Genomic DNA, 104,119 nt, shown 5'->3' on the forward strand with positions numbered 1-104,119 from the left:
CCACTCAGGTTCAGGTTCTCGGTTACTCCACAAAGGGACAGACTGGGTTGGGCCTGCGTTTTGTGCCCTTCTCAGGTCTGAACAGCTCAGGCAACCAGGTGCTCAGTGAGTGGACTCTCCCAGCTGTGCGGTGCATCTTATCAACTCCCCGGTCCCAGTCTCTTGGTTTCCTGGGTGCGCCACGAGAGCGCAGTCTCAAATGTGCCATGTGGCTCCTCTGGGGAGCTGATCTCTGACTGCAACCCTCATGGCGGATGTCAGCCGTCCAGGATCGCAGCAAGACTTTGTTAGTAACTGGGGACTTGCTCACAGTTTGGTAGAGGATCCTATCTCTGGGGCCATGATTGCCCCTTGCCTTCTGGCTCTGGCTGTCGCCTGCCTGTGTCTCTGCCTCCAGTGGGGGGAGGGGCTGGTCCGCAGCCGGCTAGCTCTCCTCTAGTATTCGCTCAATCCTGTTTTGTGAGCAGGCCAGGCTGTGCCTTAGAGCTTTTCATGGGAAAGTTCTCTCTCTCCTTTTCTTTGGCTATCCTGCAGTTTGGATTGCTATCTCATGTTAGCTCCCTCAGATTGTCTTCAGGGCCTTCAGGCTGGGTCCCTACCCTATGCATGCTGCCGGCACCTCCCTGTTCAGCCCCCGCTAGCTGCTGGCAGACGCAAGCCTCTGGGCTACCTCTCTGCTGGGAGTTGCAGCTAGGCATGTAATCTGTGGGTTCTCTCTCTTTTTTTTCCCCTCCCAGTTATATTGCCCTCCAAGATTCCAAACCTTTCCACAGACCCACTGGTAAGAGGGTTTCCTGGTATTTGGAAACTTCTCCTTCATGACTCCCTCCCCAGGACAGGTCTCTGTCCCTAACTCTTTTGTCTCTCTTTTTATCTTTTATATTTTGCCCTATCTCCTTTCGAAGAGAATAGGCTGGCTTTCTGGGTGCCTGGTGTCCTTCCCCAGCATTCAGAAGTTGTTTTATGGAATTTGCTCAGTGTTCAAATGATCGTTTGGTGAATTTGTGGGGGAGAAAGTGGTCTCCCTGTCCTATTCCTCCACCATCTTAGGACCACGCTTGGATTTTGATTTTGAAAAATAATAAAATCTGTTCCCTTAAGGCTACATTTATTGTTTAATTGCTATCGTGTAATTACCATATTTAGCCTTTATTCTTTGTGTTTGAATTTTGTGCTATTTAAACTTTGTGGTATACCTAGTTATGATTTTGAGAAGGTAATTGGTGATTGTAGCTGGCACTTCTGACTTCTCATCCCCAAAACATTCCCCTCTTGTTCTCACAAAACAAGATAAAAGAAAAAGAGAGAGAGACGGGGCCGGGGGTGGGGGGCGGGAAGAGAACTGATTTTTAAAAAATTATCAGGTGACTAAATGTTCAAGGAAACCGAGTGCTGCTCTCTGTAAGATAAAACATATCCTTAAAGTGTTTAGGGTAATCCTTTTCTCCTTTGGTAGTGATTAGTTTAGGAGTGGTCATGTGCTCCAGTTCTAGCCAGTTTAAGAGGAAGTGCTGAGGGTTCTGGCAAGGAGAGAAGCACAGTGAGAAGCCACCCTTTCTTTATGCCTTTAAGACTCCTAGTCAGTGACAACTAACTTCTAATCAATAAAGCAAAACCTAGAGGAAGTAGGGAAAATGGCTCAAAGCTCTGAGCTAACCAACTCTGCATGCTTTCTTCTGGACTTCCTGTAACATGAAATGAAAACACACCATTTCTAGTCTGACATTTCTATTACAACAGAAAACACTCTAACAGAAATAGCATAAAACAAAAGTCATACAAACACACATATAGTATTTATTTTACCCTTTTCTCATTACAAAAGCAATATATATCTATTTTGGAAATTTGGGATATAGGTATTCACAAGAAAGAAAATTTTTTTTAAATGAGAGATAACTATGTCAACACTTTTTGCATATATTCTGTTGTTCCTGTGCATGCACTTTGTATATTGTATAATTTAAACATTAAACTAATTGTTTTATACTTAATTTTTAAACTTAATAACCAAGAGAACTAAAGATTTAAATCAGTTAATCCTAAGTAGAGATTAAATTGAATCTTAGTTTTATTTGGTTTCGTATGAACACAAATTATAGCAGTCAGACAAGCTTTAGGAATTGGTTTGACATTGAAACTAGGCCAAAGATAAAACATGAAATTCAGATGTATTTTAACAGATGAAATTCAAATGTATTTTAACACAAATATTATCTCTTTGAGACTACCAAGTAAGTTCTGAGACCAGAGCACTTAAAATTTTTTTCTAGTTCATTTACACTGATTTATTCTCCTGGGAAGATAATGTTTGTGGTACCTCAACACTTTTTGGTTTGCTTATTTTTAGCTATGATACCTGTTTTTCAAACTTAATTTGACTTTGTGCAATCTTTGTTTAATTCATTGTTGTTTGTTCATGTTATGTATAACGAAATTGAATTGCAAGCAGAAATCCATTTTTTAAACCTGTTTTATGAGTGACTTCACTTTCACTTTTCACTTTCATGCATTGGAGAAGGAACTGGCAACCCACTCCAGTGTTCTTGCCTAGAGAATCCCAGGGACGGGGGGGCCTGGTGGGCTGCCATCTATGGGGTCACACAGAGTCGGACACGACTGAAGCAACTTAAGCAGCAGCAGCAGCAGCATATGCTAAATAGAAAAAAGACAGCCAAGATAGACTCTTAATTATCTGATAGATTTGATTACAGAAGATACAAGGAATCCTCATCTTTTATTATGCCTGAAAATAGAGTAAATGACTATAATATCAAATATTAAATACTCTTTGTTGAGTGATGTACTTTTAAAAGTTACATTTACCTTTTGCACTATTAATTTTGGTTTGCATCTGTATTCATAATTTACATACCACAGTATTTTATATAATATAGTTACTTCTGCAAAGTTTTTCATACATTTGGAGCCTTAAGAGAGTTTCCAAGGTTAAAATGGTGAGTGACCAAATTGAAATCCAGTTTCAATATTATTATGTATATATAAACACAGTCCATGGGGTCGCAACTATGCACAAACAGATGAGTTTATTCTGATACATTTTTATTATAATAAACTTCTTTATAAATATACAAGATCAGTTGGCAATTCTTAGTTTTTTTTGTGACATTGCTCCTTTGGCAGCCTGATTTGGCCTATAAACTCCTCTCAGGATAATGTTTTTAAGTACATAAAATAATAGAAATAGGAATCAAAGAAAAGTTGTTCCATTGAAACAGTTTTGTGCATAGAGCACAGGTTAAAAACACCTGCATAAAGATTTTGAATAGCCCTTTAGTTAATATATTTACAAAAATGCCCAAGAACATATCTAAATAAAACAGTTCCATGAACAAAGCCAAACTGACATATGTTTTATAAACACAAATCTACTAAAGCCCTTAGATTGTATCTCATATATTTTTGCTTTTAAATCCACACATCAGAATTGTTATAAGTTTAGGAGTAAGAATATGCATGATAAAGAGACAAGGGAGAAGCATGGTTGTGTTGTGACTTATCTTTATATTCCTGTGTCATCTAGCAGAACTATATATTCTTGGTATCAATATACACACCCTTAAAGTTAACTTTGAGTATTTTAGCACTTTACAAATTTTGAGTCCAGCCCAATTCAGTTGTGGAGTTGGGTCATTGATTGGCTAATTAAAGGTATGAGTTTAGTAAAAAGGAGATGTGAATGAAAAAAAGGTAGAAAGAAGGAATTCAATTAATAAAGACAGAATTGGAAAATAATATAGAATGTGGAAAAAAACCCACACACCTTACAAAACTAAAAGACAAAGTATGAGGAGAGAAAAATAAGGAAAACAAAGACCTGCCATTAGTTTAATTAGCAATTTACTTTTCACAGTTCCACAAGGCCTGGAATATGTGGAAATTACATTTCATCTTCAATGTGGTACTGCATATCACATGTGAATATAGTAATATTTTACCTATTTAAAAAAATAAATAGTGGTTGAGTTTAAGTCCTTATATAGTTTTCTTATTTAGTGGATACTAAAGAACCCTTTCATCCTATTCCCCTTTTCATGGAATGTATGGAAACAGGCCTGAATTAAAAGAGGTGTTGTGCCAACATACTTTGGAAACCACAGCATTTAATGCGAATATCAGTGGATGTTAGTTTCACATTTACAGAGAGTTTTTCTTTTCCTTTTTCTAATACTCTTCTGTCTCTTTTGACTTGTAATAGTGAGACTGAGGTTTTCAGAGTTCATTTTACATATCAAATAATATTTTGCTTATGCATTTTGCTTGATTTTTTTTAGTGATTTGTGGATTATGGATTTAGAAAGATCAGAAGACAGAAAAAATCCATCATCTTAAAAGAGAGGGTATATTTTTTATAAAACATAATCACTATAGATCTTTTCTTGATTGTATATTAAAACAATGTTGTTATTACTGCACTTAATTACCACAAACTCCATAGACCACATAGCTGACAAGAATGTTCTATCCCCCAGTCCAAATCTGAACCCCTCTGAAACTCTCTTTTATATGGAAGTACTTCACAACCTGTACCAGGTGAAGAATGGGATGAAGGAGAACTATAAGTCATGTCAAATTGAAGGAGTGGATAGTGGGTTGGTTGCTGAATACTCCAAACATCAGAATGCTTTTGAAGCCAAGGGAAAAATTAGATTCATTGCATTTTTTCTTAACCCACAGGAGGAAAAACTGATCATATGGGCAGGGGAAATACTATCTGTGCTTTATGTATTTATTATCTTAGCATAAGATTGTAATTGTTGCTAAGCCCCTTTGCAGAGAAAGGTCTGTGTTTCTCAGTGTTAATTTTTGGCATTTGTTTGCCTTAGGCCATGGCTATTTTAAATATTTATATATTATTATACAAGAATAAAGTGACTAAAAAACCCATATAATGTGTTATAGGAATTTAGAAAGCAAATGTATTAATTCAGAAATGTGATTAAGTGAAAATATTTCATTGTTTTTCCTGAAAAAAATCTTTTCCTTGTAATTGAGTTTCTGTGATTTCTAAAGGAAGAAGCGTAATGTTACCTTAAACTCTGCTTTATTTATATGTAAATATGTCACAATATGCTTTGCGTTTCTCATTCCCAAAAGGGGAAATTCATTACTTTGCCTTTCTTTGACTTTCTATGCAATCTAACAATTATAGAGAGAAATATCCATATATAAGTGGATCAAAGCATGGATTTAAAAAAGCAAAGAGAAAGAAGAAGTGATTTACTGGATCTGACACCCTGTTTACCATGTCAGGATCAAACCAATACCAAATTCCAAGGACATAGTAGGGCGTCCAGCAGACAGTAAATGAAGTGGCAAATGCAACCGTCATCTTTAGGGTCCTCAGCCGAGCTCGTGGTATATTGTTCTTGGACTGATTCAGTTGTAGTTCTTTTAAACAGAGAAAATAGAAGGTGCTTTTAATGACCAGTTTTATTACAAAGCCAAAGTAGAAAAAAAGAAACAGAATCGTAATTCAACCTGGTGAATATAATGGAGGCAAATTGCTAATATTTTTAATAATGACAATATGCTTACAAAGCACGTTTATATCTCAAATTTTCCACTCTGCTACATAATAAATAGAAATATTAAAGGTAGTAATGCTCTTAAAATTAATTTTCCATCAAACTAATAAGGATTTGAAATATGAGGTTACTCAAATTCTTCAAATAAAATTTTAAGAGAGTGGACTGGGGTTGAACTGAATTTAATTCACTGCCTTTTGGTTGTCATGCCAACATTGCCACATTTATTTTATAAATTTATAACTTTTCACCTTTCCTGACTGACCAAGCAGGAAGCCCAGTTGCCATCATAGGAGGTGATGTAAGCTTGGTGCAGGCAAAAACACACATGCACTGGATTGGTGTCAGAATCCTAGTTGGCACTAAGGAGATTTAAGGACTAATACACGATGGACGAGTTGAAGGACATTAGCTCACCTCTTCTTATAGAAACACCAAAATCAGAACTAACTGCTGAACAACTCTGTCAACAACAACAAAAAAACCCCACTATAACCTAACAAAAAAGATACCCTACATCGTGTATGGATGTGAGAGTTGGACTGTGAGGAAGGCTGAGCGCTGAAGAATTGATGCTTTTGAACTGGGATATTGGAGAAGACTCTTGAGAGTCCCTTGGACTGCAAGGAGATCCAACCAGTTCATTCTAAAGGAAATCAGTCCTGGCTGTTCATTGGAAGGACTGATGCTGAAACTCCAATACTTTGGCCACCTCATGAGAAGAGCTGACTCATTGGAAAAGACTCTGATGCTGGGAGGGGTTGGGGGCAGGAGGAGAAGGGGACAACAGAGGATGAGAGGGCTGGATGGTATCATTGATTTGATGGACATGAGTTTGAGTGAACTCTGGGAGTTGGTGATGGACAGGGAGGCCTGGCGTGCTGCGATTCATGGGGTTGCAAAGAGCTGGGCACGACTGAGCGACTGAACTGAACTGAATTGAACATCCAAAGATAAAGAAGGAGACACAATGAGATGGTAGGAAGGGTGCGATAGTGATAAAATTGAATTCCATACACACCAGGTGGGTAACCCACAAACTGTAAAATAATTAGACCACAGAAATTCTCCCACAGGAGTGAAAGTTCTGAGTCCTACATCAAGCTCCCCAGCCTGGGGATCTGGCAATAGGAGGAGCCCCAAGAGAATCTGTCCTTGAAGACCATCAGGGTTTGATCTTAGGAGTTACTGGAGGAAACAGAAACTCCATTATTAGAGAGCACACACAAGGTCTTGTGAATAGTAGGACCCAAGTTAAAACTAGGGACCTCATAAGAGACTGAGTTAGATTTACCTGCTAGTATTGGAGGGTCTCCTATGGAGGCAGGGGGTGGTTGTGGCTCACTGTGAGGACAGGGACACTGACAGTGGTAGTTCTGGGGAGTACTCATTGGTGTGGCTCTCTTGAAGGCTGCCATTTTCACACACTAGACACATGAGCTAACTGATGTGACTGGACATGTGAAGGCACATTTATATCTTTGAAAGTTCACAACTTGAAGGTTTGTATATAGAGGATATACTGTATTTAAAGTGATGAAATAACCCATAACCAAAAATGCTCTGCTCAGCAAGGCTCTCATTCAGATTTGATGGAAAAATCAAAAGCTTCACAGACAAGCAAAAGCTAGGAGAATTCAGCACCACAAGAGCAGCTTTGGAGCAAATGCTAAAAGAAGTTCTCCAGGGGGAGAAGAAAAGGTCACAACTAGAAACAAGAAAATTATGAATGGAAATGCTTACTGGTGAAGGCAAACATACAGTAAAAGTAGGAAATCATCTGTAGACAAATACGAAATCAAAACCATTAACTGTGAGGAGAGCATAAATGCAAGATATTGGAAAGGCATTTGAAATTAAAAGACCTGCAACTTAAAACAGTCTTGTTTATATGTAGGCTGCTATATCAAAACCTCATGGTAACCGCAAACCAAAAGTATACAATAGATACACACACACACACACACACACACAAAAGGAATCCAAACACAATACTAAAGTGAGTCTTAAAGGAAAGCAGTCCTAAATATTCATTGGAAGGACTGATGGTGAAACTGAAGCTCCAATATTTTGGCCACCTGATGTGAAGAACTGACTCATTAGAAAAAACCCCAATGCTGGGAAAGATTGAAGGCAGGAGGAGAAGGGTTGGATGAGATGGGATGAAGATGAGATAAGATGGTTGGATGGCATCACCAACATGATGGACATGAATTTGAGCAAGCTCCAGGAGTTGGTGATGAACAGGGAAGCCTGGTGTGCTGCAGTCCATGGGGTCCCAAAGAGCCAGACATGACTGAGTGACTGAAATGAACTGAACTGAAAGTGAGTCATCAATCACAAGAGAAGAGAACAAAATAGGAAGGGAGGGAAGAAACTTACAAAAACAAATCCAAAAAAATGAACAAAATGGCAATAACATTCATGTCTATAATTATCTTAAGTGTAAACAGATTAAACAGTCCAACCAAAAGACGGAGACTGGCTGAGTGGATACCAAAACAAGACCTATATATACGCTGTCTACAAGAGACACACTTCAAATCTAGGGATACATACAGACCACAAAAGAGTCAGATAAGACTTAGCAATCACCACCACAGACTGAACGTGAGGGGATGGAAAAAGGTATTCATTCAAAAAGTAGATAACCAACAAAGGACTATTATATAGCACAGGGAACACTATTCTGTTATTAGGCTATTCTAAAATAACCTAAATGGGAAAATAATTTAAAAATAAATACATGTATATGTATGACTGAATCATTTTGCTGTACATCAGGACTTAATACCATATTGCTAATCAACTGCAATAGAAAATTTTAAAAATTCATACATTTGTTTTTGAGAATGCAACAGATTCTTGAAGCAAAAAAGGTACAACCATGTGTGTGAAGTGAAAGATCAAATAGTCAGTTGCATGCTCCATAATATTTAGCATACTCAACACACACACCAAAATGTGCATAGTGTGTGGATACAGGAGATTTGAATGTGACACAGAACAGCATAACTTTAACAAGTCTATTGGCAACTACATTATGAGTTGTACTTTGTTATATTCTAGGCATCAGGTGTTTGATAAAGTGTTATGATGAACCAGCAGGAACAATTTGCCCATGCTTCTACTGGGTAAATGAAGTAATTGTCCTTTTAGCTTTAATTCCATGCTGTAAATGTATAATATGGGGAGATATTAAATTACCTCATCTCTAAATTAGGGATAATAAAAGTATTGCCTCATGGAGTGATTTTGAATATTGAAAGAGTTAATTTATGTTAGTTGCTCATAATAATATCGCAATACTATTACAATACAATACTATTATAGATAAAATAGTATATGGCACAGCAAGTGCCATTCTGATTCTCTGGTAGGAGTATTGCCATTAACAACTGTCCATCCACAATTAATCTGAGAAATACATACTGTGGGGATCCTGATGAAGGACACTTGTTAGGGTGAAGATGATTTTTGCATTGCAGATCAGCATGATGAGAAGAGGGATGATGAAGAGGCAGCTGAAGGTGAAAAAGTTATAAAAGGCTTGATGCCACCACTGTGGAAAACTGCAGTGTGTTACACATTGAGAGAAACCTTCAGTCTGTCCAGAGTCATCTGCTAAATGGATCATCCCAAAGATGTATAACTGTAGGAGAAAATTTAAACAATTAAAAAGGGATATTGCTTATTTTTGAACAATATTTGCAAGTTTTCTTGAATGTTTTCTCTTCTGTATTGTACTAATCTTCTAACATGTTGTTGCCCAAAGCAACTGCTAAGCTTCTTGACATTTGGCTTTTGGCTTTTCTACAAAAAGTTGTAAGTGGATCTTTACTTAAAATATGTTTGGGTAATATGAATGGATCTGTAGGATTTTGAATTTTTTCCAAAATTATTTCAGCCTTGCAGAACAATCACCAACCAAAGATTTAAACCTCCTCTATATTTCAATTTCAGATGCTATTATGATGAGTAAATTTTTGCAAGTGATTTTATTGTTAAATCTGCAGCACACATACAAAAAAACTGTCTGGCATTTAGAATATGCCCTCAAAATAAATATTTAAATTTTATTTTCGAGACATAAGAGCTCATTAAAATGGCCAGAAACATGTACAGACAGTTCATTAAAAAGGGGTGTAACAGTGACCCTTAAGTATATAAAAACATAGTTTCAACCTCACTTATGGTAAGAGCAGTGTCAATCAATTAAGGCTACACTGATAACGCCATTTCCCACTATCAAGTCTGGCAAAATTAAAAAAAAGAAAAAACAGTAATAAACTCTCATGGCAAGGCTATAGGGAAACAGAGACTCTCATACATTGCTAATAGGCACGCAAATTGATACAATCATTAAGGAGAGGAATTTGGCAATAATTAGTATATATTTGTACTTAACTTTGACTCAGGAACCTGACATTCAGGAGTTTTCCATGAAGATACACCCCTACTTCCATTATATGAAAATACATATGCACAAGATTATTCACTGATGCATTGTTTATAAGCGAAAAACATAGAAAATAATCTAAATACTAATTCATAGAACAGCAGCTGAATAAACTATGGTGGACCACACAATGGAGTCCTGTACAGTAGTAAAAAAAAGAGGGAGGGAAATTTCTATCTGAAGGTCTGTGTGTGTGTACATGTACATACATTTATTCTAGCTCTGTGTGGAGAGAGGCTAAGAACAATGTCATCTAAGTAGCAGTGAGCATACCTCGCTCTCCAGTACCCAAATCTTATTTTTAGTATCATTCTCTAACAAAAGGAATCAGAGCTCATTGGCGAAGTGCGTAATCCCAAGGCTGGGGCAATCAAAGCACAATAAGTCATTGGAACACCTGCTGTGCCAAAAAGTCTGGAAATGCCCAGGGAATGATGGAGCATATGAAAACATTTCAGGCACCAGCTTGAAAGAGGTCCCATTGGCCAAATCTGGGATAGTTTATGCATGAAAACAAACCAACCCTGAAAGAAAAGACTGAGTTCAAATACAGAAAGAAACCATGACTCCATGCTGATGTAAATGACAAAACCAGAATAACAAATACATGGGAAAAGGAAAAAGCTCTTTACAGAAAGTCAGCTAGTAAATGTAAAAGATACAATGGAAGTAGTGATTACCATTTTGTAATTACTATAATAATAATTGATTCAGGCAAGAATCACCAATGAATTGTAAAAATATGGGTGTAGGCTTGAGGAGACTAGTTTATTTATGTCATCTCAAAGTATCTACCTGTAGGATACATTGCATTATAAACAGTAAAATAATAACTTTACAGTAGAGAAATAACCAAATAATTAAGCTAACATTGCCAATAATGGGACAGATTGACAGCATCTGCTTCCTTCTAGAAAGCATTGAGAAGAACTCAGAGTCACCTCTTTCATGTTTTTGTTAAAAATCAAATCAGTCAATCCTAAAGGATATCAATCCTGAGTATTCATTGGAAGGACTGATGCTGAAGCTGAAGCTCCAATACTTGGCCACCTGATGGGAAGAACTGACTCATTAGAAAAGACCCTGATGCTGGGAAAGATAGAAAGTGGAAGGAGAAGGGAATGACAGAGGATGAGATGGTTGAATGGCATAACTGACTCAACGGACATGATTTTGAGCAATCTCTGGGAGATAGTGAAGGACAGGGAAGCCTGGTGTGCTGCATTCCATGGGGTCACAAAGAGTCGGACACAACTGAGTGGAACAACAGCAATGCAGACAAAGAATATTGCCTACAATATCAGTAAACAAAGGATGTTGTGGCCATCAAGTTATTAGCCACTGCACTTACCCTCAGGAGTGCTCCCTAAGGAGTGGATTCAGGACGGAGAAAAGTAGAAACATGGCCCTAGATCGTTAAGGTGATGTATCAAAGGAATGATCTCAATAAGCCCAAGCTCTTGCATCTTTCTGTACTTAGAAAAGCGCTACATTCATTAACCTGAGATGTATGGTTTTTCTTTAATTAGCAATAATCTTCTGATGTTCTGACTACCAGGTTTTTGTTGCAAAGAAGCCTCCTATTAAAAAATCCTGGCTCCTCCATTGCCTCTTATGAATTGGGAGCAATCTGAGAGACTGTCTTCTAGGCTTAAGTTCTCAAAAGTCTACTGAATAAAACATATTTCTCAACTTTTAGGTCGTAGATTTTTTTTTTTCAGTTGACAAGTGCACAACCTGTATCTCTCCCCAAGAAAATATCAGACAAACTCAAATTGAGGGGCATTCTACAAAATAACTTGTCTGCACTCTTCAAAAATGTCAGTGTCATGAAATACAAAGAAAGACCAAGGAACTGTTCTAGTTTAAAGGAGGCTAAAGAGACAACGGGTCTTCCCAGGTGGCTCAGTGGTAAAGGATCTGCCCGTCAACGCAGAAGACACAGGTTTGATCCCTGGGTTGGGAAGATCCCCTGGAGTAGGAAATGGCTACCCACTCCAGTATTCTTGCCTGGAAAAATCTGTGGATAAAAGAGCCTGACAGGCTACAGTCCATGGGGTCAGAAAGAGTTGGACACGACTTAACACGCAAGCAAAGAGACAAGGCGACAACCTCGCGCATAATCTTGAATTTTCTTTCATTAAAGCGGTTATTATTGAGACAGCTGAGATATGAATAGGGCATATAGATTAAACGGTAGTACTGTTCAGTTCAGTCACTCAGTTGTGTCCAACTCTTTGCAACCCCGTGGACTGCAGCGCGCCAGGCTTCCCTGTCCATCAGCAACTCCTGGAGCTTGATCAAATTCATGTCCATTGAGTTGGTGATGCCATCCAACCATCTCATCCTCTGTTGTCCCCTTGTCCTCCTGCCTTCAGTTTTTTCCAGCATCAGGGTCTTTTCCAAGGAATTGGTTCTTTGCATCAGGTGGCCAAAGTATTGGAGCTTCAGCTTCAGCATCATTCCTTCCAATGAATATTCAGGACTGATTTCCTTTAGGATTGACTGGTTTGATCTCCTTGCAGTTCAAGGGACCCTCAAGAGTCTTCTTCAACACCACAATTCAAAAGCATCAATTCTTTGGCACTCAGTAGTACTGTATTAATGTTAATTTCCAGATTTTGATACTTTATACTGCACTTAATGTGCTAGAAAAAATACACACTGAGGTATTGAGAGAGACATCATGTCTGAACTTTTAAACAATCCATAAAAACATACATACAAGAGAGAGAATAAACAAATAAGCAAATGTAGCAAAGTGTTAATATTTGGGGAATCTGCGGGATAAGTATCCTAGAAATCTTTGTATGATTCTTGCAACCTTTCCTTAAGTGTGAAATTATATTAAAAAAAGAACTGAGTCAACAATTAAGGAAACAATGCAAGTGGTTTTCACAAACAAGTTCTAGTTGACATGTATTCATTCTTTCCCAATCTGTCAAGCACATTTCTTACCTCATAATTTCCAAAATTTTCTACTGAAAAACTTCATTTTACCACAAAATATTAAAATGAAGCGATAAGAGTGCCCAAGAGCTTTAAAACTGGTAATAAGTTAATTCAAACAAAAATGTTGCAGGTTTTTTTTAAGTTTTAAGCAAGTGAGGGACAGTATTCATTTAGTTGTTCACTGAATTAGTAAACTTAAATTCCATTTAGTTAATTTAATAAGCTCAGAATTTCTTTCCTTTTAGGGGTGGCAGAGTGGAAATAGTATACCTTAAAAAATACTGTTTTTCCTCTTTGCTTGTAGAGTAGAAAAACTTTAATAAATATAAAATATAATAAACAAAATAAATACAGATATAATAAGATCTAAGTACGTATAATATAAAATACAAGCCTATTTCTTTTATTTGTAATTAAAATGCTGATTTTCAGTTTGTGATCTTTTCAGCTTCAAGGACAAACAATAATTTTGAAGTTAATCCACTAGAGGGCGCCCAATGATAATATTATCGATCTTAAAGTCAAGAACAGCAAGTTCAGCTAATTCTGTTTTATGATCCAGATCAATTTTTTCCATGTTACAAAGTGACCCTTTCAGTTTTCCATACTTCTTTGCAAACTGTCCTTATTTAAAGTTGAGTTTTAAATTTGATCCACCAGGTGTTGTGAATTGAAATCTTGGGAAGGGTTTTTTCACATGACCCTGAGAGTCTTCTAATTCTTAAAAACCCTTTTTTCTTTCCATCTCCCTAGTCAGCCTTGGAACCAGATAATCTGAATTTGATTTTCTGCTCTGCATTGGGTCACATTTTCACTTTAATAGTTCATATTCTTAAGTTATAATGATGAATCTTTCAATGAAAAGGACTTTATAGTACTATGATTTGAATTTGGTTTTCATCTTTATGTAATGAATGCTTGTTTTTAAAGCAACTCCTTGGTCATAAAACTATACTAGGTACACTCTCATGAAAGATGAACTAAATATATCATGCTATCAAGGAATTAAATATTTCTTAGGGGAGATACAGCATGTATGTGACAACTATAATACTCAATAGACTGTGACAAGTTCCAAAGGAGAGTTACAGTGTTATGAAAATTCAGAATTTTACTCATCCACAAACTAATTTGTTTTAGGCTTCATTCAGTTTATTTTCAACTCCAAGACCGTGTTCATTTGAATGATTAATATAGGGATATACTTTACTTTCAATGATTCTTTTATACTTGGATGATATTTTAAAAATTTGTTTGTTTCTCCTCTCTCATGCCTGGCCCCAGTTCTCATCAGTGTTTACTTTATTTTGCCCTAAACAACAGCAGTTTGTTCTCCATCTTTACAGTCACTTGCAGATGCTATTCCTCTTAGCATATAATTTTTAACCTTCGCTTTACCCCATACTAGTGACACCATGACTTAATCTTTCCAAAGGTGATTACCTTTAGATGCTATGCTTTAGGTTCCTCTTGGGATTCCCTGGTGGCTAAGACAGTAAAGAATCTGTCTGCAAAGTAGGAAACCTGGGTTTGATCCCTGGCTTGGGAAGATGCCCTAGAGAAGAGAATGGCTTCCCACTCCAGTATTCTTGCCTGGAGAATTCCATGGACAGAGGAACCTGGTGGGCTAGGGAGATATAAATAACTCTAGAGACTGTCATGACAATTAATAAGCAAATACTTGCAAAGCACCTAGAGTAATGCCTGGCCCACAGTTAGCACTATATAAATCCTAGCCATTCTTAAAATTTTGTTTGAGGCACACAATTTATAAATATATATTGCATATGTTTACATATTTATAAATTTATACCATATTTTTCCTGATACCACTTAACTATTTATTCTCACCTTAAGATTTTCCTGCCTTTTCCTTCTCTAGCCTCTTACAGGAAAAAAGAGACAGTATTGCACACTGTGATATAATGATACTCATGCATGCTCAGTCGCTCAGTCGTGCCCAACTCTTTGTGACCACGTGGACTATAGCCCACCAGGCTCTTCTGTTCATGTAATTTTCCAAGCGGATTGGAAATCCTGGTGGTTAGGATTCTGGGCTTTCACTGCTGAAGCCCGAGTTCAGTCCTGCTAGAGGAACTGAGATCCTGCTAGTTACGCAGCATGACCAGAGACAAACAAAGAACCACAAAGCAACATAGAAGCGTTTAACACAATTCCTGGCACATGTTTATGTACTGAATAACTATTATCTATCAAAATCATCATCACCATTATTGTTATTTCTGCTACTAGTATGCTATTACTATGTCTCAGTAACATTTTTGACATATTGTACACAGTAATGAGTATTTATTGAATTTAAGCTGCTTGTGGGGCTTCCCAGGTGACGCTAGTGGTAAAGAACCCTCCTGCCAATGCAGGAGACATAAGAGATGCCGCTTCGATCCCTGGATCGGGAAGATCCCCTGGAGGAGGGCATGGCAACCCAAGCCAGTATTCTGGCCTGGGAATTCCATGGACAGAGGAGCCTGGCAGGCTACAGTCCATAGGATTGCAAAGAGTCAGACACGACTGAAGTGGCAGCATGGACAGAAGATGCACAAGCTGCTTGTCAAGTTCAGAAGAGCCTGCTAGAATTGTAAATTTCTGTTTGTAACAGGCAACCCTCCACATTTATTTAAACCACACATCTTCACACCAAAGAATAAAGGAATACTCATATACAACAGACCCTCCAAATCTTTGGGTTCCACATCTGCAGATTCAACTGCAGATGGAAAAATATTCAGAAAAAAAATTTTTAGGAAGTTCCAAAGAGCAAGACTTGAACTTGGAAAGCTCCAGCAACTGTCTATATATTACATTGTATTTACAATTATTTACACAGCATTTACATTGTATTATGTATTATAAGTAATCTATAGATGATTTAAATTATATAAGAGGGTGTACATAGGTTACAGGCAAATACTATTGCCGGGAGCCAGTGTGAGGAATCCCGCCCGTGACAAGGTCATGAGGCAGGAAGCTGACATACGCAAGGCGTGCTCAGACTTCAGGGACCCCTCTGGAAATTCCTAAGCATGTACCCCAACAAAAATCTGCCGGCTTTTGTGCTCTGCTTTTCCACTCTTCTGACATTTTCTGGAAAAAGTCAATTCAGGGCTTTAGTCTTCTGCATTTGAAAGAGTGTTTCAATCCAAAAACCCTCTGATGGCTTTCTAGCCTGCCTGCAGGACTCCTACAGCTGCGCATGTGATTGTTTGAGGCCTCCTGACCGCAGGAGGCACAGGAAGCTTAAAACATCCTAGGAATGTAGGGGCTTCCGAAGAGTCAAAATCTTTAGAATAGGACTGATTAAAAGTTTCATTTGTTGAGTCAATGCTTGCTGCCAAATTTTCATATCCTTTATTTTTAGATATAGTTGGTATATAGAAAAACAAGTAGTAGACCTGGTATTAGCAACATTAGATCTTTGAGTTAAGTACCTTCTTTGTTATATCCCACTGCACCTTTGTTCTATAGAGTTGTAACTTTAAATGCTTTAAGGAGATGCAGATTAAAGAAAAACATTTCAGGGGAAACAAAATTAACATTCATTAAGGAAGAGAGCCAAAAAGTGTTAACAAGCTTCTTGGCCAGAAGATAATGTAAATCACCTGAGACCTTTTGTATACAAAATGATGTATAGAAAGAGTCTGGGCTGCGAACGCTACATAATTTTGTGTTACCCATTGATCTCCATGTTTTATCAAAAGTATAAAAGGCCTTCTGAACAATAAAGGATGGGGGCCAGGGGCCGGGGGCCAGTTTCTCGGACCAGTTTCTCGAACTAGTCTCTCGGCCTGGTTTCTTGGGACTCTGGCTCCCCCCATGTCTCTCTCTCTCCTCTTCTCTCCCCTTCCCTCTCTCTGCTCTTTACTTTAACTTCAGGCTGAATCTCCATCTGGGGCGCGGAGGCTCGCCAGGTCTACTTACTTGCCCCGGCTGTTAAGACCCGCGCGAAAGGGAGCTTAAGGCGAGGCACCCTTAGATATTCAAGTGGGCGCCGGTGGCCCAACGTAGATGGTGCAAATTCCTTGTCTGGAATTTTATTGGCCTTCCGCGTAAACCAAGCTATTCAGCCCTCTTCCTCCACTTAACCTTCTTACTACACTATAGTTTCTTAATCTAATCTTACATTAATAAACAAACAAGTCTTTCCACGCCAACGCCGTCCACCCTTCGAGTTCCCTGGATCCACCGGGGCTGGACCCCGGCATACTATGCTGTATTTTATAGAAGAGACTTGAGCATCTGGGAAATTTCTTGTCTGAGGCCACCATGGTGGGGAAGGAGGATGTCTAGGAACAAATCCCCTGGGGATATTGAGGGTGACTGCATTTTCTCTACAGACCTGGGTTACCTACAGAATTAAAAAGCTGTCAACATATAATTCTCCCTAGTAGCATAGAGAAACTAGTGATGTGAACTCTATCTGCAAATAATCTGCTGCTCTGGAATTCTTGTGGTCTTAGATGACAGTCATCAGAAACCTTGCATTTTTTAATTGGATATGGACACACCAAATTCAGGAAATGTTTTCTCCTTAACATGCACCTGCTAGCCTAACCACAGTCAGTCTTAAGTCAGATATCCTTTCAAGTCCTGTTGGCTGTTTTGCCTTGCCTTCCTCTCCCTTCCTCCTTTTCTTCCTTTCTTATCCTACTTTAGAAACAATACCTCCAAGACTTGAATCATTATGCTCTGGCATATAAAGCTTTTCGAGTGAATAAGACAGCTTAGTGACTAGGGAGGGCATTGGCCCAATTTACTTATCAGTCAGAATAAATGTCATAATTTTTTGAAGCAATCTTTACATAAGCAATTTTGTTGGCTGTTTCTTAAATAATTATTTTATTTTCATACTCATATTTCCCTAATACTTTTTTCTCCTGACTTCAAAAATCCTATTATGAAGGAAGTAATTAAGGTAGGAAAAGGGGAAGGAATGAATAGTAATGCATTTTTAAGACTTTATACTTAAAGTCTTATATATGATTGTGTATATCTTACTCTTTATAGCACTTTTTACAATGACCCTTTTAAACTTGGTTAAGTAATTTACTTAGATAGCTGGCAAAAGACAGCACTGAGATTTGAAACCAGCTTTGTTTAAATCCCACTGCCTTTCAGACTTGCAGGGATATCTGAGGTCTTCAGAGACTAGGACTGGAGCCAGTGAATGGTCAAACAGGACTGGGATTCCCTTATCCCTATTTGACCAGAGCAACTCCATTTATATCTGTTTCATTTATTGAAGCTCCACACAGAATTTCATTTTAAATAAAATTCAGTTACAAGCAAAAGTATAAAATTTTGGTCACAGTACACTGAAAGTTCTGGAAATATATCCCCAAACCATGACAGAACTCTGAGGTGATCAGCAAGGTGGAAAAGCAAGGTGGTCAGTTTGAAAGTTGGTCATTCTGAACTCTAGCAAAATGTCATAAATTCTCAGGTTCCTGGGAACATGACAACTAGCTTGTTAGTTTTTTTTTTTCTTTTTCCAACCTAGCATGAATTAATCAAGTGATAGAATATCCATATATATATACCAAAGGATAAATACAATCCTAAAGGAAATCAATCCTGAATATTCATTAGAAGGACTAATGCTGAAGCTGAAGCTCCAATATTTTGGCCACCTGATGTGAAGAGCTGACTCATTAGAAAAGACCTTGATGCTGGGAAAGATTGAGGGCAGGAGGAGAAGGGGACGGCAGAGGATGAGATGGTTGGATGACATCACTCACTGACTCAATGGACATGAGTTTGAGCAAACTCTGGGAGATGATGAAGGACAGGGAAGTCTGGTGTGCTGCAGTTCATGAGGTCGCAAAGAGTGGAACATGACTGAGCAATTGAACAATAACAAACAAAGGATGAAAACTAAAAGTCATCCTTTCAAACTCCTTTTAAATTAGCTACAACAGGATGTGCTTTTGTCAATGGGCTTTGTGGAGTGTGGTGAAGCATGAGCTGTACTCACTGTCACACAGCCTGGAAATCAAAGGCCTTTCCTATCTCTTGTCTTCCCCATCACGCACACATAACATTAGTCACAGGGTTGAAGCCTCTTTTATTCAGAGAGAAAGAGCAGAGAGCTATAATAAAAAGATAAACTGGACTTACAAAAAGACAGGAGTTCAACAGGCACTGGGCAAACAATCCTTTTAAGTGAATACTTTTCAAACTGTGGGTTGTACCTATCAGTTGGTTGTAATCAGTAATAAAAAATGAAATGGAACAGAATAGAGTATTTATTTTATGAAAACTTTTCTCAATTATAGGTCTATGAGAGATAGATTAAGTCTTTATGTAGTATGTATTTCTTTCTTTCCATTACTGTCAAGAAAGTTTGAAGGACATTGATTTCAAAGGTTCTCTTTGAATGGTCTTTTTTTATGTGAAATGGGGATAATAGCATAGCTTTTACATACCTCACAGAGTCCATATAAATATCACATAAGATTATGAATGTGTGGTTTTTCAGGAAACATCAGCAAAGTGCTTTATCAATTTAAAGTGCTGCTGAAAGCAAGACTGAGTCATTTGTTTTACAAAATGAAATACCGTCAATACTACCATATTCTGTGACCCATATGTAAATTTTCTTATGTACGTCATTTTAATAATGTACAACATGATGGCCACAGTTAACACTGATGTATGATGTTTAGAAAAGTTGTTAGAGTAAATCCTAAGAGAGCTCATCACAAGGAAAGAAAACTCTTTTCTTTTCTTTTCATTGTGTCAATATGAGATGATGTAAGAAGTTAGCTGAAACTATTGTGTTAATCATTTCACATTATATGTAAATCAAGCTATCATACTGTACACATTAAACCTACATGGTGATGTACACAGACTGTTTCTCAGAAAAATGAAAATGAAGAAAAACAAAAAAATCATTTAATCCTTGAGTAAGACTCATGAAAGTTATATGTCTTCCACATTGTTCTCAGAATTTCCCCCAGCTATCTTCTGTTATATACATCCATTCCACCTCCATTTATTGGTTGATCTATCCAAACTTTGTTTTCATTTTAGTAAAAGGTGAAAGGTTTATTTGATCTGAAGAGGAACCAGGGTATCCAAACATTTAAAATTTATATTTTTGTTGGGTGTCTCATTAGGTATTGTGAATATGAATTAAGTTGAACACAACAGTTTTCATTGTTGTAGCAGCACATATCATAATGGCAAAGACAAACAAGTACACAATTACAATGTTTTCTGACAAACAGTGTGCATGAGGTCAAAGGAAAGGCAGCAACCATGAAATCTAATTTCCTGCTACTGGTCAATCTGTCCCTTCAGCCAAACAAATCTCCTTTGAAAATTAACCACTTTACAACTTTTGCTGAAAAATACATTTGATCCTTGGCTTATTTTTTCCATTCAAATACATTCATCTTTAAAAACTCACTTTAGGGCTTCCCTTGTGGTTCAGCTGGTGAAGAATCCGCCTACAGTGTGGGAGACCTGGGTTCGATCCCTGGGTTGGGAAGATCCCCTGGAGGAGGGCATGGCAACCCACTCCAGTATTCTTGCCTAGAGAATCCCCATGGACAGAGGAGCCTGGCAGGCTACAGTCCACGGGGTCACAATGAGTCAGACACGACTGAGCAGCTAAGCACAAGACCTATTATATAAGTGTTAATAAAATTGTTAGAGACCTTTTTTTTTTAAAAAAACTCAGTTTATCCTACTTTTACCCTTCCTTCACCATTTTAATAATTCGTCTCTCTCTCTCTTCTTACACTGGTAATAGGCTTGAAAACTTTTTTGTACATAGTTGTATTCATTTTGCATAAGTTTTATTTCTATAACTGAATGACATATTTTTGTCTCTTTGTTTCATCAGTACCTGGTTCAGTGTTAGGAACCAAACTTGTGTTTATCTTCTCTAAGAAAATTGAACAATACACAAATACACCTCACTCATAGTTCAAAGAAATAAAATGAAAAATTTCAGAGCATAAACCTTTGCTAAGTAACCTCATTTAAGTGACATGTTTGCTAAATTAATTCTTATATATGCAGTCACTGTGAAAATAATTTTAATATACTTTTCTCCAGGGAAATCAAAGCATTTTGGTTTTTTCTGCCATAAAACACACACTGATATATAAAAAATGTTAAGTGAGGAATTGGTGGGAGAATATAGTTATCTAACTTTCTAGTGTCGTGAACCATTTAGTGCATCCTGTGTGGCAGCTTTTGTTTGTTTGCTTGTTTTTTGTTTGTTTTTTATGCCAGCTGGCTAGTTTAGAATCTCTAGATAAATGTCTATTTGTAGTGACAAGTTTTTGGAAGATCATGGTAAACTCCGGAGAAGGCAATGGCTCCCCACTCCAGTACTTTTGCCTGGAAAATCCTATGGACGGAGGAGCCTGACTTCCTGACACATCCCTGTACCCTGGATTCTTCACAGGGTACATTCACACACATAGAGACAATTTGGTCATCTTTGCCATTTTCAAGAATTCATTGTCTTCTTCAGAGATCTGACAGTTGAAGAGGCAGATTCTGAAGATCCATCAACCGGAGTGCCTTTGATAAAGACAGTCTGGAGGGCTATCTGCTTTCTGAAGGAGAGGGCCTTGCCTGCACCAATAGTCACAGAGTTTTGCTAACAGCCTGTTACAGTCTCATCTAACTCCAGATAAAGCTCAAGTCAACCTCAGGGAAATGTTCAAATATCCAAACGTCTACGATACCCCACATTTCCTTTTATTCCATCCCACCCAGCTGCAGACTACAGAACATACTAATTAAGGATAGTTCTTTCTATGCTGCAATGACAGAAACTCACGAAGTTCCAAATAAAACAAGGTATGCATACTTTCTACCTATGCAAATTTTATTGTTCCTAAAGATTCTCCCAATTTATCATGTCAACCAGAGTAAAAGAAAATGTAGATGGAAGAATCAAATGAGTGTGAGTTCAAATTTGAGAATAGCTTCATTTTGAGGGAGCATTTTCTGTGTACCAGAGAGTATGATAGAAAACTTAACAAATTATTTGTTTAATCATTACAAAGGTGCATCAAGTAGACATTGCCTCCATTTTATAAATGCAAGACCTGAAACCCAGAGCGGTTAAGACATTTGCCAAAGGTAACAGCAGAGTCAGGATTAAATTCCACCCTCTGACTTCCAGAGCCCAAGCTCTCAGAGATAATACAATACTACCTTTGACAAGACCTTCATTCAGATTTAGATAGGAAATCTGTAATCTCCATAAAAAGTTTGCAATATTGGTTTACCTGTGGTCCAGCAAAGATGCTACTGAGGAGCCAGGCCAAGCCAATCATGAACTGTCCGAGCTTGCTGTTGCTTTTCACTGCTAGAGGCCTGGTGATGGCCAGGGAGCGGTCGAGGCTGATCACCACCATCATGAAGGCGGGGGCGTACATGGAGAAAAGCTTCAGATAGCTGAGGACTTTGCAAAGGAGCTCTCCAGCATACCATTGAACAGTTATATTCCACATTCCATCCAGTGGCATAACAATCAGAGTCTCCAGCAGGTTGGCTAAAGTCAAGTGTTTTAAAAGCACCTTCATTTTTGAGAGTTTTTTCATCTTCTCTTTCCTCTGAGTCCAATTCTGAAGTTTCAACAAGAAAGAAGTGTTGAAAATTGTGGAGAGTAGAAAAAGGAAGAAAGTAACTGTCACTCGGATCTTTCCAGATAGGGTCAGGGTGGGGAGGCTGCCCGGTGTTAGTAGGATGCTGCTGTTGATCGCTGAACAGTGGTTTTCATTCTGTTCAGGAGAGTCACCGTTTGCCATCCTTTATGGCTGATACAGCTTCAAGACTAGTGTTTCTGGCACTTCTGATGTTTATTGTAATTGCACTTGGAGTCCTGTTTTATTTCAGCCTTCTTTGGCAGGTAACGTCACAGGTTTATATTTATGTCAAATTTTGTCCCTGAGATACTTTGTATTTAAAGTGAAAGATCAAGGTGAACTTGTTTTGTGGGCTTGTAATCCAACAGGGTGCTAAAGCAAAGCAGACAAACACTTTCTGAGGGCCAAATGTAACTGTAGTATCTCAGCAGATGGCCTGGTTTTCACAACATTTTTCCTAAGTGAATAAGGGCGTTTGAAACTTAATTTTGTATTTAAAATTCTCTTAGGATATTATTCAAGTAACTTTAATGAAGACGTTTCCTAAAAAAAGAGTGTTAAGTGTTCTGTTCAATACATGCAAAATGAAAAAGAAGAAAATACTAAAAAAGAACTTGATCCAGTTAAGATTTGTAATTTAAAGAATCACAAATTTGTAATTTCTCAAAAAATTTGTTTTCTTTTCAATCACACAATGCTGAGCATCCAAACACTAGATAAATAAATATATTTATTCAGAACTGTTTTCTATGAAACATCAAACTAATACCTTAACAGTTAGAATTAATTTGATCTAATACTGAGATGCATTCAAATTTATGCAATCACTCTTAATGTTTAGATAAAATCATTAACTTCATGAACAATTTTTCTGTTATTGCTTTGATTTTATAATTGTCTAATTATTGTACTTGCTGTTTTTGCACGTTATTTCATAGGGTAGCTTGGTATTAGAATACTGTATAAATGCTTTAACCACATCTATGCATGTTTATATATAGTATACATCTGTTTATATTGTAGTTGGATCATTTCACATTAGGGCCACTTAGAAACTTTCTCTGTGTTGTTGCTGTATCTTACATATTGAGTGTTTGATGATGTTTCCTACTACTGGTATGACTTAGATTGGAATTTATTAAATCACCAGATTGATTTGTCTTATCAGCTAGTTTGCTTCTGTAGCAGCCAAAGAAAGAATAATGTTAAAAGTAAGGGTGGTTATTTTAATTTAGATGGCCCATTCTTGTAGTTTCATTTGTTTGTTTGTTGTCTTACATTCATTTATTAAATAAATAATTACTAAATACCTGCTATATATACTCTCTTGGCAGGTGAATGAAACATGAATATAGCATCATCTGCGGTTCCTTGGTGTCTTAGTGGTAAAGAATCCACCTGCCATTGCAGGAGACATTGGTTCAATCCCTGGATTGGGAAGATCCCCTGGAGAAGGAACTGATAACCCACTCCGGTATTCTAGCCTGGGAAATCCTATGGACAGAGGATCCTTGTGGGCTATAGTCCATGGGGTCACAAGACAGTCAGACATGACTTAGAGACTAACCAACAACAACAACATAGCATCACCGAGGCCCTGAAGGAGTCTATTTGGCACTATATAAGGATAGATAAGAGTACTGGACTTACCTTACGTACCTCTTCAGTGTCTTCTGTGCTAGCTCCTGGGTTTTGAGCAGCTTAGACCAGTTGCTTACCTGGGTTCCCTTTTGGTTGTCACCACATGCTCAGAAATACTGGCTTCCTCCCTACTTCTAGACCTGGATGAAATATTATACCATACGACATGGAATCTACTTCCTAAGTGCCTTTCTGAAGGGTCTGGAAATATTTTCTAATGGATTGTTTTGGTTCTGAAATAGACAGCTTTAGAAAAATTAGTGGCGGAAATAGATGAGTTAGAAATCAAGAGGAGTGTGTTTTTTTTAGAAAAATGTAACACATGCATTTTTAAACAAAAATATATCATAAATATACAGTTCACTTTACTTATTTGCTCTAAGAAGTCAATATGACAATAATTTGTGGTAGTTGTATTCTATAAAGTTGCCATGGACTCTGAATTAGTGAATACTGAACCATTGATTCTAGTGAAAACACACTGTTAGGTTTCTGCAAGCCAAAAATATCACTTGCATCACACAGGTTCATTTGTCAACATCCTTATAAAAACAAGCCAAAAGTCATCAGTGTTGAACACCTGCTCTTCCCACAAGCCTATACGAATAATTGACCCTTGGCCTAGAACTTCTGATATGTGGGATGCTAGTTAGAATGAAAGACTCAATCTATCATTTAGCTTCGACTTGAGTTGGTGAAATGGACGAGACATGGGTTTGTCCAGCACTATAGCCATCAACCCGGAGAAGACAATGGCACCCCACTCCAGTACTTTTGCCATCAACCAGAGGTGGCAACTGACCATCTGAAGTTTGGCTTAGCTGAACTGAGATGTGCTTTGAGTGTAAAATGCACAATGGATTCTGAAGATGGGATAAGAAAAAGAGAGTTTAAACTATTTCGTTAAGATCTTTTAGACAATGTTTGTGTTGTCAGTGTAAATACCTTTTGAAGTTATAACATTTTGCCGATTAAATTAATTTTGACTTGTTTAAAAAAAAATCAGCCCTCATCTCGTGAATCCACAACTTTCACCATCGTGCAGCTTTTCTATGGTTTCGTCATATACTATGGGTTTCAGCTTAGCACTCTCTGAAGCAGCCTTATGTACAGATCAGCAAATTTCCTCTTACCTTTTCTGGATGCACAAGGTTTTTGATTCATTAACATTGAACTCATGGACACAACACTATAGCTTATGCCTGACAAGGCCCATCTAACATGTACATTTTCTCCATAAGGCATGTTATAGCCTTCTTGTGCTCAGGAACACTGGACAGGACTTCAGCACTACTTTGGCGGGGCATAGAAATGTTAATTTTTACACATTTATGTCTCAAGAGACAACAGAATATTTTAAGACCAATCAAATAATAAACCTACTGTGTTAAATCATGCAAAAATTTTACAGCAAATATTTCATTTTAGAGTGCTATGCTAGGTAGATACTTAGTAACAACTATATCATATAACAGTATCGTAGGGACATCAGAATTTGTCAAGGGACCTATTGACTTGGGATAGTTTATGGGATTATCATTCTATTGTATGTCACTCAAGGTAAGGAAGCAATCAATAGGGGATTAGCATTAGTACAAAAACTAGAAAGAAAACAAGTAGACAAATTTTCCTGAAAAAATTTTTATAGGAAGTATTATTGCGGCTCAGTAGCTTACAACCCGCCGATATCTGGATCTGGAGAAGTCCATGTGATTCAGGAAGAGATTGTTTATATGCAATAGAAGGGAGTTTATTGATAACATCTAATCTGTGACTTCCCAAGGGACCTGGATCTACAAATCAACAGAGCACATCTCAGTAAACTGCAATCCATATTTACTCAAATAATTCCTTTCAGTCTAGAGAGGGGTGAAAGGAGATTTCTTTTTTTTTTTTTTTGAAAGGCGATTTCTATGTCCTACTCCATTGCTATCAGTAAATATTTGTCAAAATCTAATACACAAAAACTTTTCATAGTTCTAAAATTATACAAATATGTTTAAATTTGAAATATTGAATGTGCATAAAGAGAGGTGATACTAAGTTAAATATGCTTTGAAATTACAAACATGTTTAACAAGGGTATAATTTTTGAACTTTAATGTACTTCTGCACTAGAGACCAGTTTTGGACATGATCCAGTCTCTATAGTGTGTCACTCGAGTGTAGACTCCAGGCTTGTTTGGAAGGGCACACTCATCTCCCCAGCTTACAATACCAGCAAGGAACCAAGTGCCTTTATAATCTGCACCAACCAGAGGTCCACCAGAGTCACCCTAGAGAGAAAAGGATATATATGATGACTATTTATAATTTAAGTATGAATATTGCTTATTTTTTTCTCCTGTAGTAAAGACAGGAGAAACAGAAGGAAAAAAGCTAAATATTTCAATATTAAAATGATTCTAGTCAAGAACACTTTTTAATTTTATAATCATTTATTTAAATCAAAGACATCAATATATGTCTTTGGATACAACAATATAATAATAAGAAGTACATTTGAAAAATCTCAACTCAATTATTACCCAAAAGAGATAGTTAAGATATTGTTGCTTATACCATCATCAGTATGCTGAGGAATTCTCTGATTATCTCCCCAAATGCTCTCATTTTCACACAGATGTTGAAAAAGAAGTAATTTATGTTTACTCACTACCAGCACTGGGCTATTACTCTTCCAATCTTGGGAAAATACCTGGATCGGCTCCACCTTTGAGATGCTACTACCAGCATTATACTTGCAGTTTTTTCACTCTATTCCTTTTCAGCCTACATCTGCTCTTCAACTTCTTGAGAAAGCTAATTTTTGACTCCTCCCTTTTCTCCTAGTGTATTAACTTACCTCCTGAGGCTGCTGCTGCTGCTAAGTCGCTTCAGTCATGTCCGACTCTGTGCGACCCCATAGATGACAGCCCACCAGGCTCCCCTGCCCCTGGGATTCTCCAGGCAAGAACACTGGAGTGGGTTGCCATTTCCTTCTCCAATGCATGAAAGTGAAAAGTGAAAGGGAAGTCGCTCAGTCATGTCTGACTCTTCGCGACCCCATGGATTGCAGCCTACCAGGCTCCTCCGTCCATGGGATTTTCCAGATAAGAGTACTGGAGTGGGGTGCCATTGCCTTCTCCAACTTAACTCCTACTTTCTATCTTTCTTTATGTGACTATAGTGCATGATTTGTCCATACGATCACTCTGCCAACAAGATTCTTAGCTTCTTACCCTCCACCCACTATAATCTGGGCCAACCATACACTGTGAAAGAAAATCTTGTCACAAATTTACATCCTTAAACCAACATCCCCTCCCCTGTAGTAAGGGGTCCCTAGACATATTTCTTTCTCATTGTTAAGAAGAGCCAGTAAAAACTCTTCTCATTTCATAATTTTAAAAAATTATTATTTATTTTTCAGTTGTATAAAATACACGTAAAATTACCATTTTAACCATTTTAAGTATGCAATTCAATGGCATTAAGTACATTCATATTGTGTGATCATCATCACCTCCCATCTCCAGAACCTTTCCATCTTGGACAACTGAAACTCTACACCCAGCATTGAATGATTACTCCTCATTGTCCCCTTTCTCCAGGTCCTGGCAGTCACCATTCCACTTTCTGTCTCTATGAATCTAACTATTTCAAGTGCCTTACATGAATGGAGTTGTATAGCATTTGTACTTCTGCAACTAGCTTATTTCAGTTAGCATAATGTCATAAGTTTCATCCATGCTGTAGAGTGTCTCAGAATTTTTGTCTTTTTAAGGCTGAATAATATGTAATTTTATGCATATATTACATTTTGTTTATCAATTTTTCCATCAATGGAAAGTTGTGTTGCTTCAGTCTTTTGGCTCTTGTGAATAATGCTGCTATGAATATGGATGTACAAATATCTGTGTTCCTGCTTTTAATTCTTTTGGGTGAATACTGGGAAATGGAAATGCTGGAATGTATGGTTAATATATTTTTATTTGTTTTTGAAAAATTATTACCATGCTGCTTTCCATATAGGGTCATCATTTTACGTTTCCACCAGCAACATACAAGGTTCATTTCAGAACTTTTAAAAATTTGATTTTCTCACTTGGAACCTAGTATCTTACTTAGTTTCAAATTGATGGAATAAGTAGAGAGCAACAGGTAGCAATCTCTCAGTTTCCTGTCCTTGTCCCTTTTGATTTCCCAGCTCACCTACATCAGCCCACATCTATGTTTACTCTCCTTTTCAGGCAAATGAATGTATTTGTTTCTTTTCAGGGTTAATCCCCTCATCTGTTCTTTGAATCAAAACTGTTCTATCAGTAATTGTTTTGTGTATTTTTTTCCAAAATGTCTTCATTCCCTTCACTGCCTTTTCTCTGTAGGCATATATACTTTTTTGTCTGCCTGTTTTGGTTTGTCTACCTGAAAAAAATCACAATATTTCTGGATATTAAAAGCTCTTTTATTGTCCTAATTATCTTCTTTTCATAAAAGGGACTTGACGTAGTAATAGTGTTAATGAGTCAGTCATGTCTGATTCTTTGCAACCTCATAGGCTGTAGTCTACTAGGCTCCGCTCTCCATGGGATTTCCCAGGCAAAAATACTGGAGTGGGTTGCCATTTCCTTCTCAGGGGATCTTCCTGATCTGGGATTGAACCCAGGTCTCCTGCATTGCAAGCCGATTCTTTACCATCTGAGCCACTTGGAAGCCCAAACTTAATGTAGTAGTCTATACTGAAGTTTCCAGTTTCTCATTCTTCACTTCTTTTTTTTTTAATTGAATTATAATTAACGTATAATATCATGTTATTTTCAGGTATATAACATAGTGATTTGATCTTTTATATTGAACGCATAATGAATTGATCACCATGATAAGTCCAGGTACCACTGTCACCATGCAAAGTTGTTACAGTGTTATTGACATATTTCTATGTTCTACTTCATTATTTATTTTATAGTTGGAATTTTGTACCCCTTAATTCTCTTCATGTATTTCATCTGTTCCCCCACTCCTTCCCCTCTGGTAGCCACTAGATTCTTTTCTGTTCCTATAAGTCTGTTTCATTTTGTTTTTCAGATTTCACATATAAGTGAAATCATATAGTTACTGTTACTCTGTCTTGCTTGTTTCACTTAGCACAATACCCTTTAGGTCCATCCATGTTGCTGCAAATGGCAAGATTTCATTCTTTTGTATGGTTGAATCATATTCCATTGTGTGTGTGTGTGTGTGTGTGTGTGTGTGTATACCACATCTTCTTTATACATTCACCTATCAATGGACAGTTAGGAAGCTTCCATGTAATAAACTAGTTATATTTTTATTTTTTTGAGGAACTTCCAACTGTTATCCATAACAGCTGCACCAATTCACATTCCCATCAACAGTGTACAAGGATTCCCTTTTCTTTGCAATCACCAACACTTGTATCTTCTTTTTCATAATTTCCATTTTAACAGGTATGAGGTGATATCTCATTGTCGTTTTGATTTGCATATCTCTGATAATTAATGACGTTGAGCATCTTTTCATGTGGTAAGAATAGTATGCAATGCGGGAAAGGCACCCTCTTTAATAAATGGTGCTTGGGCTTTCCTTGTGGCTCAACTGGTAAAGAATCTGCCTGCAATGTGGATTCTGAATTTGATCCCTGAGTTGGGAAGATCCTTGAGTTGGGAAGATCCCCTAGAGAAGGGAAAGGCTACCCACTCTACTATTCTGGCCTGGAATTTCACAAAGAGTTGGACATGACTGAGTGACTTTCACTTTCACTTTCAGAAAAACTGGACAGTTATGTGCAAGAGAATGAAACTGAACCATTGTCGTATATCACATACAAAAATACACTCAAAATGGATTAAAGATTTAAATATAAGACCCGAAATCATAAAACTCCTAGAGGGAAATGTAAGCAGTAATCACTTTTACAGTGGTTTTAGCAATAGCTTTTTGGATGTCTTCTCAGGCAAGAGCAACAAAAGAATAAATAAATGAGACTATATTAAACTAATACTCTTTTGCTCAACTTACTTAATCTTTTACTCAATTGGTAGAAAAATTCAAAACGGGTTTTCTACCAATGCAGTTTTCCAACTTTACCAATATACAATTGTTGAATTTGATAGACACTTTCCAGCAGTTAACTTGACTTGATGTTATGTATTATTATTAACCATCCCCCCTTTTTTTTCCAATCCCTGGATTCTGGTGAGATCAATTTCTTAGGCTTTTCAGTTTTTCTGATCATTCTTATCTCTTACTGTTAGTCCTTTAAAAGCATGATACCCGAGTTCAGTTACTTAGCTGCTTCTTATTTTATACACTGAGTTATTGATCCATGCTCATGAATATAACTACTGTCCAGATGACAATGACTTTTAGGTATATATCTGTGGCCAGAACTGTTTTCTGACCTCAAGATTCTTATTTACAATGATATATTAAACATATATATCTGGATATTCCATAGGCACCTCATATTTTACAAATCCCGAATGGAACTTTTACCCTCCTCAACCTGCCTCTTTATCATGCGCACCATCTCTCCAATAGCGCTCAGCTTTCTTTATAGTGCAACCATACATGACTACTGGAAAAACCATAGCTTTGACTAGATGGACATTTGTTGTCAAAATAATGTCTCTGCTTCTTAATATGCTGTATAGGTTGGTCAGAATTTTTCTTCCAAGGAGCAAGCGTCTTTTAATTTCATGGCTGCAATTACCATCTGCAGTGATTTTGAAGCCCCGCAAAATAAAGACTGTCACTGTTTCCATTGTTTCTCCATCTATTTGCCATGAAGTGATGGGACCAGATGCCATGATCTTCGTTTTCTGAATGTTGAGCTTTAAACCAACATTTTTACTCGCCTCTTTCACTTTCATCGAGAGGCTTTTTAGTTCCTCTTCACTTTCTGCCTTAAGGGTGGTGTCATCTGCATATCTGAGCTTATTGATATTTCTCCCAGCAATCCTGATTCCAGCTTGTGCTTCCTCCATCCAAGCATTTCTCATGATGTCCTCTGCATATAAGATAAATAAGCAGGGTGACAATATAAAGCCTTGACGTACTCCTTTTCCTATTTGGAACCAGTGTGTTGTTCCATGTCCAGTTCGAACTGTTGCTTCCTGACCTGCATACAGGTTTCTCAAGAGGCAGGTCAGGTGGTCTGGTACTCCTATCCCTTGAAGAATTTTCCACAGTTTGTTGTGATCCACACAGTCAAAGGCTTTGGCACAGTCAATAAAGCAGAAGCAGATGTTTTTATGGAACTCTCTTGCTTTTTTGTTGATCCAGTGGATGTTGGCAATTTGATCTCTGGTTCCTCTGCCTTTTCTAAAACCAGCTTGAACATCTGGAATTTCACAGTTCACGTATTGCTGAAGCCTGGCTTGGAGAATTTATAGCATTACTTTGCTAGCATGTGGGATGACTGCACTTTTGTGGTAGTTTGAGCATTCTTTGGCATTGCCTTTCTTTGAGATTGGAATGAAAACTGACCTTTTCCAGTCTTGTGGCCACTGCTGAGTTTTCCAAATGTGCTGGCATATTGAGTGCAGCACTTTCACAGCATCATCTTTTAGGATTTGAAATAGCTCAATGGGAATTCCATCCCCTCCACTAGCTTTGTTCATAGTGATGCTTCCTAAGAACCGCTTGACTTCACATTCCAGGATGTCTGGCTCTAGGTGAGTGATCACATCATCATGATTATCTGGGCCATGAAGATCTTTTTTTGTATAGTTCTTCTGTGTTTTCTTGCCATCTCTTCTTAATATCTTCTGCTTCTGTTAGGTCCATACCATTTCTGTCTTTTATTGAGCCCATCTTTGCATGAAATGTTCCCTTGGTATCTCTAATTTTCTTGAAGAGATCTCTAGTCTTTCCCACTCTATTGTTTTCCTCTATTTCTTTGCATTGATCATTAAGAAAGGCTTTCTTATCTCTCCTTCTATTCTTTGGAACTCTGCATTCAAATGGGTATATATTTCCTTTTCTCCGTTGCCTTTCAGTTCTCTTCTTTTCACAGCTATTTGTAAGGCCTCCTCAGACAACCATTTTGCCTTTTTGCATTTCTTTTTTGGTGGATGGTCTTGATCCCTGTTTTCTGTACAATGTTATGAACCTTCATCCATAGTTCTTCAGGCACTCTGGCTATCCGATGTAATCCCTTGAATCTATTTGTCACTTCCACTGTGTGGAAGTGTAATTATCAAGGATTTGATTTAGGTCATACCTGAATAGTCTAGTGGTTTTCCCTACTTTCTTCAATTTAAGCCTGAATTTGGCAATAAGGAGTTCATGATCTGAGCCACAGTCAGCTCCCAGTCTTGTTTTTGCTGACTGTATAGAGCTTCTCCATCTTTGGCTGCAAAGAATATAATCAATCTGATATTGGTATTGACCATCTGGCAATGTCCATGTGTAGAGTCTTCTCTTGTGTTGCAATGTGTTCTCTTAGCAAAACTCTATTAGCCTTTGCCCTACTTCATTGTGTACTCTAAGGCCAAATTGCCTGTTACTCCACATGTTTCTTGACTTCCTACTTTTGCATTCCAGTCCCCTGTAATGAAAAGGACATCTTTTTTGGATGTTAGTTCTAAAAGGTCTTGTAGGCAAACCATTACAAGAATGTAAACTACTTCAGGATTCTTGCTTTGAGAACCCCATGAACAGCGGATCATATATAAAAGCAAGTAAGGCAAATAGATTGCCTTGTGTTTGGAGATTAAGATGGGTGTGGGGGAATCAAAAGATGATGAAATCATTGATGGTGCTGTCAATACAGTGGCTGAAATAATAAAACATGGATTCTAGGGTGCACAAACTTAGAAGAGAGTCATGGGGTAGAGGGTGATAGACTGGGATAAAGTGAGTGAAACAGAATTTAATTTTGTAATGACTTTGAAGAGTAAGTTTAATGGGACAGTTGGGAAAATGGGAATAAGTAATAAGAAATGATAATTATGTATTACAAGTTCTTGTTTGCATGTCATCTAGCTCCTAGAGTGAAAGAATAATAAGTGAATTGAATGAATAGGATAAGAATCCTCTGGATTTATCACTGATTCTGCCTGCCTAGATAACTACAATAGTATTTTTGTCGGTTCTAGGACTATTGCTTATAAACAGCATCAGAAGTATTTGAAGTATATTAAGCATATGGAAAGGAAACTTGGTGGAGCATTCAAATTAGAGGCTGTGGAGTCTAATTCCCTAACTTAATCTCAGTTTTATCATTTAATACCTGTGTTAGTTTAGACATTACTTGATCTATTTGTCCCAGTCTCTTCATTTGAGAAGTAGGGTTTATAATAGTATAAGCATACATCACAAGATTGGCATAACCCAACTAAATTATTTTTAAAGAGCTTAAAACAGTAGCTAGCTCATGAAGATGCTGCATAAATGTTAAATAAATCAAATATTTAAGGTGTTGGAGCCACCCTAAATCAAAAAAGCTCCACAATCCTTAGTCCTGTTGTCAGACCCAGTTGTGTTTCCCAGTGAAAGAGGACCAGTTGAACTAAAGTTACCAATATTCAGTTGCATCTCGTCATTGCTTATTTGAAATCGATTCTCATCCCCTTTCAGTAAGGGTGATTTAGCCCTTTAATACTTTAATGAGACCTAGCATTATATATATGAAATATAATTTTAATCAGCTACTTTGGCTATAATATGTACTTCAGTCTTTAAAGATTATCAGTCTTTTGAGACCATTGAACAGATTAATTGGAAATTAAAAATCATACAAAAAAATCCATTTGAAAATAGAATAAGCAGATTTACCTGGCAGGCATCGACACTTCCTTCCAGAAACCCAGCGCACAACATCCCAGGTGTGATTGCACCATCATATACCACTTTCCTGTTGCAGGTCTTGTTATCTATAATCTTCACTAATCCCTTTTGAAGTATATTAGGACTTGTTCCTAGAGAAAAAATTATATAACTTTTTCTAAAGTCAATATTAATCTCCCTTGCTAGGTTATTAGTATCTAACATTGTGTACAATTTCAAAATCAATGTAAAACATATGTTTTATTTAAACTTGTATTTGTGTGCTTTCTTATTGACAAGGAAATAATGTTATGAACACACCCAGCTACTGTTAAAAATAACCATATTTAGAAATACTAAGTGCATCCATCCATGTTGATGGAATTTTTTTACTTTTGAATTGTTTTGGAGGTTTATGTTTATTACACATATACTTTAGAAAACAAAATGAAAAACTCATACTCCAGAAATATACATTTTATGATTATTTTTAGATTTTCTGTTGTTACTATAATCCTATCTTGGAATTTGGGGTTTATATTTTCTGCTTTTAAATGCATTTATGAATACAAACACAACATGCTTACATTATTAGGGTCACGTAAATGCACATGTTTAAATGGTCTTTGCTCAAGTATTGCTTTGTCACAGGTCATTCATTTTACCCCATCAAAAATGTCCAATCTTCTGTGGTGCTTACTTTTTCTATGGTACTTACCTACAGAAAATGTGCTGTGTAATCTTATTTATTATATCTCATGATTATTGTCTGTCTTCCTTTGCCAAGAATGTGAGCTTTGTAAGGGCAGGAAATATTTGCCTATTTTAGTTACTAATATATCTAAATGACCTAGGACAGTACTTGGAATAAAGGTTGTGATCAAAGTAAATGTTTATTGAATGAGTAAATCAATAAATGAAATGAAGGTGAATGAATTGCTTATTCAAGTAATAAGCAATTCATTCAAATATTACATTTCGGTAAAAACTGCCATTGTTAAGGGAAGTGAAGTTACATTAAAAAATGCTACGAAATTGTAGTTTCTATATGAATGTCATTGAAGTTGGTTTTCATCTCCTTTAAAATGACCTAGAGAGAGTACTTCTCAGGTTTAGCTGTGATTCTGAGTATCTTTCTAAACTCCTAAAACCCAAACCATATAATGATAGAAGTTTAGGAACCCACCATCAGACTTTAATGATCCCCATCCAGTGACCACCACATCAGAATTGGATGGGAATGCATAAGAAGTTTCTGGAAGACATGCTCTTCGGATATTGCTTGTATACAGTACTGGTGAAGACAGACGCACTACAGCGATGTCATTGTCGTGTGAGGGGTAGTGGTAGTTTTCATGAATTATAATATCCTTGACACTTCGCTGTATTTGTGGATCACTTAAAAGGAGCCCAAAACTAACATTCCATTGTTTGGGATCCCTGGCCCTAAAGAAAATAGATTTATTTATTAACAGTCCTATATATTAGAATTGTAGGAATTAATATCTTATACTTGCAAAAAGAAATAGATAAATTTTGAATTCCATAGTGCATATAAGTACACAAAAGCAAAGCTGTATGTAAGAAAAAAAGCTAAAATAATGATAGCATGAATAAATTTTGAATAAGTCAATAAGCTCTATTTTAAAAGGTAACTCATAGAAACTACATTTTATTATTATTATTATTTGTACAGAAAAGACTCAGGAGGATTTAGAAAGATAAATATAACAACACAAGATAAATAAGATTTTATAAATAGTGTGCAAGGATATGAGACAGAGTAAACCTATGGAAATTAAGGATATAGTCAAAATTCTCTTTTATAATCATTAAAAACTATAAATAGAAAGATATTTCTGATTTTTACTATTACTTGTTAATCAGGGTTGTATTCAACACATTAAACACTGAAAAGTGCTGTTGCTGGAACACTTTAAAACTCTCAAGTTTGAGAGGAATTTTTGTTTGTATATAAAACCAGTAAGTGTTATATAAAGTCAACAGAAATTGGTGAAACGAACCATCAAACAAAAGGGTAAAAAACTTTTAGGTATAAAAAAGCAAACTTTTGGTATAATAATATATCCTTTAAAGAAAAAATCATTTCAAAGAGAGAGATATATATATGGAAGGTTGCAGGAGGGACTAAAATACTTATAATTAAGTAAATTAGACCTAATGTAACAGATGAGAAAGAAACATCTGCATTCAATTTGGGCTTTACAGTTTCCTTATGAAATTGAGTTAAGTAGATTCATCTTAGTGACTTTCAATTGAGAGCTATTTTGTCTTCCAAGAGACATTTGCTAATGTCTGGAGAGATTTTTGGTTGTCAGTCTTGAGGGGATGCTATTGACATTTGATGCTATTGACAGGGATGCTCCTAAACATTCTATAAGGCACGGGATAGCTCCCCACAACAAAGAATTATTTGGTCCAAAATGTGCCACTGTTGATAACATCGCTCAGTCTGAATATATCTTTTTTTAAAAAAACTGATAATTTATTGAGTAATTTTGAGCTATACCTCACAATACTGGACAGTTGGAAGCATAGTTATACGGCTGTATTCTTGAAAGATACCTATCAGACTTTTAGGTACTTGAGTGAATTTGAGAAATTTATGTGGTCCAGAGCTTACTTTATGAAACAGTGAGCAGCAGTGACCAGCCAGCTGTTACTAATCAGAGTGGCTCCACATCGGTGGACACTTTTCAGTTGAAGACTAGCTTGCCAGGGCCATTCTCCTTCCTCAGCATCCATGCCCCCGGCTATCTTGTTGCCGGAGCGAGTAATTTTGCGATGTCCACAACCTGCTCCAAAATGGAGTCATTAGCACATAACGATATTGATACCATGTATGCATGCATTCTTAAACAATCTACCTTTCTATAAATAAGTCACTATTAACTTTTAATTGAGAAAAAACACAGTCTTGAAGACGTTAATACTAATTTACTGATGTCTTGAGATTTCCTGAAAATTTATTCAAAATAGATGGACATCTTTCTCCCCCATCCTCATCCCCTTTGTGTGTGTGTATGTCCTTGCTATGACCTCCTGAAAGAGGTAGGTGGAATTAAATGTTTAAATTTGGAATAATTGTAAAACAAATTACGAAGTTGCATGGAAAAATGTGTGATTTTAGAATTTGTGAACAGTTGTTTAAAGCAATGATTGCTAGGAAGCGTTTATAAGAAAATGTGAATGAATGTGAATGTGAATGAATTACTGATGAGAGACAGAGTACACAAAAATGTATTTTACTTGGATAAAAGGAATAATACATGAAGAGAACTAACCCTTTCCCCAAAGTCACATACTTTTCAGTATCAAGACTGTACTTTAGTGTCAATTCAGGTCCAGAGAAACTGCTAGACTCTTTAAAGCAAATCTGCAGTAATAGTATAACTTCACTATTATCCTGCCCATCTGACCCACTCTCTGATTCTCTTATCTTGCCTTACTCCATCTAAAGCACTGAGCTTGTCCCTTAACAATTTATGATACCTTTTGCTAGAGATTCTCAGTCTCCTTAATAAATATTTCTAGAGGGTAAGAACCATATCTTTAAAAATTATATATCCAGAACCTAATGGAGAGAACTCATCACATAAAAGAAGCTCAAACAAGTTCTCAAATATTTGTAGAAATGAAGTCTATATAGTGTAATTCATGAGACATCTTAAGATAAAAATATTTGACTACAAAACTTTTATGCATAAGGTTTGTTCATAAGAATTTGGAGAGTAAATAAAACTTGCCAAAATCAATGCAGTGGTCATAGATTAAAGTAGTGGTTTCAATTGATGTCAGTTTAACATGCCACCTCCCATCCCCAGAAGTAGTTTGGCAATATCTGGAAACATTTTTGGTTGTTATAACTGGAAGGAGGGCAGTGTTTGGCTACTGTTAATCTAGTGGGTAGAGGCCAGGAATGCTGCTAAAAATCCTGTAATGCATGGAACTGTCCTTGAAACAAAAGATTTTCTAGCCCAAAATGTTAGTAGTTAAGATTGAAAAACTCTGAATTAGATAAAGGTATTTGTATCAAGAGTGGGAATATTTAAATTTATTGGAAAGGTTAGATGGTCAACTGCTTCATAGAGATGTTATGCATTATATGTGACAAGATGTATCTTGAGATATTCTTTCCTGAGTGTGGAAAGGATTAGAAACACAGAAGAGGGACATAGACTTTTAAAAGACCTTCACTAGCCTGTTGAAGTCTTTAAGCTTATATATTGCTTCTGATTCTAGATTGTTCTCTTTGATGAGACGCAAACTTCAGGTTGTTAAGGCATGTTCTTTGCAAGCATCACTGAGTTGAAGCAGGGCCTTTGTGGTTATTTTTGAATGAGAGAACCCTCATATTGACTCACTGAGTATGACTCCTTTTTCTTTCCCTCTTTCTTTCCACTCCCTTACCATGGACGCTACTGAGGATAAAGCAAATAATGCAGAACCTAAAACTAGAAGGGTTCCTCTGGATCCTCCCTTCTGTTTGAACAACTCCTAAAGGAAGTTGGCTTTTACTCAACTTCTTTCAGAGGAATGTAAAAACAAAGATGCTCTCTGGGCTAGTAGAACCTCCCGTCGGTGACTCTACTTCCCTGTTTCTGCTCTTACTCAGAATTTTAATCTAATTTACATCCATGCACCAATTTTCATTCCAAGATTTTACTTATTCATGATAATTACTTCTGTTAAGCTTTTGGATGCCACCTCTGCAGTATTACCTTGTTATTATATTTGCAAAATCTTACCTGGCACCTTAGAGCTTTTGTTCTGTCAAAAGAAGTCTTATGGCAAATTTCAAGGATTTAAGGAATACAATAAAGGCTCTCTGGGTGATAGTTTCAGAAACATCAAATAATCTACCAAGCTCTAACAGCCTCTCTATCATCACTTTTTACTACACTTTTTTTAAATTGAAGTATAGTTGATTTGCAATGCTGTGTTAATTTTTGCTATACAGCACAGTGACTCAATTATATATATATATTCTTTATCCATTATGGTTGATCACATGATATTGAATATAGTTCCCTGTGCTATACAGTAGGACACTGATGTTTATCTTACTACTGCACTTTAATATGTCACATGCCACTCTATTCTTTTTTCAACCCTGTTTGATTTTTCTTGCTTCTCCCTTCTCCCCTTTTATTTAAAGTAGAGTTAAAATCTCAGATAAACCAAGTCAAATTCGGATATTGATATAGATGGTTGTTTAATGTTCTAGTCTGGGGGGATGCACAAACTGACTGATCTCTTTCTTATCACTGCTTTTATTCCTATGTGGATTACTTCTCTCTACCAACCTGACAGATTCCTAATTTTTGATTTTGGTCATATCAGTACTGAAGTTTTTTTATAGGAATAATTTAGCTTAAAATGTCTTATTAGTTGCTAAATGATAGTTTCATCAAAATATATCACAGAGGAAAGCAATCTAATACAGATTTGTGTTAAATATTACCCAGGTTGCTCAGGAATAACCACGCTGTGACTGAAGGATAAGCCACTGGGGTTGGTGTCACCTCGCTCTGGAGGGCAAGTCCTCTAATCCAGCTGCTCCAGTCAACCTCAGGTAAGAAGAGTGCTTCTCCTTGACAGTGTGCTCCAGGTTCTAGTAACCTTGGGGATCACATTTCTTAAAGCATCTAGCAGAAGAGTAGAAGCAGAAGGCTTTGGCCAGCAAGGAGCTGCTTGTATGTAAGGCAGCTGACTTCTCAGCACACTAATGGACTTGGCTTCTAGGATCAGAATTCCACAGAGAGCTCTTAGGCCTGAAGTTTTCATTGGCAGAATAGAAAATGCAAATAGCTGACATCTTTTGAGTGCTCACTAGGAGCGTGTACTCTTTTTAAGTACTTACTTGTACCTCCATTTATCATCACAGTACCTTGGAACTGAAGGTATGAGAAGTTAAGTAACCCGTGTAAATTCATCCAGTTCGTAAGTGGCAGACCTGGGGCTCAAAACTAATGTGTAGCTACATTTAGATTCTGAGTTTTTAATTATCACTGCTTAGGTCCCTTCTGCCATTATGGCATGAGATAATGTGTTCCTCGTTTTAAATCCATGGTATCAGTCAATGTAAGACCATCTACAATCACCTTCACACAATTTTTAAAAGAAGGTTTTCCATTGCCCCTTTGTGCATTCCACATTAACTCTCAAGTGAAACCTCTTTTTTTTTTTTCCCATCTAGGAAATTTTTTACTAGAAAATAACTATTAATGAACTTACATGTATGGAGAAAATTTTCTGCTATTGGCATTGCAATATCTAAATGTCAAGGGAGAAGAAAATGGACATAGTTAGATTTATGAACACTTTTTAAAATATTAATATTAACTATTTTGTTTTGGAGAACACATTCTATAGGCATAATAATTTTAGTCAGTCTTGACTATGTAATTTCTTTCCTTTTTTAAAAATTTTAATTTTTACTTTATTTTACTTTACAATACTGTATTGGTTTTGCCATACATTGACATGAATCCGCCACGGGTGTACATTAGTTCCCAATCCTGAACCCCCCTCCCACCTCCCACCCCATATCATCTCTCTGGATCATCCCCGTGCACCAGCCCCAAGCATCCTGTATCCTGTATCAAACATAGACTGGCGATTTGTTTCTTACGTGATAGTATACATGTTTCAATGCCATTCTCCCAAATCATCCCACCCTCTCCCTCTCCCTCACAGTCCAAAAGTCCATTCTATACATCTGTGTCTCTTTTGCTGTCTCGCATACAGGGTTATCATTACCATCTTTCTAAATTCCATATATATGTGTCAGTATACTGTATTGGTGTTTTTCTTTCTGGCTTACTTCACTCTGTATAATAGGCTCCAGTTTCATCCATCTCATTAGAACTGATTCAAATGTATTCTTTTAATGGCTGAGTAATACTCCATCGTGTATATGTACCACAGCTTTCTTATCCATTCATCTGCTGATGGACATCTAGGTTGTTTCCATGTGCTGGCTATTATAAACAGTGCTGTGATGAACATTGGGGTACACGTGTCTCTTTCAATTCTGGTTTCCTCAGTGTGTATGCCCAGTAGTGGGATTGCTGGGCCATAAGGCAGTTCTATTTGTAGTTTTTTAAGGAATCTCCACACTGTTCTCCATAGTGGCTGTACTAGTTTGCATTCCCATCAACAGTGTAAGAGGGTTCCCTTTTCTCCACACCCTCTCCAGCATTTATTGCTTGTAGACTTTTGGATCACAGCCATTCTGACTGGTGTGAAATCACACCTCATTGTGGTCTTGATTTGCATTTCTCTGATAATAAGTGATGTTGAGCATCTTTTCATGTGTTTGTTAGCCATCCTGTATGTCTTCTTTGGAGAAATGTCTATTTAGTTCTTTGGCCCATTTTTTGATTGGGTCGTTTATTTTTCTGGACTTGAGCTGCATGAGTTGCTTGTATATTTTTGAGATTAGTTGTTTGTCAGTTGCTTCATTTGCTGACTATGTAATTTCTATGTTCATATGTTAGCATAGAGAGTAATAAAATTTTAGTATTTATTATTCTGTTTCTAAAAAGACTCTCAAGTTCCCCATTACAAGTTATTTGAGAAAGAAGTCCGGGTCCTCAAAAATACTAAAATATATGAAAAATGGTGATCTTTTACCACATCTTGAATACAAATCACTAAATACTAAATGCATTTAACCCCTTTTTTTTGGGTGCCACTTTGAATGCTCTTGGCTCAATTATCTTGGCCACAGTATGGTTACCAGTTCCATGCAGATTTGGATCTGCTCATCTCAGGAGTAACAAATGACTTTCTCAAGTCAGTACCTAGGACTTTTCAGTTTCTGCTAGAAGGAAACCACTGGACATTCCCAGATGGACAATAGGAGATAGGGGCAGTAACTCTTTTAGAGCCAGAATAGGATAAGAGCTGATGCAAAAATGTTTCCCCCGTTAGTCATAGGGGAAATAAAATTTAAAACGTCCAGTGAGATGAAGCCAGGGTTGCTGCTAATAATGGTCAACTTCCTCTCCCCATTTTACTCTTTCTATCCTTTATTCTTTCTCAAATCGATTACTGCATGCAAGTCTCTGTCTCAGGCTCTGCTTTTTGAGAAAGCAGGCTATGACACTAAAATAACTATATAACAGAAAAAATAATGCTTGTAACCAGGAAAGAGCGATATGTTGTTACATTTAATGAATTTTTTGGTGTTATGTGCATTTTGCTGTATTTTGCTCATTTAGAAATCAATACATTTTGTATAGTAAGTTTCCGTTATTCAGAACATTGAGTTAAGTGTGCCATTCCACTTCTCATTCATTTTGGATAAAAATATATTTTAATAATAATTTCCTACTCATTCCTAGATATCTAGGGAATATTCTAGAGTAAGATTTAATCCAGATAATTTTGCTATGCCTCTCCAATTCCTGCAGAATTGCAAACCTGTTTAATTCACGTGCAAACTGTGTGAGGAGAGGGTGAGTAAATGAATTACAATTATGCCCCAAGTTTCAGATGCAGAGAACTATAAACCTATGAGGCATTTCTTCTTAGGAGTTGCTCTTCAAAAAAAATCACCAGGTGTTCTATGAGTTAAATAGTATACATGCCAATGAAGGTTCATTTTTTATTGTGCTCTTGATTTCTGTAAACCCAGAGGGAGTATCCAGTTATATATGCCAATGACAATTACACTCTTATATTAGGTTGCACAATGAATCAGGGAGACAAAAGAACTCTTTACCAGAAAGTCAACCTGCCTGAACAAAAAGGCAGGAGCAATTCAGCAGTTAGATGGACTATGAGTAAGTATGAGCCACACCTACTTAAACAGATGGCATATTTCCATCTAATCCTTTATGACTGCTTTCCAGAAACTAATTTTTACTCAACATTATACTTGTGCAGTTTGATTTTGAGCTTTATGTGACTGGTAAAATATATCAAACTGTATTAATATTTTGGGAAATAATTAAACTCCCATAATTCAATTAGAAAAATATTAATTCCTATATCTTAAGAATTAATTGTTTAGAAATCCTAATTTATTGGCAGACTTTCTTCTTTCTTTGAGGTTTTCTTTATTGATGCATGATTTTCTAAAAAGATGAAATGTCTTTAAATTAGAACTTACTTGTAAGAGCTGTATTATTTTAGAGCTTAAAATAACAGGTATCTCTTAGGTAGGTGGAAGACAGGACGATGAATGGGGAAATGACTGAAGTCATCATTGTTTTTGACTGAGTCACTGCTATGGCTGTTTGTGTTTCTATCCTAACCCTGTGAGCCCCTGGCTCACACTTGAGGGCTGGGACTCCTCTGGATTTACCTCTGAATCAGGGAGTCAGTGCTGTAACCTAAGATAATCTGTTTACAATGTACCACATAAAGGAAGTGACAAAAAACAATGGCATTGCCCTTGCTAAGGAGGAGATTCCACCAAAGAATAATATGAAAAAGCAGTTTTAAAAAGCAGCTCAGCTAATTTTAGCATTGGTCTTCTCCAATGGGCCAGGAATCAAAGGAGAGACATGGACCCTGTCTTTAATGAACTTGGAGCGCTGTGGAAGAGATGTACAATTAAATAGATAACATTATGTGATAAGTACTATGTTAGATGTAGGCATAGAAAATTGGATATACCTAGCATAGAGGGATGATGAGGACAATGGGAACAGTTGACAACAACTATTCTTTTGGGGAAGAGTCAAATAATTAATTTTACTGGAGCAAAATAGGCATAATTCACTTACTACTGAAGATTAGATTAGGATCTCCTGGAGAAGGGAATGGCAATCCACTCCAGTATTCTTGCCTGGAGAATTCCATGGACAGAGGAGCCCGGTGAGCTACAGTCCACAGATCACAAAGAGTCGGACATGACTGAGCAACTAACACTTACTTTTTCACTTTCATAAATGCTCTCTAAATGGGCTTTTGGATCTGTAGTGTTGCAAATCCATGACTATCATTTCATATTTGGTGTCTTTTTGAGGTTAGGAAGTAAGAAATGCAACTTTGGATGCACTGGTAAGAATGAGGACTCTAAAAGTCTGCTATCCAGTGAACATTTCTTAAGAAAGAAGTCTGAAGCATAATAATAATGAAAACTGAGCTATATGGTTCCAATAAGGAAGAATTTTACAGTAGCAGTGGATACATTTATAATATAAATTTTACATAGACCATGGAATTTAACTCCACTGAAGTGAATTTACTGGGCTTTCCTGGTGGCTCGGATGGTAAAGAATCCGCCTGCAATGCAGGAGACCTGGGTTGGGAAGATCCCCTGGAGGAGGACATGGCAACCCGTCATTCTTGCCTGGGGGAGAATCCCCATGGACAGAGGAGCCTGTGGGCTGCAGTCCATGGGATTGCAGAGTCGTACATGACTGAGCAACTAAGCAGGAATGCAGGTAGTTATTACTTTACCTGAATCCAATGTTAAATTAATTGATCAATCCTACTTTTCAGATAGTTTTCCTAGGGTTACAGCAGTAAAAATATAGAGGAGATCAGCTGAATTATCTTACAAAGTTTGTTTTATGAACTATTTTAAAATATTCATGTAATAAATTTCTGAAAACCTTTAAACAGACAGGGACTTACTGAGCAAGATACTGCTACAAATAAAATTGTTTTCTGACACAGAAACGATCATCTCCTATCAGGTAAGTTTATTCACAATATATTCACCAAAAAAGCTACTTTGGAGCATTAATATGACTGATCTACATTGAAAGGCAAGGGAAAAGAGCATGGACCTGGATTGTGGTTGAACAAAATCTGAATCCCCCATTCACTCACTGCAGGTTTTGAATAGTCACTTGGCTGCCTATTTAGCCTCAATAAATCCTTCTCTTTATGTTTCTAATAGACTGAAAATTATCTCTGTGGTTTGATATTATATTTCATTTGTAATACTATCAAAGTGATGTAGATTAATTATTCACAGTACAGATCTTTGATATGTTTGCCATTCTGACTCTGAAGATAAAATTTTAAAATATTTTATTTATATTTAAATAATTAATTATAAATCAATTAAATAACCAGATGTATACACAGGTGATAGCTTGAAAGGTAGAACTATTCACTGAAGGAAATGTGAAAGATAGGAAGCATATATTTTTATTTGGATATTACAAATGCTTCTCCAATGACTTTGTTGGTTTTTGTTTTGGAAGCAGTATAAAAGATTGCTGTAATGAAGAGAGGACAGTACATTTACTGAGAAGTATCTTTAGACAATTATGTTGATGTAGGACTCAGTGGATAATGTTGGACAGGAAGTTAATATTTAAGATTAGCATTTTCAGTTTGGAGAGTTTCTAGACTGGCTCTCCCATGTACCTAGACACTTTGTGGAGTTTGCATTTTGATGCTACAGCTCTCATGTTGCATCCCACAGAGAATGACTTTGTGGATTTCTTTCATTTCATGCCCATTTATTTCTTTAAGACTCATCTTGAGATGTAGCTTCTCCATGAAGCTTTCCTTCTTATCTCCCTCTTCTCAAATAATTCCTTAGCTTCATATTGCCTTGCCAATTTGGATATAGTAGTTTTTGATTCAAAATAACCATCACCTGGTAATATTCACTTGTTCATTCTGAACAAACAAAATTTTTTCTCTGAAACTTATTTCAAGTTTCTTGAAATAAGAATATATCTTTCCCAAAGTAAGGGATTGGGGGCAGGAGGAAAAGGGAACGACAGAGGATGAGATGGCTGGATGGCATCACTGACTCGATGGACGTGAGTCTGAGTGAACTCCAGAAGTTGGTGATGGACAGGGAGGCCTGGCGTGCTGCGATTCATGGGGTCGCAAAGAGTCGAACACGACCAAGCGACTGAACTGAACTGAATCACAGTACACTGATAACTCTATGTCTTTCTTTTCAATTTCATATCAAACCACAAACATTTGAATGTTTTGACATAATTTCCATGTCATGGAGTTTGAAAAGCTGCACAATATCCCATTTGATATACCATCATTTACTTAACCATTATCCTAATGTTGACAACTATATATAAATAAATATTGGTCATTAAAAAAAAAGAATATATCTTTCCCAAAGTAAAAATTCTTCTGGGAACTGTATATATTTAAAAAAACACAGAGAAATAATATTCAGGCAGTGATTAATAGATTCAATTACAACTATGACAGAATTTATAGACTTATTTTATGCATTACTTATGAGTAAATCCATGACAATTACATGGTTGTTGAAGCTGAACAAGTGAGCTGTCATTATAGACAAACCACAACTGTTTTTTTCTTACTCAGAACATGTAGGACTCGTGTGTTTCTTTGGAAATTCTACATAGGAGACAAAAAATGCAGAGAGTATAAAGATACTTTATTTTAAAAGAATAAAAAATTGGTTTGGGAGAAACTTCTGAAATTTTTAAGTTTCTTTGTGGCCTGAATTGACAGACTTGAGAAAGATTTTTCTTTTTTAAAAAAAGAGCTTTTAATATTTTTAATGCCTTATTTTATCCCTTATTGATTTCATCTCGCATTATGAGCTTTAATAAAGGCTCTTCAATGCATATTTTATCAGAAACAGAAATCAATTGAAGGGGAAGAAAACATTAAAACTGGCATTTAGTATATGGTACTTTTAACTATTTAATGCAGGAATTAAAGAATCATATGCAACTTATCAGTAATAAAAAAGAAAAAATCAAACTGGCTTTGCACATAATTTTAGTACCTTCACAATCTTATATAAAGTTTATGAATGTCAAAAGGTTTCAGGCTTCTGTAACGGAAGATAAAATATTATTATGTTGTAGTAGGAGTAATCCATTATGCTTGTATGAAAAGATGTCCAAATTTTTCAAAGAAATTTAAAAAATGTCTTTTTTATCAAGACTTTTTATGAATGTCTTTTCATAAAAGACTTCTTATTCATAAGACTTTTTATGTCTTTTTTATGAATCAAAACTCATACTATGACTCATTTAAATAGTATTTGTTATGCAGCAACTTAGAGATCTAGGCACATGAGAGATAGGAGCCAAATTCATCAGTGCAATTAAAAAATGATCATTTTGTTATAATAGTGCATTCAGGTGCAGATGCAATAAACACCACTTGTGTACTCTGGTACCCAATTTCTACCAAAGGTAATATCTTGCAAAGATGTTGTAAAGGTTAACATCGTCAAAACTATACTACAATATCATAGCCAGGATATTGACATTAATGGTGCTAAATTACAGAACATTTCTATCACCACAAAAATTTATCACATTGCTCTTTTATAGCCACGCCTGTTTTCTCCCACTCTATTCCCTTCTTGCTGCTGCTGCTGCTAAGGCGCTTCAGTCATGTTCGACTCTGTGTGACCCCATAGACGGCAGCCAAGTTCCTGGCAAACACTAATTTGTTTCCCTTTCTGTAATTTTGTCACTTCAAGAGTGTCTTGCTGCTGCTGCTGCTAAGTCGCTTCAGTCGTGTCCGACTCTGTGCGACCCCATAGATGGTAGCCCACCAGGCTCCTCTGTCCCCGGGTTCTCCAGGCAAGAACACTGGAGTGGGTTGCCATTTCCTTCTCCACAAGAATGTCATATATTCATATAAATAGACACATACACGATGTAACTTTTTGGACTGGCTTCTTTAAGTATTCAATTTCTTTATTTTTGTTGAGAAGTATTCCATGTCATGATGTACCTGAGTTTATTTAACCATCACTTGTTGAAGGATACCTAGGTTGTTTCAGCTTTTGGCTATTAGGAATAAAGCTCCTATAAACATTCATGCATAAATTTTTGTTTGAACACAACTCACTATTTGTCTGAGATAATGACAAGGAATGCCACTGCTGGGTTATATGGTAGTTGCATGCTTGCTTTTTTTGAGAAATTACCAAAGAGTTTTCCAGAGTGAATGTACCATTGTACATTCCCACAGGCATTGTATGAGTGATTCAGTTTCTCCTCATGCTTGCTAGAATTTGTTAGCCATCTCATAAGTGTGTAGCAATATCTCATTGCAGTTTTAAGTTGTATTTCCTTAATTGCTAATGATATTGAGCATCTGTTCATGTGCTTATTTGCTATCTATATATTCCTTTTGGTCAAATGTATCTTCACGTTTTTTCTTCATTTTCTGAATGGATTGTTTGTTTTCTCACTGAGTCTTGATAGTTCTTTTTATATTTTAAACTCTAGTCATTTGATGTGTATTTGCAAATATTTTTTCCAAGTGTGTAGTTTGTCTTTTCCTCCTCTTAACATGTTATATTCAGAGAAGGCAATGGCACCCCACTCCAGTACTCTTGCCTGGAAAGTCCCATGGACAGAGGAGCCTGGTAGGCTGCAGTCCACGGGGTTGCTAAGAGTCGGACACGACTGAGCGACTTCACTTTCACTTTTCACTTTCATGCATTGGAGAAGGAAATGGCAACCCACTCCAGTGTTCTTGCCTGGAGAATCCCAGGGACGAGCGAGCCCGGTGGGCTGCCATCTATGGGGTCGCACAGAGTCGGACACGACTGAAGTGACTTAGCAGCAGTAGCAGCAACAGGTTATATTACACAGAGAAAAATCTGAACATTGATGATGTCCAATTCATTATTTTTTCTTTTTATGAAACATGCTTTTGGTGTCAAGTCTAAAGAACTCTACCTAGCCCTAGATGCCGAAGGTTTCCTCCAATATTTTTTCCTCCAATATTTTTTCCTAAAAAATATGATCTTGTATATCAGTTTGGAGACAGTTGCTATCTAATTGAGTCTTTCAATATGTAAAGATGATTTCTCCTGTACCCTTGGAAGTTTTGGGACTGCCGGCCTCTTCAGTTCCAATTTCAAGATATATAAAACAAATCTGTGAGTCTCACCGTGTTGTTGGGCCCTGAGGTCACTAGCCAGTCTGGGCTCTTCTTATATCTGTTTTATCTGTAACACTTAGGGGTCTAAACTGTATTTAGTGAGAGAAACATGGAAAAGTGTATCCAGTCCATCTTCTTAGAAGGTAACATTATGTATCCCTTATTGAATATTTATAAACCTTTTTTTCTCCTACCTTTTCATCTGTTCTCAATGAAGTTATCATCTCACTGATAACTCAGAGTTAAAACTTGGATGTTGTATTCCATTCCTTTCACTATTGTGTTTCATATCCAGTCTTGCTGCTGCTGCTGCTGCCAAGTCGCTTCAGTCATGTCCGACTCTGTGAGACCCCATAGACGGGAGCCCAACAGGCTCCCCTGTCCCTGGGATTCTCCAGGCAAGAACACTGGAGTGGGTTGCCATTTCCTTCTCCAATGCAGGAAAGTAAAAAATGAAAGTGAAGTCGCTCAGTCATGTCCAACTCTTAGTGACCCCATGGACTGCAGCCTAGCGGGCTCCTCCATCCATGGATTTTCCAGGCAAGACTACTGGAGTGGGGTGCCATTGCCTTCTGCATATCCAGTCTTAAGTTCTGCCAATTCTATAATCTTTTTGACATGTTTATTATTTCTAATATTATTTTCACTATTATATTTCAGGTTTTTAATTCTTCACACTTGGACAGTTGCAGTTCTTTCCTAACTGATCTCTTTGCTTAAACTCTCCCCACTAGTTCATCTTACACAGTATTATCGGATAAAAATTTTAGAAAACAGAGCTTTGATTACATGTCTTTCATGATTTAATGGATTTTAATGGACCCTTTACAAGTACCAAAGCACAAACTCTTTAACCTAAAACTAATCACTTTTAATATGTATTATATTATAAAATACTCAAGCTGAGCATGTGGAATTCTGTGGCTTCAAAGGCTTAAGTTCCTGGGAAATGAAAGGCAGCCAGGACAGACTTGAAAAGAGATAGGAGAGTTGCTCTAGCTATATGCACAGTTGGACTCTTAGGAGTATGTAAGACAAGTGGGATTTCCAAAAGCCCATAACAAGTCTGAGCTTATTTGGTCTTGATGGTAGCTTACAGTGCTCTCTGGCAGTCTGTATTAGTCAGAGTTCTCTAGAGAAACATATATATTATGAGGAATTGGCTCATAGGCAATTATGGAGGCTGAGAAATCCCACAATATGCCATTTGCTAGCTGGAGACCAAAAGAGTACTGTCATTCTAGTCAAAGGCCTGATAAATGCACTTCCAGTGAGTGTGAGGGCAGGAGAAAACCAATGCTTCAGTTCATCAGCCATGCAGAGAGAGAGAATTCACTCTTCCTTTATCCTTTTGGCCTGTTTAGGCCCTCACTGGATTGGATTATGCTCACCCATATTGGAGAGGGCAATGAGTCAGTCCACCAATTCAAATGCTCAGTCCACCAATTCAAATACTGATGTCTTCTGAAAACATCCTCACAGAATCCAGGAATAATGTTTAAACAGATATCTGGGCACATGGAATGGCACAGTCAAGTTGGCACAAAATTTACCATCATATAACCTCAGATGAATAATGCCAGACTTTAGTTAGGACAGTAGTGTCTGGTTTGCAGGTGTTGAAAGCCATGGGTACAAGGATTGTGTGCTCAGTTGTGCCTGACTCTTTGTGACCGCATGGACTATAGCTTGCCAGGTTGCTCTGTCCATGAAACTTTCCAGGCAAGAATATTGGAGTGGGTTGCCATTTCCTTCTCCAGGGGTTCTGTATAATAGAGATCTGTACAGAATAGAGAAGCAGATTGGGAATTCAGTCACAAGAAGTATCAAGGGAAAGATATGATGCAGAAAGCATAGGGCAGAAATTCAGGATTCATCTCAGGTATACTGGATCTAAATTGGCAAGATGAATTTAGAACTTCACTAAAAAAATCTGTGGAGCCTGGTCAGCTATTAGGATGCCTCTTTTGGTGTAGAGTGTCAGTCATTCTAGTTAATCTAACAGGTAGTTCAGGCAAGTAATTGAATTGGCTCACTAGAGGCAGTGTTGTAGCATTAATCATTTAAACTTAGTGTTAACTATCAAAAATAATTATTGTAAATTATGTTTTTTCCTTTTTAGAGATTAGAAAATAAGGATGATTCATTTGGAAGATCATTCTTAGGTCATGGATAATTTTGTGGCAGTGTCTCTTGTGGGCCCTATTGATAGTATCTTTTAATGAAATGACTATTAACAAGTTTTAAATTCTTTTAAATATCTGGACAATGTCTAATAGCTGTATCATTCAATAACATATATTTCAAACTTGCATTTGAAAAATAAATATTACTTGAAACAAATTCCTGGCTTTATTGAAAGACATTTTGAATTGCCAACAGGAATAGTGCTCCATATCTCTTGGTAAACATGGAAACATATTCTCTGCAATAAAGTCAACAATCAGGAAACAAGGGTATCTGAGAAGTCAAAAGCTATATCAAAAGATATATCAAAAATATCAGCTCACTAAAGCTTATGTAACTAAATAAGGAAGCTCAACACACCTTAATTGAAAGGCTATTTCATTTTTCCAATTTTAATATAGAAATTACTATAAAACATTTTAAGATATTCTTAAATTTTAAAATTTAACATTTTAAGATGAATTTGAAGAAGCTAGGAGGAAGAACAGAGAAAATAAAAGTGAAAGCAAGAATTGAAGTATGAAAATGAACAAATATGAGAGCTCAAAACTCCTATATTGGGGTTTATTTGGTGAAGGCATTAATATCTCTTCATTCCCTAAATGCTTTGAGGGCGCTACAATATCTACTCTAAATTAATGGATGTCCATAGTTATGTCAAAAAGGAGGTGGTAGGGTTGAGAAAGATTTTTGTAAAAATATAATTTTAAAGAGAATTTTTCTGTTGTGTTAAAAAGATGAAATATAAACTCTTCAGGATCCCAGGGATGGGAGAGCCTGGTGGGCTGCCGTCTATGGGGTCTCACAGAGTCGGACATGACTGAAGCAACTTAGCAGCAGCAGCAGCAGGAAATTTGCCTATTTAGAAAGACTTATTTCAAGGAATTGTCTATGGTCAAGGTCTTATACTACTGAGACTATTTTAAGAGATACTTTGCAGATAAAACATGTTTGTGGAGCTGAAGATTGCTTCTTGGTTGAGAAGGGGAGGCAACATACTTTGAAAAAATGTCTTCTAGAGTTTATCTAAGAATTATTGGATAAAGTTGCTTAAAATGTGTTACAAATGAACCTATGCAGCATCTCAGGATCAAGCCACATGAAAAAGGTGTGTTCTATTAACATGATTTATATCTCAGCATTAGCCAGTTACTCACAAATGAGTGCAAGACCAGAGTTTATTCTTCTTGTAAAACCCTTAATAGTGGGTCAGGATGACCATCCTTGTGTATGAATTTCTATTAGTTCTACATAATTTGAGTTTTTACTTTAACCAACTATGATTTAGCATAAGTATTTAAAATATTTTTCATGCTTAATCAGTAGATGGTTAAGTGTAGCAGTATGTACAAGGCATTTTTCTGCAGGAAATAATAATTACTTTCTAAAACAAGTTACAGTCATATCCTTAAGTATGCCCATTAACATCATGAACATTCAACTTTATAAGGCATTTTATTAAAAACCTCACTTCAGCTTATGAGGCTATTTTTTTTTTTTTGTTTTTACAAAAAATGATCTTGATTTTTCCTTCCAGAGCTTCCAGGAGAGAAACGCAATATGGTCAACCTTGCAGTTGGGTAGTTGGTACATCTAGCATTACATTTTCTTCTTAGCTCTTGGCTTAATAGTTTACGGCAGTGATAGTCAAGTGCATCATATTGTGAGCTCGACTTGCTGGGTGATATATCACTTGCAATGCTTTACCTGTTTTTTCTTTCTTTGCATTAAAATTTTAATTACATGAACATAAGTATCATATGTATGTTCTGTTTTGATTCTTAAGCTGTGAAACAACAAGATCATGTAAACACGACCTTATAATTTACAAAGGACATTATAAAAGAAAAATTGTGTTAACTAATTATAACTATTGAGGTTATCATCTCTATTTTTAAAATAATGTAATATTGTTTAAGCATAAAGCATAAGTGAATATAAATTTAGGGGTTTGGGAATGCATAAAATCTGTTACCACTGAAGCCACCTGAGAGTTTTTTCAGAAAACTCTTCTATCATGGGCAGGGGAAAACTATATGTTATTTTCTAGGTTTTACACTCATTGGTCAATTTGAAAACCCTCTGATCTAATAAGTTTATAATTGATGGAGAAAATGTTGATCTCTCACTGAAGAATAAACCATAAATACTGACTGTTAATACCTAGGACAGTAGTTTCAAGTGTTATTTTCTTGGAATTCATGAGTAAGTGGGAAATTAAATCACATATTATGTTCGTACTTCTTAGTAATTAAGATATTCTTTACATCTTAAATCTGGGGATAAAATGTTTGCTAGAATATATATGTGCCAAACTTGCCATCAGTCTTTCTCAATTGGGATTTTGGAAGGGGATTAAGCTCAAAAATCCCAGGTGGCTTTTGTTTTGATGAAACTTTTATGCACCTAAAATATCATCCAGATGATTCAGAGTTTCTGCATATCGTTATTCTACATGCGCTCTTCTAAGCATAATAATATAGAAACACTGGATATTGTATTCAGCAATTCATTGTAGCTTAGAGCACTGGTCAATGATGTCTTTTTCCTCTGTGTTAGCAGCTTGTATGAAAATGAAATCCACAACCTTGACATACTTAGCAAGTGCTAGGCAACCCAACTAACCAGGCAGGAATAAGGTCAGGTTATTCAATAAGATGCTATGACAGCAACCTTGGCTACCTAAATAAGCTTTCGTAAATCCCTAAGCCAGAGATCCATTTATGTGGTGACCAGTGAATATTCATAATCTCTTTAAGTAAGAACTGTCTTGAATGTGAGCTTTGTGTTAAGTCACTTCACTGTGATTTTGGAGGCCTAGCCCGGTTGGCTTCTGAGTTTGATCTTGCACCTGTGAACGCCCAGTCAGTTTCATGAGACATCTAGCTTCTGATAAGAGGTGATGGGAGGAGAGAGAGGGGGTTTCTAGGCAACAGGTGGAGGCTAAGACCGTACCAAAGCACTGTATGTACTTAAATGTATTGCACTTACCAGTCACTACTCTTCAGAAACTTGTAGGATGCACTGTAATAAATAAAACTACAGAGAAAAGACATAAGCCTAGAAAATACCTTCAGAAAGTTCATTTTCCTGGGATCCTATGTAATGTTCTTAAAGTCTGGAGGAATACCAGGAATATAATGCTATTTCTTAACTACATGAGCTCATGTTTTTAGCAGATGAATTTCCAAAAATATGTCCTTGGTGGTGAATTCTCTATAAATTGGAGAACTGCTTTATTTCTCTGTGATTTTGTTTTGAGGTCATCAGAGGTTGGGTTAGCTATGTGAGAAGGAAGGCTCTACAACAGAGCATCTAATATAACCTGAGGAGAGTCACATTTCAACAACATGATGGCTTTTTATCCAGGAGAAGCATATTCAGGTTTTGCTTTTTGATTCTTTTGCGATTCCAGACAAATGAACACTTGGAGTAGATTTTTTTCCACAAACATTTAGTCCTTTCTGTAGGCTGGGGATACTTTTTTTCCCTTGATCATATTTGTTATAGCAGAGAACTGATAGCCTAGCTTAGATGTGCCAGGCATTGGCTGTACTTTCATCAAGACCAGAGAAACACTGATTATCCTGGGAATGGAGAATGTGTGTCCCTGTCTTTTAGAAGCTGTCTTCCACAATATTGTCACATGACCAAGAACAAGAATTAGACTATATATAAGAGTGAAAGAAATGAAGTCCACTGAAGGCTTATCAAGAAATAAATTTGCTGTTAAGGAGATTTAAACTTGATTTCTGGAATTTGGGAGTCTAGATTCTTGAGACATCCAAAAGAACTCAGGGAGAAATCATGACCCACAGAAACAAGCCATAAGAGTTCTAGTTTAACATTGCCTTGTTTTGCAAAGAAAACTTGGAAACCAGTGTTACTCTCCTTGGGTACTATTAGATACTCTGTCATAGAGCCTTTCTCCTCACATAGCTTATCCAACCTTTGATGATTTCAAAAACAAAACCACAGAGAAATAAAGTAGCTCTCCAGTTTATAGAAAATTCACCACCAAGAATATATTTTTGGAAATTCATCTGCTAAAAACATGAGCTCACATAGTAAAGAAATAGCACTATTTGGCACCCTGATATTTGGGTTCACGCAAAGAAAACTTGGGACTCATATTTGGGACCATGATAATTTGGGACCATGATAATTTGGGACCATGATAGCTTTTTTAAAAAAAATCTATAATTAAGTAAAGTTTTATTTCAAGAACAAAGGAATGATGTTATATTAAAAATTGATTAACACAGACCTTAATTACTTTAACAGTGGTTAAAAGTAATTACCATTATCTATTAAATGATAATTAAAGAGAGCAGTATTATTTTCAACTGCACAACAAAGCACCACACTCAAATTAAAAGATGAAAATTACTCTGCCCCATACATAAAAAGACTTACCTGAAAATCTAAATGAAGAAGAATCTATACATAATGACCCAGTTTTTCCCTTTAGCTTCTGACGTAAAATGGTTTCAATCTTATCTCGAAATTTTGCAGAAGTATTTGTATAATAAGATTTAAACTTAAGCACGATGTGTATTATCACCTTTCCTTTGGCTCGACTGCAAAACAGAAAAAAAATACAAAGAAATTGTACTTTATTATGGAGTCTCTATCATTTTTAGTGGAGTCATTCAATCCTTTGGTTAGCAGAGTTCCTGGCAGTTTTCCAATTCCTTTAAAGGGAGTGAAAATGGCCCTTTGTTGACATAGTGAACAGTAAAGAGAAAGTGATTCAGACTCATGGAAACTGACTTTGTATTCTAGATCTACCATTTGCCAGTTCATTGACTATAGCAAGGAGTACTGTACTCCATACTGTTCATCTCTATAACGTGTGCATGCTCCGTCGTTCAGTTGTGTCTGACTCTTTGTGACCCTATGGACTGTAGCCTGCCTGGCTCCTCTGTCCATGGAGATAGAGGGCTATTCTTGCCTTTTCCAGGCAAGAATACTGGAGTGGGTTGCTGTTTCCTTCTCCATTTCTATAATGGGGATGATAAAGCCATTTACTGGGTTATTGTAAACACGACATAAGATAATGTATATGGAGGTGTTTTGAAAAAATCTCAGAATGTTCTGGGACAATTATTTACTAACATAAATGTATCTATGTTTCATAAATGCACTATGGACCTTGTAAGAAGAGTCAGTAGCAAATAATGAAATGAAATGTAACAGGTAAAGATGAGAGAATCATTTATAGTTTTTTTTTTCTTTATTGGTGGAGGCACAATTGCAAGACTGGGTCAAGTTCTCTTACTGTGAATATGTGAAAAGTTCACTTTTCTTTGGGCAAAGCCAATCACAAACATAGATGGCCTAAGGTCTCTTTCTCACCCCAGCCTTTAAAAACCCTGTGGTGCTTTGTTTCAGGGAAGGTAAAACGGTTCTGGCTTCTCTTCTCTGCTGCAAAAGACTTGGACATTGTCTTCCCTGTCTGTTCAGTTTTGTCTGGTGTAATTTGTGCTTTGACAGCCCTGTGATGGGGACAATGTTGGCATGTTATTCGGAGGAATAACAGCAGATCTGCGTGGATATCAAGTGTTACATGAGGATGAGGGTATGAGATGAAGTCAGAGAGCAGCCAGGTCATATCAGGTAAGATGATATATATTTTTGAGATATTAGCTACTCCTGTGTCAGATATTCTGTACCTGGTTCTCTTATCTTATCCGTTCTTTCTTATATTGAAATAATCATCTCATTTCATGTATACTATCATGTAAGAATTGAATCGCCAGTCTATGTCTGACGCAGGGTGCAGCATGCTTGGGGCTGGTGCATGGGGATGACCCAGAGAGATGTTATGGGGAGGGAGGTGGGAGGGGGGTTCATGTTTGGGAACGCATGTAAGAATTAAAGATTTTAAAATTTAAAAAAAAATAAATAAAAAATAAAACATTTTAAATCTTAAAAATAAATAAATAAATAAATAAATTTGCTTTTTGGCTTTGTGCCTTTAAATGAAAAACAAATCCATTTAACCCTTACCTGATACTCTCCATGAGCTGGAACTCTTGGTTCTGGTTTAATAATTTTCCAGCAGACCTTAAATATATTTTTTATATTTGAAACTGCTAGTGGTTTTGAAGCCCTAGATTTAAACTTTTGATTATATCCTATACAAAGACATTCTGTTAAATATAAGATATGAAGGCAAAGGAAAATTTTATTTTTTGTGCATTTCAGGCTGCTTTACATACCTTACTTGGACAACATGGGATGTGACATACTGTCTTCTCAGTCTGGATCCATGAAATGTTTCATTTATCTGTTAAAAGTGTTATGAATAATGACTTATTTTTAAATTTTCATTGTAGAGAACTTCAAATATATGTGAAAGTATAGAAAGAAAAATGAACCTGGTATACCCATCAGTCAGCTTCACTAAATATCAATAAATGACCAAATCAGTTTAATTTTACTACTACCCATATCCTAGGAATGAAATAATTACTTAATATCATCAAATACATAGTGTTCAAATTTCTCTGGATCTCATTTTAAAAAGAGATGCAATGTGTGTTAAACATGTATTTTTTAAATTACCTTTATACTGGCTCAACTAATTCACAAATATTCTTAAATCAATAAATTGTGTGACAAAGTGAGGCAAAAATATTTGATTCCTTCCTAACAATATGAAAGGAAAGAATATTTTTCTCTTATTTTGGAGAATTAAATTCAAAGGTTCACCTGATAGAGCTTATCTTCCATGTTCAGACTTTGGGTGAACATCAATGCCACTAAACAGAAGTGTCCCCAGAAGGAGGAAATGTTTCTAATTTATTTTTGTACTATGGAAGCTCTTTCTTCACATCTGGACTGCAAACCATTTTTCCTGATTTTTCAGTTATATGCTACTGGTAGGTTCAAAGCAGTATACATGGAAATCTCTCAGAGAAATTTTATGTAAGAGTCATTTCCTCAGCTGTTCTGGATTTAACCTAATGGATAATTTATTACAACAGGATCTTCACAGAGTACAAGACAAAATTTGCACTGCCCATAGCTTTTATTTTGGCAAAGATAGTGCTTCAAAAACAGTCACTTATTATTGGAATTGCAGAGATTTAATATATCTTTTTTTCTCTGGCTCCAAAGCAATTGAAAGTATTCATTTATTCAATAATATCTACTGAAATAAAAGTACTAATTAATTAGATAGATCCATACTTTCTAGAAGATTCAATGAAGGAGAGAGATAATAAGCATACAAAGAAGTAAATATATAAATATGATAACTTGAGATAGTGTTAGGTGATATTGAAAATGAAAAATAACATAATGGAGTGATTCAGGGGATACTGTTTGAATGATAAAATAAGATCCTTTTTAAGACATTTGATTGAGACCTGAAAGATGCAAAGTTGATAATCAAGGGGAGAAGAATATTCTAGATGGAGTGAACAGCAGGTGATATAATCCCAGATAAAAATGAGATTCGTATTTGAGGGAGAGAAGTAAAGTTGTTGTGACTCAAGTAAAGTGAGTAAGGGAGAGTGTCTAAGTTGAGATTGCCCTGGTAAATAGCAATGCCATTACAGAGAGCCTATTTGGATAAATTTGGATTTGGTAATAAATTTGGATGTTATTCCTAAATATAATGAATGGAAGAATCCTGACAACATGGTAACTAAACTATCCTGTATTTTTCTTCAATTCTCTATTCCAATCTGCCACTCCTGGGGGGCAGGTGGGATTGAGTTTTATAGAAGTCCTACAAACAGGAAGGTGATGAGAAACTGTTTTCCATGGGTCAGGGACGAACCTAGAGAATAATCTGAGTCCTGTGCAAGGACAGAATCATAACAGGCCCTGGGAAGATCCTGGCTGACAGAGGTTTGTGAATATCCAGGGATAAGTTTGACGCTGGACCATGAGACTGTGTTTCCATGGACCAACAGAGGTCATGAAGGAACTGCAAAGGGGGCTGGAGCTGTTTCGCTCCTGATACTGGGAGAGTACTGGGTAGAAAGTGGGAAGCTGGAAGACTTCCTCCTGGGTCCTTGGTGAGGCAGGAGGCCTGCTGCCTCAACTTCAGCCTACAGGATTTAAGAACATTCACCTTCTATCTTGTAGGATTGTCTCCAATAACAAGGCAGTGGCCTGAATACACCAACAAGGGAAAATGATAACACAAATAAGGAAACTCAGAAGCCAGAGAAAGGAAATAACAGATTAGGTCTCATGAAAACAGAACTTCTGGAGGAAACAGCAATGACAAAAACAACAATGACAAAAAAAGCACTCATGCCAACATTCAGGTAGGTTAAAAAAAGACGACATAGTGTTAAGAAGCACACTTTTCAATATTTAGTGAGTCAGTTTAAAAAGATGAGTGTCATTCTTGAGATACAAATTCATGGCCTAAAAGGCCAAAAATAATATATACTCTAAATAGTAAAATTTAAAAAGAAGAAAACAAAGAGAAACAAAACAAAACACTTAGATCATGATTCCAAAAGTGGTTATGAATAATAGATTATTGAAGAGAGAAAAAAATTATAGTAATATAAGTAGTTGGACAAAGAGGTTCTGAATTAAAGAAAGATCAAAATCTGCATATTCAAAGAGATAGACTGAGTTTCAGGCAGATTTGATATATCACAGGAATATTTTCAAATTTTAGACACAAAGAAACACAAAGAAACCAACTTCAATATTGAAGTTATATTGTTGGCCAAAATCTTGGCTTCTCTGCCCACTGAAGCTGAATAAAAAAATATGGAGACAGGGTTTGTAGGAAATAGAAAAGTGGCTTTAATTCTCAGCTGGCTGAGAGGGGAATACAGTAAGCTCATGCCTCAACAACTGTGCTCCCCTCCATAAGGAGTCTAGGGGCTTATATCAGTTGAAGGCTCACAGTCAGGAGTCAGTGATGAGCAACAAAGGTGTTAGGATCTTGTCAAAAAGAGTCATAGGCTGGTGTCAGTAACCCAGTAATTGAGTCTGGTAGTTCAGTGGCTCTGTGGCCTACTTTCTGATATGTAACTGTAAGAGGATGGGTGCTGCTGCTAAGTCGCTTCAGTGGTGTTCGACTCTGTGCGACCCCATAGACGGCAGCCTACCAGGCTCCCTCGTTGCTGGGATTCTCCAGGCAAGAACACTGGAGTGGGTTACCATTTCCTTCTCCAATGCATGAAAGTGAAAAGTGAAAGTAAAGTCACCCAGTCGTGTCCGACTCTTAGTGATCCCATGGACGGCAGCCCACCAGGCTCCTCCATCCGTGGGATTTTCCAGGCGAGAGTACGGGAGAGGACTGCCATTGCCTTCTCCAAGAGGATGGGTGTTGTAAGGGTAAACAGCAGATACAGGCTGTATTTAGCAGAGTCAAAGGAAAATAGGTGTGAATATAGCTCCTGCAAAGTTAGGAGGCAGAAAAGCAGACTTAGTTACAGACGTGCAAAATTAGGAGAAGTTAAAGTAAAATAAATAAATAAGTAAACAAACTAGGAATGTTCAGACCTGCTCACTGTTCTCTTTATTTTCTTTGATCTCAGGAAAAGGGAAGAAAACAACTCATTCCTCTTTTCTTCCTGTCATTGCAACAGTTAAAATATATTAATAGAAGAGATAGAATCAATTTCATTTGTAACATTTGAAGATGGAAGCTGGTGGAATAATAGCCTCATACCTGAGAGAAGAAACTGACAATTCAACAATCCTATTCCCAATCAGGACATAATCTTTCTTTAGAGTAAAAGAAAGATACCTATGGATACTTGAAAATTCAGTGGCATAGCACTCACATATCTCAATAGAGAAAAATATATGACTAAGGTTTCTAGGAAAGCAAAATCTAAGCTAGAATTGGAGTCTTTATAGAGGGGAGGATGAAGAGGAGAGGGAACAAATCAAGCAATGAAACCTGAGGGGTGTGTGTGAAATACAATGAATGTAAAATTGAAATGCTTGTAGCAGAGACAGTGTACTGTAAGAAACAGGCTAACAATACTTCAGCAGTTGCAGTGCTATCTCGGCAAACCTGCTTATTAGGAATAGGGAAGGAGGGCAGAAGAGGAGAGGAAACAATGCTTCAAAGCCCTATCAGTGGGGAATAGGAATGTGAAGAGAGAAGAAATGTGAAAGTATGTCGAAGGCCTCCTATTCTTGGATTAGGGTTTAGGTAAGGAAAATAACGTCTTGATAGGGCTAATAACTTTTTTAATAACAGACAAATATTCATCTAACTGAGTTTTAGGAAAGATAACTTAACTATTAATTAAGTACATTGAAATTTTCAAGAAGAAAAACATAGAATGAAAAACAATGAAAATCAGCAAGAATAAGGAAAAGAAACTAAAAAAGTACATTATTTACTTAAAGCCAACTGAGGAAATGAAATCAGGTATACTACCTGCTACAATTAATGAGAATAGATAAAGCTTTGTTATTAAAGAATCTATCAAATTGCATTCAAAATTAAAGCCTAATTATCTATTATTTTAAAAGAATCATACTTGTAAATAAAGGGATAAAAGACTGTTGAAAAGAAGCTATGAGAAAGAGATGGTATACAATTAATGTGGCACTCAATATAGAATCCAAAAATAGATCCCAGGTTATATAGCGACTTAGGATACAACAAGGATGGCATTTTATTTTATTTATTTTTCAAATTAACATTAAAATTTTATTTAGAAAAATGTAGTTTAAATTAGGGAAGATCTAGGTTTATTTCATGTTTGTACCTGTGTACTCACTTTTTAAGGACCACAGGTTTGAGTTCTAAAACACAGAGATTCTTATATAGTTTATTTTGTATGATTTCCATTATAAGAGAAAAAATGTGATGTATATTTATGATTTTATATACTACCTTATCAAACATGTTCCCAGTACAAGGGAACTTCCATTTGACCATTTACTGAAATATGTCTAAATACTGATGGATCTTAAACAGACCTTCTGTGGTGATCATTTCACAATATGTATATACATGGAATCATGTTATGCACCTGGAACCAACAAAATGTTGAAAGTGTTAAATGTCAGTTACATCTAAAAAAAAAGAAAGAACTGAAACCTTTAAAAAAATTTTCCAACACACTGGATTCTGATTCCATAATACCAAGACTAATTTATCCTCCTCTGCCCCATACTTCCAGTGTTGATGTTCATGATGCATTCATCATCATTTTAGGGCCCTGACCCTCATCCTCATATAACAGCATTAATTTTCCTATGAGATGCATAAATTCTAGAAGCTATCTGTTCAGTAAAGAGTTAACTCAGTAGGCGTAGGAACTTTATACATTCATTCCAAAGGAAAAGAGAGACCCTTGAGCGACTTCTGAGAGATAACATTTGAACCTTGGATTATCTTGCCTGAGAAGTGTCTTGTAAACCTGAGGCTTTGGGAGAAGGCAATGGCAACCCACTCTAGTACTCTTGCCTGGAAACTCTCATGGACGGAGGAGCCTGGTAGGCTGCAGTCCATGGGGTCGCTAAGGGTTGGACACGACTAAGCAACTTCATTTTCACTTTTCACTTTCATGCATTGGAGAAGGAAATGGCAACCCACTCCAGTGTTCTTGTCTGGAGAATCCCAGGGATGGCGGAGCCTGTTGGGCTGCCATCTATGGGGTTGTACAGAGTTGGACATGACTGGAGTGACTTAGCTGTAGCAGCAGCAGCAGGCTTCAAGTTAACACAGTGATCTGTGAGGGATGCTTGCTTTTGTTTGCCTGGGGCTCTGGTCAGGGTACATCAGTTTCACCTCTGGAGGGGCTACAGATTAAACAGTTAAGGTCAGTCATGTGGCCACTCCATGCTTATGTGGTTGGTGACTGTCTCCCAGTAATTACACTGGATGCCCTAAGACCTGGATGAGATTCACTGCAGGTGTTGGCAATATTTCATACTTCAAGATTTTTGTGAATGGGGCTTGTAATTATATGTAGCTTATGAGTTGTTATGATGACTATGCTTAGAACAGTGGCAGACACTTTTCTAAAAAAACAAAAAGCTGTATAAGGGCTTGTTAAAATCACTGCAGATGGTGATTGCAGCCATGAAATTAAAAGATGCTTACTCCTTGGGGGGAAAGTTATGACCAACCTAGATAGCGTATTCAAAAGCAGAGACATTACTTTGCCAACTAAGGTCTGTCTAGTCAAGGCTATGGTTTTTCCAGTGGTCATGTATGGATGTGAGAGTTGGACTGTGAAGAAAGCTGAGAGCCGAAGAATTGATGCTTTTGAACTGTGGTATTGGAGAAGACTCTTGAGAGTCCCTTGGACTGCAAGGAGATCCAACCAGTCCATTCTGAAGGAGATCAGCCCTGGGATTTCTTTGGAAGGAATGATACTAAAGCTGAAACTCCAGTACTTTGGCCACCTCATGCGAAGAGTTGACTCATTGGAAAAGACTCTGATGTTGGGAGGGATTGGGGGCAGGAGGAGAAGGGGATGACAGAGGATGAGATGGCTGGATGGCATCACTGACTCGATGGACGTGAGTCTGAGTGAACTCCGGGAGTTGGTGATGGACAGGGAGGCCTGGCGTGCTGCAATTCATGGGGTCGCAAAGAGTCAGACACGACTGAGTGACTGAAGGGAACTAAACCGACTGAAATAAAACTAAAGGTTGAGAACTGGAAAGACAGAGTTTAGAACTTGAAAACATGTATCAAACATCAGATATGGGATGACAAAGTTAAGAGCAAATACCAAAGGGTCAAAAGGCAAAGATGTGGAGCAATAAAGAAATAAACACACAGAGATACATACAAAATGTGAAGTAGAAGGAAATTTGATTTGGTTCAGCACACAGATCCCAGTTGAAACAAAAGTGCTAGAAGACCATCTTGTTGGGTTCTGGAGAATCGTATAGAGAAGTAGGATTAGGTATGTGTGCCTGCTCAGTCCCTTCAGTCATGCCCAACTCTTTATGACCCTATGAACTATAGCCTGCCAGTTTCCTCTGTCCATGGGATTCTCCAGGCAAGAATACTGCAGTGTGTTGCCATGCCCTCCTCCAGGGAATCTTTCGACCCAGGGATAGAACCTGTCTCCTTTATCTTCTGCATTGCAGGTGGGTTCTTTACCACTGAGCCATTGGGGAAACCCAGGATTAGGTATAGAGCCTGGCAAATAAATCTCTCCTGCCTCTTTCTTACACTTAGTTCTGTAGAATTTTTTTTTTTTTTAATGAAGCAGTGGAAACACTAGTTGTTGTTTTGGTGAAGGAAGAATGTTGTGCTTCTCCTTATGAAAGGGTAGCATTTTATTTATTTATTTTTTTACTTTATTTTACTTTACAATACTGTATTGGTTTTGCCATACATCAACATGAATCCACCACGGGTGTACATGAGTTCCCGATCCTGAACCCCCCTCCCACCTCCCTCCACATACCATCTCTCTGGGTCATCCCAGTGCACCAGCCCCAAGCATCCTGTATCCTGCATCGAACCTAGACTGGTGATTCGTTTCTTACATGATGTTATACATGTTTCAATGCCATTCTCCCAAATCATCCCACCCTCCCCCTCTCCCACAGAGTCCAAAAGTCTGTTCTATACATCTGTGTCTCTTTTGCTGTCTTGCATACAGAGTTAGCATTTTAAATCACAGAGATAGGTTGAATTATTTAATAAATACTGCCAACTCAACTGGCTCTCTATACTTGGGAAAAAATACATTTGGGCTCCTACCTTGTACTAATTCTGGAAGAGGAAATGGCAACCCACTCCAGTATTCTTGTCTGGAGAATACCATGGACAGAGGAGCCTTGTGGGCTACAGTCCATGGGGTCGCAAAGTGTCAGACACGACTGAAGTGACTGAGAATCACCTTGTACTAAATTATTTCTGTGTGGATAAAGACTTAAAAATAGGGGGAAAAACTCCCAAGGAAACTGGATACGCTTCTTTTTATGGGCTGTGAAAGCCATTTGAATCATGACCAAAAATTCAAAAAATTAAAATAAAGTCAACATAAGACCACATAAATAGTCAGATGGTAAAAAGTACATTTGGGAAGATATTTGCATGTGAATAGTAAAGAAAGTTTTAACATCTATAATTTACAGGGATATTTACAGATTAACAAGGATAAGCAAATGACACAATAGAAAAACTGGGCAAAGAAAGTAACAGGAAATTCACACATGAGCAAGCCCAAATGGTCAGTATGTAGAGAAAAAAATTCTCAACCTCATTACTAGCTAGAGAAAATGCAAATTAAATTAACAATAGCATATACTTATCAAATTAGCACAAAGTTAAAACTGTGTACCTGTTGCTGGGGGGCAGGGGGTGGTAGAGGAAGAGTACTCAAATACACAACTAGTGGAAGTGTGAATTCTTTCAACTGTTTGGAAAACAATCTGGCAATGTTTCTTAAAATTAAAAATTCTCATCTGATTAAGAAATCTCAATCTAGAAACCTATCGAATCTATATAAATATAAGGATGTATATACAAGGACATTTTTGCAATGTTGGTCATATTAGTCAAAACCTGGAAACAAAGTAAATAACTAGAAATACAGGAAAAATTGAATATATTGTGCTACATCCATACCGAGGAATATTATGCAGTCATAGAAAAGAATAGGTTAAACCTTTACATTGCCTTGGAGAGTATCTGTGAGATATTGCTGAGAAAAGCAAACAAATTTCAGAAGATTGTGTATAATATAAACCCTCTTCAGTAAAATACTGATAAATACTCCTATGGATTTTCTTTTCTATGTAGGCTAGTTAATCAAGGAGGAGAATAAGAAAGGATATATACCATTTTGTCAATATGAATTACTTAGAGGTAGAGTTTGGGGATGTATGTTAGAGGGAGAGGAAGGAGTGGGCAAAAATAGGGAAAAAAGCAAAAGGAAGATTGAATTAAAAAAATCCATTTATGTGTTTTACCCTATCCTTCCACTTGCGTAAGTTTTCATTTTAAGTTTATTTTTTATGTTTACATCTTTATATAAATATGAATGAACTTGAACATCTTTGGAGGTTTTAAAGCTGGTAAGTGATGTGATTTGATTTTCATTTTTAAAGGATCCCTTTAGCTCCTGTGTGAACGATAGATTGTAGGGAGATTAGGTGAAAGCAAAGAAGCCAGTTAGGGGGCAAGTGTAGGGGTTTAGGCAAGAAAAATAATAGGAGCTGCAATTAAGGAGAAAAATAGATAAAGTTATATTTTGGTGATAGAGTCAATAGAATGTACTAATTTCTTGATTGAGAAAAGTGTTTCTTTGTTAAGTGTTTAGGTTGAGCAGGTGGGTTGATTTTGGTGTTATTTACCGAGAAGTGTAAGGCAGGAGGAGAAACAGGTCTTGGGGTAAAGATCTAGAGTTCCCTTTTTGGAGTCATCAATGTTGTTGGTTTTAAAGTTTGGATGAGGAAGTTAGAGTGAGTACAGATAGAGAAGAAAGGAGAAGATGAAAGGAAGAGGTAAGAAAGAGAAGGGAGGTGCAGAGGGGAAATGCAGAGGGGATCACCTATATTTAGAGATCTACAGATGATAGTGTGCATGCATGGTGAGTTACTTCAGTTATGTCCAGTTCTTTGCCACCCTATGGACTGTAGCCCACCAGACTCCTCTGTCCATGAGATTCTCCAGGCAAGAATACTGGAATGAGTTGCCATGCCCTCCTCCAGGGGATCTTCCCAACCCAGGGATTGACCTCACATCTCTTAGATCTCCTACACTGGCAGGTGGGTTCTTTACCACTAGCGCCACCAGGGAAACCCTACAGACAATAAGGAACCACCCAAGGCAGCTGGGAAAGGCAGATAGTGAAGAAGAAGGAAAAATGAAGGAGTGTCTTAGACACCAAAAAGAGAAAAGGAAGAAGGAAGAAGATATTAATGGGGCTAAGCTCAAGTAAGAAGTGACCATCAGATTTGGCAACAGTGAGGTCTTTGGTGACCTCTATAAGAATAATTGAATGGGGTAGAGAGAAAGAAATTCTAACTGGACAGGGTTAAAGTGAGATCAGGTGACAAGGAGGTGGAAACAGCACAGAAATCTAATTTTTTCAACAAAATTTTACTGAGAAGGAGAGCAGGAAACTGTTGCTGGAGGAGAACAGAGTCAAGAGCAACCTTTTTAGATGAGAGTGTGTGAGCTAGCTACTGATATCACAGAAGAACAGACCTGAAATACTGTACTGCATTCTGGAAGAGCAGTATCTTGTTTCCTGTAGAAAAGAAAGTGAAAGTCGCTCAGTTGTGTCTGACTCTTTGCTACCCCATGGACTTAGTCCATGGAATTCTCCAGGCCAGAATATTGGAGTGGGTAGCCTTTCCCTTCTCCAGGGGATCTTCCCAACCTAAGGATGGAACCTAGGTCTCCTGCATTGCTGGTGGATTCTTTACCAAATGAGCCACAAAAGAAAATCCTATGAAAAGAGGAAATAATAAAACTGCCTATATGCTCAGAATAATGTACCTGTTGTTAGCTCTCCTAGGCTGCAGAAATACTTCTGCTGATATATCTGAGCTATTTCATCACTTTTCTTCTCTCACTCCTTCCTAACCCCCTTCCCCCTGACTTTTTATTCTCCTATTTCCCCAAATATTATTTGAATATGAGGGAAAGTTTGGGGCAATTGTACAGGGAGCATACCTGTAGCTGCTAAGTAAAAACACAGTGACAAAATTCATACCACAGATTGTGATTTCTGTAGATATTCAGAGATGGGAGACAACATTTTGAGTTGGAATGGTTAGATAATAGCATCCTAGAATTGATAGTAATAAATCCACAGATTCATGGAATTTAAATCTATAAACCACCTTAATCTTAATTGGTCCTGTTCTTCAAATAACTACACAGAATCTTGCCCAAGCTGACTACTTATGTAATAGAGTGATTATGCCAGAAATGCAAGCAATATTACTTTCTATATTTTCCAGATGGCTAGCTGATTGTCTTAACAATACTGAATTTGAAATAACATCTTTATCATAAAGGATTGTACTGAATTTGTGATTAATTTGCAAAGGATTGACATAATTAAAATAAAGTTACATGTTTTTTCCCCTTATTTATTCTTTTATATTGTTTAACAAGATTTCATATTTTTATTCATATAGACTATTTATAATTTGTGTTAGTTTCATTCATGTATATCATGTAGATTTTGTTGTGATTAAGTGGAGTTTAAAAATAATGTTTATATTTTGTTTCTTCTGGTAATTAAGAAAAATATTACTTTTTATATTTTGGTCTGGTAATTGGCCACCTTACAAAACTCTACTGTTGATTCTAATAATTTTTCAACTAAGTCTTTCGAGTATTTTAAGTATACAGAATACTGTCAGTAGGCTTCCCTGGTAGCTTAATGGTAAAGGATCTGCTTGCTAAGGCAGGAGACATGGGTTCAATCCCTAGGTCAGGAAGATCCCCTGGAGAAAGAAATGGTAACCCCTCCAGTATTCTTGCCTAGGAAAACTCATGGATAGAGGAGGCTGGTGGGCTATATTCCATGGTGTCTCAGAAGAATTGGACACGACTTAGTGTCTTAACAACAACATTATCAGTAAATAATGACCTTTTCCTGCCGGGAGCCAGCGTGGGGAATCCTGCCTATGGCAAAGGTCATGAGGAAGGGGGACTGACAAATGCAAAGGCGGGATCAGGCCTCAGGGGTCCCCCTGGATTTTCTCGAGCATCTACCCCCAAAACCAGAGTCTGCCTGCTTTACTGCATTATGCTTTCCACCTACTCATCTGACATTACAGGGGGGCTGTCCCCCACCACCTTCCTCTGAAAGGAGTTAACTTGGAGCTCCAATTAATAAGTCTCCTGGGTGTAACAAGAGAGTTTCAGTCCAAAAACTCCTCTGATGGCTCTCTAGCCTGCCTGACAGGTTTGTCCGGCCTCTTACAACCACACATAATTGTTCACAGCCTCCCAACCGTGAGAGGCACGAGATGTTTTGAACTTTCCAAATACAAAATCTTTTGAGAAATTAGAAATTATTAGTGGGTTGTTAGAAATATACCAGTAGAGGGTTTCATTGTTGAGCCAATATTTGCTGCTAAGTCTCCATATCCCTTGTCCCTTATATACATTAATTGATATAACTGGCATATGGGAAAAATAAGTAGCAATCTTTGATATTAATCACATTAGACCTTAGGCTAGTAAATTCTTTTCTTGATTATAGCCCACTGCACCTTTGCCCTGTAGGAATGCAACTTTATCTGGTGCCTTTGGAGGTTGGCGCCTGGTTTAAGAAAAATCACCCCTGGAAAAAATAAGTTTTCTGGTTGACTGACCATTATCAGAAAGAAAGGGTCATAAAATGTTAGCATGCCCCCTGGCCAGAAGATGATGTAAAATCACCTAAGACCTTTGTATGCATGCATAAAGAGTGCCTGGTCTCGATAAAGGTCAGGCCTGTTGACCCCGCATGACTTTGTATTATCCATTGATCTCTATGTATAACCTAAAGTATAAGAGCTTTCCTGAAAAATAAAGAGTTGGACCAGTTCCTGGAAAGACTGGTTTCCCCTTGTCGTCTTTTCTCTCGCTCTCCTTTTCAGGCTGAATTCCCGTTTGGAACACAGAGGCTCACCATGTCTACTAATTTTGCCTGGGCTTCTAAGACCTGATCGGGGAGGCGCTTTGCATCTCCACTCCTTCTGCGGCCTCACATAGAGAGTGCAAGTCTCTTGTCTTGAGACTTTATTGGCTTCTTGTGTAAACCAAGGAATACAGCCTCTTTTCCCTATTATTTTCTCCATTACATTATTCTTCCCTAATCTCTCTTTATATCTCTGAATAAATAATCTTATCAGATTGCCGACACCGTCCCCACTTCAAATTACCCTGGATCCACCGGGGCTGGACCCCGGCATTTTCCTTCATTCTTTCCAATGTACATATATTACTTCCTTTCTTTTTTCTAATTGCATTGGAATAGACTTCTAGTAGAATATTTGATTCAGTCCTTTAATTAATTTACAATATATTATTTCCTGTAGAAATAATACCTTAAATTTATTAATTAAATAGTTATTCACTGTGACTTTCTTTCATAATCTTTGATTTCTCTGATCTCAAGGTTATTCCAAGTTTTTATTGGAAAACTCACTTTCTTGGAGACAAGTATTTTTTTATCTCCAGGGAGTTATTTGTCAGCAACTGTGATGCTGAGATTTTACAAATCTCTAGTTTTTATCTTCCAAAAACTCCTCACTCTTTTGGTGGCAACATTTCTGTCATTATAAGACACATTGTTTCTATTTGTTTTCTGTCATTTTAGTGAAATTTGAGGAGAGAGAGGGATAAATTTTCACTATTATTCAGCAATTTTGCTTTGGAAGTTAGGCTAGAAACACTTTGAAGTGATAAGTAATAAAATTTGGTGAAAGGTTAGATAATGGAGAAGGAGGGGTCAAAATTGACCTTAAGATATGGTGGCTAGGTGAGTCTGAGAATGGGAATACCATGAATTAAAACCATGGAAAGAGACTAGAATCAAGATCAGAAATGATGCCTACTAATTTTTCCAGTAGTCATGTATGGATGTGAGAGTTGGACTGTGAAGAAAACTGAGCACCAAAGAATTGATGCTTTTGAACTGTGGTGTTGGAGACGACTCTTGAGAGTCCCTTGGACTGCAAGGAGATCCAACGAGTGCATTCTAAAGGAGATCAGTCCATTCTAAAGATCAGTTCTGGGTGTTCTTTGGAAGGAATGATGCTAAAGCTGAAACTCCAGTACTTTGGCCACCTCATGCAAAGAGTTGACTCATTGGAAAAGACTCTGATGCTGGGAGGGATTAGGGGCAGGAGGAAAAGGGGACGACAGAGGATGATATGGCTGGATGGTATCACCGACTCGATGGACATGAGTTTGAGTGAACTCTGGGAGTTGGTGATGGACAGGGAGGCCTGGAGTGCTGCGATTCATGGGGTTGCAAAGAGTCGGACATGACTGAGCGACTGAACTGAACTGAAATGATCCTTTAAAAAATTGCTTCAGAATGAACTCAGACACCCAGGCTTAGAGTATAATATTTGTTTAATAAGGTGTGTATAGCTGGATGATGTAGAACCATCCTTTGAGCGAATAGTAACTTCAGGCTTGGGGTGTTCCAAGAAGCTGTAAGGTGGATTTATGAGAGTTTCCCCAGTAACAATCATATAATTCCTATTTTTAAGAGGGTCAGACTCTTGGCACACCCTGTAGGAAAAGGGTTGTTAGATATTTGACCTGAAACCAAATGCCAAGTTTCAGAAACTCACTTAGTTTCTCACTAACTTATGTTAGTGGGCGTTATCAACCCCTGCCCCGGCAACCATGTCTACAGACATCCTGCCCTGAGCATCTAGTATTTATTTCTTCTTTCCTTATGTTCCAATTGTATGAAAGAAAGCTAGTCCATCAGTAAGTTTTGTAAGTTTTCTTCATACCATTTGAAATATGAATAATGTCTCTGTAATATTGGTTGCATTTTTTATAAACCTTGGATATTCTTAGTTCCTTCATGTTAGAAACTTAATGCACAATGATTTTCATTTACTGTGTCAGATTAGCACTTTTCTCAGTAGCTTATACTGGAGAGTACACAAAACTTTTCTGATAAGTTTTGAGGGGCATGAAACTGAATGAACACTTACCTAATTTTTACTCAACCTGAGACATTTCTAATCTGTATTAGACGGAACGGGAATCCTGAATATTATCCTTCACTTTGTTACCTTTTAAAAATCACATACTTCTAAGTCTGATGAATTCCATAGATGATCTATCATTTGGTAGACTGCAAGAAGAGTCATAAGCATAAAGGTGTATATGCTTACAGCAGGTTTAGGTTAGCTCAGCTGAATATTTGTTATTTGACAAATGCTATAGTTATATAATGACCAAAGATGCTCTCTGCTCTTGGATACTCTGGTAAGTGGTTTGATGTATAAGTTTGGCTGATCTGTTTCTTATGGATCATCTTAGATACCTTACACATACCAGGTATCATTTTGGTCATCTATAATCCACTGCATTTATATGTGAAAACTACATGGGAGTTGCTTAAACATTTTGGAATATATGACTGGTCATATGAAAGATGATGTAATCTGATGTGCACTTAAAATTTTATAATGTTCACTTGCTCATTAATTATAGGGCAATACATCATGAAGAAGATGCAGGTATTGCAGTATAACTTTAGGTAAAATAACTTCTTTGTGCCTCAGTTTCTTCATACAGAAAATGAGAATGCTAGGAGAATTAAATAAGTTAATATGTAAAGTGCTTAGACCAGTACTGACAATTAGTAAAGCTAATTTTTGTTGTTAAGGTACTGCCTCACTCCTAAATTTTGGAATTTATATTGACTATAGTGGGGCATTATATCTGCTGGGGAGCTACAAAAAGTAAGAAATTACAGATATTTCTCAAGTTTCCCACTGGAAAACCATATATTTAAAACATGAAAATGTTCTGTATGAAGGAACATGTATTCTCAGTAGTAAAAAATTAAATACTGTCATTCATAATAAAGCAACATCTCTCTTTATTCCTTTTCTTCTCTTAGAGTGAATCATCACAAGAATTATTTAATGGAAATCAGGCTGTGTACACTGTAATTGTGACTAATAGCTAAGTTTGATGAATGTTCAGAATTCCATTTGGTACATTCTATCTCCATTTGGTTATCACTAGTGTTGTACTTACGGATGTTGTGTATATGGTAATACTTATAATACAAAGAACATTGGATTAAATGAAAATGGAGAGAAAGGCATGTAAAAGCAGGCATCCTGACCCATCTAAATGAAAAAAGTATGAGAAATATTTGGTGATTGTCTTAATACAGGTAGTTAGAAACTGGGAATGAGGGCTGCAAAAGAAGCCTGAAACAAGATGTCAGGACATCTTCATGTTTGATTAACCAAGATGATATAACAATAGATCAGACTGATAGTTTTGGAATATTCATTTGTGAAGTAAACATAGGTTAATTTATTTGAATATCTTGATTTGAATTTATAGCATAAAAGGTGAATTTCTTAGTATAGGCATATTTGGAGTTATTTTAAAGTTATACATTAGCTTTGTTATATACTTATCTATTAATGGTACTCACTTTAGCCCTTATTCTAATTCTAAGGGCTTACAGATTAATAGAACTTCTGCTAAGATTATGACATATTTAACCTTCAGTTCAGTTCAGTTGCTCAGTCGTGTCTGACTCTTTGCGACCCCATGGACTGCAGCACGCCAGGCCTCCCTGTCCATCACCAATTCCCGGAGTTCACTCAAACTCACGTCCATCGAGTCAGTGATGCCATCCAGCCATCTCATCCTCTGTCGTCCCCTTCTCCTCCTGCCCCCAATCCCTCCCAGCATCAGAGTCTTTTCCAATGAGTCAACTCTTCGCATGAGGTGGCCAAAGTACTGGAGTTTCAGCTTCAGCATCATATCCTTCCAAAGAACACTCAGGGCTGATCTCCTTCAGAATGGACTGGTTGGATCTCCTTGCAATCCAAGGGACTCTCAGGAGTCTTTTCCAACACCACAGTTCAAAAACATCAATTCTTCTGTGCTCAGCTTTCTTCACAGTCCAACTCTCACATCCATACATTATCACAGGAAAAACCATAGCCTTGACTAAATGGACTTTTGTTGGCAAAGTAACGTCTCTGCTTTTCAATATGCTATCTAGGTTGGTCATAACTTTTCTTCCAAGGAGTAAGCATCTTTTATGTCATGCCAAGAACATTCCCATGGTATTGTATCTGTGTTTGCCATCTCATTGTTAGTTGAAGTTGTGGGGAGATGAAATAACTTGTCTTAAGTCATACAGCTAGTAAATGGTTAAACTTAGAATTGAACAAGGACTCTGAATCCAAAGCCTATTTATTAATCACTGAGTTATATTGATTACTTCCATGTCATTTCCTTCTTTATCATAAAGCAGGAATTTTCTTTCATTTTTTAATATACTAACTCTTTGTATAATGGTAAAAGTATACCAAAACTCTTTTTATTTTTTGGTTCTTTTTATTTTTAAATTTTTATTTTTACTTTATTTTACTTTACAATACTGTATTGGTTTTGCTATACATTGACATGAATCCACCACAGGTGTACATGCGATCCCAAACATGAATCCCCGCAACATCCCTCTGGGTCATCCCCGTGCACCAGCACCAAGCATGCTGTATCCTGCATCGGACATAGACTGGTGATTCGATTCTTACATGATAGCATACATGTTTCAATGCCATTCTCCCAAATCATCCCACCCTCTCCCTCTCCCTCTGAATCCAAAAGTCCGCTATACACATCTGTGTCTTTTTTGCTGGCTTGCATACAGGGTCATCATTGCCATCTTTCTAAATTCCATATATATGTGTTAGTATACTGTATTGGTGTTTTTCTTTCTGGCTTACTTCACTCTGTATAATCGGCTCCAGTTTCATCCATCTCAACAGAACTGATTAAAACGTATTCTTTTTAACGGCTGAGTAATACTCCATTGTGTATATGTACCACAGCTTTCTTATCCATTCATCTGCTGATGGACATCGATTTATTAGAAACTGGGAGGTACTGAAATTCCTTAGAAAAACTACAAGCTTTTGTCAGAGAGAGTTAGGTCTGAAAATGTGTTGTCAAGAATCTGCTCAGGAAAATGGGAGATGAATGATGCCACCACTACTCTTGCAGAATTTGGTTTGGTTGATAAAATTATTTGAGTTAAAGTGGCATCTATGATAAAGGAAGCTAATGTTAAAGGGGCAGTCAAGACTCTTCATTGGGTTTAACTTTTAACAAAATTTTGGAGAAGGAAATGGCAACCCACTCCAATATGCTTGCCTGGAGAATCCCATGGACAGAGGAACCTGACAGGCTACAATCCATGGGGTCGCAAGAGTCAGACACGACTGAGCGACTAAGCACAGCATAGCACACATAACAAAACGTACTCTTAAATAGACGTTAATGTTTACATACACTGAGGTTTAACAAGAAGATCTTTATTTGGGGTTGTATGTTCTTTTCTACACTGACCATTTCTCTTCCTTGAATAACTGTTTAAATTAGAAGCAGAAATAACATGTCCTTTATCAAGTATCTTGGATATGGAATAAGTTTCATTCATTTAATTTTTAATACATTAAAAACCTTCTTTGAGTGTCTATCACAAAGTAGGTGTTAGGTGTTCTCAAAATATGTCTCTTACATTTTTCCTCCCATGCATGTTTTCTAACTGATTTTCTGAAAGGGCTGATTATCTTCATCTAGAAATGAGGTAGTGGCAAGAAATAATATAAAATTATAAATCATCTTCAACTTGGAAGGTGACTACTAGGATTCAGGCATTTAAAGGAGGATAGCATTAAAAAAAAAAACAATGCTAAGAAAAGAATTTCAACTTACCAAAGATACTATCTTATTATTTAAGTCCATATATTCTTGTGAATATGGTTTTGCAAACTTGCTGTCATAGTCAATATTATTGACTTTAAAGCTGATATGATGGTAGAAATATGTCTTTCCTGAGAAGAAGAAAAAAGAAAAAACAGTTTTCATTTTGCTCATTGTATAACTGCTTTCATTCCTAAGAAAAATCTTGTGAAATAGAATACTCCTATGAAATTTCAGGTAACTTGACATTTAAATAGTATTAGTTCCTAGTGATTGTTGAAATAACTTTGCATATTAAATTATAACCTTGTCAAAGAATGTAAGTCATATTTTAGCATTCTAATAAAATTATTCATGAGTGACTGCAGTTAATTATTTTAAAAGATCTTTCTTATACACTCACTAATAGTAAAAAAGAAAACAGCAAAGTAAAATGAGATATCATTTTTCTTGAATTGTATTGGCAAATGTGACAAAAATAATAATACTCAAACTGGAGTGCCTATACTTAGATAAAAAGATTTTAAGCTAAAAATAGTATTGAATAATAAGAGACAAAGAAGATCATAACATAATAATATATGTAATGATAAAAGGGGTCAATTCATTAAGAAGACAAAAAATTTTAAATACATATGTACCCAACATCAGAGCATCTAAATACATTAATACTGATAGATCTGAAGGAAGGAATAGACAATGATATAATAATAGTGTGTGTGTGTATGTGTGTGTGTGTATTTAGTCACTTCAGTTGCATCCAACTGTTTGTGACCCTGTGGACTAGAGCACCCCAGGTTCCTCTGTCCATGGGATTCTCCAGGCAAGAATATTAGAGTGGGTTGCCATGCCCTTCTCCAGGGGATCTTGATGACCCAGGGATCAAACCCTCTTCTCCTTCATCCTGCATTGCAGTCAGATTCTTTGCCCACTGAGCCATTGAGGAAGCCCCAAAGTTACCAGAAGCAAGAAAACAACAAAATCAGAGCAGAAATAATGTGAAGCAAAGATCAAGGTTTCTTGAAACTTTAAACAAAATTTCAACAAAATTTAGCTAGACTGAGAAAAAGAAGAGTCAAAACCAGAAATTAAGGAGAAAACTTTGCAACTGATACTACAGAAATACAAAGGATCATGAGACTACTATGAACAATTATGCACCAAAAAGTTGATTAACCAAGAAGAGATAGATAAATTTTTAGAAACATACAACCTGCCAAGACTGAATCATGAAGAAACAGAAAATCTAAATGGACCAACAATGAGTTAGGAGTTTGAACCAATAATCAGAAACCTCCCCAAAGAGAAAAACCCAGGGCTAGATTGTTTCTCCAATGAATTCTACCAAACTTTTAAGGAATTAATGTCAATCCTTCTCAAAAATCATCTAAAAAATAGAAGAGAAAAGAACATTTCTAAATTCATTTTGTTGTTGTTTAGTTGCTAAGTCATGTCTGATTCTGCAACCTCATGGATTGTAGCCTGCCAGGCTCCTCTGTTTTGCTATCTCCCAAGGAAGAATACTGGAGTGGGCTGTCATTTCCTTCTCCAGGAGATATTTCGACCCAGGAATTGATCTGAAGTCTTCTGCATTGGCAGGTGAATTCTTTACCACTGAGACACCAGGGAAGCTCAAACTCACTTTACAAGGCCAGTATTACCCTAATAGCAAAACCAGATTAGGACACTGCAATAAAATCCCTAAGGAATATGGTACAAAAATCCTCAACAAAATGATAGCAGACTGAATTTAACTATTAATACACGTTAAAAGGATCTACATCATAGAGATGTATCCCTGGAATTGAAGGATAGTTCAATATACACAAATCAATAAATTTGATATACCATATTAATAGAATGAGAGATAAAAATCACTGATCATTCTCAATTGAGGCAGAAAAAGCATTTGACAAAATATAACCTTTCACATTATAAAAACCTAAGGGAGCAAGCCTCAACATAATGAAGGTGATACATGACAAATCCACGGTCAGCATGATAATCAAGGATGTAAGGTTGAAAGATCAGGAACAAGATAAGGGTACCCACTCTCACTACTCCTATTTGACATAGTTCTAGAAATCCTAGCCAGAACAATCAGGTAAGAGAAGTAAATAAAAGGCATCCAAATTAGAAAGGAAGAAGGAAAATTGTGATTTGTACATGGATGATCTTATATACAGAAAGTCCTATAGACTCCGCCAAAAAACTGTTAGAACTAATTGAGTCAGTAAAGTTGTTGGATACAAAATGCATTGTGTTTCTATACACTAACAATGAAACATCTGAAATAATGTATAAGCATATTGTGATAATCATTTTATATAAATGTATAGTAGTAACCATTTTGCAATATATAAGTATATCAAATCAACTTGTTATATACCTTCAACTGACATTAATGTCATATGTCAATTATATTTAAGTAAAGCTGGCAAAAGAAAGTTTCAAAGGAACATAGTATTTTTGTCATTATATATTTTTATTCATAAATACTGTATGACCTTAATTTTCCATTAGGATATCAGGGTTGAAAATCTAGGCCATTTAGATAGTATTAGGCTTTATTAATATGTTGAACTACTAAAAGAATTTTAAACACTAGAAAGGAAAGCCATTCCCTAGGTCTGTTATCCTGTTAGAGCTCTGAGTCCTGAATTGGAAGATAAAGTGGTAAATTGAGTGCCACTGTTGGCATTCAAAGGAACTATCAGACTATTATATTAAAAGATTAGCTTCTGTCCTTCAAATGTAACCTAGACCTTAAGCAAGAAAAATTATGGATTATGATCTAAGTATTATTTTGATTGGTTTTTCCTTCCTAGAAGAGTCACATTTTTCAAAGGTTCCAGGTCACATTCTGGGCTAGGGTTAAGAGCTTCAGGGAGGACTATTATCCTGACCAGTTTTTCTCTCTGTGTCTTTACTTATTTTTGTTTGATTTCCAAGTGGTTTTTAAAACTGAGATATAATTGATATACAACATTATATTAGTTTCATGTGTGGTGGTGGTAGTTTAGTCGCTAAGTCATGTCCGACTCATGACCCCATAGACTATAGCCCAGCAGGCTCCTCTGTCCATGGGATTTTCCAGGCAAGAATACTGGAGTGGGTTGCCATTTCCTTCTCCAGGGAATCTTCCCAACTCAGGGCTCGAACCCAGCTCTCCTACACTGCAGGCAGATTCTTTACCAACTGAGCTACCAGAGTTTCATGTGTACAACATAATGATTCAATATATGTACATATTGAAAAATGATCACCATAATGTCTAGTTAACATCCTTCCAAGTGATTTTTATGCATATTAAAGCTTGAAAAGCAGGGTTTAGATAAGTGGCTCTAAGCCCACACTTTCAATTAAGATCACATGTGGACTTTGAAGAACTATCATTCTTTGTGTCTTCTCCCACAGATCTGTTTATTGGACTCGGTGGGAGCATGAATGTTGTTTTAATTAAGAGCTCTAAATGATTCTGAGGCCGGGGTTAAGTATCTGGGCTCCCGACCATATTTATGAGGGTTGGATTCAGCCTTTGGTCCTAGGGTAGATAACAGGGTCTGTTCTGCATGGGTTTGGTAGAGACAGAGTGGTGCAGCCCACATTAGTCATTGTGTAGCAAAATTTGGGACATTTGTGGGAAGGGAGGGTCCTCAAAGACAGAGAAGAAGCTCAAAGTTTGTTCTTCATGTAGGAGTCATCTTTCCTGAATCTCTCCTGAGACAGGGAAGTGTAGACATTCCTGAATTTCCAGGCCCTTCTGCCTGTGGCCATGGTGGTAGCAGGTAAGGTTCTGTGCTGAAGCTTTTAAAGGCATATTCTGAAGATGCTGCTGTGATTTCTCCGCATTATTTCACCTGAGGAAGAAACCTCGAGGAGGAAGCGGAAGAGGAAGACATAGCAGTTTCTCAGGTAAATGTCCTGTTAGGGGCTATGTCCTCCTTCTTGAAATGCCATGGTTTTGCAACTGAAAAATTTTACTTTTGTACCTCTGGTGTTCCTGCCTAACAAGTTTTTTTTCAACTTATTTTCTTCTTTCCTGTGATAGTCAAGGTTAAGTCTTTATACTGTTTTCCTATATCCCAAATTCTTCTTTTCTTTCTCTGTTCAGATTTCTGATGGGCCTTTAGCAATACCCATCACAAATTAATGACTTGCAACTACAGAAAATTTTCCCTTTGTGCTAGATCACTTGGGAAGTCAGTGATAGCTAAAATTCCTATGTGGGATGAAGTGGGGGCCTGGGATTATCAGTGAAGGGAAATGTAGTGTTTAGTTCCTATATGGATGCTCCATCAGTTCTCTGTAGACCAAGATTAAGAAAATGCACTTCTAGAGAGGATGGCATTAATGGTCCAGAATAACATAGACTTTTCTAAAAAAGAAGAGTAATTATGAGACACAGCCTCTCTAAAATTATGGGAGTTCTTTGTGGCTTGACATTTGAATAAGACTGATGTTTTTTATGACTAGATTTAGATTATGATTTGCTTATTTTTCTGCCAATAAATATCACAACAGTTATGTGTCCTTCAGCAAATATTAGGCACCTGATATCAGTTTGTCCCATTAGAGCTGATGTTATTCATTTGGTCCATGTGCCAGATTTCTCCCCTACTGTTGTATCTTTCCAAAACTTCTGAGAAGTAATAAAAAAAAATGCTGTTAAGGAAATAGATTTATGTTGAATTTTCTACTTGTTCTGTGATAAATAGAACTCTTTCTGTGGTAAGGACCATACATGTATTGTGGGCTTATAATTTAATTGATAACAGCATTTGTGTACTTGTCCTTGAATTTTCCACCCCTAGCTCTTTCTCACACATGGTGACTTATTTGCTCAAAACTGGATTCCAACGGCCGCCAATTGCTCCCATTTTTGGCTGCTATTATCTTAAAAAATGAATCACCTGAAATACTACCAGCTTGGTCCTTGGTTTCTGTTCTCAATGTTTAGGACTTGTTAAAAGTAGTTCTCTAGACTAGGATCTAGAGAGTCAAAGAAATACTTTTTTCCAAAACCTACTAGTTAACATTAAACTTAGCCCTGAAAAGAAAGTCTAGGAAAAGTATCTCATATATTTACTAATATCATTTTGTTCTTTGCTAAGGAGCAAAAACAAAAACAAAGAAAATAAATTTCAATTCAAGAAGGAATGATTTTTGCCTTGACTCTGTTTTCCCTTTCTTTTCCTGTTCCTTGAAAGTGAGATTGCTATTTTTGGATTAACAGTTTCCATTTACAGTTGGCACGGGAATACTTGAAATTTCCTGAATTACCAGTAGTGAGAAAACCATCCAGACAGATTAACATTCTCCATGCATATTCCGAAACTTCCCTGGAAGTCTCATCTGTTCATTTCCTCATCAATTACTCATAGCCTAGCCTAGATAGAATTTTAAATTCCCAAGGAAGACATTATGTGCTACTTCTTGATATTCTACCTTCTCTTTTCCTATAGCAATATAGTTTGTGATTTTTAACTGAGGAGATTCTATCCAGAAATAAAAATCTATATTTTTCTGCCCCTGTTTATTCCATCTGGGAGTGATAGAGTGCACTTAGGTTCTGACATGTGGAATGAAAGGGAAAATGGTATGTGCAGCTCCTGAGATGTTTTCTTATTGATAGAAAGCATGCTCATCTCCTTCCTGCTCTGCCTTCTGTCTGGCTGGAATGAGAACTTAATGGTCAGAACTGACACCATCACTTTGAACATTAAGATCTGGACAATGGTAGCATAGCAAGATTGAAGGAGACTGGGTCCCTGAAATCTTGAAGTGACAAACTGAACCTGAGTCACTGACCTCTAAACTTATTTGTACCTTATTTGTACCTCTGAATCTTATAGTATATCTGTCTCCTTCCAGATCAATAGTTCTGACTTTGGCCAAACATTAGAACCATCTGGGGAGCTTTTAAAAGTTAGAATTTCCATTCCACACAGCATTTTTGAGTGGGGCTTTTGTATTAGTACTCTTTTAAAAAGCTTTCCAGGTGATTCTAAAGTGCAGTCAGGGCTAAAATTTACTACTCTAGATCAGGGATGAGCAAACTATGAAATTTAGCCTGCTGCTGAGTTTTGTATGACCTATGAGCTACGACTCATAGACTATTTTCTTGGGCTCCAAAATCACTGTGGATGGTGACTGCAGCCATGAAATTAAAAGGCACTTGCTCCTTGGAAGAGAAGCAAAATGACAAATCTAGACAGTGTATTAAAAAGCAGAGATATTACTTTGCCTACGAAAGTCCCTATAGTCAAAGATATGGTTTTTACAGTAGTTATGTACAGATGTGAGAGCTGGACAGTAAAAAGGCTGAGTGCTGAAGAACTGATGCTTTTGAACCATGGTGCTGGAGAAGACTCTTGAGAGTCCCTTGGACAGCAAGAAGATCAAAGCAGTCAATCAGAAAGGAAATCAACCCTGAATATTCATTGGAAGGACTGATGCTGAAGCTGAAGCTCTAATACTTTGGCCACCTGATTCTATGAGCTGACTCATTAGAAAAGATATTGATGCTGGGAAGGATTGAAGGCAGGTGGAGAAGGGGACAACAGAGGATGAGATGGTTGGATGGCATGGCATTCATACTAATTTCTCCCATGAGTAGTTTCTTCTGGGCCCACTGAAATTATCTGAATTTAATTGTTTTAGAATAAACTGAAAGTGGTGATTATGTATATAATATGCATATCATATGCATATAATGTATAAAATATGTGTATTATATATATATATATATATGTTGGGCTACCCCTGATGGCTCAGATGGTAAAGAATCTGCCTGCAGTGCAGGAGACCTGGGTTCAATCCCTGGATCAGGAAAATCCCCTGGAGCAGGAAATGACTAACCATGGCAATATTCTTGCCTGGAGAATTCCATGGACAGAGTAGCCTGGTGGGCTACAGTCCATGGGGTCACAAAAAGTCAGACATGACCGAGCAACTAACACTTTCACTTTCATATATACATTATATACAACATGATGCATATATTTGTACTATAGACACATGTATATAGACTGATATTTCAAAGGAAACATTTGATTTAATTCTTTAGTATTAAAAAGTCTTACAGTCACTATAAATACAAAATAGGATCTTGATTCAGAAAGTAAGATATCCAGGTCCATTTAATAATCAAAATTTGAACTTAATTTAAAGTTGAGATAGTTTAATTCACAACCTCTTTACCCACTAAGTCTGGCTATTCCTCCCTTTCCACTTAATTTACAGGATTTGGACCCCTGTAGGTGCCTACTTGAATGGTTGAGAATTTGGCATCTAGCTCTTGTGCTCTAGGAACTTAGTTTGTATTTAAAATTAACTTCTTTCTAGTTTTTTTTTTTTCCTGAATTTTGACATTCATTTTTCCACTCATTACTGGTGATGTTTCAACTACAGTTCCTTTACACGAACAAATGTAATAATTCCAGCTTGACTTTACTTATTCCTTAGCGTTTAAGTAGCTGGAGATACTTCCCATTCTTTAACTGAAGATCTAATTACCCCTCCAGGTGGCCTCTTGAAAAGGACTGAAGGTGATGGGGCTTTTTTCTAGGGTGGTCTATATCTGCTTCACAGGAAACATTTTATGCGTTATTTGTCTCAAAGACTTGTTGTTCAAACAGCCCAAGGGTACTGTCTTCTCTTCACTCTGCTAAACAAGCACCACGTCTCTTGCCTTTTAGAATGTCCTCATGTGAGTCAGAGTCCAGTCCACTCTCTTCTTGGATCTGCAAGTGTTCTTAGGGTTGCATTGGTCTCTTTCAAAGTCCTTCTCTCAGCTTGATATAAAGGGAAATATATCACGTATTCTTCACATATCAGGGTGGTTGTAGTTGTATGGGAAATTACAGTGCACCTATCTCTAAAGATAACCTATTCAAATATCCTTTCCTATCTCCAGTTTCTGGCACTTTTACACACTTGATGAAAGGCAACGTCTGTCTCGAGTGAGCACCTCTTACTCAAAAGTTTACGGGCATATACTATGACTATGACTCTTGTTTTGGCTGTGGTAGCAGCAGGCATTATAACCTACCTAATGATAGTGTTCACACAATTGTGTCTGTCTCTGGAAGATGAAACAGATGGTAGTAAAACACATAGTTACCCAGGAGATGGCCTCTTTATTCCATTACACACAACTCAATTTCTCTTTATCCAAGTTCTTGTCCTCTTATAAGCTGAAATGAGTGTTTATTTAGCCAGAAAGCCTCTTTCTAAATGTATTTTAAAAAAAAATACTACTATGATTTACAGCAGTTGTCCCCATCCTGTAAGCCATGAATTATACAGGGTAGGGTTAAGTTGGCAGTAGAGATGATTCTGGGGGAAAAAAAATATATATGTATATATACCAGGCATTTTTTCTATACTTAATAAAAAACAATTCTTATGCATATATATATATGTCATTTTCAAACATATATAGATGTAATTAAGCAGGTTAACCAAAAGCATTACTAAATTTATATTGTTTATGCCTTTTTTAATTCAAGAAGTATTTATTCTCTTGAGGGAATGTAGGAAAAAAATTTTTCCCTATAAAAAAGTCCTCATTCTTAAAAAGGTTAGGAAAGAGGGGGTTAAAGACAGTAACAAGAATAGAACAGAAAACTTGGCACAAAAAGCTATTTTTAAGAAAAACGACCTGGAAGTAAAGCATTGTACCTGAGCTGTGTCCTACTCTTTGTGACCCCATGGATTGTAGCCCTCCAGGCTCCTCTGTCCATGGGATTCTCCATGCAATAATACTGGAGTGGCTTGCCATGCCCTCCTCCAGGGGATCTTCCTAACCCAGGGATCAAACTTGTGACTCCTGCTTTGCACGCAGATTCTTTACCATCTGAGCCACCAGGAAAGCCCCCAGGATGACTCCACATTTTTTTCTATAGCATGCAAAATACAGAAAAATATTGTTCTGACCTTTTAAATTTTATTCCTCAATAATAGGGAAAATTCTACTTTTTAGTAAGAATTTTATGAGAAGAAAACTTAGTATAGAGAAAAAATTACAGGCCTTGGGATAAGAAAGCTTAGAATCCCATGTTATAGATTTATGTATATTTGTTAACTCACTGACTTTCTCTTCAGAAAGTTCTATGTTCAGCAAAGGTAGGGACTATGACCACTTGATTCAATAATACATTGAATTGAGAACATCAATCTTTACCCAGAAACCACCACATCAAATGTTTGGATGCAGAATGCCCTAAGCCAAAGTTTGCTAAAGAACAATCTCATTAAATGTTATTAACCACGAGAAATTCTCTCTGTCTAGTAATCTTATCGGACTGCTTTCCTTCCCTCATTCTCAAAATTCCTAATTTTCCCAACAATGGAACCAATAATTCTGTATGATCAGAAAGTCAGACATATTGAGTACTCACCATAAGTGACAAAACAAACAATGAGTCCGATGACTAGTATGGCGATGACCATTGTTAAGATACCCAGGGTAATTTTTCCACACCTTGTGATTTTCATTTTTGTGTTTGAATCCGTTCTTTTGAGCAGTAAGGATAGGGAAGCAAGTGTTAATATGAGCAAAATATAAGATACTCTCAGAAATAAACATGGACTTTGATGTAAAATGTAAAAGTGCACTGTTTTACATTAATTATGGACTCAGTGGACTGCTGAGTTTGTGTGTGTGCGTGTGTGTGTGTGTGTGTGTGTGTGTGTGAAGTCCCTCAGTCGTGTCCGACTCTTTGCAACCTCATGGACTGTAGCCTGCCAGGCTCCTCTGTCCATGGGATTCTCCAGGCAAGAATACTGGAGTGGGTTGTCATTTCCTTCTCCAGGGGATCTACCCAACCCAAGGATCGAACCCGGGTCTCCTGCATTGCAGGCAGACCCTTTATCCTCTGAGCCACCAGGGAAGCTAAGCTTGGGGAACAATATGTAAAACTAGTGAATTAATATTGACCTGCTTATTTTTCAGCACATATGGATAATGTATTACTAAAATCAAACTTACTTCATTCAGCAAATTTTTATAGATAGCCTACTAAGCATAGTTGTAGAAATAAAAATCTCTTTCCTTATGAAGATTACATTTTACTAAGGAGATATAGACAACAAATAGAATATATTGAATAAATAGAATGCATACTGGTAAAAAGGTAGTAAGTACTGTAGGAAAAGTAGTGCTACATCAGGAATGTGAATGAGGGGGAAAGTGGTAAGAGTAATTCTTATTGGTACCAGAGTCCAGGTCATATAAGGACTGTGGGTCATTGTAATAATTTTTTTTTCCCTTTGAACTAAGTGTGAACTTTGAAAGTCTTTGAATGGAAGACTATGATGATTTGGCCTAATTTCTTAATGAGATCCCTCTGACTGCTTTGTGGAAAGTAAATTATACATGGCAAGGGTGGAAGCAGAGTGACAAGATAAGAAATGATAATAACTGGGGCACAATATGATGTTGACTTGGACCAGAGTGCTGGAGGTGGAGAAAATGAAAAGGATTTGAGTTGGATATATTCTGAATACAGAGTTGATAGAAGTTCCCGATGAACTGGTGGAGTGGATGGAAAAGACATGTGAAAGATTGTTTCCAGTTCTTTAGCTTGAGGGCTTGAGGGAGGGAGTTGTCTACATCTGAGATGGGAAGGCTATTTGAGAAGGTTTTTGAGATGATTATTATTTCAGTTTTATGTTTTAGATGTTCACTAGTCATCCAAGTGAAGATGCAGGTGGGATATACAAGTCTGGAGATTTGAATAGAGGTCTGGGCTGGTGATATATATTTGGCATTCCTCAACGTAGAGATTAGGCTCTGGGACCAGATGGCATTATCAAAGGAGCTAGTGTAACTAGAGAAAAAGATCAAGAGATGATCACTGGGACACTCCCATTTTAAGAGATCAGGGAGAAGAGGAAGACCAAGCAAAGGAGACTGAGAGGAAGCCACCAATGCCAGTAGGAGGAAAACCAAGAAAATTGATGTCCTAGGAGCCAAAAGAAGTGTATCAAGGATTGTGTAGGGGATCAACTGTGTCAGATGATTGCCAATGGCTCATAAAATTGATGAGTGCTGAAAATTCATCATTGGTTTACCATTATGAGGTTATTGGTGACCTTGATGCAAGAAATTTTAGGAATAGAAGGGGTATGATAGTAGCTAGAGATGGTTTGAAAGAGAATGGAAGTAGAGGAACTAGAGACAATAAGCACTGACCACACTTTCAAAGATTTTGCTGAAAAAGGGGGTAAAGATATGGGAATATACACATGGTGAAGAAAACAGGATCAAGAAAAGCCTTATTTTATTATGGAAAATTTAAATATATACATACAAGTATAGAAAATAGTTTAATAAAACTCAATTTATCAATTGAATATATTTTAAAACATTTTGTAATTTTTCATCTATTTTTCTGAAGTAGTAGTTACAGAAAGCAATAATTATAGAAAATAATTGCATCATGACATTAACAATGGAAAAGTAATTTAACATTTTTTCTATCTAAAAAATAAGGGCATTTAAAAATGATTATCATTTCTAATAAAATTAGTAATAATTTTAACATATACTGTAATATCAAGTTCATATTCCTCAAGATATATTTTACATTTTTTTTTGTTGTTGAACAAAAATCAGATCAAAACCCTCACATTGCATTTGTTTATTATTTCGCTTACGTCTCATTTAATCTAGAATACCTTTCATATCCTGCTTTCCTTTTTAAATTTTTTGTGACATTGACTTATTGAAGGTACTGGGTCAGTTGTGCTGTAGAATGTTCTACCTAAGAAATTAAAGCATTTCATGTTTATATTGATAATATAATATACATTTTAATTTATATTATATATTTCATATTTTATATATACCCACATGTGTAATATTCCAGGTATGCTTGTACGTGTGAAAGACATTGCTGATATATGTCATTGAAATATATACATTAAAATGACTATACAAATTTTTCATTACTTTAAAAGCATTCATATTAATTTGATTTTTAATTTGTAAATAGAGTCAAGTATCTATCATAAATTTATTTTTTAGTTAGTTAACAGTCATTCTCTGAAAGGTAATATTCCTTGGAGAAATATTTACTAGATCCCTGGAATAGATAAATGTCCAAATTTTAAGTTTTTTAGACATTTCCTTTTACTTAAAAAAAAGGTCATTTTGGCTATTTAAATATTGTTTGTCAAAATTATGTTTGCATCCTGCACATAAAATTAATATCTCAATATTTCTAAAGAAATATGATAGTCATGAACTCTTTTGGTCCATAATAAAATAAAAAAACCATAAGAATACCTGACTATGTAAAAGTTTAGAAGAAAACACTTTTCAGTTGGACCAATTCACTTACTGAGTTTAGAAGAGTATATGACACAGGTTTTGGAAAAGGAAAAGACTAAAGGACATGGTAAAACCTTGGTAACTTAAATTCCTGTAGATGAGTATGTTATCCTAAAGCATTCTCTTCCATACCGAAAGGTATATGTCTATATGTTTTCCTTAATACAGGTTACCATGGAATAAGCCTCAATGAAAATGTGATAAATGGAGTGTGAAATTTGATGTGGCAAATACTTAGAATATATTTTCTATTTATCTCAGCTGTGTTCTTAAAACTATATTGAACTATATAAAAACACTGCTTTGTGAATAAAAAATTTTGAATATTGCCAATTTTATAATAATTCAACATATAGATACATGTACATTTCATTAATTTTTTCTCCTTCTTTGTCTATAAGTTGACAAAAAAGTGATTCTTGTAAATAAGAACTTGTTTACTAGGAAGATTGTTTGGCTTCAAACTTCTCTTCAATGTAAAGTTCCTAAAATGAGAGATGCATGGTCTTTTGGAGTTGGCAGGGAATTTGCAAATCATCCATTGCTGTTTCATTATTAAAAATGTGGAAATTGAAGGAAAATATTTTCTTTTAGAACCTTCTGAATCTAGGGAAGACAAGCATTCTAGGTAGGTAGAGATTTCTTCTTTGATTGTTAGCAGTATATTTAGTGATAAGGTTAGAGTTTGGACTAAGATTCTTTCCTGATCTCCAGAAAGAAAATTAAATTATATAGGACTCTCCAACTTGGAACTCTCACTAATCTTCCAGCCAAAATCTGAGATCACTGTAGTGATCAAGACTTAACTATCTTGATTCACAAATGTAAAATTATGGTTCGTTAATAAAAATTTAAAGGCAAATAAACTTTATTTCTGTTATTATCTGAGTTTTCAAAGATGAAGATGGGTTTTATTGACTTGGAAACTAGTTATCTTCTGTTTGAATGTTTTGTTTGTATGTGTGTGTGTGTGGGTATTCCTAAATTCAAAAGACAAATTAAACCTTGTCACCATTCAGATTCTTTAAAGTATTCTCTAGAAACAATGTGAGACATATTAAATTCCACTTTCTTAAAGTGTTATTATATGAAGGGTCTGTTGCAAAATAGACTACCAACAGAAACTGGGTCTTAGGTGGGAGGTGGCATGAGGAATAGAAAAACATTTTGATTTCAACAACATGCTTATTTCTCCTGAGTTTTATTTATTCACCAAGTGTATCTTGAATCCTCATTGGAAAAGACCCTGATGATGGGAAAGATTGAGGGCAGAAGGAGAAGGGGTGACAGAAGATGAGATGGTTGATTGGCATCACTGACTCAAATGGACATGAGATTGAGCAAACTCCAAGAGACAGCGAAAGACAGGGATGCCTGGTATGCTGCATTCCATGGGATTGCAAAGAGTTGGACATGACTTAGCAACTCAACAACAACAATTTTTAAGCCACTCAGGTGTAATAATGGTATTGAAGGTGATTTACCAATTTCAGAAAATGTGACTTAACTGGTAAGTTTTACTTAAAAATTATTTCCTTGAAGGGATGAAATCAGGATGTGTCTGTACATTATTTCTCATATATTGTTAATGGAGCATAAGGAACTGAGCAAGTTAACATGAACATAAAATATATTACTTAGAGCCAAGACCAAACATTTTTACTAGACTTTTTGTCAATTAAATCATATGGATTAACAGTCACAATTTAATGGAAAAGATTTTGGGAGTTCTCTTATAGTTACATTAAATATTAATATGAATGCATAAAGTGACCAATTATTAATTAAGTTACATTCTGACCTCTATTATACTGTTCACCTAGAATCTAGATGTTGTCAAGATGTGAAAACCAGAAAACTTGTTTAAAAATCTGGATCAGGCCTAATGGACTTGTTAAGGCATGCATTTTGAAGTAACAGAAAAGACTATAATATGTGTGAGAACATTTATCTTTGTGTGCTAATCAAAACTTATCTGTCCATCTGTGTGTGCCATGGAACCAGTCAGCACATTTTTTTGACTTTTGGGCCAATTGCTATCTAAGCATATGGTGTTGCTAATCAAAAAATAAAATAAAATAAAATCTCCTATTCTTGTTTCTATCTAAAATATTAAATCATACCAGTAAAAGTGTATAGCAATGAAGCACTTTATATTTCAGTGATCAAAAATTAACTTAAACTTTTATCTATCACTTCCTATAGGTAAAATAGCATATTATAAATATGAACATTAATGTCTCTGTATCAACACACACCATTAAATAAAGATATATATATATATAAACTATCTTGTGATCTTTCAGTTTTCAAAGTGAAGTTATCTTAAAAAGCAAAATGTCCCAATTTTGCTTCAGCAATTTATACATACACTTCTCATGACTGTTTTAACTGTGATGAAAAAATTTCTCACAAAAAGAAGCAAAACAGACTCTGATAATTAGAGTTTATCAATCTTAATCATTCTTGTTTTTCTTTGATTTGGAATATACTTTGTTCTTATTTTCATAAAAAGTTCATTTTTGAGACTTTAAATTACGAATGAAGCTACTTTAATGAATTTGGTCCCTTTAGAAAGTTTCTCTGAGAAGCAAGTGCAAGCCCCCCTGCTGCCCAGCCCCCAAGCCCACCTGTTCTGCCGTGGTGTCCATGCCTGCTCTCTCTGTGGAGGTTGTCCTTTCGCCATCTTCTCCTTGAGTGCTGTGCAGCTCAGTCATTCTCCACCTATTTAGCTTATGAGATTCTGTGGCTACTATGTGTTTTATGATAATGGTGTAATGATAATACTTAGTGCTCATACAACTTTGCATCGTCAAAGCACTTTCTGAGTATTTCCTAATTGTGCATTAGTAAAACATGAGCTATTCCATAAATCATAAATACTCAACACAAGTAGAGGCAAAATTTAAAACTCTCAGTCATTGTGATTGAGGAAGCAATAAGGTCACCTGGTTTGAGAAGGATAGTCTTTACCCAGTTCGGTATTTGTGAGTCTGAAGAGAGCAGCTGCCCTTATTCCCTTCAGTGGTCCCCAACCTTTCTGGCACCAGGGACTGGTTTTGTGGAAGACAATTTTTCAACAGATGCGAGGGAGTGATGATTTTGGGATGATTCAAGGGCATTATATTTATTGTGCACTTTATTTCTATTATTATTACATTAGCCCCACCTCATATCATCACGTGTAGATACTGGAGGTTGGGGAACCCTGCACCTAGATTGCATCAATTTCTTTATTGCTTTTGGGTGGAAGACCAATGGCTCTCCAAGTTCTAACATTCCACTAGAATCTTAATGTTCTACAACTCATAACTCTTGTATCCTCAGACTCATATCACCCTCTCATGACTTCCTCCCTGACATTTTTACTGCTAACCTAACATTCAGTTCAGTTCAGTTCAGTCACTCAGTAGTGTGTGACTCTTTGCAACCCCATGAATCGCAGCTCGCCAGGCCTCCCTGTCCATCACCAACTCCCGGAGTTCACTCAGACTCATGTCCATCAAGTCCGTGATGCCATCCAGCCATCTCATCCTCTGTCGTCCCCTTCTCCTCCCGCCCCGAATCCCTCGCAGCATCCAAGTCTTCTCCAATGAGTCAACTCTTCGCATGAGGTGGCCAAAGTACTGGAGTTTCAGCTTTAGTATCATTCCTTCCAAAGAAATCCCAGGGCTGATCTCCTTCAGAATGGACTGGTTGGATCTCCTTGCAGTCCAAAGGACTCTCAAGAGTCTTCTCCAACACCACAGTTCAAAAACATCAATTCTTCGGTGCTCAGCTTTCTTCACAGTCCAACTTTCATATCCATACATGACCACTGGAAAAACCATAGCCTTGGCTAGATGGACCTTTGTTGGCAAAGTAATATCTCTGCTTTTCAATATGCTATCTAGGCTGGTCAGAACTTTCCTTCCAAGGAGTAAGCATCTTTTAATTTCATGGCTGCAGTCACCATCTGCAGTGATTTTGGAACCCAAAAAATAAAGTCTGACACTGTTTCCACTGTTTCCCCATCTATTTCCCATGAATTGATGGGACCAGATGCAATGATCTTAGTTTTCTGAATGGTGAGCTTTAAGCCAACTTTTTCACTCTCTTTCACTTTCATCAAGAGGCTTTTTAGTTCCTCTTCACTTTTGCCATAAGGGTGGTGTCATCTGCATATCTAAAAGTCCATTAATTCTACACTTAAGAGGATCATTTCTTTATGTAAGCACAATCTCATTTATGCATTACACTTAATATGTAGTTTAGGATCCATCTACATTATGCTTGTTACTGCGTGCTGCTGCTGCTGCTAAGTCACTTCAGTCATGTCTGACTCTGTGCGACCCTGTGGACTGCAGCCTTCCAGGCTCCTCCGTCCATGGGATTTTCCAGGCAAGAGTACTGGAGTGGGTTGCCATTGCCTTCCTCTGTAACATAGTCATGATGCCCAGCTGGTCTCCCTCCCGTCAGCTCGGCCACTCAGCTGTCGCCCAGCGGGCAGGCAGATGCTGAGACTGACTGTGATGCTGCAGGAGCAGCTGGACGCCATCAACGAAGAGATCCGGTTGATCGAAGAAGAGAAGGAGAACACGGAGCAGCGGGCCGAGGAGACAGAGCAGGGAGGGCAGGGGGAGCTTAGGCAGCCTCCCGTCGTTTTAAATCAGTGAGCTGCATCCCGCCTCCTCAGGTGCTGGCTCCTACCCGCCCCTGCCCAAGCCCAGAAGAAACCTAACATTAGCATTCATTAAAGAGTTTTTCATTAAAGAATTTTTTGGACTTCTCTGAAGTCCAAAAGGTGGTGATTATTTTTTTAATTAAAAGTATATATGGAATAACCAGTAAGTTTTCAGATTTTTAGATATCATTCTGGTTCTTAGCAGCCAATTTAGATAATGTTGTGGAGACTAGATAGGAAACATTCTAATGTTTAGCCACTTGGAAGAAAAAGAATTTGCCAGAGGCCAGGGACCAGCAGGAAGGGAGAATCCAGTTACGGTGGGAGCAAAGGCTTCCTTGGATAACAGTCTTTGTTAAAGAAACTCAAACTTATAGGATCAAGTGTAAATATTGTTCCACATAGACCCTGACATTGTCCATGGGGTTGCAAAATAGTCAGACATCACTTGGCGACTAAACAACAAGAATGGAGAGTTGTGAGCTCTTGTTCTAGTCTATATGTTCTCCCTGACAGGCTGGCAGCAGGATAGATTTACAGAATTCTCCTCATCTGGAGGAGATATTGCTGGGTGCACACAGTTCTCGCAAGGTGACAGGGCTCACACTCTAGATTAGGAGTGCTAGGCACAGCCTTTTGGCACCCGGCCCCCTCCCGCCATCTTGGATCCCAGCATTGTGCGCAGATTCTGCACACGTGCCAAAGGGTCGGCTTGGTGGTTCTGTGCTGGGAATGCTAATCCAGCGTGTTAATGCAAGGCCTCTGTGTGGGGCCTCTATGAGCAAATGAAACTAGACTAAGCACAAAGGAAGGGCGACCTTACCACTGAGATTCCATCTTATTTTGCCTGTGGGCATTGACGGCAGTATGATAGGTTAAGTGTTACCCTAAATTTAAAGGCGTTTCATTTTGCAATTGATGTTTCCTGAGTCAGGTTTGGGGAAAAAAATGAAGTCACTGTCAATTTATAATAACAATGCCATGGCAATCCACTCGAGTATTCTTGCCTGGAGAATCCCATGGACATAGGAGCCTAGCGGGCTACAGTCCTTGGGGTCACAAAGAGTCAGACATAATTGTGCGACTAACGACGACGACTACTGCTAGTGCTTGCTGAGTCTTCTATAGAGAAAAGCTTTAGAGAAAGGATTATAAAAAGCTTCAGCGTTTTAGAGGAAAAAATATTTTCTTTTCTGGTAAGTGCTATAAACCAAATGGAGATTTCCTTTTTAAACCAGAATAATATAATTATACAGACTTTAACACCTGTGGGATAATTTTAAAGGTTTGGTTTTTTTTTTAAATTAGTCTAAGTGGGTGATAAACACATATCTTATGAGCCAATGTTGATGAGTTCATGAAATTACTCTTACTATCAAAACTAGAGAGAAAGTGATACATTTATGGTTGAAAAGAAACAGGGCTGCATCCTAAGCCTGTTCAGGACAAAAAAATGTTAGTGAAATTTCCTTATAAGGATGGATAAATCATCATGAAAGGATCAAAATGCAGGTCTCCCCCCCCACCGTGGCCCATAATGAGTATGAGAGGTAATGAATTAGGACAGCATTAGAACTGAAAGGAAGCAAACATTGCAGAAAAATGTATGGTAGTTTAAAAGTTACAGTCTGGCCGACTCACTCGAAACCCAGTTTACCAATACCTTTTGTCCCTGGTGGCTCAGAGGGTAAAGCGTCTGCCTGCAATGCAGGCGATGGGAGTTCAATCCCTGAGTAGGAAAGATCCCCTGGAAAAGGAAATGGCAACCCACTCCGTTACTCTTGCCTGGAAAATCCCATGGACAGAGAAGACTGGTAGGCTACAGTCCACGAGGTCGCAAGAAGTCAGACATGACTGAGCGACCTCACTCTGTACTTTCAGATTCCCTGTTTCATTGTACTAACACTTATGGAAGCTTTAGTTTTCTTTTCTTGCATGGAAGGAGTTTTGTTGGAGGCAGTGGCTAGATGGAGTTCAGGGGATGTGTCAAGTCCCTGGGACTGTCTATACTTAGAGGAGTCAAAGCCAAAAACAACATTTTTATTATAATGAGAAGTTTGTTTAGATGTCAAGGCAGAGGCAATTAGTAAAAGTAGAATGAAGTGTTCAAGAAGCCTTCTATTTACAAACGAAACAATCTTTTATTAAACCATTTTTACTTTTTTTACAAGTACAATTATTTAACCTGAAGCATTGAATATGATTTAACTCGAATCATTTGATCCGGCCTCTTGTTACAAAATGGGGTTTTATGTATCTTTTTATTTTACCCTCAATAACTTACAGTTTAGGAAAACTGCTAATTGTGGAAGATATAGAGTCAGATATTTGAATAGTACTATGCACATTAGAGTGCTTCCCTGATAGCTCAGCTGTTAAAGAATCCACCTTCAATGCAGGAGATCCCAGTTCCATTCCTGGGTTGGAAAGATCTCCTGGAGAAGGGATAGGCTACCCATTCCAGTATTCTTGGGTATCTCTGGTGGCTCAGCTTGTAAAGAATCCGCCTGCAATGCTGGAGACCTGGGTTCAGTCCCTGGGTTGAGAAGATCCCCTGGAGTGGGAAATGACAACCTGCTCCAGTATTATTGCGTGGAAAATTCCATGGGCAGAGGAGCCTGGCAAGCTACAGTCCATGGGGTAGTGAAGAGTCAGACACGACTGAATGACTAGGCACAGCAGTACATGCACATTAGAAATGTTTATGTATAATAACAGTGTTAACATTGACAGGCAATCCTGCTAAATCTTTAAAATTCAAATAAAAACGAGTTTTAAAAGATTAGTGAGTATCATGAGCAGAAATAAAATGCTCTTTTCTGTTGTCTATCATGATATATACTTTAAAAAATTTTCATATAGTTTCTTCAAACATTCTTTCTTGGATGATCTGTGAATTATAGATTACTTTCCCTCACTGTGGGTGGAATGCCCAAAGATATTCTGTATCAGTGATGTGAAAAGCAATACATATATAGGAAAGCAAATAAAACATAGGAAAGCAAATAAAAAATATATATGCAACTTAATGGCTTACTATAAAGCATATACCCACAAATCTTTGCTAACAAACCAGGCTTTCCCTTCATGATTGCAATTCTACCCAGCAACTCTAAAGGTAAATATTGTCTTGTATCTTTTGGTAATCAATTACTTTCTTTAAAAAATACCTTTAAATTGGTAAGAGTGAATTCCTAAAAATATATTATTTTAAACAAATAATACAGTATATATTCTTTAGTGCCTGGCTTCTTTCATTCAGTTGAGTTTAGTTGCTCAATCGTGTCTGACTCCTTGTGACCCCATGAACCACAGCACACCAGGCCTGCCTGTCCATCACCAACTCCCAGAGTCCACCCAAACCCATGTCCATCCAACCATCTCATCCTTTGTCATCCCCTTCTCCTCCTGACTTCAATCAACCCAGCATCAGGGTCTTTTCATTTTTTTTTTTTTTCAGGTTTATTTTTTTTTAATTTAATTTTATTTTTTTTTTTTGCATTTTATTTATTTTATTTTATTTATTTATTTATTTTTTAAATTTTAAAATCTTTAATTCTTACATGCGTTCCCAAACATGAACCCCCCTCCCACCTCCCTCCCCATAACATCTCTCTGGGTCGTCCCCATGCACCAGCTCCAAGCATGCTGTATCCTGCATCAGACATAGACTGGCGATTCAATTCTTACATGATAGTATACATGTTAGAATGTCATTCTCCCAAATCATCCCACCCTCTCCCTCCCTCTGAGTCCAAAAGTCCATTATACACATCTGTGTCTCTTTCCCTGTCTTGCATACAGGGTCGTCATTGCCATCTTCCTAAATTCCATATATATGTGTTAGTATACTGTATTGGTGTTTTTCTTTCTGGCTTACTTCACTCTGTATAATTGGCTCCAGTTTCATCCATCTCATCAGAACTGATTCAAATGAATTCTTTTTTACAGCTGAGTAATACTCCATTGTGTATATGTACCACAGCTTTCTTATCCATTCATCTGCTGATGGACATCTAGGTTGTTTCCATGTCCTAGCTATTATAAACAGTGCTGCGATGAACATTGGGGTACATGTGTCTCTTTCAATTCTGGTTTCCTCGGTGTGTATGCCCAGAAGTGGGATTGCTGGGTCATAAGGTAGTTCTATTTGCAATTTTTTAAGGAATCTCCACACTGTTCTCCATAGTGGCTGTACTAGTTTGCATTCCCACCAACAGTGTAGGAGGGTTCCCTTTTCTCCACACCCTCTCCAGCATTTATTGCTTGCAGATTTTTGGATCACAGCCATTCTGACTGGTGTGAAGTGGTACCTCATTGTGGTTTTGATTTGCATTTCTCTGATAATGAGTGATGTTGAGCATCTTTTCATGTGTTTGTTAGCCATCCGTATGTCTTCTTTGGAGAAATGTCTATTTAGTTCTTTGGCCCATTTTTTGATTGGGTCATTTATTTTTCTGGAATTGAGCTGCATAAGTTGCTTGTATATTTTTGAGATTAGTTGTTTGTCAGTTGCTTCATTTGCTATTATTTTCTCCCATTCAGAAGGCTGTCTTTTCACCTTGCTTATATTTTCCTTTGTTGTGCAGAAGCTTTTAATTTTAATTAGATCCCATTTGTTTATTTTTGCTTTTATTTCCAGAATTCTGGGAGGTGGATCATAGAGGATCCTGCTGTGATTTATGTCTGAGAGTGTTTTGCCTATGTTCTCCTCTAGGAGTTTTATAGTTTCTGATCTTACATTTAGATCTTTAATCCATTTTGAGTTTATTTTTGTGTGCAGTGTTAGAAAGTGATCTAGTTTCATTCTTTTACAAGTGGTTGACCAGTTTTCCCAGCACCACTTGTTAAAGAGATTGTCTTTACTCTATTGTATATTCTTGCCTCCTTTGTCAAAGATAAGGTGTCCATATGTGTGTGGATTTATCTCTGGGCTTTCTATTTTGTTCCATTGATCTCTATGTCTGTCTTTGTGCCAGTACCATACTGTCTTGATGACTGTGGCTTTGTAGTAGAGCCTGAAGTCAGGCAAGTTGATTCCTCCAGTTCCATTCTTCTTTCTCAAGATTGCTTTGGCTATTCGAGGTTTTTTGTATTTCCATACAAATCTTGAAATTATTTGTTCTAGTTCTGTGAAAAATGTTGCTGGTAGCTTGATAGGGATTGCATTGAATTTGTAAATTGCTTTGGGTAGTATACTCATTTTCACTATATTGATTCTTCCGATCCATGAACATGGTATATTTCTCCATCTATTAGTGTCCTCTTTGATTTCTTTCATCAGTGTTTTATAGTTTTCTATATATAGGTCTTTAGTTTCTTTAGGTAGATATATTCCTAAGTATTTTATTCTTTTCGTTGCAATGGTGAATGGAATTGTTTCCTTAATTTCTTTTTCTACTTTCTCATTATCAAATGAGCCAAAGTATTGGAGTTTCAGCTTCAACATTAGTCCTTCCAATAAACACCCAGGGCTGATCTTTAGGATGGACTGGTTGGATCCCCCTCCAGGGGACTCTCAAGAGTCTTCTTCAACACCACAGTTCAAAAGCATCAATTCTTCGGTGCTCAGCTTTCTTTATAGTCCAACTCTCACATCCATAAATGACTACTAGAAAAACCATAGCTTTGACTAGATGGACCTTTGTTGGCAAAGTAATGTCTCTGCTTTTTAATATGCTGTCTAGGTTGGTCTGGAGAAGGCAATAGCACCCCACTCCAGTACTCGTTCCTGGCAAATTCCATGGATGGAGGAGCCTGGTAGGGTGCAGTCCATGGGGTCACTGAGTCAGACACGACTGAGCGACTTCACTTTCACTTTTCACTTTCATGCATTGGAGAAGGAAATGGCAACCCACTCCAGTGTTCTTGCCTGGAGAATCCCAAGGACGGGGCAGCCTGGTGGGAGGCTGTCTATGGGGTCGCACAGAGTCGGACACGACTGAAGTGACTTAGCAGCAGCAGCAGCAGCAACAGCTAGGTTGGTCATAACTTTCCTTCCAAGGAGTAAGCATCTTTTAATTTTATGGCTGCAGTCACCATCTGCAGTGATTTTGGAGTCCAGAAAAGTAAAGTCAGCCACTGTTTCCAATGTTTCCCCTATCTGCCATGAAGTGATGGGACCGGATGCCATGATCTTCGTTTTCTGAATGTTGAGCTTTAAGCCAACTTTTTTCACTCTCCTCTTTCACTTTTATCAGAAGCTCTTTAGTTCTTCTTCACTTTCTGCCATAAAGGTGGTGTCATCTGCATATCTGAGGCTATTGATATTTCTCCCAGCAATCTTGATTCCAGCTTGTGCTTCCTCCAGCCCAGCGTTTCTCATGATGTACTCTGCATGTAAGTTAAATAAGCACGGTGACAATATACAGCCTTGACGTACTCCTTTTCCTATTGGGAACCAGTCTGTTGTTCCATGTCCAGTTCTAACTGTTGCTTCCTGACCGCATACAGGTTTCTCAAGAGGCAGGTCAGGTGGTCTGGTATGTCCATCTCTTTCAGAATTGTCCACAGTTTATTGTGATCCACACAGTCAAAGGCTTTGGCATAGTCAATAAAGCAGAAATTGATGTTTTTCTGGAACTCTCTTGGTTTTTTGTTGATCCAGCAGATGTTGGCAATTTGGTCTCTGGTTCCTCTGCCTTTTCTAAAACCAGCTTGAACATCTGGAAGTTCACAGTTAATGTATTGCTATAGCCTAGCTTGAAGAATTTTAAGCATTACTTTATTAGCATGTGAGATGAGTGCAATTGTGTGGTAGTTTGAGCATTCTTTGACATTGCCTTTCTTTGGGATTGGGATGAAAACTGACTTTTTTCCAGTCCTGTGGCCACTGCTGAGTTTTCCATATTTGCTGGCATATTAAGGTTCAGCCATGTTATTAGGTGTGACTCTAGTCTGTTCATTTTTATTGTTGCATTGTATTCCATTGTATGAAAAATAAGATTTATTTGTCCATTTTACTGTTGATGGACATTTGGTTGTTTCCACTGTTTGGCTGTGAAGATTAATACTGCTTTGAATATTCCTGCACATGTGCAACCATTTCTTGAGTATTCACTTTGGAATAAACTTGCTGTATTGTAGGATATGCATATGATATTCTTTGTTTGAGAATGTCATTTTTTTTTTCATGTTAAGGAAATTTACACTCTCCCATCCTAACCAATGAGCCCCTGGCAGCTCACTTGTAAGGAATCCACCCACGATGCAGGAGAGGTGGGTTTGATCCCTTTATTGGAAAGATCCTCTGGAGAAGGAAATGGCAACCTATTCTGGTATTCTTGCCTGGGAAATCTCATGGACAGAGGAGCCTGGTAGACACAGTTCATGGGGCCACAAATGAGTCAGAATATGAATTAGTGGCTAAACAACAACATCCTTACCAATGCTTGATATCGTCAGACTTTCCAATTTTATCCATTGGTACATGTGTGGCTGTGATACATTACAGTGGCTTTATTTTACATTTCTTTATTTATAATAAGGTTAAACCCCTCATCTTGCATTATCATCCACTTAAACTTCTTTTTTTCTCATATGCCTTTTCAATCTTTTTCCATTTTTCTTTTGAATTATCTTTTTCCTTTTGATCTGTACTCATTCCCTTTGCATTCTAGATATATGGTATATGTTATGTATGTTGCAAATATCTTCTCACTCTGTCATTTTGACTTTTTTTATTCATTAATAGTGTATTTTGGATAGAAAGTTCTTAATTTTAAGAAAATCAAATTTAACTTCTTTCATTTAAATCCCTTTCTGTTGTGATGCTAAAATCATTCCATCTTCTTTAGCCATAAAAATATTTCTTGATCGTCAAGATATTTCCTTCCATATTCCCCATTTTCCAAAAGCTATATTTCCCACTCCCTCTTCTAGTCATCCAACATGATTTTTGTCCCCCACTTCCCTGAAACTGTAAATGCCATCAAATAGATATTTCAGGTCTCAATCTCTCCCCAGAACTACAGATAGGTATTTACATTTACAGTTATTTACCTGACCTTATTACTTGTATGTTTAAAATGTAACAGATTCAGAAAGAAATTGTCAGTTCTCCACCCCTGAGCCAAACTTACGCCTCTCAAGATTCATCTCAGTGGTTCAGACTCCTAATTTGAGTCAACCTCAATTTTTTCCTTTTCCTCAGCCTCTAAATCTAGTCGATCAAAAACTCTTGTTGTTTCTCTCCACAGATATTTTCTGAATGGCATTATTTGTCACCATCTTCACTGTTAGCTCTTTAACCCAAGTCAGTCCCATCTTTTCCTTCGATTACTGCATTAGTCTAATGACTGTCTCCCTTCTTGTCTTGTCCTCTTTACCTTTCTCTACAGAGTAGCCCGTGTAACCAAATGAGGTTCATTTGCCTGATGACAGCAAGTCAAATGCTGAGACCACGGAGTGTTGCAACAGAGAAAGTGTTTATTTGTTGTTGAACCCAAGTTCCTGTGCCTGATGCACAATGGAACCAAACAAACTGAAGCATTGGAATTTGGGGCAGAGAAAGGCTAATTGCAGGGGCCATGCAAGGAGTATGGGAGGCTCATGCTCAAAACACTTCAACTCCCCAGTAGACTTCAGGGACGAATCTTAAAAGGCAAACTTAAGGGGAGGGCTGCAGGATGCATGACTTTCTTCTGATTGGTTGGTAATGAGGTTATAGGGTGGTGGTCCAGGAATCCTAATCAGCAGCCTTCTGGTTCCAACCAGTCTGAGGTCTACATGCTTGTGCTCAGCCTGAAGTTACCATCTTTCACCTGGGTCAGGGCTTTACTTCCTGTCAAAGAACTCAAAAAAAGTATCAGATTGTTATGTATATCATTTAAAGAGGAACTAATGCAGTTTAAATGTGCTTTTTGGAACTCAGGGAAAGTCTTTGAACAAGAAACAAAGGGGACAAAGAAGTGCTTTTGTTCCCAGAAGGACCCCACAGGGTCTTGCTCAATATCAATCTCTTCTTTTCTTTGAATCTCCACTTTCCTTAATAGGTATGGGGCAAGAAAGGAAAAATAGTTTTGGATAGAGAGGTTAATCATAAATTTGGCAGAGGAACTCAGCTTCAGGGGGACTTTGTTTCATATTCATGAGATGGCCAAGTGAGGAGATGGGAGAACAAAATATCAAATTGGACTTCCCAAAGGGAGGGACTTGGGATAAGCAAACAGGGTGGTCTGAAGTGTGGGGATGTTGGAGATTACGAGTGAAATGACATAAAACAAGACACACACAAAAGACAGACACACACTCTGGCTGGAGGAACAGAACTGGGCAAAAAACTAATTGCCATTTATTATAGAAGCCCCCTAGGCAGAATTCCAGACTGCATGAATAAGCCTTTTCAGCACAGCACAGGTGCATACATGTTATCGTATAGCAAAGGGGAGTGAAATCCCTGTCTACTGCAGAGTCTGCCCAAAGCCCTCATCTCTTTCTTATCTCAAGAAGGGAATGCTCCCTCATTTGCAAGGGACCATTAAACTCAAGGCTGTGTCCAGACTCTTTGGCAGAATGCCTCGTTTGCAAGGATGCTCAGCCCGAGCAGAGAGACCCATTTGCAGGCACATCTCTGCTACCCTATTAACCATTCATGGGGAGAGTGGGGAAAGATGATTGGAAATAAGAAAAAGATAAGGTAATTGCGTTTCTGCACAGATATAACTAAGCTACAGCCTTCATCTTAGAACTCATGGTCATAAAATGGTGGTGTTGGCATGTTTTGAGGGTGGAGCACCTGGCCCTCTGACATCAAAATGTCACTAAGTGGTCACTGAGGCATTCCAGGTTGGAGGGTCTGCCGTCTCCACCAGTCTTAAGCAACTGGAGCTTGAACTGGACACAACTTGGGAAAACATTATATTGTTTAGATTACATGCCACTTGGAGGACATACAAGTTTTGTAGTAGCAATGAAAGGGAATTGGATCAGTGAAGGTAAGTTCCAGGTTTAATGGATCCAACTGATGATTAACCTCGGTTTCACCAGTGTAGACTTCAGAAAATAGAAAAGTTTTAAAGACCCACTCCAGTATTCTTGCCTAGAGAATCCCAGGGACGGGGGAGCCTAGTGGGCTGCTGTCTATGGGGTCGCACAGAGTTGGACACGACTGAAGCGACTCAGCAGAGCAAAGACTTTTTTGATGTGGACCATTTAAAAGTCTTTATTGAATTTGTTTTAATGTTGCCTTTGTTTTATATTTTCTGGCCTCAAGGCATTTAGCCCCTTGACCAGGGATCAAACCCATGCCCCCCACATTGAAAGGTGAAGTCTTAACCACTGGACTGCCAGGGAAGTCTAGAAAGTAAAAAATAATAATAATCATCATCATCATCTAATTTCCCTTCAGAATTTTGCCTTTACATTTATTTCTTCAACCTCCCCCAGCACCAGTCTTTTATTAGTTTCGCTCCAGTCATGCTGACTTCTTGTGTGTTAGTCGCTTAGTCATGTCTGACTCTTGATCCCATGGACTGTAACTGGTAAGGCTTCTCTGTCCATGGGATTTTCCAGGCAAGAATACTGGAGTGGGTTGTCAAACTTCCTCCAGGGTATCTTCCCAACCTAGGGATCAAACCCATGTCTCTTAGGTCTCCTGCATTGGCAGGTGGGTTCTTTACCACTCGTGCCACCTGGGAAACCCCTTAGTGTTCCTCAAACCCATAAACTTGTAATCACCTCAGGACTTCTGCATCTTCTTCTGCTTACCTTATTCTTTCCTTGAAGTTGACTCAGCTGGCCAACAATTTTCCTGGCAAATTGGAAGTGCTCAAAATCTATTGGTAAGCGAATAGATGAGTAAAAAAATGAATGACTCATCAGATGGATGAATTTTGCAAGCAAAAAATCACTTATTAATACTGTATCAACAGATTTTTATTGCATGAGTAATTCCAGTCTAACGTGTGATTGGAGGTGGGAAAGTGTCTGAGCTTTGTTTGCTTTTTAAATTAATTTCTCATTTAGTTCAGTTCTCTTTTTCACCAGAATGGCTTTCTACTTAATTTGAATTCTGATCAGTTTGATTTCTTTGCCCTGGATAATTTGTTTTGTTCCTGGTGAATTTAAAGTTGTTGCTTCATCATGAGAGAATTTGGAGATGAAGTGATATGTGAGAGGCAGATTTATTCAAATGCCTCTTCATAAAGATATGAATATTTGCTAAATATTTTAAAGAAATAATCAAATCTGCTAAAGAAGTACTTTCCTTTATACATTTCAATAAATAGAAACTAGTATGTTCATGATTATGTGAAGGCACACACACAAACATGAAAACACACCAACACTCTTGCACAAATACATTCCCTTGAGACTTACTCTAAATGACCAGTTTAATATTGTCCTCACTGGGAACAGCCAGGAAGTGTCAAGCTAGATGCTTGCTTAGTTACAGAGCTTGATTATAAGGCAGTCGAAAGTGCCAAGACTGTAGAGTCTAATTGTCAGTTCTCTTGTTGGAGAACCAATTAAATAAATTGTTTTAGATTGTCCTTCATAAACCATAACTTTCAATAAATACTTAGGCAGAGAAGTGATTTTAAAATAGTTTATTTGGAATAATGTGTACCAGTACTTATTTGTACATTTCACTGAGAGTCAGTTACATTTTCAGCTTTTATAAAGTAAATGATTTCAGTGGAGGTCTTTTCATAATTTTACATGAGTAAATACAAGACATTTTCATCATA

General features: G+C 37.1%; 2 protein-coding genes across 4 annotated transcripts; both read right to left on the minus strand.

The window, feature by feature from the left end:
• On the minus strand, positions 5,136 to 22,764 carry GNRHR (gonadotropin releasing hormone receptor). Of its 2 annotated transcripts, none has more exon segments than NM_001285612.1 (3): positions 5,136 to 5,412; positions 8,982 to 9,201; positions 22,236 to 22,764. In NM_001285612.1, coding segments are annotated over 3 exon segments (987 nt in total). In that variant the 5' UTR covers positions 22,758 to 22,764; the 3' UTR covers positions 5,136 to 5,167.
• Positions 26,351 to 90,452, minus strand: LOC102185163 (transmembrane protease serine 11C-like). Of its 2 annotated transcripts, XM_005681660.3 has the most exons (10): positions 90,397 to 90,452; positions 84,831 to 84,946; positions 75,439 to 75,557; positions 57,281 to 57,348; positions 55,473 to 55,636; positions 40,269 to 40,307; positions 36,655 to 36,826; positions 35,197 to 35,456; positions 34,020 to 34,162; positions 26,351 to 26,512 (listed from the first exon to the last, which is right to left on the minus strand). In XM_005681660.3, the coding sequence occupies exons 1-10, from the start codon at positions 90,450 to 90,452 to the stop codon at positions 26,351 to 26,353; spliced, it is 1,299 nt and encodes a 432-aa protein (XP_005681717.2). The 2 variants fall into 2 exon arrangements, 1 of the variants encoding a protein (XP_005681717.2); XR_001918201.1 differs by lacking the exons at positions 26,351 to 26,512; positions 34,020 to 34,162; positions 35,197 to 35,456; ... (3 more) ...; positions 57,281 to 57,348; positions 84,831 to 84,946 and having other exon boundaries at positions 75,484 to 75,557; positions 90,397 to 90,451.

This window comes from Capra hircus, chromosome 6 (genome assembly GCF_001704415.2).
Source record: "Capra hircus breed San Clemente chromosome 6, ASM170441v1, whole genome shotgun sequence".
NCBI classification, from domain to species: Eukaryota; Metazoa; Chordata; class Mammalia; order Artiodactyla; family Bovidae; genus Capra; species Capra hircus.

Coding starts and splice junctions, on each gene's coding strand:
- GNRHR (XM_005681659.2), bottom strand. CDS start 22,757: ATGGCAAACGGTGACTCTCCTGAACAGAATGAAAACCACTGTTCAGCG. Junction 9,074..22,235: donor GCATCTTTGCTGGACCACAG/GTAAACCAATAT, acceptor TTTCACCTTCAG/CTGCCTCTTCATCATCCCTC. Junction 5,413..8,981: donor CCTTCATCAGGATCCCCACA/GTATGTATTTCT, acceptor TCTGTTTAAAAG/AACTACAACTGAATCAGTCC.
- LOC102185163 (XM_005681660.3), bottom strand. CDS start 90,452: ATGGCGAAAGGACAACCTCCACAGAGAGAGCAGGCATGGACACCACGG. Junction 35,457..36,654: donor GCTGCTCACTGTTTCATAAA/GTAAGCTCTGGA, acceptor TATTTTCTTTAG/GGCCAGGGATCCCAAACAAT. Junction 34,163..35,196: donor GGGATCATTAAAGTCTGATG/GTGGGTTCCTAA, acceptor TTTTTTCTCTAG/GAACAAGTCCTAATATACTT.